Raw genomic sequence first — 144,179 nt, 5'->3', positions numbered from 1 at the left:
ATAGCTGGGACAAAAATGGGTACCGACGAAACCACCAGGAAATATGCGATAACATTATTCCTGTGAATCACACAAAGGCTTAGCTGTTTAAATTATTTCGAGTGTAACCGTTAACTGTGTATTTCCTTGCTGAAAATCATATCACATTTTTGTGTACCAAGTATTGATAAAAGAGAAAAGGACATATTTTATGTTATTCATTTTCCTGTTATGTATGAAGCTGCGCACATTAATAAAAGTATGGGATAAGAAAGTACTATCAATTAACTTTTCGAAAAACCGTGAAATAAATAGTGATGTCGTTTTTCATCAACTCTGATATAAATACACAAAATCACTATCTAAGAAAAGTTATAATATTGAGATATAATTAATAGAGAGATTAAAAAGAAATTCTGTAGTGCAAATATAATGTATCACTAGAACAAAACCTATAAAACTCCCATTACTATTAACATGTTACAGGAAACAAACCCGTGTATCTAATAAACCATTTAGTCTAATGCATATTTTACAGCTTGACAATTTGATATACATTGTAAACTATTTATATGTTTGTATTAATGCACATTTCAATAGGAAAAAAGCAGCTGTTTGGCTGCACCACTACATTATATACAGATAATAAATTATTGTAATTTTAAAATCGTGGTATTTAAGCCAATGATTGACAGTTGCGTAATACCTGTTATTTAGTAATATTGATGGTAAATATGATTACCATTTTGGAGCCCCTATGATCACCTCCTATTGGTGGAGTTTCAGTTGCTCATTTTTAAGTTGATATCTATACTGTGTCTATAAACTATAAATTGTATCGATACATACATTGATGTCTTTAACAAATAAAAACGTTATGTTAGCTGTAATGCTATAATGCTATGAACACTAATGGTCCATTAACCTGTTGATACAATTGGCCATTCTTTGAACAAATTTCGAAGTTCTCACGCTCGTCAAAGACGGTTCTTTTTTTGCGTCTGTACACTAAATATATTGAAAGATTTATATTGTTATCAGGGTAAAAGTGATTTTTTTCCTAATAATTTCAAAATAACTTTAAACCTGCTTGTATCAACTAGATTTATCAAGTATTGTCATTTTAAGACTTGACTTCCACATGTGCAAATATTTCATCTATATTCCATGCGAGCTCTAATACAAACATTATTTCTTCATATCATGTGACATGCATATCATATTTTCCAACTTATATAACAATTTGTCGTGTATATATGAAATGCAATATATTTCGGTATAGCTGCTATTGATAAGAATAACAAATGAAGACAAAAGCACGAGAATTTCAATATGTTCGATACAAAATCAACTTATAGTCGAAACTACCTGTGGAAGACACCTGGCTAGTATAGTAATTCAAAATGCGGGTTACGAACACACAACCTCAGTGTTGACTGGCTGTCAATCTAGTGGATGACTTAGAACAATGGCAAACGAGGTCTCCAAAAATATTTTGATTTCATTTATTGGATCTTTTATTGGACCGTCACAGTGACATTCTTGAGTTTTAACTCATGAACTGGGTCGTTTTATGTTTGAGAAGCGGTTCAAGTATTTTTTGTTTTATATGTGTCTGGAAAAAAAAGAGTTTTAAAGCAGGTATTTCATGATAATAGTTATCAAAGGTACCAGGATTATAATTTAATAAAATATGGATACTTTAATAATATTGATAACAAATATTTATAAAGCCTTTTAAAATCGGTATGCACGCTCTTGTTTTTATTTTTATTATTTTAATTATGGGAGTTTTGGATTTTCAACATACATGAACAATGCTGTGCCTTGGACCTAATATCTAGTTTACTTGTCTAAGTAGTCATCTATTACCGGTTAGCATAATTTTAAATCACACATATACATTTTATTTGAACATTACATTGGGTTCTCATTTCCTTTCTTGATCATTTGTTCAGTTTTCATGGCGTGTTTTCTCTTTATTCAATTTGAGCTTGCAGTATACATTCCAAAGTAATCATGCGTTGTGCATATGGTTTTACAATCTAAAAGAAACAAGTTTATGGGTTTTTATATAATTTAGAAGTACAATGCGTGTCTATTGCCAATATTTGAAAGAAAAGAGGGACGAAAGATACCAAAGGGACAGTCAAACTCATAAATCTAAAGCAAACTGACAACGCCATGGCTAAAAATGAAAAAGACAAACAGAAAAACAATATTACACATGACACATCATAGAAAACTAAAGAATAAACAACACGAACCCCACCAAAAACTAGGGGTGATTTTAGGTGCTCCGGAAGGGTAAGCAGATCCTGCTCCACATGCGGCACCCGTCGTGTTGCTTATGTGATTACAAATCCGGTAAATAGTCTAATTCGGTAGGTCAAATTCAAGAAAGGGAAGGGGGTTGTAGTTATGACGTAAGGAACATATCCGATATCATTTGTGAATCGGTTATTCCATAACGGTCAACCAACTCGTGATGGCGTCCGTAAAATTTACGAAGGGATGATTTCAACTTCACCATTTGGAACTCTTGATTTAATAGCTTCCTTGTGAGAAGTTACCCTCTATCAAGAAAATCTTGATAGGAAATGCAAGCACGGGAATATCGTATCAATTGAGAGATATATACCCCGTATGCAGGTGCTGCTGGAATGTTGCTACTTAGAAATGGAAAGTTCACAATTGGAAAACTGAAATCATCTCTTTTGTCGTAAAGTTTTGTCTTCAACCGACCCTCATTGTCAATTTCTAGATGTAAGTCAAGAAATGAAGCTGACTTAACTGTATCTGTAGTATCCTTTATCTCCAATTCGATGGGATAGATGCGTTCCACATAGTCACCAAATTTTGAATTGTTTAGTGAAAGAACGTCATCTATATAGCGGAAAGTAGAGTTAAAGGATATTGCTAACTTCTTATCTTTCTTCCTAAGAAGAAACTTGATGTTAAATAATGATAATCACTATTATTATAAGGTAGAACGAACATAAATGTTGTATACTTAAAAAATCGACAGTGAATTCAATTAATTTATACTTAATGTCAGGTTATATATTTTAAAAACTTATACATCATGTAGCAATAAACAACAAACATACTGGATAAAAATGTATGATACAATTTCAGGCATCGCTTAGCATGAAGATGACACAAACGAAATATTAAGATAAAAACGTTCATCCATGACAAAAACTTTAATAAAGTTTAAACTGTTTCAACTAATGACCTGCTAACATTGCAATTAAAACTACCGTAATATGTTTTTTTTAATAACTTCAATGCATCTAGCATAACCAGTAGACATCTTTGGGTGATATCCTTTTGCACCAAAAAGCAATTCACAACTTATCATTTTCTTACTCCAGAAAAATAATAGATATTTAATTTTCCCTTGTATAAAAAATGTACAAATGTATTTCCTGTATGGATTCATCGTGGATTTTTTTTCGTTATAATTAATTGTTAAACGACAGAACAACGATGACAAATTAAAATTTAATTTTAAGTCGCAGATGGGGTTATGTTGCTTATTCTTTAGTTTTCTCTGTTGTGTCATGTACACTTTTTTTTTTGTCTGTTTGTCTTTTTCATTTTTAGCCATGGCATTGTCAGTTTATTTTTGACTTAATGAGTTTGACTGTCGCTCTGGTATCTTTTGTCCCTCCTGTACTATTTTACGTTATAATAATGTGTATTCATTTATCAATACACATTTCATTTGTCCACTATTAAAGCAAATAGTCTACTTCCAGATTAATTTAAAATACATATTTTAAGGATTTATCAATGATTCGAACTGGTGAATGAAAATGAAACAGTGTTCTCAACATCTAGAAATTGATTTTAGTATGTGATATATATTCAATATGTGCCGACTTGTATATGTCGAGCGTTGTATGATAACAATACAAAATACGATGTGTGCATTTTATTTTAATCGAAGAAAATATAACAAAAAGATAGCAAATGCAGGTAAGGATACTATCGACTAAATATATATCAAATTATGTTACAAGCGTTTTTTTCATATTAACAGTGCAAACTGACGAATTTAAATGCAATAATCTTCTCGTTCTTACCATGCATTAACTTTTTGCTACTGGTTGTTACATAATCACCAATCAATGTATCATTACAAAAATAATTGTATTGTCCATTAAGTCATTACTCTAAGACGATCGTATATTTAAAGTTATATTTTAAAAACCCGTAACTTAAAAATGACATTGGTAACATAAGTTACGGTTCCCTTGCATTAGTATACACTTCACAACTAATGCCTAATAAAGAATACGTCTAAATTAAGTAAAGTATTTTTTTATGAATTTAGTATCCTTTTAACATGATGTTTTACATTTTCCATGCATAATATTCAAAATTCTTCAACAAAGAGCAAACACAAAAGGTAAAGTATATGTAAACTATGTAAGCTATTTAGTGGCGGTCAGTTATAAATGGTGGATGCAGCCTGGAGAAAACTATAAAAACTGACAAGCCTAGTCAATAAAGCTTTGATTCGGAGCGGGGTTAGAACTCACAACCTTAGTGTTGACTGGCTATTGACTGGAGTTGTGTCGTTTTTCTATATTACTATTACATTATACAAACCTCTAACATCTACAATTGTACTTAGTTGACATGCAGTGTTTTGTGCTTTATCGATACACTATTGCTTTAGAAGACTTTGACATTTATTCCATATCGAAAAAATGAGCTTTAAGACAACCATGACGAACCAATAGTACATACCATACCTATATTGTTATGAGTCTGATCATGCATGCTCTATTTGACACGTGATGTTAAAAAATTACAGTCAATCATTCTGAATGAAACAAATTGCGAATGTATTTAACAAAGGTTTCCATTTGAAAATCATTTTATGTAACACCAAACTCATTATATATTTTTTTTTATTTAAAGCTACATTAAACCTCCACATGTTAACTAATGCAATACAAAATTGTAGTGGACCACGATAGAATAGAATTTTTAAAACCTTTTTTAAATCTATTTTAATTTGATTATGACTAGAAATGTTGAAGATAAGGTGTTTAAAACGACATTGATTTATATGTTCAGTTGGTTTTTTGTTGTTGCTAACAATGGTCTAGTATAATGTAAATCACAAAAAATACTGAACTCCGAAGAAATTCAATCGGAAAGTCCCTAATCATATGGTAAAATCAAATGACAAAACTCATCAAACGATTGGACAACAACTTTCATATTTCTGACTTGGTAAAAGCATTTTCAAATGTAGAAAATGATTGATTGAACTTGGTTTTATAGCGCTAAATCTACCACTTTTATACGATCACATAACACACAATACATACTAGATACTAATCCCAAATAAACAAAAATATAAACTAAAAAGCAATTTCGAAATTGCAAAATCAAAAGCTCAAGCAGATTAAGCAAGCGGAAACTGCCAAAGTTTTCCTGATTTGGTACATTTGCACATGCATTTTTTATGCAGCAAAAAATAAATCAAAACTAGTGTTAGTGCAACCTAACTTAACCCTGTTTACATGCATTGTCTGTATGAAATTAGCAATAAATTCGATAATGTAATTATTTGTAGTCGTGTTAGGCAGACTTAAGAAATAAGTATCCTAGTTTCCTGATTATTATTAGTTTTGTCTAATTTCACTTTGACTACCTGTTTAAGATATAAACAACAGAGCTTGCTTTCCAGTACCTATACATACTCATTAATTTACTCAGATCGCTTCTGGTCATCATGATAATCGATGTGTACATGTCTTTCATCACTATAATTATCTATAATATAACGGATTGCTTGTTCGTTGATACATTTTGTTCTTCAATAAAACACTTATATTAAGAATAAAATGTTCGAAGCATTTGATTTTCTTTTGTCACTATATATCCTCCATACTATTACCGATTAATTGTTTGTTGAAATCTGCGATGAAATACGTGCCTATATTCACTATATTCACCTTTGCTATTACTGATGTATTGTTCATCAGAACGCTTGCTAAGAAAAATACCGATAGTCATTATGTATATGATATTCAAAAAACAACAGAAAACGATTTGAGTGATCTTTTGAAAATAATGGTCATGCTTTTTTTTTTAATACAACATCAAACGCCAACATTAGATGGCACATCAAATTGTAAAGATAAAATTATTGTGTAATATTGCATACTTTATGTATATCAGGTTAGGTGATGTCGCATTTTATATACTTGCTGTTATTTGTTACCATTGTAAATGCCAAGGTAACAATGAGTCAATAAGTAACTCATGTAATCACATTGTCGCAACTCGGTCTTAGTTCCCTGTTTATAGTAATGTCAATTTGTTTTCAACGTATTAGTTCGAATTTGCAATTGATATCATGTCGTAAGCATATATACCGTAAATCCTTATTTTTATAAATAATGTTGCAATATGATTCCAAACTGTTTCGTTCAACTCTAACCATTTACATTGTATGTTGTTCTCAAACAATAATGTAAGATTTAACTGTAAAGTAACATCCATTACCGTAAACCAAAACAGTTCTATTTGATTCCATCCCGTAATATGAGGTGTCAAAGGCCTTTTTGCGAGGCCCCACATTATCTTGATATTTATTTGGATGATAATGTCTCATAATATGCAATGATCTTGAATAACAAGATTTATATTTTGCTTATTGTCGTAACTGTTCTTTCATATTCACACCTATACTGTATAAAAAGGTGTTCGAAATTTTATAGTTTGTAAATACATCCAAGTTCAGCTAAACTTAAAGTTAAATTTGTATATTTGCATTGCTAATATGACATAGTGTCGTAATTGTTCAAATCGAGCTAATAACGTGTTGAAAAAAGACATTGTTTGAAAGCATTAATGCAGAAAAGTATTGGCTTATATGGACCTTAATGGTTTCCTTCTCCTTCAATTATACGTCATGTGGATGATATTGAACTACCTAATAGCCATTATCATAAGAATAAGGCGGACAATTATCTATTAAAGCAACCAGACAATTTTGTAAAACTGATACCATAACACACGGGTTAATTGACCATTGTTGTTTTTGTTGATACTGTAAAGAACGAACGTAACTACGGACTGTTAGTATCTAATTTTATAGCCATCTGCAAAATCGAGTTCAAACAATATGATCGAAACCCTTTATAGTTACATCTATTTAAAGGCTTCAAATTGAGATTGTTTTCCCCAAATTTACAAACTAACATTCCTTTAAATTTAAACTTTTGTGTTCACTGTAACATATCTTAAATATTTATAATACAATGACATTTTTTCCCCATAACTTAATATATAAAAATTAGGACATGAGGTAAAATTTTCTTAAATACAATTCAAGATACAGACCTTAATCAATATGACCTTAATGTGTCATATCGCTCTTTTTGTTTTAAATCTTTTTTTATTTTTACACTTTTTATACGTATATTTTTCAAATTGATGAAAAATAATGAAAAAAATGTATCAAATATTGAATCCTTAATATAAATAGATAAAAGCTGAATGATTCTATAGATAATTCATTTATAGTGAAAGCAAAATTAAAATTATATAAAAAAAATATAGCAACCCAGTTGGGTATTCAGTACTAACGTACGTACGTATTAACAATATTAATTTTTAACCTTTTTTTTTAGTTCAAACAAACATATAACCATTTATAATCTCTGATGATTACGATAAGACATGAACAATATGGGCGTTGAAAATGTTTATGGCTTGCATTTGTGCCTGTGTTAGGACCTTTTTAACATATGTTTAACTACCTTCTATAAGTGCTCGTCAATTATTGACTACATTCCTATGTTTTGTAATGTGTGACTGAACGTATTGCAGATATAATCATGTAATAGTTAAAAAGGTTAAATGTATAACCTCTAAAGATCTTCAGATTGTGTGTTGTGTTGGAATATTTTAGTGACAATTCAATCGCATCTCATTCAATTGTTTATATCAACAGCGTTTTGAAATTGAAAGGGACATGAATAACCAAGTCCACAAGAGTCAAGGTACGGATTAACATTAACACAACTGCCTTTGGTTGGGTTCACTTCCGTACTTAATGATTAGTGTTAAACAAACACCATACTTCGGACATATATTAAGTACAAAAAGTTATACAATTAGATTGAACTGTATCTCTCATGTCTTGTGCAATGTCACCGTACAAACTAAGTAATTCAATAGAGTGTTTCTTTTATTGCCCAAAATTGATACTTTAAATAAAGAGGCGTTTGACTCTTTTGTACTAAAAGCTTATTTTGTGTCTTTGTATATTCAAACTAGTTCTGATCAGTTTAATGTATTTTCATATACCGCACGTTGATTTAACGTGTCAAGTACCATTTTTTTCAAGTCTGTTCGGAAAATTAAACTCATCAATTTTCATATATAATATTAGTGAAGAAAAGACTAACTCTTTGCAAGTCTAAAAATTATAAATACTAAAAAATTAGATTTTCAAATTTGAAAAATTGAAAAATCAACTTTATCGAATGAGTTAATATCGTTATAAAGGGTTTTCGTTGTGAAATATAATCAATATACAATGTTTAAGGATATTTGCTACTCTTTTAAAAAAAAACACCTTTTAAACATGTTAATTAAACTCTTCAAATATACCAGGACTAAATTATAGATATACGCCAGACTCGCGTTTCGTCTACAGAAGACTCAGTGACGCTCGAATCCAAAAAAGTTAAAAAAGCAAAATAAAGTACGAAGTTGAAGAGCATTGAGGACCAAAATTCCTAAATTTTTGCCAAGCTAAGGTAATCTGTGCCTCAGGTAGAAAAGCCTTGGTATTTCAAGAAATTCAAAAAATTGTAAACAAAAAGTGCTGACTACTGGGCTTGTGATAGTCTATAAAATCTCCACCAGCAGTGGCATCGACCCAGTGGTTGAAAATAAACTCATCATAGATACCAGGACTAAATTTAGTGTATACGCCAGACTCGCATTTCGTCTACAAAAAACTCAGTGACGCTCGAATCCAAAAAAGTTAAAAGGGCCAAATAAAGTACGAAGTTGAAGAGCATTGAGGGCCGAAATCCAGCTAAGGAAATCTATGTCTGAGGTAGAAAAAGATTGTTCTTAAATGAAATTGTGACAGAAACTTAAGAAGTAGAACAATGATGGGTTGGAATGCTTGTTTTCGAGATATAAGCAATTTAAAATTTGATATATGATTCTGTTGTCGCATTTTTGTTTCAAATACTGTAAATTCAGAAATTATTGCGAGCATTAATTATTGCGATCTTTTTATGTTAGACTAAAACACAATTTTTTTCGATATTGAAAAAATACGGTTTAATTCATATAAAAAAAAAGTTTACATTTTTGCGATTATGACCCTCTCGCATTTTTCACAATTATGTCTGACCTAACAGTACTATGAAACTTTTTTTTTAATTTCAAAATATGTTTTTTTAACTTTAACAATTTAACATTATACAATTATGGAAGAGATGTCGGGGTAAGTGGACAATACATTTTTTTTTTGTTGCAATACATAGATTAAAACAGAATATTTCGAGAATCAGGCAAACATTCTGAAACATGAAAAGCAGTCATCCTTTAAGGGTATGTTGACAAAGTGAGATATAATGAGAAAGGTTGCACCATGTTTTTCGACAAATTACTACTATGGTATATTCGCTGTACATTGCTATAATCTGGTATGAAAGTTGAAATTTGTTCCTTTATAGTTAAGTATTATGCAACAAAGAGTGCATGTGTTTTATTTTAAACCTATATCGCAAGGTAAAATAATATTTATGTATTTAAGCCATTATTCAAGATAACAGGTCTAAAATTGAATTTTTAAGTTTCCAGATTAAGTTTTCATATATATATATAGCAGTGACATGAATTATTCGAAAATTTTTGAAACGTTGGCAGGTTGAAGTATTTATTGTATTGTCTGCAACATTAAGAGTTTAATGGATTAGTAGCTTTGAATAAGATTTAACAGATATATTAAATATCCCTCTGTACGTTGAATAAGTAGGGTATTAATTATTTGAAGTACTTATTACATTCAATGTTGCACAGGAAATTGTAGGAAAAAGTGTTTTATATTCTGTTTCTAATCATATGAATATCAAGGAAATTGCTAATCAGTTTAATTGCCTACTAGAGACTACTAAAATTCATTTTATTTAAGCAGTTTTTAAACTGTCAAGTAACAAATAATTCACCAAGTCATCTATCAATAACATAAAAGCAAATGTGAAGTACCATATTCTTGTGAGTGAAGTTGCTAGATCACTTTCATTCTGTTTAACAAATCCATTAAGTAAAATCAGAATATGAAGGTACAGTAAAACGGATTCAAGCGTAGGAGTTAGTCATATTACTGTTTGATTTCTTTGATACTATACAAACGTTTTTATCGCAACTACTTTAGATTTATAACGTTTTCTCTAAAATATAAGAAAATGAATTTGTCTTTGCTAGTATTTCAAATTGATATTTTAGTGATCAAATAAGTGATGTTAGTGTGTATATCATTTCAAAATTAGCTACGTTTTTATACTTTATTTCTATGCTTTTAAAGTGAAAATCAACATTTAGCAGATCGTGAAAATGGCACTAAGATAAAAACGGAGTGTCAAACCTGGAAAGCCTTATGAATGTATATAACGTATTCTGATTTATATTAAGAGATGATAAGCATCCAATGCAAAATTAAAATAAAAACTATTTTATATTTCATTTCCAGGGCGGCGAACAGCGTTGACTGTAATTGTGAAGATATTGATAATTGAAAATTGTTTAGTAAATCTTTAAACTTTTCAAAAGGTCCTTTAATTTTTCAAATTATGTATGTTTCTTGTTTTTGCACATGTAAAACTAATATAAAGAGAACACTGACCAACCCTCTGCTAAATACATACAATAATATTAAAGCAGTTGAGGTAGTGGTGCCACTCTCTTAAAACATCAATTGATACAGTTCATTCTTATTTGGGCAATTTTGGTTTCTGTGCTATTGCACGTTTAACATCTTTTATATTTTGGGTTTTTCATTTAAAGCTTAACTTGAGCAGAGTAGTGTGTGCATATATATGATAGGCTATGCTTCTGCCATGCTCCACTAATCATGCTAACCTGTTTTTTTTCTAATTTCTAAATATTATTATTAAAGCCACGATATGTGTTTGTGTTTTTTTTTATTATCAGAAAACAATAAATAACGGCTTATTTTCATAGTTTGCTTATGGCCTTATTATTTTTCGGTCTGGCTGTACTAACGTATTTATTTAACACGTAGTCATCCGCAAGACATTTACTTTTTTATTCCTAATGTTTTAACCAGTTCGTGTAGAAATTGAATGGATAAAACAACAATCAATTACTCTGATGCTGTTATGGCAAGCAAATCGGATGTATCATTATACCTTAAAGAAATTTTGTTATTTGTTTCGGAAATGAATAACATGAAATAATTGCGTACATGGAGAAAACCGTACGAGCTTAAAGCATAACAATTTAGTGACATAAAAAGAACACAAATTGATTACTGCTATCAATTTATCGTTATACAATATATATATAAATAAGGAGTTATTATAATTGATAACTATCCACCAGAGTTCAAAAGGGCAAAGATATAAGCAATTAAACATTTTCAAATAAATTTGATACTGAAAAATAAGATTAAGTACAGTCACTTGTGAAAGACCCAAATATAACAGAGGTGAAAAAGATCACACAGGAAAACTAATGACGTCATATATAACTTTACATTTCACAGAAAATATATAAGACGGACATGAATAAAGACAACAAAGCTATCATACATGTTGATGATATGAATGGAGGTAGAGGTAAATAAATGCAAATGGCATAGATCAACCAAAACATAACCCAAACATAGTGTTATATCGCCAGTATTTTTTGTTTTCATTGTCGTTTGAACCACAGCATTGGATTAAAAAACAAGAACCATGACACTCAGTAGTATTCATTAGACCACCCGATGAATTAGTAATAGCATATTAATTGAGAAAAATCCTTATTAGACTGTCAATTATGCCTTACAATAATCAGCTGAATGCCTCCATATATATTTCATATATGATTTGTATTTAAACTTCAAATCACGCAACCATATTAAACAGATTAATTTCAGTTTAGTGTATTCAACGTTGAAAACATACACTGATGGTGATACTTAAAATACAACTAAAAAAAGACGTATGAATGAATCAACCTTTAAAACTCTTACAACCATAAAATCACTGACAGAACAATTGGATAGATATTGTAATAATAATATTATATGTATACTGTTGATACCGTACGCAAGCCATTGAAGCGTTTAATTCTAAAAGCGTAATGTAACACGAATCATCACAGAAACAGCTTATGCCATTACTAGCGTTGGGTGTTTCCGAACAATAGCAGAGAGTTTATATAGTATCAAAACGTTACATTACACCTCGACGGTTGATTACACGATTGTAGTTAACAGTTTATTTGGTAATACCGAACAGAACAATGATAGATTTGTTAGATTGCAGGATGATAGAACAGCATCATGATAACTAATAAAGTCTCCATTAATACAGATTATCATTTCTGATGTCTTCACATTGCAGTTGTCCTACATGTATTATAACTTAATTTATGCCTACCTGCGTTACGGTTAATTTTTAAGTCAGCACAATAAATGGTAGTATCCTCAGATAATTTACAAACTGTTCTAAAAGTAATAGCGAAGATAATTGATTGAAGTTGTAATACCCTTCACAATAATCCGGAAAAGTAATAGAAAAAAGCTTCATTGGTAGAATGTTAATCTTTTTTTCTTTAGATACAGTACTAAAACAAATAAAAGCTCTTTTACTTTTAAGAGCTACACTATTACGTCTGTATTTATGTCATTTGAATATTGTCTAGTGAGTTTGGTGCTATTTAAAATTTGATATTATTTGATGTTATCTATTTAAAATTTATTATGTATGTGCTTGCGCTTAGTGTTTCAAGAACGACATTCAACGGTCGCAAACAAACTGGATGACATGCACTACATTTTACCATGAAAAAAGAATTAAACATACAAATATTTCTACATTAACATTTAATCCAGGTAGATGGAAATGCAATCTAGATTTCAGTTTAATCTTATAATTTATAAACTGAAAATTCAAAACAACTTCAGGTATGTTAACACTTGTCCGGAAATTTATAAACAAAAAAGTTGCATTTGTGTTTGAATAACAAATCGAGTCTATTTATGATGCGAATACATTCATTACATCATATATTTTCAACGCCAGGGACAAGCTACTTTACTTTAGACATGGACTTGAGGAGAGGTATCTTATTTGAAATCACACCACATCATTCTGCTCGTAATATTAAGTAATGATTTAGCAATATTAAGTAAATACACATCAAATTACCTCAGTTTTGTGTTTCTTAAGCTTGAGTTACTAATATTATCTTTTGATGTAGAATGATTAGTAGCAGCGCATTGTAGCGGCAAATAACGAGTGACAAAGATGGCAAATTTTAGTGGGGTTATATTCATTTGATTACCTAGAAAACAGCAATTTTGCATTGCATTAAATCTAAATTACTTAAAAACATACTAAATCGGTATGAATAATTTGAATGTCAGAACATATAACTAGAATCTTGATTTAATGTTGTTATTTAAGCTAAAAAATAAATGACATTATAAGATTAACCTTGTTCAGCAGCTTTAGTTTATAAATCTTCTTCGGCATAATTTGATCATGAACGGTAATCTAGTTGTTGCACTTTGTTAAGTAAAGGCAAAGCACTCGTATCAATTGTAGTGCATTTGATAGAGATATAATTTCCAATGAATCATGCATTATACATTCGAAAACAAATATTTGTCTATACTTTTTAAAACGAATTTTAGACGTTAAGCAATGAATTATTTTTTGATTTCTTTGATAAGAACATTCGGTTTAAATGTCGGTTGTCAGTCCATTTCGCCAATAAGTGTTGCATTTGTCTTCTATTTTGTAACCTTTCCCCTGATTCTTTGTTTAATGTAATGTTTTAATAGGACTATACTGTTATCAAATACTCATTGGGGAATGAATATCCGCCGTCTACAAAGGAAAATAAAATTTTACGTAAAATGGTAAAACGTAATATACCATTACAATATAGTTGTATTAAGGTGTATAAAGCTACACAAGCAATGTATTCCTGTATTACACCTATATATGCGTTTTTTTTTTTTAAATTCCAGTTTACGATTTTCAACAAATAAAATCACGCAGATCCTTCTTCGAGGTTTTTGTATTTATATTGTAAATTCAATTGATGTTATACAGCAAAAATATATTAAAAATAAAGGTAAATAGATATGTTATTGTATTGCGATAATACTCTGCCATTGAGTCTGCATTATGTGATTTTTGGGCTACATGAGGTGTCATGAAACAGCAGAGAATTATGTGGAAAACAATAGGACCTGGAACAGTGTAAATTGCTACATATAATCAACAGCATTCTGATGTATATTTATTGAATATATATATATGTGGTTGAATTCCCTGGGTCGTCCTATAGACCCATCTAGGAAGGGACCAAGCCTCACCCTATTTATAGCGGGAATAGTTTGGCTACTTATATACTGAATCACTAAATCACGAAGCATGACTGGGGCTAACCCGTATAAGGCAGTCAGTAGGCCACCACTTATGAAATGTCTCGATCACATAGGCTTCTTTTTAACCTAGTGTTACCGCAGAACTAGAATGCCGTTTGTAAAATATTGAAGTTCTTGCCATGAACCGACATAGCTAAGTCGATTTTTATAATCTGTTATACTTCACGGAACTTTAAAGTTTCTTTGATCATACATGTTATTCAATTAGATCCTCAAATCAATTTCTTATTAAAATTGATGAGTAGATATATGTGTTTGTATAACACGGGCTAATATAACAGTTTTTTAAATATTAAGGTTTGCTGTGGGATTGTCGAGAAACAGATTTGATCTCAAAAAGATGAATAAAATATACGAGAAATATGTCATGACATTTATTAATAATTTGATACAAAATGATAACATCTTAACAACTGTTAAACTGAAAGTCTTTTATTGCACTTTTCGAACACAATTCCCTGGTACCTTATCACAGAAACGCCAATAGTTTTTCCTGATGATATTTACAGTTATTATTACAACTGATTATTGCTTAGAGACTTGATCTTACTTTTCGATTAATTTTCAATACGTCAAGACATACTTTTGAATACTGTCATCAGTGAAATATTCCAAGTGGATAATTCTAACTACAAAACCTACACCGAAACAATCTGTGACGCTTGTTGCAGGTAAGTTTTTGTTAATTAAAAAAAATTGTGAACTTACCAAGATGCATATCATGGATTTGATAAAGGGAGGGGAGGGGCGCTCTTTGAAAAAAGAATTAGAAGTTCTTATTCTAACACAAGATTGTTGAGATGTTTTTCTTTTTGTTTTCGTTTATTAGGTGACAGTGAGGCGATGTTTGGGTTCGGTGCCTTGGGAGTGGAGGTTATAAGGGGTGGAAAAAAACATAAAATATTTATTACGAGTTACATAAAACAATAGATTGGCCTAGAAATGGGGACCAACTAAACCACCAAGAAATATGGGATAGCAATAGTCTTGTCAATCACACACAGGCTTAGGTGTTTAATTTATTTGGAATGTAACCGTTAATACTGTATTCCCCTGTTGAAAACCATTACTTCATTTGTGTACCAAGTATTAATAACAGGGAATAAGGCATATTTTATGTGATTTCTTTTCATATTATGTATGAAGCTATGCAAATAAATGAAAGTATTGGATATACAGGGACTATCATTCAACTTTTCAAAAACCCGTTGTTCCTCAACAATTATGTACTGAGTTAGATATGAATAAACGACACCATTATCTTTAGAAACGTTGAAATATGAAGATATCATTGTTAGCATGATTAGAAATAAATTATGTAGTGCAAATATAATGTACCACTAAAACAAATCTTATAAAACTCCCATTACTATTAACATAAATCTGCAACAATAAGTTTATATAAATAAATGTTTTAATTTAATGCATATTTTAAAGCTTGCAAATTTGATAAACATTGTAAACTATTTATATTGGTGTATTAATGCACATTTCATTAGCAATAACACAGCAGCTGTTTAGTTGCACAATTGCATTATATACAGTTGATATATTGTAGTATTTCTAATATCTTTGTATTTAAGCCAATGGTTGATAGATGCATTATCCATGTGATTCAGCATTATTGAAGTTAAATTTGATTACACAATTTTGAATCTCCTATGATCACCTCGAGGTCTTGGTGTAATTTGTGTTGCACATTATTTAGTTGATATCTATACTGGTTCTCTGAGCTATAATTTGTCAGTTTGTTTATTTAATTTTTAGCCATGGCGTTGCTAGTTCGACGTATGAGTTTGAATGTCCCTTTTCGGTATCGACACTGTATCAACATTGATTGGTGCTTTAAACAAATTAAAACGTAGTGTTAGGAGTTATACTATAATGGTGAACACCTAATTGTCCTATAACCTATTAATATAGTTGGGCATTATTTGAAAAAAATCGAGATTAACACGCTTGTCTTAAACAGTTCTATAACGTCTGTATACTAAATATGTTGAACAATTACCGGTTAGAATAGTTCTAAAGCATATTTTAAATTAGTTTTGAACCATGACATCGGGTTCTCATTTGCTTTCTTGATATTTGGTTAAACTTTCACACCGGATTTTTATCTTTATTCATGCGTTGGATGTTGCATTAGACATTCCTTATTTTGTTCAGTTTTCATGGCGTGTTTTCTCTTTATTCAGTTGGACCTACAGATGGTCCTTACCTTGACAAAAGTTAACTAAGAGTTAACTTGTTGACTGCTTTCTTAGTTAACTTGAGAATTTTTAAGCAGTCAAGCAAGTTTACTTCATCGTTGGTGGACCAGACCTACGGTCTGCTTTTTTAGGACTGCTGCAGACCTATCGACAGGTCTGCTCCAGACCAGACCTGTGGACAAGTCTGCTTTTGACCAGTCCTGAGGACAGGTCTGCCCCAGACCAGACCTGTGGACATGACTGCTTTTGACCAGTCCTGAGGACAGGTCTGCCTCAGACCAGACCTGTGGACAGGTCTGCTCCTGACCGGACCTGAGGACAGGTCTGCTTTTGACCAGACCTGTGGACAAGTCTGCTATGACAGTATATCCTTATAAGAGTTTTCATATCAGACTTGAACTTTAATTAAAATACATAAACAATATTCGCATTGTTTTTCCACAGATATCATTTATTATTTACTCGCTAGACTTTACTAGATATTATACACATTCTCTTTTTATTATTTGATATACATGTATTCTTAAATAAATAAAAAAAAAATCCATATGCAATCACATATAGTGGTTTGTTTTAATTATTATTAGAAGGCGGGTAGAAAGGTTGTCCAACGCATCGGAACAATATTCTTATATCACGGGATATCAACAACATTGTCTACGTAGCTTCGTTCCCCGTTTTTTACCTGTTCCTTCCTAAATGTTACTTTATGCATAAAGTTATACATGCATGGATATTTCATTGTTATTTAACTTGTTTGCATTGGATTTACTATGCTATTTCCCGCAGAATATTCTAACAGACATTGTACAGTGTCCGTAAGCATACGGTGTGATGAAACTATCAACAATCACGTCGATTTCGTCAGATTTAACGAGATATGTGTCTTTGCCGATTTATGGGACGTCCCAAAATTATACTCAATACGCAATTTAATGAAATAGTTACCACTTGACGTTGAACTATAAACAAAATCAATCAACCGACATAATAGATTCCCAGAAGATAACCTCGTATACCTTTTCTTTATTAAATAATTGGAAATAGTACAAATGAATTCAGACATGTCAGTCATTTCAGTGTTTGTACTTTGATGATGCAGCATAATAGTTTTGTTTTACACACCATCATGAACTACTATACATACTGGAGGTATCAAAACTATTGAAATTTTGTCATGTATCAATATTTTGAATAAAATGAGGAGATGCTGGTATCCAAAATTCATGCGAACAAAGATTTGTTCTTATTATATTGCAATATTGCTGTCCATTGTCATGTTTGTATTATACATTGAATCTTGACAGATAAAATATGGCTGATTTACAATGCGGGTACATATATTTACAATTTAAAGTTCACATATGGTCAGTATTGGTAATGCGGTCAAATAATTTTGTTGTACAAGTCAGCAGGAGGTATCAAAACTACCTAAATTTTGTTACGTATCAATATTATGAATAAAATGAGGACATGCTGGTATCCTAAATTTATGCGAACAAACATTTGTTGTTATTATATTGCAATATTGCTGTCAATTGTCATGATTGTATTATACATTGAATCCTGACATAAAAAATATGGCTGATTTACTATGGGCCCGGGGTATATAGATTTACAAAATAAGTGCACATATGGTCAGTTTTGGTAATGCGGTCAAATAATTGTGTTGAACAAGTCAGCAGGAGGTATCAAAACTACTTAAATTTTGTTACGTTTCAATATTATGAATAAAATGAGGACATGCTGGTATCCTAAATTTATGCGAACAAAAATTTGTTGTTAGTATATTGCAATATTGCTGTCCATTGTCATGATTGTATTATACATTGAATCCTGACATAAAAAAATATGGCTGATTTACTATGGGCCCGGGGTATATAGATTTACAAAATAAGTGCACATATGGTCAGTTTTGGTAATGCGGTCAACTAATTTTGTTTAACAAGTCAGCTGGAGGTATCAAAACTACTGAAATTTTGTTACGTATCAATATTTTGAATAAAATAAGAACATGCTGGTATCATAAATTTATGCGAACAAAAATTTGTTGTTATTATATTGCAATATTGCTGTCCATTGTCATGATTATATTATACATTGAATCCTGACATAAAAAAAAGTATGATTTTCTATGCAGGATTATAGATTTACAATTTAAAGTACACATATGGTCAGCATGGTCAGTTTTGGTAATGCGGTCAAATAATTTTGTTGTACAAGTTAGCTGGAGGTATCAAAACTACTGAAATTTTGTTACGCATCAATATTTTGAATAAAATGAGGACATGCTGGTATCCTAAATTTTATGCGAACAAATATTTGTTGTAATTATATTGCAATATTGCTGTCCATTGTCATGATTATATTATACATTGAATCCTGAACTAAAAAATAAGGCTGATTTACTATGCAGGTATATAGATTTACAATTTAAAGTTCACATATGTTCAGTTTTGGTAATGCGGTCAAAAAATTTTGTTGTACAAGTCTGCTGGAGGTATCAAAACTACTGAAATTTTGTTACGTATCAATATTTTGAATAAAATGAGGACATGCTGGTATCATAAATTTATGCGAACAAAGATTTGTTGTTATTATATTGCAATATTGCTGTCCATTGTCATGATTATATTATACATTGAATCCTGAACTAAAAAATAAGGCTGATTTACTATGCAGGTATATAGATTTACAATTTAAAGTTCACATATGTTCAGTTTTGGTAATGCGGTCAAAAAATTTTGTTGTACAAGTCTGCTGGAGGTATCAAAACTACTGAAATTTTGTTACGTATCAATATTTTGAATAAAATGAGGACATGCTGGTATCATAAATTTATGCGAACAAAGATTTGTTGTTATTATATTGCAATATTGCTGTCCATTGTCATGATTATATTATACATTGAATCCTGAACTAAAAAATAAGGCTGATTTACTATGCAGGTATATAGATTTACAATTTAAAGTTCACATAACGTTCAGTTTTGGTAATGCGGTCAAATAATTTAAACATTACATAGCAATCATGTGTTGTACATACTGTTTTACAATCTATAAGAAATAAGTTTGATCGGTTTTCATATAATTTAGAACTACAATGCATGTATATTGCCAATATTTGAAGCTTGATGTTGAATAATGATAATCATTATAATCATTAGGTAGAACGAAAAGAACTGCTGTTTACTTCATAAATCGACAGTGAATTCAATTAATTTATACTAAATGTGAGATAATATATTTTAAATACTCGTTTATCAATTTTATACATCGCTTAGCACGAGGATGACAAAAACACAATAGTACGAAAAAGTTCATTTATGACCATCAAGCTTAAATCTGTCAATAAATTACCTGCTAAAATTGCAATAAACTACATAATCATGCTTTTTAGTTGTTGTTATCTTGAGCAGTTGTTTGTGTTATATTTTAGGTTTCTGAAAAAACTCTATCAGATTAAAAATGTATTAAGCCAACTGATAGACCTCTCCTTATTCTAAAGCAAAACAAATATATCTGATATTTTGCTTGTAAACAGATGTATGATTGTTAATACTGAATAAAATTTATCAACTTTGAAATAGTAATATAAGTTATGGGTCTCTTCTGTTAGTATAGAATTCTTAATTAACCGCGTGATACGTCTAAGTTAAGAAACATGCACTAAATATTGATATTAATGTTGGTATCCAGGATGTGATGCCTTTGCCACGCACAATTTACAAACTTGTTAAAATAACGTGCAAATAAAATATATAACTGAATTTTACTACAATAAAAAGTTGATAATTGAATTATCTTTCTGATTTTCTAAGACATTTATCATCAAAAACTTAACACACGCAAGACTAACGAAAAACTCCGTGTAACTTAAAGAAAATTGAAATATAATAATTCCATAAAGATAAGAAAGCCGATTGAACTTGTTTTAGTGAATAAATATAACGATTATACTGTCAGCAGATGTTTTAACGATTCATGGCAAGATGCATTTATGTATATATGATTCTATTTAACCATAAATATGCTTTTTATGAAGAATATAATATATTATTCATTGAAATAATAAGAAATAATCAAATAGGTTACATTTTATATATAGATTTTTTTTTATTAAACCTTTAACCATAATACAACATCGATAAGTCGAATCAGAGACATTTATGAACAACATAAGAAAACGATAACTCCTGAGCATCAAAATGTTGTTTGCATATTTTGCTTTCATTGTGTACATACAATAGGCCGTTAGTGTTTTGGTTTGAATAGTCTTTTATTTGATATTTTGGTGCCTTTTTTATCGCTGCTGGTGGACTGATAGCATGTCACCAGCCGGGTCGTAATTGAAAAATATTTGAAATTAAGGAATGTATCTCCCTTTTGCCTGGTTTTAGTTATGCTTATTTTGTTGATTTTGTCTATTTTGTTGATTTTGTCTATTTTGTTGATTTTGTCTATTTTGTTGATTTTGTCTATTTTGTTATAGCTCTCCATTTTTTTAATAGGTTGTGGGTGTACAAATGCTTTGGTCTTGAGAATCACTGAAAAGACATTGATTGTCAAAATTTGCATCAGGGGCAGAAACATTGGTATCGTTTATGTTATATAGATAATTATGCAGTATGGTATACGCTCATTGTTGAACGCCATACAATGAGCTTTAGTTGAAACTCTGTGTCATTAAGTTTATTTGTGGAGAGTTGACTGTGTAATTGACAATAATACAAATTTCATAAAATAAGCAGTATTAATAGGTGTTCATATAATGTGAATTAGGTTTTAGTATATATGTTTTAAAAAAAACAGATTGTTGCAACAGAACATGGAGGATATCCGTGCCGTCTCTGACGCATATTCCCACATATCATGATAATATGGCGTTTGTCAGGGATCCAATTTTCTTCTATAATGTTGAGGTGGTACATATGTTCGTATACCAACTAATTATGATTCTGGTTTTTTTAAAACTAGGTAAAGATTATACATTGCAGACATAATCCATCTGTGGTTTCCTTTTTAATATCAATGATTGTTGACAATCTAATGTTCACAGTCAACAAATAGATTATCTTTCATTCAAAAAGAATCGGCTATAATTAAGCACTCAATGCCTGTAATTGTAACTGTAAATCAAATGACACATAAGGTTCCAAATTAATTGGCCTATTGTTCCTGATGACTACGACGAACTGGATCGGCCTAGTGCTATCAGCCATCTTAATTCATTTATAAAGAATGGAATGGCACGTTTGCGTCTTTTTGAGTTTGCATTCCGTTTTGTATTTTGTCCGTTTGTATTGAAACATTCAGCACATGCGTTAGTTCGAAAACGATGCATAGAAAGGCAAACAAAATTCTTGAATAAACTAGTAATGTAAATAGAACTAGAAGCTGGATAGCAATTAATCATTAAGGTGATGTATATCGTACACCAAGTTAATCGACAGTTTGTTTTCTAAAATCGTTATACGTTTCAAGTTGTCACGAAGAAATCATCATTATGTATTCTTGCTATATTGAAGTACCAGTCTTTGTAAGAATCAAGCATTTTGATAACAAATGTAAACATTGCCAAAAAAATGTACACACCTTACCATTCTATATCGGTGTCACCTTTATTCTGATTTATAGATAGAAGTTATGCGTGTCTGATAATTCCAGAAATCTCTAGACAACTTATTGTTAAATTGCTATCAAATTACGGAGTTACTTACAGTTACACCTAATTGTCATTACAACTAAATCATATCTTTATTTGGGACAACTTACTGCTAGGTATATTATGAAGTTGCATTTCTAAAAGTTTAGTATGTATGTTGACCGCTGGAATTCGTTGATTTGTTGTTTCGCTTGATTAGGGTGTCATTCGCGTAAACCCTCATTTAATGGTATTCATAAGCGAATTCGAACCGTTAATGCATTCATCGTTTTATACGACGATGTAAGTACAATGGTCATGTGCTAAACATAACACACTATTCAATCTAATTCTGAAGTTAATTATGTTCAATGTGTACCTATAAGAAAGCTTCACATATATGGAAGAGAAGATTTTGAAAATTAACCTGGTAATTGTAAATAAATTCACAGCACCGAATATCAATCATCATCGTCAAACTCTTTTTCGGTTTAATTTTCAGCCATTATATGAGTTTCGAACTTGCTTCGGACAAGTTTTTTTTTTTTACAATGTAGTTAACCAAATTCTGCTGCATCTATCAAGGACTATTCCGTTATTGTTATATTGTGTACTGGACTTAATAAAATAATAGTCAAACAAATCATGAATAAATGTATCTGCTTACTTAAGTATTTCTGTGAAGTGCATTGTGAACAGGATGTTTCTAACTACCTAACCACGAATCATAAATACCAATTACATATTCAGTAAAAGAGCATAGGAACTCGTCTACAGCATCCACCTTCTATTTTCGCATTCATTCTCTTGCGCACAATAAAGTTATAAGTATCAAAATCAGTTTATTTTAAATGTATGTGATTGACTGTTGATTCTCTTTAAAGATATAATCAACATTCCTTGCTCCTTAGTATCTAAAAAGGTACTTCAGTTTATTCAGATCGCTTTGGATATAATGTTTCGTCTTGTAACATATCAAGGGAATCGGATATATGATTTGTTCATACTTTTAACGTTATATGTGTCTTTAATAGTACACATTGATTGTTCTTTGGCTTTGATTGACTTAGCTGGAAACAAAAAAAAAAACACTAATATGGGATTTAGAAAACCTTCGAAGCCTTACTTCACTTTATCTTTTTTTTACGTTTACACATTGCACGCTTGTTGTTAACCTTACTTCTCTAAAATAAATCATCAATACTGAAAAGGATGACATTTTATAAAAATTGGTTATTTAACAGCAATCACGCAATCCAATGCAAAACTGTTGTGAATGAATTTAAAAGGATTTCAATTTAAAGGTTTCTTTTAAGATTCAACCGATTTACTTTTAAATTATGTCTTGTTTAAAACTAAAACTGCATTTTATGTCAACAAATGAAATAAGGCAATATAAAATTGTACAACACCACAATACAACATGTTATTTGCCAAAAAATGTGTTACATTTCTTAGTAAAAGGAAGTAAAGTTTTGATATATTATAATTCTGCAGCTAAGATTAACAATAACATTAGATAAACATTAAATGTATTTGAATTGATTTTTTTTTGCATCTCTCATGTAATTGACAGTTTTAAAGGCTTACATGTACATCCAAACTGCCGATATTTGAATTAAAAACAAAAACACAATAAAATGCGAAACACAAATTGTTATTAAAATCTAGGTAATTTTGAGATAAAAAAATTTGAAACCCTGAATTCAACACTTATTTTTTACCATATGTTTGCTGTTTTTACTTAGCTGCTATACTTACAGTAAACATGATAACCTTCAACTTTCTTGGTTTGATATCCCCCAAAAAGATTTACTAAATTTGTATTAATCGTATGTGTTTTAATTCAGAATAAACTTTTAATCAAACAGAAAAAAGGCTCCAGAAATATATTAAAAAAAACACGGACTACATGTGTTGTCATGCACCGGAAACTTGAAATGTAATACAAGACTGGTATCTAAAGTACATTTCGAACAACATGATTGTTTATCGAGGAACGAAATATAAATACCAAGTACTCATTCCTTATAAGTGCGCATGAATAATATACATTAGATAGATACAGCATGTTTTGCTCTTCAGATTCTATAATCGTTCATCAGTGTTCTCATATCGCTTTTAATTATTATTCCTTTTGTGACATATCAAGGGAAATTGAATACACGATTTGTTCATGCTTTTTATTACAGAACTATTTTCGTCTTTAATATTATAGACTGATTGTTTATTGCTAAACTTTCTTTGTAAAAATAAACATAAATATATAAAATACCATATTGAGAATGATACAGTTGTATTACTATCTTTATCGTTAACATTACCGATTAATCTATATTTTGAATCTTTATATTGCCTTTAGAAATACAAAAATACATTTTAAAATGATATTCTATCTAGAAAAACGATTGAAATGACCTTTTAATCATTAAAATAATCATATATAGAGGTATGTAAAAACCAAGATAATGTATAAACTCAACATTGTTTATAAGACGTCAAGATGAGAAGAGAACAAAATCAATAATAAACAATTAATTTGTGATACCCCATACTTTCCTTTAATCTTGTATATAACAATTTTAATGTTGTTATAATGCGTGTACTTTCTTATGACATTACAGTACACTTTAATGTCAAGGTAATATGAAGTCACAAAGTGCACGTTTGACCATGATATTTGGTGGATATGGCGTTGTCAGTTTTCTCGTATGATTACGTTTGAGTGTCGCAATCTCTTATGTATAGCTGCTTGAGTATTACGTTGTATGTTTCTGTTTATATAAGTGAGTAAGAGTATAAATATTCATTTGGAAAATTCCGACTCTCTCTTAAGCAAGCATAGTACACTACCATGTAATCCTGTTTATCAACGAACTATTATTACATAACATTTGATAGGATCCAACCTCTTCTTTGTACATACATTATTGTGTGACTGATCGGTAAAATATAACCCCACACCGTACCACCAGTTTTAGAAGACAGTTATATTTTATTTAATACCCTAAAATGAGATTCAATACAACCATGACAAACTACTTTTAAAGGAATTGCATATTGTTTTGATTGTTCTATATCCGAACATACATGAACTTTTTGATACTAGACGTCAAACAAATAACAATCAATCAATCCAAATTAAACAAATTGGGAATACAAAGGTTTCAAATTTGTAATGTGTTTGATTAACACCAAACTTCTTATATCTCTGTATTAAGATCTAAAACTAATATAACCTAAACATGTTAACTAATACAAAATTGTAATAGACCACAATAGAACACATGGTTTTAAAACATTTAAAATCTACTGGTTAAATGTATGATTTGCTGTATTATATTAATTTTGTAATGACTAAAATGCTTTAGATAAAATTGAAACGACCTTGATTGATTGTCTTTTTGAAGGATATTGCTAACAATGGTATAGCGACCCAAAATAGCTATTGAATAGCTACCCCTAGTAAAAAATAAAATAATAAAAAAAAAAACTGAAAGGCTATTATAAAAGGGCAAAAGCAAAAGCTCAAACATCAAACAAACGAAAAGTAATTAAAACATTTCCTTATTTGGTATATGTATTTGACTATGTAGCAAAACATTGATTTAATGTAGTTGTATAGCTAGCCAACACTAGCACTTGTATGACATCGCAAATAATCCGATACTCAATGATAAATGCACATGATTTGGCCTACTCGACTCGCCTAACGCTATAAGACTGAAGATATTGCTATCATAGTTTTCTGATTATTATTCGTTTTGCTTGCTTTGCTTTCGACTATCTTTTTAAGATATAAACAACAGTATTTGCTCTCAAGTGTCTGTAAATGTTTATCAGTCAACTCCGATTGCTTCTGGTTATCATGTAATGTCTTGTAAATTAAGTGGTCATGTCTTTTATCACTATAATCGTATTTGATATAACGGATTGATTGTTAGTTGATGTTTTGTTTGTAATAAAAAACTTATATTGAGAAAAAATATTCGAAAATATTGGTTGCCTTATCACTATATTCGTATTAAATATTATTACCGAATAAGTGTGTGTTGGTAGACGTTTTTTTCAATACAACATCCGTATCTAAAATAAGAAAAATATCTGATTTATGAAATACGTGACGGCATATATTGCCTTGTATCACAATATCTACTGTTATTGATTGTTTGTCCTTTGGAACACGTGCTTTCTTAGATGAAACATTCATATTCGGAATAAACATGCTACTGAAAGAAAACCCGAGTAATTAGAAGTGATTATTTGAAATTAGTCAATTATCTTTATATATAACAAGTAAATTATTTCACATTAAAAACAACATCAGACGTGAGCATACGATTGAAGATTCAATTACAAAGAAACAATTATGGTGTGATACTAAAATGTAGATACTTTTCTTTAATTTTGATTTATTTTAAGTCAGAAGTTTTCATATTACGTAGATATTTATTTGAAGATTTTTATATCAAGATTTTGTTGAGTAAATAAACATCTCATCTTTTCTCATTCGGTCTCAGATGGATAGTTGCCTGAGAATAGTCTTTTGGAATTTTGAATCATTAATGCGTTATGCGTTGTACTACCAATTATTTCAATCTCAGCGTCGCTGATGAGTTTTCTGTCGACGAAAAAAGCGCGTCAAGCATATCAAATTATAAGTCTAGTATCTGATAAATATTGTCGTTTTTACGTTCAATATAAGAGTTTTAAAATGTCATTGATATCTCTTGATATATCTTAAGTAATTACAACATATATCATAACTTACATACATAACGTTGCGCTATAATAACGAAATGTTTAATTAACCTGTAACCTTTCATATGATACCTTGTCACCATACCCTTATGCAGCAATAACTGTGGACTATAATTTCATATCGTACCGTTATCGGATAAATTGTTAATCGATTCCTTATCGTATGGTGATATTTGAGGTTTTACATTCTCTTCTCTAATGATAATGTTGCATACCATGAAGTGAGCTAAGCTAGAAAAAATAATATATACTTTGCAGTAAATATTTCTTCGTATACCTTTTATTACTATATGGTAAGGTGTTTTTCCTTACTAGTATGGTTTGGTGTCTTCATTGTTTAAACCGAGCTAATAATGTGTTAAAAACTCACAAACAAACATTATGAGCCAAGATCCGTGTTGAAGGCCGTACATTGACCTATAATGGTCTACTTTTATCAATCGTTATTTGGATGGAATGTTGTCTCATTGGCGATTAGGACGAGGCATGACTAATGGTAACAATATGTTTTCAATATGCATAAAGAGGTTAATGAAAAAGCAGATGAAGAGAAAGTGTTTGTCAAATCTACTGACTAATTTCCATCTTTTTTGTCGATTTACAGCTGAGCGTATTGTAGACATATTGATTTAGATGGTTGTAACATGAAAATGGTCACCTTTAGATATCTCCAAGTTGCTTAAATAATTGGAATCTTAAGTGACGTGTTCACCACATTTCATACAATTATTTATATCAAAATCGTTTAGAAGTTGACAGAGAGAAAAGAGTCAAAGGACTAATAATGGATAACACAAGTGCTCAGAATTGGATTCATATCATGTCATGTTAAATTTACTCTATATACTTAGTAGTATTCAACATGTTCCTTCTTTTACTAAGTACAATTGATACTTTAATAATAAGGAGGCATTTGGCTTTTTTGTATCAAAAGCCTTTTTGTTAGTTGTCGCTGTTTGTATAGTGTATATGTCTGAATTAAGGTTTTAAGCATTTTGATATATTCTGATATACCAAATGTTTGTCAATATTGCCAGGAGCAATGTCATGCTCAATCTAATCGGAAGATTGAATACAACATTTTTCATTAAACCACAAGGAAAGCAGATGCTATCACTGTATCCGTTGTGTACGAAATATAAAGAATTCTCGATAGTTGGTTGAATTTTTCAAGTGAATAACTATTATAATCAAATGTAATCAATATTTGATGTTAAAAGGGGTTGGTTGATGAGATGAGATATACTGAAGTGAAAGTGCTTGCTTTGTTGGAATTTTGAAACGACAGATGGAACAAATCTCATTTTAAATCTATTTAATTTATTACATAAGAATTTGGATGTTGAAAGAGACAAGAATTACTAAAACCACACAATTCCAGGTACGGACAATTTGTGAACACAAGTGCATTAATGTGGGTTAATAAACATGTCAGGCATTCATGATGTTTTCTCTCCAATGCGTAACAGAGAAATGTGCGTACTCGTTGTGTTCGAAAATTGCAGCTCCTGACTGAGATGAATAATATTCGGCTCACTCTTTTCCAACTAAACGTTTAAATAAAGAAAATGTTGAAAGTTTTTAAAAGAGAATAAAGAGGAAATGCGTATTAGGCACTCCCGTACTTAAACACAGTCCTCCGTCCTTCTACATGTTATTCTCCCTCTTTTCTACTCTATGCCCACTTTATCCGCACTTCGTATCAAAAATCAGGCATTACAATGTAGCATATGCCGTCTTTTACCACATCTTCCCCTGGTCCCTGTTTTTTTCGTGTTTCGTCCCCCGTTCTTATTTTCCATTAACACTGTCCAACATCTCATTCAAATATGTCAATGTATTCATGTTGTCTGCCTTTCTGAGTATGTTGTAAAAAGACATTTACACCCCGTCATTTTAATCCAGTAGGATTTGTTAAACTAATACTTATGTTATCTTTTTCTCTTTAGGAAAGTGTTGTGCAACCAATAGTTCGTGTGTTTTATGCAAAACATTCATTGACATCTGAAAGTATATTTATGTATTTTGAGCATTATCCAAGATTTGAAATTAAATTATATGTTTACGGACTAAGCTTTAAAAAAAAAGCAGCGTCAGGAGTTATTCGTTAATATATGAAACGCTTGCAGATTGAAGGATTTGATGCGTTGTCTAGCAAATTTGAAAGTTTGACGAATCCGCAGCTTTTTTTGCGATTTAACAGCTATAGTAAATACTCCTCTGTAAGTTAATAAAGTAAGATATTACTCATCAAGATTGCTCAACACATCCAATGTTACATCGTAAGTGTTATGTCAAAATACTTTGGAAACAGTGTTTTGTATTATGTTTCTAATTATATGATAATTAAGAATACTGGTGTTAAGCATAATTATCGACTAGAGACTACATACAATCCCTTTTTTGTTAAGCCGTACTTTACACTGTCAAGTTACAAATAATTCTCCAAGTCATCTATTAGTAACATAAAACCAAATGTGAAGTACAAATTTCTTCTGTATAGTAGAGTTGCTAGATCACCCTCAATTCGTTTAACAATCCACTTAGAAAAAACCAGAATATGACGATACAGTGAAGCGTATTACAACGTAGAAGCCAGTCATACTACTGTTTGATTTTTTGGATATCATAAATTAGTAATTACCGCAATTACTACAAATTTCAAACGTTTTCAATAAAATAAAATAAAATGAATTGGTCTTCAACTTTATACTCGTTTGTCTATATAACCTTTTTGATCTAAGCGTCACTGGTGAGTCTTTTTAGGCAAAATGCGCGTCTGGCCTATTACATTATAATCCTGGTACCTTTGAAAACTATTTACAAGCCTGGGTCGATGCCACTGCTGGTGGACGTTTCGTCCGAGAGGGTATCACCAGTCCAGTAGCCAGTAGTCCAGTAGCCAGCACTTCGGTGTTTAAATAACAATTATATGGTCAATTTATAAAAATCATGTTTAAAAAAAAATTAATTTTTCGAGAAAAAAAAGGATTGTTTTATGCCAGGAATAGATTATCTTAGCCGTATTTGGTACAACTTTTTTGAATTTTGGATTATAAACGCTCTTTAACTTAATACTTGGTTTGGCTTTATATTTATTTGGATCTGAGTGTCACTGTGCGTTTGGCGTATTCAATTATAATCCTTTGATAACTATTTCCTGGTGTTCAATTAAGAGATGTTTGAGTGTATACCAATCCACAATTAGGTACATTTTTATATTTTACAGCTATGCTTTTAAAGTGAAATACAATATTAAGACAATCGTCAAAAAGCCACTACCACTTAAACGGAGTATCAAACCTGTAAAGCCTTAAAATCTTATATAAACATGATAAAGCATTTTATTTTATAATAGATGAAGAAATCTTTCAATGCAAACTTTAAAAATCCTAGTTGAGAAATGCAACTGCATTTTATATTTCTGTTCCACGGCCGTGAACAGCGTTGATTCAACATGGTGAAAATATTGATACTTGAAAAAATCTTTAAGCTTTTTAAAAGGATCTTATTTTTACAAATGAATCATGTTTCTTATTTTCCCATGTGGAAAGCTAATATAAATGATGAGTAAGCAAAGCCTATGTTAAATGCATACAATATGTAAAAGCACTAATATAATAATGTTACTTAATCAGATGAAACGATTCATTCTGTTTTAAGCAATTTTGGTTTCTTTGCTTACGCACGTTTTACATGTTTTTTTTATTTAAGTTTTTCTAACGGAAGCTTAACTAGCGCAGAGTATTTTATGCACAGATATGATGTCATATACCTTAGTAATGCTTCACAATTTATGTAATATATTAACCTGTTTTGTTTCTCCGAATTTTCAAATGTTATTTTGAAACCTTAGATATTTGTGTGTGGTTTTTTTTTCTTGTTATCTGAAGAAAAAAAACATAAGGACTTCTTATTGTTTCATCTTTTTAAAACAAATTGTAAATCAGGACTTTTAGCTGTTTTAACTAATTCAACACATAGTTATCCGGATAGACATTCACTGTCGGTGAATTGATATTTTTCCTAAGGTCTTAAGTACTGCTTGTAGAAGATGTATAAAGCCACAATCAATTTGACCGATGTTCAGGCCAGCAAACCGGATGTATCATCGTACCTTAAAGAGATATAGTTATTTGTTTCGGAAATGAATAATTATAGACACGAAATGATTACGTTGATGGAACTAAAGGCATAGTCTAGTTGATATATAAAAAAACAACAAATTGATTACAACTATAAATTCATCGGTTCACAATATTTAAAAATAAGGAGATGTGGTTTTATTCACAACTATTCATCAGAGTTCAAAAGGTGAAAATGAAAGCAATTAAAGATCTCCAAATACCATTGATATTGAAAATAAAAATTAACTGCAATGAGCTATGAAAGAACTAAATTCAACATATGTGAAAGAGATCACACTAGGAAAAGTAACTGCGTGACGTATAACAATACGTTTTACAAAAACAAATACGACGACCATGAACTAAGGACAGACCCTGTTTGATAAAATTGTTGTACATGTTGATTAAATGAACAAAATTAGAGGTAAATAAATGCAAATGGCGCTCTATCAAAAACATAAACCAGAAATAAGAATTATATCGCCTACACATTTATTTTATTCATTGTCGTTGGAAAAGCAAATTTTGATTAATAAAAAAAGAACCCGAGTTGTAGGCTACCAGTAAGTATGTTAATTGAAACTGACCTAATATTCGATATGACATGACACCCGGTAGTATTAATTTAAACACCAAATAAATTAGTGATAAGATATTTTTTTTCATAAGAAAATCCTGAATAGACTGTCAGCTGTGCTTCACAATAACCTGTTTGATGACTCAAACAGTAATGTTGTAAATTAAGACTAGGTTCATTCGACCTAATATACGATTTATATTCAAACTTCACATCGTGCAACCATATAAAACCGATTAATTTCAGTTTAATGTATACCACGTTGAAAACAGACATTCATGAAAGTTATACTTAAAATACAAGTACGAATAAAAATTAACTTTTTTCTTTAAAATGATACTAGGAACGTTCACGTTGCTGTCTTATTAATCACGTTTTCAGTAATCGTGAGAATCCAATTTATGAATGAACAAGCCTTTAAACACTGACAACCATAAAATCACTGATAGAATATTTACTGTAATTACTTTATACTGTTAATACCATAATATTGTCATTGAACCGTATCATTCAAAAAGCTTTATGTAATACGAAAGTGTGTCACAAATTATCACAGAAGAAAAATAATAGTTTCATCGATAGCGTTTAGTGTTTCTAGAAAAATATCAGAAAATTAATTAAGTATCAAAACTTACATCTAACCTCGTCGGTCGATTCCACAATTGATCACCAAACTCATTATCCATACACGCCATGGTCAAAATACTTTACTTGAGACATGGACTTGCGGAGATGTATCTCATAGGAAATCATTCCACATTTTTGTATTCTTTATTTTCAGAAATGGTTTAGATAAATTAAGTTAATACACATTTAATAAACTCTAAAATTTGAATGAATTATATGATTAATCGATGCAGAATTATTAATCATGGTAATAGAGGCGTATTGTATCGCCTAATAACAAATGACAAAAAGTTCAATTTCAGTAAGGTATTACTCATTTGATTAAACAGAAATTTCACTTTGCATTAAATCTAAATTACGTAATCTAGCATTCGATGATTGTCCTTAGCAGATCCTAAATCGTTATGAATGAACTGAAAGTCAGAACATATAACTAGAGTCTTGATTTAATGTTGATATTTAAGTTAACAAATAAATGACATTATCAGATTAACCTTGTTCAGCAGCTTTAGTTTATAAATCTTCTTCGGCATAATGTGATCACGAACGGTAATTTAGTTGTTGCACTTTGTTACGTAAAACCAAGCACTGGTATGAATTGTAGTGCATTTGATAGAGATATAATGTCCAATGAATCAATGATTATACTATCGAAAAAAAATTTGGTCTATACATATTTAGATTGAATTTTAGACGTTAAGCAATAATATTTTTCGTCGATTTCTTTGAACAGAACAGTACATTTAAATATCAGTTGTCAGTCTATTTCGTCAATAGGTGTTGCATGTTACTTCTATCTTTTAACGTGTCCTCTGATTTTATGTTTAATGGTCCTATTTTTGGACTATATTGTTATCTCATACTCAGTAGGGGTTTAAAATCCTCTGTCTAAAATAGAAAATCAAATTGTACGTATAACCATAATACATGATATATTATTTCCATATACAAGTAGTTGTTTTAATGTGCAGAGAGCTACACAATCAATGTATTTCTGTATGACACCCATACATGCACTTATTTGTATTCTAGTATACGATAGTCAACACATAATAGTATGCAGATCCTACTTCGATGTTTTTGTTTGCAAGATTGTCAGTTCAATTGATGTTGTACAGCGAAAATACAAATACAACAAAGCAACATCATGTATAAAGATGCACAAGGTCAAATTCTTAAACTGCCTCAAGTCCCCCTTTTTCGTAAAGCAAGTATGACAGGCTGTGTTTTGTCCGACAAATGTATCAAATGCTGTTTGTCAGTAACTTCGACACATATTACAAGTGAAAAACAATTTAATAGGGGAGAGAAGGGGGGGGGAGGTCATTTGGGATATTCCCACTATACAAATTCTTGATTCTTCTCGGTATAGTTTCGCGATAATAAAATGAGTATATAACAGTGTAAAAAAGTGCTTAAACACTGCGGAATGTGTCTTATAATCCTGGTACGTTTGATAACTATCTTAACACAATTCAGTCGAAACCTATACTGTTGAGATAATGTCAGGAGATATGTAGAACTGTCATTAATGTGTCGAGATGTATTCAGACAACCTTTACACTGTCAAGAATGAGTCAGGACACATTCAGACAAATTTAAACAACAATTTAGTCTTCTCAGACTTTTTGACTTTGTAGTGTATACAATTAGATTTTAGATATGAATTCCGAGTTCTTCACTTGTGTTTGTTGCATTGGTTGCTGATTCACTATAATCCTTCATTTTATTACAAAATTAAAAAAAAAATGTCGAAGTAACGAGACTGAGTTAAAATACCTAAGCCGTATTTTCAGCTTGAGTGTTTAGGTTTTGTCATTAAATATAGCGCTGTTGTAATATATAAGGTGGAGGTTTTTCTCTGCTTTCTAAATATTTCTGTGCGAATCCGTTGTTGCTTTTTTCATTTTAACTAGAAACTACTGTAGGTATATTTTTGGAACAATACATAAATTGAGAACTTCCATTCCCTGTATAATAACGAATTTAAGGTATATTAGTAACCTGTGTATATAGCAAATCCTTAATAATCTGTTTTAGCGGTGTGCCTGACAGAGGAGGAACATGCAGATATGATTCGACCTGGAACTTTTGTATTATTGATAATTAGATTAATAGTAATGTCATATATAAGATTAAATATGGTTGAATTCTTTGGGTCGTCGTTTTCAGGGGCGCATTTTGGGAGAGACAAAGCCCAACCCCTTCATAGAGGGACAAGGTTGGTAACAGAATTAGAGAACTACTGAAGCATGGCTGAAGCGCACCCGTCTTAGGCAGTCAGTGGTTCATCATTATGAAAATATATGTATCACATATAGATGGTTCACATTTAAACCTTCAAGTGGAAATTACTTTAGAACTAGAATTTATATTAACCATGTGTTACGGCAGAACAATAATATCATTTTTACAAGATATAATTTTTTGGCTACAAAACTTAATAAAATTGATGAGTATATCTATTTGTTTGTACAAATCGGGCTAACGTTACAGGTTTTAAATGTAAAAGTTTGCAGTGTGAATGTCAATAAATAAATTTGATCTCAAAAAGATGAATAAAATATATTAAAAAGATATAGGAAGATGTGGTGTGAGTGCCAAGGAGACAACTCTCCATCCAAATAATAATTTAAAAAGTAAACCATTATAGGTTAAAGTGCGGCCTTCAACACGGAGTCTTGGCTCACACCGAACAACAAGCTATAAAGGGCCCCAAAAGTACTAGTGTAAAACCATTCAAACGGGAAAACCAACGGTCTAATCTATATATAAAAGTATGTTATCACATTTATTAATAATTTGATAAAAAAAATACAGCATCTTTGTTTTATTGCCTGTAAAACTGAAACCATTTTTATACCTTTCGAATGCAAATCCCTGGTCGGTAATCAGAAAAAACGCCAATAGTTTTCCCTGATGATATGTACAGTTATTATCACAACCTGTTCGTGCTTTGAGTATTGATCTTACTTTTTTATTAATCTTTAATACGTCGAGACATTCTTTTGAATAATGCAAAAATGTAATCAGTGAAGTTTTCCTAGTTGGATAATAAACATAAGAAAAACTAACACTGGAACAATCGTTGAGATTTGTTGAAGGTAAGTTAAGTGTTACGTTACTAATTTAAAAATTTAACCGTCGTGAATCAAGAATTTAATATTGGGACGCAGAGGGGAGATACATTTTGTACTCACAAATAAGAAAAAAAAGGTCATTATTCTAACACAAAATTGTTGTAATTTTCCTTCGTTTTTTAGAGAGCTGTGAGGCTGTGTTTAAGGATGAGGGGTTTAGGGCTGGCGCTTCATAACCTACCTATCACAACACGTTGTGTTTACCAATTTTCGTCGTCTTCTAATGCTTTTTTGACATTGAATTTTCTACATATTAGATAACTTTATAAAGATTTCGTTTATTAAGATTAACCATATGTTATTGACTTTAAGTTATAACAATTTAAAGTTAGACTCACAATTTAATTAGCAGTGTGCTGATATTATTTCTTAGAGTTTACATTATTGGATATATTAACTTATTATTTTTTTAAAGCTGACACTATAACTACTTCTACCAAAAAAACACCAACAAAAAACGTCTGTGTTTTTAGTAAAAGACAAGACTCGGGTTACCTACAATATAACTGAAATCCAGCTCAGTAGGTTCTAGATAGAAAAGGGCAAGATACCAGAGGGACGGTTAAGTCTTATTAAGTGTGAAATTACAAATTTGATAGAAACAAGCAAAGGAATTATTATTTATCGTAGTTATGAAAATAATAATCCTGTGTTTTTCATTAATAAAATCATATAATCATTTATGTTCTACTTAGAAAAAAAATCTAAATTTTGTGTACCAAGAATAAATGAAATAAAATGGAAATATTTATCAGTAATCATTTTAATATATAACATGCATGAATCAATGTAAAAATATAACAGTTTTGAATAAAGTCTCTCTTTAGTTAACCATTGCTCCTCAAAGCCTCTTATTTTAATCATATACAAATGTTTGGGGGAAAAAAGAACTTAATATATCTAGAAACGTTGTTATATTTTGATATCGTTAACATTATTACAAATGAAATGTATAGTGCAAATAGAAATCACTAGAACAAATCTGCTTTTATCTCCCATTAGTAATAACATTTATTTGCAAAAACATTTTTGTATTAATAAACCTCTTAGTGTTATGCATATTTTACAGCATGTAAACTATATACATATTTGTATGCATGCAAGTTTCATCGGCAATAAAACAGCAGATGGTCGGTTGCATAACTTCATTATATACCGGTGATAGATTGTAGTAATTTTAACATCTTGGTATTTACTCTAATGATTGACAGATGCATTAACCAGCAATACGGAGGTTAAATATTATTACCCTTTGGAATCATCTGAAAACACGCTTAATTCAGTTGGGTTCTTGATGCACAGTCCTTAGTTTAGTTATCTACGCTGTGCATGTGTTCTTATGTTTGTCGTTTCAGAGTTTTACTTTTTAAGTCATTTGTTTTATCGAGCTATGAGTTTGAATATCCCTTTGATATCTTTCGCGCATCTTGAATATTGCCTTCATAAGTTACAAAATTGATTTTTCCTGAAATGAAATAAATATCATTTAAGGTGTTCTACCATAAAAGATGGACGAAAGATACCAAAGCAGTCCAACTCATAAATCTAAAACAAACTGACAACGCCATGGCTAAAAATGAAAAAAAATAAAAAGACAAACAGACAAACAATAGTACACATGACACAACATAGAAAACCAAAGAATAAACAACACGAACCCCACTAAAAACTAGGGGTGAGCTAAGGTGCTCCGGAAGGGTAAGCAGATACTGCTCCACCATAAAGCGATATCATGTTGATTTACATGTAGTTTAAATTCCACAATTCCATGCTTGTCGCAGACTCTTTATTACGTCGGTACACCATTTCATTAAATTCAATTATCAATTATTGTTAGCGTACGCTTTGTTTTCTTATCTGAGATGTTTTACTCGTTTTGATGTTTCTGTCGATCTCAAGGTTCAAAAACTGATTATATACTTGGTTCATACCTTGTACTGTTACAGCACTGTCATACGTTACTGGATGTGTGCAGGCTTACTGGCATGTCAGCACTGTTACATTAATTATTTGACATTTCTTATTCAAAAGTTTGTAATAAAGACTAAGTGAATTTAGATGAAATTCATCTACCATATTCCTTAATGAGGAAGACGACTTAGAACATTCAGCCACCGAGATCTCTTAAAATATTTTAATTACATTTACTAGATTTTGTTCCTGGGTTCACCGTTACAGTAACATATGTTTAAATTGGCCGAAGTAGTTATAGAAGTGGAATAGGTAGCTCTTTGTTTTTTATTTATATAAATAAAACTATCTTTTTAAAGCAGGTGTGTTTTTATATAATATGCAGACAGTAAAATTAATAAACAGAATTGTAAAGCCACTAAATCGGTAATCACGTCCTTGTCTTTTTCTAATTGTAGGAGTTTCACATTTTGAACATAACATAATAGATCGTCCTACTCTAAATACTTAATGTGGAGTTTAGTGTAATAGCTAGTCATCTACCTCCGGTAAGCATAATAAGAAATTACAATTTTGCACATAAGATCGGTTTTTCATTTCCTCTTTGGATATTTTGTTCTGTTTTCATTGCGGGTATTCTCGTTTTTCAGTTTGACGATCTAAAAGAAATAAGTAATATCGGTTCTAATACAATTTAGAATTACGATGCGTGTCTATTTCCAATCTTCCAATATTTAAAGGTTGATGTTAAAGAATAATAATCATTATAATCATTAGGTAGAACGAACAGAAATTGTGTTTATTTCATAAATCGACAGTGAATTCCATTAATTTACACGTAATGCAAATATATATATAAATACTTTCTAATTATTCGTTTATAATAGCAACTAACAGCAAAAACGCTGGATAAAAAATATATGATACAATTTTATGCATCGCTTAGCACGAAGATGATAGCAACGAAATATTACTATAAAAATGTTCATTCACGAAAATAAAACTAATTCGATAAAGTACCTGCCAAAATTTAAATTGAAACTACTTTATGTTGCTTTTTTAATCTTTTTTAGGCAGATCACTTTTTTGTGGTATATTTAAGTTTTCTAAAATAAATATGTTATCAGATGAAACATGATAAGCGAACTGATATACTTCTCCTTATTCCAAAGCAAAACAACTATATTCAATGTTTTCTTGTAATCAGATGTATGAATGTTGATATGGATGGTAGTCTATCAATTCTAAAATAGTTTCATTGTTGTTTTTTTCTATTTTCATTATGATTGGGTCAATACAGAACAAAGATGGAAATTGAAAATTTTATTTTCGAGTCGGAGTTATTACATTGATTTAATAGTTTACGTTATAATGATGTATATTCATAAATCGATATCCGTCTTATTTTGCCACTTTTAAAACAATTTATATAGCTCCAGAAAACCTTAAAATATATACTTGAAGGAGTTACCGATAATTTGAACAAATAAATGAAGATTGAATTATAAATATTAACTCCTCTTCAGCAGGAAATTGGTGTTATAATGTGATATTTATTCAATATGAGACGACTTAACAATATAATATATATGTATAGATACAATATATGATTTTTGAATTTAATTTAATCGAGGAAAATATAACTAAAGGAAAACATATTCAGGTAAGAATTGCTTTAGACTATATACAATCAAATTAGTATAAAAGCGATCTTTCCACTACTGGTGAAGATTTATTTCCCCGAGGGTATCACAAGCCCAGTAGTCAGCACTTTTTGTGCTGACATGAATTGTCATTGATATGGTTATATTTATTAATTTACTGTTTACCGTTTTTTTTTGGTTTTTTTTGAAAAACTAAGGCTTTTCTACCTCAGGCATAGATTACCTTAGTTGTAATTGGCAAAACTATTTTGGAATTTTGGTCCTTAATGCTCTTCAACTTCGTACTTTATTTGGCCTTTCAATCTTTTTTGGATTCGATCGTCACTGATGAGTCTTTTGTAGACGAAACGTGCGTCTGGCGTATATACTAAATTTAGTGCTGGTATCTATGATGAGTTTATTTATTATCCATATACATAGTTGGAACTGAACTGTGTGAGTACAAAAATCCATGCATGATCTATTTGCCAGTGCATGTTAAATAATCAACAAGCAATGCATCGATACAACATGTATGTCTTTAAAGCGTTTGAAAAAGTCTAATTAGTTATTTGAATATCCTGCAAATGATTACAGAAAACAGTTGAAATAAGCCATGTTTGAAATGAGTATTTTCAATAAACTCATAACTTTCAAAATACATGTATTGTACATTCTAGTTTACCTTTCAAAACCAGTAACAATAACTTGTGTTTAGGGTATCAGTCTCTTTGTTTTAACTCTTGGTTTTGATGGAGGTTTTTGCTGAAATAAAGCATCGTTCTATTGGTTAAAGTATTTGATAGAATCGAGTTAATAATACGTATATTGTTCATTTTAACACCAATGCATCATTATGTTGGTGTCATGACATGTTTTGTCACGCTGTTTCTTAACTTGACGAAAATTGTTGCGTATAATTCAAGATGAATAATTGTATTCCTAAAGTTATGGTGTTCAGTGCGGCTTACAATGAACATCAACCTTGGCGCGAAGAATTATTCATACATTTGTTACTGCTAATGCATTCTACCCGCATAGTTAATCAGCCATATTTTTTATGCAAGAATCAATGTATAAGACAATCATGACAATGGACAGCAAAATTGCAATATAATAACAAAAAAATGTGGTTCCCATAAATTTAGGATACCAGCATGTCCTCATTTTATTCAAAATATTGATACGTAACAAAATTTCAGTAGTTTTGATACCTCCAGCTGACTTGTACAACAAATTTATTTGACCGCATTACCAAAACTGACCATATGTGAACTTTAAATTGTAAATCTATATACCCGCATAGTAAATCAGCCTTATTTTTTATGTCAGGATTCAATGTATAATACAATCATGACAATGGACAGCAATATTGCAATATAATAACAACAAATTTTTGTTCGCATCAATTTAGGATACCAGCATGTCCTCATTTTATTCAAAATATTGATACGTAACAAAATTTCAGTAGTTTTGATGCCTCCAGTAGACTTGTACAACAAAATTATATGACCGCATCCACCAAAACTGACCATATATGCACTTTAATTTGTAATGCTATATACCCGCATAGTAAATCAGCCATATTTTTATGCCAGAATCAATGCATAATACAATCATGACAACGGACAGCAATATTGCAATATCATAACAATAAATTTTTGTTCACATAAATTTAGGATACCAGCATGTCCTCATTTTATTCAAAATATTGATACGTAACAAAATTTCAGTAGTTTTGATGCCTCCAGTTGACTTGTACAACAAAATTATATGACCGCATCCACCAACACTGACCATATATGCACTTTAATTTGTAATGCTATATACCCGCATAGTAAATCAGCCATATGTTTTATGTCAGGATTCAATGTATAATACAATCATGACAATGGACAGCAATATTGCAATATAATAACAACAAATTTTTTCTCACATAAATTTAGGATACCAGCATGTCCTCATTTTATTCAAAATATTGATAAGTAACAACATTTTAGTAGTGTTGATACCTCTAGTTGACTTGTACAACAAAATTATTTGACCGCATCCACCAAAACTGACCATATGTGCACTTTAATTTGTGAATCTATGTACCCGCATAGTTAATCAGCCATATTTTTTATGCCAGAATCAATGTACAATACAATCATGACAATGGACAGCAAAATTACAATATAATAACAAAAAATTTTGGTTCGCATAAATTTAGGATACCAGCATGTCCTCATTTTATTCAAAATATTGATACGTAAAAAAATTTCAGTAGCTTTGATACCTCCAGCTGACTTGTACAACAAAATTGTTTGACCGCATCCACCAAAACTGACCATATGTGAACTTTAATTTGTAAATATCTATACCAGCATAGTAAATCAGCCTTATTTTTAATGTCAGGATTCAATGTATAATACAATCATGACAATAAACAGCAATATTGCAATATAATAACAACAAATTTTTGTTCACATAAATTCAGAATTCCAGCATGTCCTCATTTATTCAAAATATTGATAAGTAACAAAATGTCTGAATTCATTTGTACTATTTAAAATGATTTAATAAAAAAAAGTATACGAGGTTCTCTTCTTGGAATCTATTATGTCGGTTGATTGATTTTGTTTATAGTTAAACGTCGAGTGGCAACTATTTCATTAAAGTGCGCATTGAGTATAATTTTTGGACGTCCCATATAAATATATAAATATCGGCAATGACAAATCTCTCGATAAATCTGACGAATTTGACGAGATTGTTGATAGTTTTACCACACCGTATGCTTACGGACACTGTACAATTTCTGTTAGAATATTCTGCGGGAAATAGAATAGTAAATCCAATGCAAACAAGTTGAATATCAATGAAATATCCATGCAAGTATAAATTTATGCAAAAAGTAATATTTAGGAAGGGACAGGTAAACAACGGGGAACGAAGTAACGTAGACAATGTTGCCGATATCCCGTGATATAAGAATATTGTTCCGATGCGTTGGATAACCTTTCTATCCGCCTTCTAATAAAAACAAACTCTGTGTGATCGTATAGCCATTTTTTATTTATATAAGAATACATGTATATCAAATAAAAGAGAGCATTTGTATAATATCTAGTAGAGTTTAGCGAGTAAATAATAAATGATATCTGTGGAAAAACAATGCAAATGTTGTTTACATATTTTAACGAAAGCTCAGGTCTGATATGAGAACTCTTATAACGATAATCTGTCATAAGCAGACCTGTCCTCAGGTCTGGTCAATAGCAGACTTGTCCACATGTCTGGTCAAAAGCAGACCTGTCCTCAGGTCTGACCAGGAGCAGACCTGTCCACAGGTCTGGTCAAAAGCAGACGTGTCCTCAGGTCTGGTCAAAAGCAGACTTGTCCACAGGTCTGGTCTGGGGCAGACCTGTCCTCAGGACTGGTAAAAAGCAGACTTGTCCACCGGTCTGGTCTGGAGCAGACTTGTCGATAGGTCTGCAGCAGTCCTAAAAAAGCAGACCGTAGGTCTGGTCCACCAACTACGAAGTTAACTTGCTTGACTGCTTAAAAATTATCAAGTTAACTTAGAAAGCAGTCAACAAGTTAACTCTAAGTTAACTTTTGTCAAGGTTAGGACCGCACCCATCTGTAGTACATAAACCATTATATCTATCACAACAGATTGGTTTTTTTTTAAATAACTTTGAATATTCAATAACTTGAAACAAAAACATGACTGTTTGAACATTCAATGTCATAAATTAGTCTGTACTTAAATACATATTAAGGTTTTTTCTGCCAAAGTAGTAAACAAAATATTATTGAATTCAACTGCACAGTTTATCTCCTGCATTTGATTTATGAGCACATATTGCATCATTGTGAAAGAAACTGTTTTTATTCTGAATAGCATTAGTAACATTAGTAACATTAGTTATGGTTCCCTTACATTAGTATAGACTTCTTCATCAACATCGTATGGAGAATACATCTAAATTAGGTTAAAGGTTTGGAACTTGTATCTTATATGTTGAATAATACTATTAAGTATAGGGTCGTGTTTACATAATGTGAAGCATTTACCATGCATTATAGCCAAAATTGTTCAACTAACATGCCAACAAAATATAAACAAATGGTGCATGTTGATTTATTATTCAATATAAGGTTGATAATTCAATTGTAAAACTGATTTATCGAGACATTTATCATTTATAGATAACAAAACACACATCAAGAACGACAAGGTACTTCATGTAACTTTAACGGAAAATATCATATTTTGTATCCTACAAGCAGTCAACTATATTGTACACATAACATGTACATACACACATTTATGTTTTATTTGTCAATGATTTTGCACAAATAATGTCTCTTGTAATGTGGATATTTCTTTTTGCTTAACAGTTTATTTTGGGGGCCTCTTCACGGTCCGCCTTAAAACGATATCGATTACTAAGAAAAAATGAGAGAGTGATTTAATTTTGATTTTTTTTACAACTTAAGTTTGAAGTTGCAGGATAAAAACAATATGTGTAGATTGTCAGAAAAAAATATTTATAATTGTATTCGCTACCATAACGGAGAAAATATCAACGAGCATCGCTTTCCGTCCTGTTTCTCAAGTTCGTACAAATGAATTTTATATTTTCCGAGAGTTAACATACATTTTTTGTACATTGTATATTATAGTGATAATAGATATGCCAAACTAACGCATGTTAGTAAAAAAAAAGGTTAGATTTGCATTCATGTATAAATTATCCTTTTCTACCATGAATGCGTCGTACATTGACCTATACTATTAATATGAAATAACAGTTGTAACAGTTTTTTAAAAGGGTCATTGTGTCGTGATAAAAACATTAACAAAAAAGCTCGAAAAAAAGAGAAATTTACAGACTTCGTAATAGCATGTACCAATAAAATATCATATCATCAGGGTATATAATTACATTATTTACAATTGGAGTTATACAAACTGATACTATTGACATGATCCAAAATATAAGAGTGTTTATTATATCTCCCGACAAGCAATCAACTAGAAATTATGCGTCTTCAACCGTTTATCAATGCAAATAAAAAGCAAAATAAATATATATATAACACATATTTAGTGGGTCGTGTAAATATAATAATGGTTTGATTCCAACTTTACTTCAGACATTAAGTATTAGGTTTAAAGCGTCAATTGCAATGCATTACTGTTTAACTGATGCATATTAGGTTATATGGAAATCAAAAGAGCGTACATTGTTCGATTTTCGTGTATATTAACCAGCAATTTAGACACATAAAGCATTGTTTTTTTCTGGAGATACAACATTTCACTAAACACAATATTGCTTTAGCAATGTATCTCTATATTTCGGTTGGATATAGACCATTGGATTTTCAACTGCGTAATATACCTTAATTTGACCGCTTATACATTCCCACCGTTAAAGCAAAGTACTCCTAAAATATATGTAATATCAGTTATTTTATAACAAAAATAGCTGAACAAATGGAAATACATTGCATAAATATGCAGTATGGCTAGCTGCTGAAATAAAGTGAGTTCAGTAGATATTTTTTGTTAATTATATCGCGTCTACAAACACATCTGATATTGGATTATTTACAAAAACTGGACGAGAGTGTTGCATAAAAAAATGTTGCATGTCCGTGCTGTCCTTGACGTATATTCCTTCATATATCAAGTTGATATGGTGTCTTTAGGGGTTCAAACTTTTAAGAAAAAGCCAAAACCTTCTATCATGCGATATGTCTGAGCTGGTGCATTTGTTCTTACAAACTATTTAAACTTTTAACTATATATAACTGATACGTTGCAGACATAATCCCTCTATGGCTTCTTGTTTTAAATTAAGGACTGTAAAGAATCTCACTTTACAGTCAATAAATAGATGAGCCTTCATACAAAAGAGAGGAGAAACAATATTGGCTATAATTATAAATAATAAAGCACGCTGTGTCGTTAGTTTTAATTGTTAACCAAATGACAGTAAGGTTCGAAAGTAATAAGTCTTTTTTTCTTGTTTACAACGACGAATGTCTTACCATAACACAGCAACATGGCAGTGATAGTGAAATCCTCTACGGACTAGAGTATGCACTGTACATTAAAAACTGGCTTAGTATACTCACTCGGATTAATATATCTACAACAAAACTGCACATTTAACTCAACGTTTTTTTTATATTGATGTTATCTTACACTTCTGATTGGTCTAGGCATTAAACATGTATTTTTTTTTTATTTTCGCATCAAGTTATGCATATGTGGTAGCTAAAAATAAATGCATAGAAAAGCAAATGAGATGTTTGATTAAATTCCTTATGCAATTATAACCAGTATCATGATAGCAAAATGAAATCAAGGTTATTTATATCGTATACAAAGTCTGTCGACAGATTGTTTTCTGACAAGATGTTCTCCGTTTCAGGTGGTTATGAAGAAATCACTTTAAGTTATTCTTACTATCCATAACATTGACATTCCCTTTTTAGGTAAATATCAAAGTGTCCTTAACTTTGGATACATTGCATCTGAGTATATTATAAATTTGTTTTTCTAGATTTTAGGTGTGTTTATTGCCCGTTAGGGGGGATAAAGATAACACGTTTAACCCGGTCCATTATGTATGTATGTGCCTGTCACAAGCCACGAGCCAGTAGTAAAGTGGTTTTTATTTATGTATTGCATGTTTGTTTTTTTAATATGTTTTTGTAAATAAATAAGGTCGTTAGTTTTCTCGTTTGGATTGTTTTACATTTGCCGTGCAATGACTGACATGGAGTTGTTCATTTCTGTGTCATTTGGTCTCTTGTGGATAATTATCGTATTTGCAATCATTCTTGTACCACCTCGTCTTTTGTAATACACATTATTGTAATAGACTACAATACAACCTTACTTCACAAAATGTTTGTCAAATTTGTCAGTAAAAGGTATGACAGTTGTGTATGCCATTTGATGTATAAACAGAGGGTTCTTAGATAAAAAAAAAAGCTTTTTTATTCTTTAAACTGTTGTGTGCTGTTTATTAGTTTATCATGACTAATAGCATTAGTAACATTAGTAACATTAGTTATGGTTCCCTTACATTAGTATAGACTTCTTCATCAACCTCGTATGGAGAATACATCTAAATTAGGTTAAAGGTTTGGAACATGTATCTTATATGTTGAATAATACTATTAGTATAGGGTCGTGTTTACATTATGTGAAGCATTTACCATGCATTATAGCCAAAATTGTTCAAATAACAGGCCAACAATATATAAACAATTGGTGCATGTTGATTTATTATTCAATATAAGGTTGATAATTCAATTGTAAAACTGATTTATCGAGACATTTATCATTTATAGATAACAAAACACACATCAAGAAGACAAGGTACTTCATGTACCTCTAACGGAAAATATGATATTTTGTATCCTACAAGCAGTCAACTATATTTTACACATAACATATACATACACACATTTATGTTTTATTTGTCAATGAATTTGCACAAATAATGTCTCTTGTAATGTGGATATTTCTTTTTGCTTAACAGTTTATTTTGGGGGCCTCTTCACGGTCCGCCTTAAAACGATATCGATTACTAAGAAAAAATGTGAGAGTGATTTAATTTTGATTTTTTTTACAACTTAAGTTTGAAGTTATGGGTCTAAATTGCAGGATAAAAACAATATGTGTAGATTGTCAGAAAAAAATATTTATAATTGTATTCGCTACCATAACGGAGAAAATATCAACGAGCCTCGCTTTCCGTCCTGTTTCTCAAGTTCGTACAAATGAATTTTATATTTTCCGAGAGTTAACATACATTTTTTGTACATTGTATATTATAGTGATAATAGATAGGCCAAACTAACGCACGTTAGTAAAAAAAAGGTTAGATTTGCATTCATGTATAAATTATCCTTTTCTACCATGAATGCGTCGTACATTGACCTATACTATTTATATGAAATAACAGTTGTAACAGTTTTTTAAAAGGGTCATTGTGTCGTGATAAAAACATTAACAAAAAAGCTCGAAAAAAAGAGAAATTTACAGACTTCGTCATAGCATGTACCAATACAATATCATATCATCAGGGTATATTATTACATTATTTACAATTGGAGTTATACAAACTGATACTATTGACATGATCCAAAATATAAGAGTGTTTATTATATCTCCCGACAAGCAATCAACTAGAAATTATGCGTCTTCAACCGTTTATCAATGCAAATAAAAAGCAAAATAAATATATATATAACACATATTTAGCGGGTCGTGTAAATATAATAATGGTTTGATTCCAACTTTACTTCAGACATTAAGTATTAGGTTTAAAGCGTCAATTGCAATGCATTATTGTTTAACTGATGCATATTAGGTTATATGGAAATCAAAAGAGCGTACATAAAGAGTAACGATTGTTCGATTTTCGTGTATATTAACCAGCAATTTAGACACATAAAGCATTGTTTTTTTCTGGAGATACAACATTTCACTAAACACAATATTGCTTTAGCAATGTATCTCTATATTTTGGTTGGATATAGACCATTGGATTTTCAACTGCGTAATATACCTTAATTTGACCGCTTATACATTCCCACCGTTAAAGCAAAGTACTCCTAAGATATATTTAATATCAGTTATTTTATAACAAAAATAGCTGAACAAATGGAAATACATTGCATAAATATGCAGTATGGCTAGCTGCTGAAATAAAGTGAGTTCAGTAGATATTTTTTGTTAATTATATCGCGTCTACAAACACATCTGATATTGGATTATTTACAAAAACTGGACGAGAGTGTTGCATAAAAAAATGAAGCATGTCCGTGCTGTCCTTGACGTATATTGCTTCATATATCAAGTTGATATGGTGTCTTTAGGGGTTCAAACTTTTAAGAAAAAGCCAAAACCTTCTATCATGCGTTATGTCTGAGCTGGTGCATTTGTTCTTACAAACTATTTAAACTTTTAACTATATATAACTGATACGTTGCAGACATAATCCCTCTATGGCTTCTTGTTTTAAATTAAGGACTGTAAAGAATCTCACTTTACAGTCAATAAATAGATGAGCCTTCCTACAAAAGAGAGGAGAAACAATATTGGCTATAATTATAAATATCAAAGCACGCTGTGTCGTTAGTTTTAATTGTTAACCAAATGACAGTAAGGTTCGAAATAATAAGTCTTTTTTTCTTGTTTACAACGACGAATGTCTTACCATAACACAGCAACATGGCAGTGATAGTGAAATCTTCTACGGACTAGAGTATGCACTGTACATTAAAAACTGGCTTAGTATACTCACTCGCATTAATATATCTACAACAGAACTGCACATTTAACTCATCGTTTGTTTTATATTGATGTTATCTTATACTTCTGATTGGTCTAGGCATTACAAATGTAATTTTTTTTTATTTTCGCATCAAGTTATGCATATGTGGTAGCTTAAAATAAATACATAGAAAAGCAAATGAGATGTTTGATTAAATTCCTTATGCAATTATAACCAGTATCATGATAGCAAAATGAAATCCAGGTTATTTATATCGTATACAAAGTCTGTCGACAGATTATTTTCTGACAAGATGTTCTCAGTTTCAGGTGGTTATGAAGAAATCACTTTAAGTTATTCTTACTATCCATAACATTGACATTCCCTTTTTAGGTAAATATCAAAGTGTCCTTAACTTTGGATACATTGCATCTGAGTATATTATAAATTTGTTTTTCTAGATTTTAGGTGTGTTTATTGCCCGTTAGGGGGGGATAAAGATAACACGTTTAACCCGGTCCATTATGTATGTATGTGCCTGTCACAAGCCACGAGCCAGTAGTAAAGTGGTTTTTATTTATGTATTGCATGTTTGTTTTTTTAATATGTTTTTGTAAATAAATAAGGTCGTTAGTTTTCTCGTTTGGATTGTTTTACATTTGCCGTGCAATGACTGACATGGAGTTGTTCATTTCTGTGTCATTTGGTCTCTTGTGGATAATTATCGTATTTGCAATCATTCATGTACCACCTCGTCTTTTGTAATACACAGTATTGTAATAGACTACAATACAACCTTACTTCACAAAATGTTTGTCAAATTTGTCAGTAAAAGGTATGACAGTTGTGTATGCCATTTGATGTATAAACAGAGGGTTCTTGGAAAAAAAAAAAAAAAAACCTTTTTATTTTTTATTCTTTAAACTGTTGTGTGCTGTTTATTAGTTTATCATGACTGGTTTTACATAAATTGTCATATATGCCTTCAAAACTATTTTTTCAAATTTAATTCTAGCACAGCCCCCTCCTTATAAAATTAAATGGAAGCCCCTTAGGTGGAAATAACATGTAGTTAAATTGTATTTCCATTAGGTTTTTAAAGTACATTGCGAACAACATGTTTGATTATCTAAAAAGAAAATATGAAGCCTAATTTGTAATTCCCGATAAGTGCACATGAGTGATAAACACTAGATATATACAGCATGTTTTTCCCTTCAGTATCTATAATCGTTCTCTATTTGTTCATGCTTTTTATTACAGTACGAGTTTCGTCTTAAATATAACAGATTAATTGTTTGTTGCAAAATTTGTTTTCTTCAATAATACACCCATATAGTAAATAATACCTACAGTATTATGAAACAGTCTGCGATGTGATATCTTGCCTGTTAGCACTATATTCATCTTCACTAATACCAACTGCTTGTTTGGTGAGAAACCTTTTTTGCAAAAAATAAAATAATATCTAGAATGGTATGCATTTTAAAAAAAAACTATGAAGGTGATCTTTTAATGTTTTATGGTGGTTATTACATTGAAACCAAGAGATCATAAAGTGTGATACTTTTTGCATTCCATTAATTTTTCATATATATTAATTTGGATGTTGTCATATCACATGTCTCGTAAAAGTAAAGTGAATATATGTCAAGTATATAAGCGAGAAAAAATGGATACATTTAACAAAGGCTACCAATATAAGTAATGTCAGGTAACACATAACTTCTTCATTTCTGTTTTTAAAATACTAAAATGACTTATAACCCTGAACGTGTACACTAGTGCAGTTAACAACAGTGATTACCCTAAATAGAACACCATTTCCGAAAACATTTCTTTTAACTCGCAAGTTATAGGTCTCTCTGATACATTCCTCATTTCCATTCTCAATTTTATTTTTTACAGAGTTTGTCTTTTGTGCCGGGTAGCGACAGTAGAGAGCCTTCTCGTGCTTCAAGGTTTATGCTCTTATAATATGCTAGACTAACAAGAACTTCTTTAGTTCATTACTTTATGAATATTAATCAAAAAGTAGTATTTCAATATTCAGCCCCATTCTACTATTTAGTCAGTCGTCAGTCGCTACCCTACGAAAAGCGTTTGACATTTTTAGCCGAACAGATTTATCTTTTTTACATAACTTAATTTGTTGTATGCTGGTTCATTTTCTGGACGCCAGTCTTTGCACCTTTTAATATATATGGCGTTCATTATCACTGAACTAGTATATATTTGTTATGGGGCCAGCTGAAGGATGCCTCCGGGTGTGGGAATTTCGTTACATTGAAGCCCTGTTGGTGACCTTCTGCTGTTGTTTTTTCTATGGTCGGGTTTGTTGTCTCTTTAATACATTCCCCATTTTCATTCTCAATTTTAAGATTGTTTCGACTTATTTAAACTTTGAAGCTTATTCATGACTAGGCATGTTTTGAGAAAGTGATAGAAAGTTATATGAATTGGACTTATATTTTGATATTAGATTTTAAAAAGTACATTATAAAATGACATATTTTTTTAAGACATGCACCACATTATCCAACATCTATACTTGTTCATCAGTTTACTCGCATGGATTCTGGTTATTATGATATATCTTGTAACATATCAAGGGAAATCAAATAAGCAATGCATTTATGTCTTTTATCACTATAATCGTTTTAATGTAATTGATTAATTGTTTGTTGATAAACTTTTTGGTTCAATAAAATACCCAAATTGATGTTATTTATTCTAAGTATTTGTTTTGCGATTAATCGCTATTATACTCATCTTTACTATTACCAATTAATTGTTTGGTAGATCAATGAAACAGCCATATTGAAAATGATATAACATTTGTTTTTTTGCAATATGATATCTTGACTTTCATACCGATACATGCTGTATACATATTTACCATAACCGATTGATTTAACGTATGAACACGTGGTTCGTTAAATAAAACTATCGTGTTCAGAAATCATATGCTATTAAGAAACAATAATAATGCTCTGTTTAATTTAAAGGTGCGTATCCTTTTATATAACAACATGCAGGTTATTTTAACATAAGATATAACATTTGTCAACATAGCAGAAACTATCGTACATGTTACATATCATCACAAAGCCACAATTATGGTGTGATACCAGATACTTCCTTTACTTTTGGTATATACATGTATTTCGTCAGAAAATGTCATAAAAGTTAGATTTCTTTTCTCCAGAATTGTGATTGTCAAGGTAACATTGAGTCAATGAAAATTTGGATGTTCAATTCGGTCTCTGGTAGATATTTGCCTGCATATAGTTCTATGATTTTGTTTTCAATATATTAGTTTGAATTTGTTATTTATATCACCTAAATACTCACACAAATTTCTTTGTTTCATAGACAACGTTGCAAAATCATCCCAAAATGTTTCGTTGACCTCTAACCTTTTTCATTACACTTTGTTTACCTTACCCTTATGAAAGCAAAAGATAGTGGTCTTTGATCCGATACCGTACCTTTAGCCAAACACATTGGTATTCAATGGAATTCGTATAACATGTTTTGGGAGCGTTGTTTTGTCATGGACTGAATATTAGCTTGTGGCATCATTGATAATGTCCCTTACGAGTTAGTGAGCTTAAATAACCAGATTTTGTGTTGTGCAGACAATTTTCCTTCTCATATCTGTTAATAATGTATGTAAGGATGTTCGACATTTGTAGATTCGTAGAGAAATTGAATATCTCTAAAATACATTGTGTGTATAAAAGGCAGATTTGCAAATATGCATTACTAGTATGACATAGTGTCTTAGGTGTTCAAACCAATCTAATCACGTGTCGAAAACTTAAAAAAAATAAACATTATCTGGAAGCATTAATGCATGAAAATCTTAGATTTTATTAACTTTAAGGGTTGTTTTATTCAATTACAAGTCATGAGGACCTTATAGTCATTATCATGAATAAGAATAAGACGGACAATTAGCTAGTAAAGTAACCAGTCTTTTTGTAAACCAATAAACATTAGTTTACTGACCATTGGTGTGTTTGTTGATTATGTACATAAATTATGGACTGTTAGTATTTGATTTGATAGTTATCCACAAAAGTGGTGAACAAAAAATATGATCAAAAACCTTTATCATAAATTTAAGGTTTCAAATTTAGTACATTTGTTTTCAAATTTAGAAACCAACATTATGTTCATTATCAACTTCTATTTTCTAATGTTACAGATGCTGCATATGTATTAAATGCAATGAAATGTTCATACCATAACTTCAAATATCAAAATAAGGACATAGGGTATTACTAACTAAGACTATGTATCAGCGACAAAGAGATGATGCATTACACGAAACATATCCTTTAATGCATTTGAAGATACAGAGTACAATCAAGAATGATATGAATGAGTAAAGTCTTTTTATTTAAGATTGATCATGAGATTATATATAATTAAGTAGTGGTACGCTCGTATCTTTTTAATACTCTTTTTTTTTCTTTTTACACTTTATTTGATATTTATGAAAACATATTTGATATATGAATAAACAGAAAAGGATATTACACATTGATTTTTTTAACAGAAATAGATAAACGTTGCAGAATCCTATAGATTTATTTATATTGGACAAAAACAAATTTAAAAGAATACATGAAACAAATATGGCATATTGCACATTGAGTATTCAGTACTAACGTTAGTACTATCAATATTGATTAAAGATATATTTAACTCGTCTAAACATCAACCCAACAATATTAGATCTGCAAAATGTGTTGTTCTTCCCTTGCCGTAATTCGAGCCCATGCTACTGAGATATCGAGCCACCGCATCGCCTGCACTGTAACCGGTACGCTAGACGAACAACCACCTGGGCTTCATTTAAATGAAGCTTTCGGTGGACGGATGTTACCTTTCCTCGTCAATTAAATCTAGCGTCGTACTACAGAACATGATATATAAGGCATGAAGATGTATATATATATAGACGATATGGTATGTTTTATATAGCTTGTAATTGTTGGTGTTTAAATTAAAATGGTCTCACTCAAATCATGTTCTGGTTTATAATCAAGCAGCTAAAGTACAAGTGCTTGTCAAATCTATTGACTACTTTCCTATGTTTTGCAATGTATGACCACACGTATACATGGTATTGTAGATATTATCATGTTATGATCAAAAAGATAGATTGTTAAACCTCTAGATATCTATAGATTGCTCTTTTTGTTGATTTTTTTAAGTGACAAATTAATCTCATCTTATTCAATTATTCATATAAAAACCATTTCGAAATTAAAAGAAACACGAAATACCAAGTCCACAAATGTCAAGGTACGGATACTAGTTAACACAAGTGACTTGGGATGAGTTCACTTAGGTACTTAACGATTTGTTTATTAACTAACACCATACGTTGGGTATATATTAATTACAAAAAGTTCAACTATTCGATTGAACTGTATCTCATGTCATGCTTACTTTACTGTACAAACTAAAAAGTCTTCAACTTCTTGTATTACCAACAATTGATACTTTAGTAAAAAGGAAACATTTGGCTCTTTTGTACTAAGAACGTGTTTGTTAGCTGTCGCTCCTCATATTCTGTATGTATTGTACATGTACCTAGTTCTGATTAGTCTTATAGTTTTTTATAAACCATACGTTGATTTGAAGTTTTCCGTGAAATATATTCGAAAGAATGAATTCATATTATTATCAGAGAAGCAAATGCATTCCTGTCACTGTTTTATATCTAAACTTAATCTGTAAACTTATAATTGAATTTTAAACCTTTAATCCTTGATACTGGATAAAATACATCAATACACTTTCAACTGCCGATCATGGTTTTTATTTAATGCGGGGTTCACACATTGCCGATTATTGCTCCCGTTTGAGATCAGACAGCGATACGACACGAAAAGTGAAAAAGTCGGATTAGTATCCTCAATTATCTGGAATGTCCTATTATTGTCTGAACGCAGTCGTTTTAGTTCGTAACAGATTCCTACTGGTCGGGAAGGGTCCGAATAGTTCGGCAAAGCACCCCGACAGTTAGGTGCGTCCCGTAACATTCGGGGACACTCAGCCGATTTTGTCTAGTCGGATTACAATCGTGCCTATGTCGTGACAGATTCTGCTCTATCGGATCGAATTCCTAACAATGTTCTGTGTATTCGGGACGGTGTCCTGTGGAACGGGAATGATCTGGAGAAGTCCCGACAATAACAGAATACAATACGACTGAGACCAGACAAACCCGTTTGCAATGCGATAGAGCGGACCGTGATAGGATTACGTTCCGACAGTAACTGATCATCCCGATTATGTCGACAGTTTTCGAACGGATAACTTCCGTCAGCGTCGGTTCACTGTCTTGTCACTATCTGATCTCTGTCGGATTACATTCGGTAGAATCGGGACGCAGTCGTGACAGACTCGGTCGAATTTTACCTGGCGAAAGATACAAATCGAATTTCCATCCACGATTCACAGGACCTTGATCAGACTTTTGACAAATTTTAATCGGGAATGGTCCTGTCAAGGACGGCAGTAAAAATCGTGAATGTGTGACCCCAGCTTAATGACAGTAACTCTTTTCAACACCCTACAATAAAGGAAAAAATAACATATTAATCCTACTGGTTAAAAAGGCATGATGTAAAATTCCCTTTTTTCTAGCATACCCAGGAAGTAAAACCACGTGTATCAACTGATGTATCTAAAAGATGAGGTGAAATGGAGTTATAAAACATAGAAATGGGAGAACGGGGACGGGAAGTTGGAGTGGTGAGAAAGGGGCGTGCTAAACAAATTTCAATTCTACCTTTGTTTGTCCTGAAATAAATGGGGAGACAGGGGAACCAGTTAAAGGGTAGAAAAAGTGACTTTGTAAAGGGAAGTTACAATTATGCAACTCTTGTTCATCCTCTCTTAAAAGGTTTCGAAACCAGTAACTTAAGACACCTATAATTGAAGTTGGTTATCAGTGTCTTTGTTGTTACTTTTTGTTTTTTGCTAAAAACAAACACGTTTTATTGGTTAAAGAGTTTGATAGAATCGAGTTAAGAATACATATATTGTTCATTTGAACACCAATGCATCATTATTTTGGTTTCATGAATGGCGCAAGACACGTTGAGTCACGCTGTCTCTCTGACTTGTCGTAAAGTGTTGCGTATAATTCAAGATGAATACTTTTTGTTCCAAAGCTATGGTGTCCAGTGGGGCTTACGGTAAACATCTACTATTGTGCTTAGGAACCGTCATACTTATTGTACTACTGCTTATGCATTCTAATTGACACGTTGATAATATATAAACCATTATATCTATCACAAAACTTTTAAAATAACTAACGTTGAATATCCTATAAATAGAAACAAAGACATGAACATGCCATGTCATCAATAAGTAAGTACTCAGGTTGACTAATAACATTAAATATAGTATTGTGTTAACATAATGTGAAGCATTTGCCATGCATAATATCCGAAACTGTTCAAATAACTTGCCAACAAAATATAAATTGATGGTGCATGTTGATTTATTATTCAATATAAAGTTGATAATTGAATTGTTAAACTGATTTGATGAAACAGTTATCAATAAAAGATAACAAAACACACATTAAGAACGACAAGGTACTTCATGTACCTCAAACGGTAAATATTATATGTTTGTATTCTACAAGCAGCCAGCTATATTGTACAAATAACATATACATACATACATACATTGGGTTTTTTTTGTCAATGAACAAGAACAAATAACGATTCCTGTAATGTGGATATTTCTTTTTTGCTTAACAGATAATTTTTGGGGGCCGGAACTACTGTATTTCATCAACATCGTTACCTCACTACCATGAAAACGTGGAGTAACAATGGTCAAACTTTTATGAATTTAAACTTGTTATGTCTTCAAATTGGTAATTTACATACCATGTTTATTAAATGTTACTAATTAAGTGCGTTTTCCCTTTCTAATTCCTTAAACTGTCAATGCCTTACTACCTGGACAACGTTCATAGGGAAATACCCCAAAATAGTACCCAAAGAGTGAAATTCCCAACATTTATCATGTTTATAGTAACAATAATTGATACATATTTATTTTTAATTATCCATTTTGTATCGATTTTAGTATTAGGACAATATATGTATAGTGCCTTGAAATATTAAATGTATGTGTATTCGGTACGAAACGGGGAAAATGTCCTGTAAAACCTCGCATTATCCCCGTTTCTAAGCCTGATTAACATAAATTTCAAATTTCAAGACACTATACGTATGTATTAATCAAGAAACTTATATTAAATAACTGCTGTAACAGTTTTAAAACGGGGTCATTGTGTCGTGATGTAAACATAATGAAAAACGCTCGTAGAAATAGAAATTTACCGACTTGGTATAAGCATGAACAAATGATACATTAGATCATCATATTATATCATTACTTAATTTACAAATGAAGTTAAACAAACTGATAGTATTGACATGATCCAACATATAAGCGTGTTTATAACTTCCGACATGTAGTAAAATATATATACTGTGTCAACACCCGTTTATCAATGCAAATAAAAAAACAAAATAAATGTATATATATATATATATAACACACATTCAGCGGGTCATGTAAATCTAATAAGATGTGATTACAATGCATAAAGAAATCAAAAGTACGTGCTTAAAAAGTAACGATTGTTCGATTTTCTTTTATATTACCCAGCAATTAAGACACATAAAGCATTTTTTTTTCGTGAGATACAACGTCTCACTTAAAACATTGGTACTTTAGCAATGTGTCTCTATATTTTGATTCGATACAGACCATTATATTTTCTGTATACGAATCCGTAATTTTGACAGCTCATACATTCACAGCATAAAAGCAAAGTACTCCTAAAATATCTTTAGTGTCAATTAAACGTATAACAAAAATACTAGAGAAAATGGAAATAAACCACTTTAAACATATTCTTCTCTCGACTTACAAGATAAGTCAGCTTTTATTAACCATTGGGGCTGTGGGATAGTTCTAAAATTAATACAGTGTTTGAATCTCGTATTGTAGTTGTAAAGGGAGATAAAACATTATACTTGGATATCAGATAGTCTTTACGATGTGTATATAGTTATTGATCAACCCATTACATTTTAATCAAGAATGAATCACTTTAAGATCAACCATAAACAAACGGAATCGTGATATGATAGCCAAAATTGACAGTTATTCATCTTAAGTCAGTGCAAAGTGCAAACACAAAAGGTAAAGTACATGTAAACTACTTGTACAAAACAAACATATGTAAAATAACACACAAACACACAATTAAACAAACTCAAAAAGCACACATAAAAACACACACAAATCGACAGAGATATTTGTTTTTTTAATTTTTAGCAAAATAAACGGAAATTCACTGGAAAAGTCAAATTCGTAGACTTAATATATACAAACCTTTATGCGACAAATTTTAAATAAATTACAACACCGTCGTTGCAGGGATCCCCATATTAGTTTTGAATGAAATAGATTGAAGTATTTGACTTGTTACATACAATTAATTTATATATGGTGTCTTAATATGTTTAATGATTTAATTGATACCGTTTAAGTCAATACAGCTACGTGTAACAGTGCAGTATTTGGTCTTTGCTATTTGTTGATTGCCGTACAGTGATCTTTAATTGTTAATTATGAGTCATTTAGTCTCTTGTCGAGAGTTTCGCCATTGACATTCATATCACAGTACCACAGTAACAAACATAGTTAGAACAATCGGTCAACGAGAACCTTTTTGTGATATGAGCCCCCAATTGCATAAATAATGATATAATGTGAGTTCAATATATATTTGTTTTAATTATATCACTTCTACAAACACATCTGACATGGGATTATTAAAAAAATGGACGAGATTGTTGCTTCAAAAAATGAAGCATGTCCGTGCTGTCCGTGGCATATATTCCTATACATATCAAGTTGATATGGCGTCTTTATGATAAAACCAAAACCTTCTATCATGTCTGAGCTGGAGCATTTGTTTCTACAAAAAGTATTATCATTCTGTATTTTTAGTTTTTATAAATGATCTGTTGCAGATGTAATCCCTCTATGGCTTCCTTTCTTAAATTAAAGACTGTAAAGAATCTAATTTTCACAGTCAATAAATAGATCAGCCTTCATTCAAAAGTAAGGATAAAAAGCATTCGCTTTACTTATATATAACAAAGCACACTGTGTCGTTAGCTTTGATTGTAAATCTAATGACAGTAAGGTTCGAAAGTAATAGTTATTTTGTTCTTGTTAACTACGAAAAAAATTCTTTCCAGAACAGAACCACATGGCAGTGATAGCAAAATTCTTTACGGAATGGAGTCTGCATACTTACCTTAAATAATTGGCTTAATATACTCATTCGCATTAATTTATCTACAACAGAACTGCTCATTTAACTCTATTTTTTGTATATTGATGTTATATCACATTTCTGATTGGTCGAAGCATTCAAAATATTATACTTTATTTTTGCATGAATTAATACATATGTTATAGCTCCAAAACAATGCATAGGAAAGCAAATGACATGTTTGATTTGATCCCTTATGCAATTATAACCAGTATTCTGATAGCAAAAGACATCAAGGTGATTTATATCGTATACGAAGTCAGTCGACAGATTGTTTTCTGACAAGATGTTCTACGTTTCAGGTGGTCATGATGAAATCACTATAAGGTATTCTTACTATCTATAACACCTTATGTAAAGATTTTTGTAATTTTGAAATTGTAGTGTTGATGAATGACCGTTGACATTCGCTTTTTAGGTAACTATCAAAGTGTCCTTAACTTGTTCTACATTGCCGCTGAGTATATTATAAAGTTGTATTTCTAGAGCTTACATTGTAGGTGTGTGTTTTGACCGTTGGAGGGGGGATTCAGCTAACACACTTGACCCGGTAACATTCTGTACGTATGTGCCTGTCCCAAGCCACGAGCGAGTAATTCAGTTGTTGTCCTTCCTCTATGCGTTGCATGTTTGTTTTTAATTATTTTTTTGTAAATAAATTTGGTCTTTAGTTTTCTCGTTTGAATTGGTTTACATTTGCCGTAGGATGACTGACCTATAGTTGTTCATTTCTGTGTAATTTGGTCTCTTGTATGACAGTTGTGTATTCTACAATTTCTACAGCTTATTTATGACTTAAAACATATGTGAAGAAATTAAGGAGCTACCGTTTGATGTGTAAAAGAGGGGTTCTTGGATAAAAAAAATGCCGTGACATTCTTTGAAATCTCTGCCCTGCTTTTTATTTTTTTTTTAAACTGTTTTGCGCTGCTTTATTTTTTCGTTTATCCTGGCTTGTTTTACATATTTTTTTTTGCTTTTTTCTTCAACACCTTTGTCGACCTTTTTCAAATTCAATCGTAGCGCAGTCTCCTCCCTATAAAATTAAATGGACGCTCCCTTAGTTGGAAATAACATGCATTTGAATTGTATCCTCATTACTTTCTCTTTAAAGTAAATTGCAAACAACATGTGTGTTTATCTAAAAAGAAAATATGAATCCTAATTTGTAATTCCATATAAGTGCTCATGAGTTATAAACGTTAGATATATACAGCATTCTTTGTCCTTCAGTATCTATAATCGTTCATCAGTATCATGTCACTTTTACTTATTATAATTCGTTTTGTAACACATCAAGGGAAATCAAATACTCGATTTGTTCATGCTTTTTTATTGCAGTACTATGTTCGTCTTAAATAACAAACTTAATAAATTGTTGCTAAATTTTCTTTGGTCAACAATTAATTGCTTTTTTGGTGGAAACCTTCTTTGCAAAATAAAACAAAATCATGTCTAGAATGATAATCGATCAAAAGAAAATATTAAGGTAATATGTTAATGTTTAATGATAGTTATTGGTAACATGTGAAACGCGTAAGTGTTGCGTTTTCCTTTTATGTGTATATAAGAGAATTATAATGTACATTATAGTATACTAACTCACACCACATCTTCCTATATCTATGTACATTTATTATATTCTTACTCTCTCTCCAGCACTCATAGCACATTTCCGTATAATTGTATTCACCGACTTACTTTTATTGTATAACGTATAATAAACATCTAACCACTACAGTTGTTCTTTGGTAGCATACAATAGTGTGTACTTTAACGGTCAGATATGATTCCACACCGTACCGTTAGTTATAAAAACAGTTTTAGTCCATACTGTCAAATGAGCTTAAGTACAATCTTGACAAACCCCTATCAAGCAATAACCGATTGATTTAGTTGTTATGTTTTCTTTACTTGAAGAACATTCATTAACTATTTGTCACTATACATTTAGCAAAGAGTAATTAATCAACTCAATTTAAAGACATAGTGAAAGAATTTAACAAAAGCTAATAATTTAAATTCTTTTATGATTTTCTTATCCCAGGAAGAGTTTACCTTAGCGGCATTTGGCACAACATTTGGAATTTTGTATCGTCAATGCTCTTTAACTGTGTACTTAAATGACTTTATCACTATTGTGATCTGAACGTCACTGGTGAGTCTTCTGTACACGAAACGTGCATCTGTTGAACTTAATTATAATTCTGGTTTCTTTGATAACTACTAACTACTAAAATTCTTCTAAAAAAAGACATATAACTTGAACATTAGTGCAATAAAAAAAAATGTGATCAACCACAATTGAACATCATTTCCAAAAAAGATTTCTCAAATCCGCTAGTTATGGGTAAGATTTTTTTGAATAATCTAACTTTGAAGCTAATTCATGACTAGGATTGTTAAGATAAAGGAGTATAAAATAATATGAATTGGACTTATCTTTTCATTTGTTATACTTAAAAGTGCATTACTAAGAATGATCTAGTAACACAATATGAATACTAAGAACGTATTCATAATAAAAAAGTGAAATAGCCAAAAAAAACTAAAATTATAACATGAAACGGCAAATTCAAAGGCTCAACACAACAAACAAACGGAAAATAACTGAAATATCACTGATTTAGTATATGCATGTCCTCATGCTTATTATGATTGTTTTAACCTTGTTTTAAAGCTTGTTGAACCTTTCACTTCTATGACAGTTACAAAGAATTCCGTAACCCATTATAAGTGCACATGAATTCCCCTACTCCACTCGTCTCCAGCTATTGTGTTGGTCGTCTTGCGCAACATAAATATATTGCAACTGTTGTTTCCTTTTTTTTTCTATTTGTTTGATTTGTTTTTGAATATCAGTTTTCAAGATATAATCAGAGCTCTTTGCTCTCCAGTATCTATAAATGTTAACCATTTGTAAATTGTAAAATATCAAGGGAAATCAAGCGATGTGTTCATGTCTTTTATCACTATAATCGTCTTTAATATAAGAGATTGATTGTTTGTTGATAACTTCTTTTGACAATAAAATGTAAATTTGATGATTAAATCTTCGAAGTAATTTGTTGCCTTTTATCACTATATTCAATTTTTTTTTTTGTATCGATTATTGGTTGTTTGTAAACTATAGTTACTCAATTAAAAATTCGGATTGGGTAGAAATAAAGCATTTAATTTATGACGTCAGCGATGTTGTATGATCTTCTTCTTCGTACTTTAATTGGCCTTATTCCCATTAATTTATTTGAGTGTCAATGATGAGTCACTTATATATGCGCGTCTGGCGCAAATACAAAGTTCCAATCCTGGTATATATGATGAGTTTATTTTTATAACGTATCTGCTATCCCTATATTCATCTGTATTCGTTTGAACCCTAGCTAGCTAAATAAAAACTCATATTCAGAATTATGGCCAGTTAAAAAAATACTAATGAGGTGATCTTTCAAAATAAAAGCTAATTATTCTGAAATATATTTAGATATAAAACAAACAAGTTTTTTTTAACATTAAATACAACATCAGACGTCAATATAAGATGGAACATCAAATTACAAAGAAACAATAATGAAGTGATACTACATACTTACCTCTTATGTGGCATTTGTTAAGTAAACTAAATGTCGTATAACATTAAAAAGACATGTTTTTGTATAAAGATTATGCATGGCAAGGTCAAGTTGAGATAATTCAGCTCATGTGATCACAGTGTCGTCTATCGGTCTTAGGTGGATAGTTGCCTGATTATAGTAATGACAATCTATTTTAAACGTCAGCAATTACACCATATCTCCATGTTGCGCTATGTTTCAAAACTGTTCTGTTCTTCTCTAACATTGTACATTGCTACTTTGTGCACATACCGTAATGATGAAAACATTAATTGTAAACTAAAACTACATACCGTATCGTTAGCCCAACATTTTATATGGTTCCATACCGAATGATGAAATGTAAAAGCTTTTTCTTCCGTGAGGTCTTACATTTTCGATATATCATTGACACTCTCTCATACCATGTAATGATCTTCAATAAAACAAATTGATATTGTGCTTACAATCATTACTTTTCGTTTATACACACATCTATACTGTATGTAAGACATTTTTAAAGTTCATAAAATGAATATTTTTAAGTTCCAGCTAAATTACTGTAAAGATAACGCGTAAATTTAAGAGAGTGAGGGTATCAACAGCCCAGTAGCCAGTACTTCGGATAGTTTGTGTTATGAAAATTTGCTGTCACAAAATATTAGAAATTATTATAAATTAAGGAATGTTTCTTATTCATGCAAAATTTTGATTCCTTTCACAAATTTGGCTTTATTTTTTTGACTTTTTGGATTATAGCTCTTTATCCTATATATACGCTTTGGAATTCAAATATTTTGGCCACGAGCATCACTGAAGAGACATGTATTGTCGAAATGTGCATCTGGTGCAGGAAAATTGTCGGGTCAATGTTATTAAATTTGTATATTAGCATTATGGTACGGTGTCTTAAACTGTCAAACAGAGCTAATGACGTGTCAAAAGCTTACAAATAAACATTGTATTAGCTTCCAAAGACCCTAATGGGTGTTTTATTCAATTATAAGACGTGAGGATGGTATTGAACTTCCTCATAGCCATTATTAATAAAATAAGGTGGAAAATTGTCTATAAAAGCTACCGGACTGTTTTGTAAAAATGATACCATAAAACAAGAGTTAATAGACCATTGTTGCTTGTGTTCCTGCTTATGAAATGAAAGTTGAGACAGCAATTAATGGAATAGATATCCGCAAAACTGAAGGACAAATATAATGGAAAACCATTATAGATGTTCTAAGGTTTAAAAATTATGAATACAGTTTTATTCAAAATTTTGAACTTAAATATTAACATTTAAAATTGTTTTCATTTTTATAAATGTCTCAAGTGATGACTATCTATAGAATGCAATTAAATATTATACCAGTTTTTAGATTTTAAGAATAAGGACATTGACCTAGCATAACCAGTCATGACTATCCATTTGACACTATTGGAAGATGCAGATTTAGGTCTAGTGTATTTATCAACATGGGGTGTCTTACATTATAAAAAGAAGCATATGCTTACATTCATTTGAAGTTACAGAGATTAATCAAGAATAATATAAATGAGCATTATCTTTTTAATCTAGATTGCTCATTATATTTAGCAGTTGTCTCTCAATATCTCTTTTAAATATTTGTGTTTTCCCTCTTGCATGACATACATTTGTTCCATTTAAGAAAAGGTATTTGATAAAACTATAAAGTATTTCAAATATTGTTTTTCCTTACCATGTTAACATATGGAGATAAATTTTAAGTTGATTTTATTGATTTTCGACAAATAATAAAGTATTAAACAAAAATATGAAACAAATAAATCAACCCAGTCCCCCTAACGTATGGACTGTCAAGATTGAATATAAACATTTTATCAAATATCAAACAAACACACCAACATTTACAATATCTGATCATTTGGACAAGGGCTAAACAATATGGGCTTTTATAATATGTATGGCTTATATGTTTCCATGTGTCTGGATCATTGACAATTTTCTAAATAAGCTCATGCACTGATTTATATCGTAGAGCTAAAGAACAAATGCTTTTCAAATCTATTGACTATATTCTTTTCTGCGATTTAAGCAAAAACATGTTGTAGATATAATCATGTTTATGGTATTAAAAAACAGCTAACAAGTAAAAGCTCTAAATATCTTCACAATTCTAGTTTGTTGTAATTTTTATAGGTACGAATTAATCATGTCGCAGTCAAATATTCCTATCAAAAGCGTTTCGAAATTAATAGAGACACAAATTACCAAGTCCAAAAGAGTCAAGGTACGGATAATAGTTAACACAAGTGACTGTGATGAGTTCACTTAGGTACTTAGCGATTTTTTTTTGTTATCTAACACCATACTTTGGATATATATTGAGTACAAAAAGTTAGACTATTCGATTGAATTGTATCTCATGTCATGTTGAATTTTACTTGGCCAACTAAGTAGTCTTCTACAAAGTGTTTCTTTTATTATTCAAAATTGGTACTTATATTATTTGTGTATTCAAACTAGTTTTGAGAATTTTGATATATTTTGATATTGCCAAATGTTGATTAACTTTGTCACATGCAATGTTCTGCTCAATCTTTTCGGAAACATTGAACTCATCAGTTTCCATTAAATCATAAGACAATTATAGTATATTAATTTATCTTTTATGAATTCTTGACTTGAAAAATTTAAAACAAGTTTCTCGAGTGAATGAATATTATCAATATAAACAGGTGTTTAATGGTTTGTTTGACAAACAGAGATGCACTGCAGTAAAGTTAAACAGAAATGTTAGACAAATTATTACTTTTTTATGTTTGCTCCTTATCGCTGTAACTTTGGCATTAAACTTTGATTTGTGTAAAATTGAGAATGGAAATGGGAAATGTGTGTTTTAAACATCATATCATATACATGTATCTGGTTTAGCAACTTTTTACATTTCACTGATTAGAAAATATTGTCAAAATGCCTTCCTGGTGCAGTAATACTTGTACCATTAAATTTATTGACCAACACTTCATTTATTTACCAGGAATATCAAAACAAATGCTTAAATGTATTACAATAGTAAAGTGTATTTAATTCATATTCCATGCATTCATGTTTCCTTCCCTGAGCATAAGAGTGATGTCTGCAATCGTTGTGTCCGGAAATTCAACTCCTGGTTTAGGTTAATAATGTTATTAATAGTTGGCCAATCACACTTTTAAAACAAATGTCTTAATATATATAAATTTGAACATTTTTAAGAGAGGATGAAGAGTATATGCTTGATTGCCACCTCCCTACGCAAACTCATTTTCTATTTTACTTCTACAACATACATTTCCTTACTAACTCCATAGGAAAATCGGTCATATTTATGTTTTCAGCATATCTTTTTTTTACCTCATCTTGTGGCTTCGATTCCCGCATTCCATCCACCGTTCTTACGTTCCATTACTCCTGTCCAACATCTCATTTAAGAACGTCAATGCATACATTACTTTTGCCTTTCTGGGTAAGCTGGAAAAATATTTAAACTCCTCTGGTTAAATCCAGAAGGATTTGTAAAACTATGTTATCTATTCACATATAGTTGTATATATAATCATGTATATAAATATGCATAAAATATATCTTATGTAAGTGTTGTGCAACAAAGAGTTCTTGTAAAAAAAAAACCTTGAAGGGCAGTTGAAAGTATACTGATGTATTTTATCCATTATTTAAGATTAAAGTTTTAAAATTGAATTATAAGTTTATAGATTGAATTTTCACATAAAGCATTGACACGAATTATTCGTAAATTTTTGAAATGTTGGCAGCTCGAAAGATGTATCGTATTGTCTGCAAAATTGAGAGTTTGATGGATTCGCAGCTTTGTATAAGATTTAAGAGCTATAGTAGTTATTATCCTGTAAGTTGTATATGTTTGATATTAAATATTTAGATAGCTCAACACATTCAATTTGCATCGTTAAGTTGTATGTCAAAATACAATAGGAAAGAAAGTGTTTTGTACTATGTTTCTAATTATATGGTAATCAATGATATTGGCGTTAGCATCATTGTCTACTCGTGGTTACAAAAATTAATCTTGTTTCAAGACGTGTTTTCAACTTTCAAGTAACAAATAATTCTTCCAATCATCTATCAGTAAAATCATAACTAACGCGAAGTACCTATTTCTTCTGTGAATTTGCTAGCTCACTCTAAGTTCGTTTAAAAAATCCATTAAGAAAAAGGAAGATACAGCGAATCGGATTAAAGCGTAGAAGGCAGTCATATTACTGTTTGATATATTGGATACTATAAACTAGTTATTACTGCAATTACTATAGATTTAGATCATCTTCTATAAAATAATAGAAAATGGATTTGTCTTCGCTAGTATTTCATTTTGATGTTTGTGTGATCAAATAAGGGATGTTAGTGTGTATATTTTTTTTTTTCAAAATTAGGTAAGTTTTTACATTTAATTTCGTTTCTTTTAAAGTGAAATATAATATTAAAACAAATTGTTAAATTGGCAATGAAACTAAGTTTAAGTATCACACCTGGAAAGTCTTATAATTTTGTCAAAGCATTATCTTATAATAAAACTATTGTTTCAATTGTTTAATTTGATATCATTATTAGCTTCTTACATGTATCCTGCTATGGGAACCTTGGATGTATTTATTGCAATATAACGATAAAAGCATTATTTTTGTTCAAACAAATTTGCAAACGTTTCATATTATAAGGTGTTTTGTGTAGAAACACAAACACTCAGACATTTTGTTTCAAAGTAAAGGCAATGTCGATATGATTATTTATAATACATTTGTGTATCTAGTTAACTGTGAATAAACAAGAATCTGTTCGTCTTAACATACACACACCCATGAGCATTTCTACCTACTTATTTATTCTTTTTTCAACTTTTTTAACGATTTAAAAACCGCCTCCAAGTTACAGGTTAATCCTGCTCTACATGTGTTAAGTATATTAAATCACTAAGTGTAATTGACACTGTTTATCCGTGCACTGTTATGATGGTTATCTTCCTATCTACTTTTTTATACCCGTAAGGAAACAACCATGTAACCTTAAAGGGGGAGGGGTAAGGTTTTCTTCTCAGTAATATACTTTATACAAGTGATACCTTTTTGTGGGTTATTTTAGCGATGTGTACATTATCGCTTATTTTCGCGCATAGAACAAAATCGCCAAAATGAATTCAGCCATATTATATGTGAACATGCTAAGGTATTAATAAAAGATTTAAATCCCCCAAAATATTTCGTATACCTTCTTCAGAAAAAAATTACACCCGCGAACATAGCCCGTTATACGATAGTTTGACTTGTAACTGTAAATAATAATGAAAGAATGCGTAAATAATTGTTTGACTGATTTATCATAATTGTTATAGTTAAGCATGTACAAAGTAAAATCACAAAATACTGAACTCCGAGAAAAATCCAATCGTAAAGTTCCTTATCAAATTGAAAAATCAAATGACAAAACACATCAAACGAATGCACAACTACTGTCATATTCCTGACAGGAACAGGCATTTCATATGTAGATAATTGAACCTGGTTTCATAGCGCTACAACCTCTCACTTATAAGACAGTCGCATCAAATTATATATCAATAACACGAACCCTACCAAAAACTGGGGTTATTTCAGCTGCTGCTCCACATGTGGCACGCGTTGTGTTGCTCGCGTTATTACAAAGCCGGTAAGTAGTCCAATTCGGTAGGTCACATTCGAAAAAAGAGAACGGGATAGTAGTTACCACCTAAGGAAAATATCAGATATCATCTGTATAACATATATTCCATAACCGTTAACCAACTCGTGATGGCGTCCGTGAAAAAAGGCAACAGCGGTATATCCCTTTTTATTTTTTAGTAATGATTTCAACTTTACCATTTGGAACTCTTGATTAAGGAGGCTCGCGGGAATAAAATTTTCAGAAGAAAAAAAAATTTTAAATCACAAATTTCATTATTTCCTTAAGTAGTTGTTAATTTATCATATAGTACAAAAATAATTCAAAAAAAAAATCGTGTTGACCCCAGGTGACTTTTAAAATGTCATTGAAACATCTACAAATTATTTCTCTTTGGTGCAAACCCATTTAACGAAGTTCCTCTCGTACGTTGGATTAACACGTTACCATCAGACGACAAAGGCTGTTCTTTGCCTTACGGAGTAAAAACTATGTCTCTCGGTTATTTTTAAATTTCTCAAAAGCCAATTGAAAAATAGAAAATATCTTATAAAATCGTATCAGCATGCGCGATTAATAGTTATCAAATGTTCCAGGATTATCATATAATACGCCTGACGCACTTTTCGTCTGCACAACACTCATCAGTGACGCTGCTGACTACTGGGCTGGTAAAACTGGCATGGACACAGTGGTGTTAATAGTTATCAAAGATACCAGGATTATAACTCAATACGCCAGACGCGCATTTTGTCTACATAAGACTCTTCAGTGATGCTCAGATCAAAAAACCTATAAAGCCAAACAAGTAAAAGTCGAAGAGCATTGAGGATTCAAAATTCCAAAAAAAAATGTGCCAAATATGGCTACGCTAGTCTATTCATGGAATAATTTAATTTTCTTTTTCTCGAAAAATTCAATATAATGTAAACAGGAAATTTATAAAATGACCATATAATTGATATTGATTCTCTTCTTATGGAGCTTTATCAATTGCAATTCGTGAACGTCCAACAACCTAAGTTGGTAAGGTGGGTTTACTTTTCAAAATCCTGGATCAGTAACTGGTCAGTACAGATATAATAAAACCATAAGGACTGACATGCGAACAACAATGGTATCGATCTAGTACTAGTAAATTCTAAAAAAAAAACATATTACTTTCGTGCGTCCATTTATATTATTTCAAGAAGAAAAAAGGCATAAACAATTAATTAAAGTTCCATCCATATAAAGAGATGATAACCATTCGACGCAATATTTTACCAAAAAAATATGAAATGCAACTACATTTTGTGAAGTTGTGTTAAAGCGCTAAAGATAATTGTGTTACCATCTCAAACATATACGGTACTGTTTGTTTTATCCAATTTTGAATGTTGTGTTATCGCAAGTTTCACATGTTTCATATTTTAAGGTTTCCGACTCAAGCGTGACAAATACAGAACATTGTGTTCACAGATACAATACACTTTGCGTGGTCATGCTTCAAACTTCAAGAAATAACATTTTTCCTGTTTGGTTTTTTTTTGTATTTTTTTTTCTTCTAATTTTCAAATAACTATTATGATAAAAACAACGATATTTGTTTGTTGCTTTGTATTTATTACTAATTATCAGAAAAAAATATCGGAAAAACTATTCTTTTATCTTTTTTTAACCAATTGCACACGTAGTTATCTAAATAAAAATACTCGGTTGGTAAATTTTGTTTCTTCCAAAGGTCTTAATCATTCTGTGTAGATGATAAATAAAAGCACAATCAATTACTCGAATGATGTTATTATGGTTAAGGTCAGCAAACCGGATGTATCATTTATGCCTTAAAGATATTTTGTTATTTGTTTCGGAAATGAATAATTTATAACAACGAAATAATTGCTTACATGAAGAAAAACGTATGAGCTCAAGGCATTAACAGTTTAATTTATATTAAATATAACAAATGCATTACTTCTGTCCATTCATCGGTACACAATATATAGAAATAATGAGATTTTATCAAATTGACTACCATCAACCACAGTTCAAATGACGAGGTAATAAAATGTTCAAGAAAAACAACGTTAAGTTTAATTAGCGATTGATGACTCCTACATGATAAATGTTAAAAAAAGATCCAGACAAGAAAAACTTCAGCCTCATATATTTAACAATAAACTTTCGAAAACGAAATATGCTGGACATGAATCAAAGACAACCAATGACTTATATAACTGATATGCATTACAAGCTGATCCGGTGTGTATGATAATGTAACAGCTTGCACCAGGATAAAAGGAGCATAGGGCGTTCACACTTTTCAAAAAACATAATGCAGTTATCTGTCAACTTGGTCAATACAAAATTAGGGAGTTTAATATTATTGCCAATAATACAAATATTCACCAAAAATTAAACGAATTGAATGTAAGCTTGTATAGGCTACTTGAAAGCCTTCAACAATAGTAAAAACCCATACCATACTTAAGGGAGTCTATACAATTCCCCGACATTATATATATGGAAGCTATTTAGTATACTTCTGTTCAATTATCGAATTATGTAGTTCTAGAAAATATCTATATTGCATTAAAAAGTTGTATGAAATTAATCCTACATGTCATGGCAGTAGAACAATTTGTGACTCATGAACATATATCATAGGTGTTTCAAAGCACCCTTATTTTGCATTTAATTTTTTTATAGAAAACTTTGAAAACTAGAGGTTACATGACTACTAACGTTTGTGCGCACAAAAAAAGGATTTACTATTTAATCCCGGGAAGGTAATTTATTATACGCAATGAACTATTATGCTAAACGTTGTCAATAGTACATGTGGTACTAGCATGATCAAAGTTTACTCATGCCAGGTATTTCCTAAATTAAGCAAGGATAAATTCTGCACAATTATTTATAACGTGCAAATTTGGCAAAGAGGTATTTTTTACGACAAAACTCATGTTGTATTTTAATGTTCTTAACTTCGAAACAGCGAAACAGATGATGTGAATCCTAAAAACCCAAGTATTGATTTGATCATCCCACCAATTTCGTAATAACATATTTTATTCATTGATGAAAATTCTTTATACAACGTTAGCTTTGCTTCTCAATAATCAGTTGTATGCCTCCATAGGTAATTTAGAGTAGGCTAAATCTATTTTACAGATGATTAATATATGACTTTACATCACGCAATCATACATATCAGATCAATTTAGATGAATATGTAATACGTTGAAAACAGACATGTACTAGAAAGGTAGTAACTTTTTTTATAAAATGCTATGAGGGAGGTTCACGTTTCTGTCTCATTAGGCAAGATAAGGAATCGCGCATATTCAATTTATGAATGAACAAACCTTTAATACACTGACAGCCATAAAATCACTTACAGAATAATTAGATAGATACTTTAATGACAATATACTGTTAACACTGTAATACTGTCATTAAAAGATATCATTCTAAAAAATGTTATGTAATATGAAACTGTGTGTCACCAATTATCACAGAAAAAAATAATAGTACCATCGATAGCTTTGGGTGGTTTTTTTTAAATATCATTTAATTAATAAATTATCAAAACGTTACATATAATCTCAATTTTAGTTAATAGCTTATTTGGAAAATAAAGATGAAAGATAAATTAGATTGCGGATGATAGAACTGAAGTTGCAAAAACTAACTAACGTGTAATAACCAATAAAGTATGCATTAATACAGATTCCAATTTCCAATTTCCAATGTAGTTGGTTTATCAGGACTAAATTACTGCCCACGTGATTTACGGTTAGTTTTTAAAAGAAATATAATTGACGATATCAGCACAATTGATAGTTATATCTTCAGACAATTTACAGACAGTTCTAAAAGTTTAACACATTTCAAGGAGTAGCAAGGATAATTGATTGCAATCTTTATACCCTTCAAAATAATCAAAAAAGTAATAGAAAACTACTTAATGGGTAGAGTGATAATCGTTTATTTTAGATATACCATACTTGAAGAAATATAAGCTCTTTTAATATTAGAATGTTACCCTAAGACGTCTTCATTTATGTTATTTGAATATAGTCTAAGGGATAAAGAGGCCACACCGAGGATGTTGCAATTTTACGATATGTATATATGTGCTGGCGCAAAGTGTTTCAAGAAAACAGGAAAGAAAACAATTCACCGGTAAACTTAATACAAACAAACGGGATGGCATGAACAACATTTCAACATTGAAGAAAAAGTCAGTATTAACAAAATCTCTATAGTGAAATTTGATCCCGTTAGGTGTAGATGCAACTAAAACAACTTGTAGGTTAATATTTGTAATCTAACAAACAAAAAAGTTGCAAACATTTTGTTTGAAAAACCTTTTTTGTTTAATGAATTCATTAAATTATTCAATTTCAATACCAAACTAATTATCCAAACACACCACGGACAATATAAAGTACTTGAGACATGGACTATCGGAGGGGTATATCATTGGACATATCACCTTATGATCTTATTCCTGATATCCTGGGAAAGGTTGGCGATATAAAACTTCCAGTACATTAACTGATTTTTTTTTAATTTAAGTAACTGGTATAATTGATCAGTATCATGAGTATATAATTACTTTTAACAGCGTATTGTATCGGCTTATTATGGGATGCAAAGAGGACCACTTTTCAAATAATTTAATTAGCTTAAAAAAATTTACATTATAGTAATGCTATTTTACGTAATCTAGCATACAAACAGTGTTATTAAACTTAATGATTAGTTTGAACGTCAAAAACCATATCAAAAGTCTTATTTAAGCTAACAAATAAACACCATTATTAAATTAACCTTGATAAGCAGCTTTAGTTGATAAATCTCCTTCGGTATGATGTTATCATGCACGGTTATCTTGTTGAAGCACTTTATTACGTAAATTGGAAGGACTGGTACAATTGGCATTCATTTAAGGTATATATTTGTTCTGATGAATCTTGGATTATACATTCAAAACCAAATATGTTTAACATTTACTAAAAGAAAAAATTATTGCAACACCTTGATTTTTTAAAACTTGAAAAATCAGTCTCTTATTTTTGATGGAATAATATTGAAACGTAGTTAATGATAACATTGGCTTTAAAACGAATAAAAAATGTATGAAAAAAAAAGTTTTATCTAACAACGAACAACAATGTATAAAGGCCCCAAAATTGTTTAGTGTAAACACATTGAAACTTTAACTTTTAGACATTAAGAAATGAAATATGCCTTCGATGTCTTTCTACAGCGATTTTGTGTAAATTGCCAGTTGTCAATTTGTTTCGTCATGATGTGTTGCTTTTTTATTACACTTAAAATGTTTCTTTTCCCCTTTTTGGGGTTGTCTTTTGTCATGTTTTGAAAAGACTTTATTGTTGTCCCATATTCATTTTAGATGTGTAATCCTTGATCTAAAATAGAAAGTCAAATTTTATAATAACATAAAGCGTGAGATTTCGTTTCCATATAGTTGTAGGCATGACAGGTACAAATGTAATGTCATCCTGAATTACACAAAACAAAGTCATATTAATGCTTCTCTTTGTATTACAAAAAAAAGTAAATTCACACAAAAAACCTGCAATCCGAAGAAAATTTTAAAAAAAACGTTCCTAATCAAATGGCAAAATCAAATGTTCAAACGCATGAAACGAATAGATAACAGTTTTATTAATTAAATGAAATAATTCAAATCCTACGTCTGCAGTTTGCATGGTTGTCTATTAACTTGATGTTATACAACAATAGAACAAAGAAATAGAAGCAAATATAAAGTTGATTTCAATTCGAGAAAATTCTATCATTTAGTCATCATTATTTGATTTTTCTTTACATGAGGTGTCATAAAACAGCAGAGACTTAATAACTTTGTATTGAATGAGACATCTCCTGGAGCTAACATTGAAAAGCAAGTGTTTCGTATATCAGCTAAATATCTATAATCTAACTTAAAATGTATTTTAGTATTAAACTCTACAGGCAGAATCAACATGCAATTAATGAAGTGAAAAGTTTCAGTATAATGAATGCAATAATCATAATTATAATATATCAAACGAGATTATGTGTCTGAAGGACACCATTACATCCTAAAATTTACAATGTGTCAATGACCAGTAAATTGGCAAAGAAGAAATGTATTATGGACCAAGAAAAGATAAAAGACACAGAGTACTAGATTTTGAAATGAATTTCCTAATGTGGACATCAGGGTTTCCGCTGGCGGTCCCATTTTCGCAATTAGCGAAAAACTAATAATTTTGGCGATTTAAATTCGTCATTAGCGAAAGAATTTGGCGAAAGAAATATTTTTAACGATTTATTTTCAGCCATCTTGTTAATTTACTTTTTGCGGGTTTCTCTGACTTTACCGATCAGGCAATACTTGGAATTCACCTTGAACTTTAAGATTTTGACAGAAATCAATAATCAGCTGATTGCATTCATAGCTATCGACATCAATTAATAAAGGTGTTGGTTGTATGATATGACAAAAGGATATGGTCAAATGGCTTCTTTCGCATGTCACAAAAGGGATTTATTAACTACTTTGCGACGCACGTGTTGAAGCAAAATTTTTACGCTTCCTTTCCTTCTTTTAATGATAGTCCAGAAAAGAAAATTGTTGTTATGACGTGAAAAATGTTCAAAAGCAAAAACGGACTCTGATTTAAAACTTTATCATTTAACTTTCATATAGAGAACTGATTTGAGTGGGTACTTCAAAGTCGTTTCAGTAACAAACGTGTTTCAATCATAAAGTTTTACTTATTTACGATGGTCTAGAAAAGAAAACTGTCGCTTTGAAGAAATCTATTCAAAAGGGTGGCATGAGAGTAACCCTTCAATGTAATGACTACATCTTACACGAGGGATCCATTCCAAGTGATAAGATGCTTCGTTTTATTGTAAGAACATCTTTTTTTAGGGGGGCGCTGGAAAAAAAGGAAAATTTTAAAAGAAAAGTATATGTGTGTTACTAGTACTTGGCGAAAAAAATAATAAAGTTCAAAATATATTGTTTTGGCGAAAGAGGTGGCGAAACAAATATTTGCCCCAGGGGAAACCCTGGTGGACATCATATATTTTTTCATATAAATTGAACTGTTTCATATTTGCCATATCCAAAGCCTTTGATAGCCGACTATACAGTATTGATTTTTCGAGTTTCTGTCTCCAGCAACATGAAGCAAAGTTAAAATTCATATCGTAATGACATTAAGAGTAATTTACTTCTGTAAATCATTTGAAAGTTTTTCGATACATTGGTTTTAATTCTCCAAGAGATTTAAAATAGGCTTGATTTTCCTTCACAACACAGACTACTTAATATTTCGTCTTTTGCAACATATGACTTATATCAATAGGTTGTTTATTAATCTTCTTGAAAATCTAAACCATCCGTCCAAATGTCAAACTATTAATGTAAATTGACAATAGATGAATAAATTCCTTGAAATCTTAGTAGGAATTAAAATGATATTTAAAATGAAAGTTAACACAACTGATGGTGTTGTGAAAGGGACAGATAATCAGTTGGTTTTAGTCTTCTGATTTACTTTGAGAGAAAGAAAAAAAACCAGAGAATTAACATTGTTTGAAACTCCTAATAAGCAATGCAATCATTTGTACTGTATTGTCAGCAAAAAAAATAATAAAAGTCATAATTTAACGTATTTATGTTACCTTTACTACCAATTCTAATATGACGTCTTTATTACGCTTTGTAAACAAAGCCGTGTTATAATGAACACAAAATAGGTTTGAAACATGCTCACAAATTTACTGTTTATATTGAAGTTATTTCCACCGTTATCCTATAAAATATATACATTCAAGTAGCTTACATATACTTTTATAATATATGTTATATCAAAGAACATATATTTACCCTGCTCCTATTTTTTTAATAACTTAGCAGCTTAACATTTAAACGGTATTTTCGTACGCTTCGACCTTTAGAAATACTGTATTTGTCCTATTAGAATCGAAATAATTCCTTCATGTCATGCTCTATGCTCATTTTAACATGGGTAGGCAATATATTTGACCACATTTTACACCTCGCTAACGCTCAGTGTAAAATATCGACACATGTAATGCCTACTCATGTTAAAATGAGCAAAGAGCATGACAAGAAGGAATTATTTCTTAAAAAAATGTTATATTAACCGAAAACCTTATAACACATTTTGTTTAAGTATTCCATTTATTCAACATTACCATGATTACTCAATCATTTCACGTTCCAACCAAAAAATATATAAAGGTCAAAAAGTTCTTTTTTCTATCACATGTTCATACTAACAAAAAACTTGTAATCTTGGAATGTACAAATATCAACGAAAACCAACTTGGTCTTATACTCGTACATATACAGAGTTGTGTTTAATTCATTTGGTTTGTGCTGTATGTAAATGAGAACAGTATTAGTTGTATCTTCGAAATAATATTGAAAGATGTAAACGTTTCAAAGTTTCTGCCTTTACACCTCACATCTGTATGAATATGGCTTAAGCATAGAAGTGAATTACAGTCGATGCTACATGTTATTGGTCATGTTTGTATCATATTGGTATTTGTCAAATATAAACCAGTTTAGTAATTATAAATTAAAACCTTATGGTTCATTGTTTTCAATCAAATGCTAATGTGAATTGCTTTGCTAAAATGAATACAGGCTTCACTAATAGGCAGGAACTTTTTTGGTTAACTGAGTAATTTCCAAGTAATGTCATCTTAATATGCATGATCATGATCAAACAATCTAGCAATTAATTTGAACAGGACGGGTAATTGAATATCATTTATAAACGTACTTGTGGAGAAGGTAGCATGCAGTTCTGATGATTAAAGTACATATAAATTAATTATGAATATGAACAAGATACATCTGAGTATTCAAAAATGAGAAAGAAACCAATCAACACATTGAAATAAATATGATGTGAACAAACATCATGCAAAAACCAGAAATGTTCTATTCATTTCCTATAGATCGCAATTAATGTGGATACGATGCAATCGTAATTCATAACACCTTCTCAATATATGTCACATTATTCTACAACCAAATATACCATGAGTTAAAAATGATACTTTGAAAACATTAGATAATCCGACAGATGATACTTTTCCTATTGAGTTTATATGTGCTCGTGTTGATGTGAGTATATCAGTGTTATAGTGTATGAATCGTTGTGGTCTTTACTGCTGAAAAATTCTTGTTGAAATTAAAAAAAAGAGAGAGTACATTTGCCCTATTTAGTAACACATATGTTGTATCTGCTTAATTGCAATAACTGCAAAGAAACCTGAATGGAACAACTGCACGGTGACATATAGTTCGTAAATTCTGTTTCAGTTAATCTCGTATAGACAGTTGTCTTATTGTCAAACATATCGCATGTTCTAACTTTTATTCATATTTAGAGTGCTTGCAATGTAAATTTTCATAAATGTCTATTTCCACAGGCATCAATCCTGTCAGATCAAATATGTTGTGCTAAGTATGCAATTCGACCAACATTTAACTTACTCATGATCAATACCATCAATAGAAAGTTCATAAACATTATATCATAGAAAACGCTGCATTAACCAAAACATATTATATTTTTTTGTTGCTATCAATGCAACCTTGAATATCATATATATATTCCCAAAAAATGTATCTATTGGACAATAGCTCATACAAACCAATTTTCAAACTTTCTCGAAACATCGCTAATATAAACTGTTATAAATGTATACAAGAATGAAACTCACTGAAGGCTATTGAGCGCGTACAATGCAATCAACTGTACAATATTTTTTTTTAACTAAATATTTGTTTTGTTAAAAACGTTGATAGCGTATCAATGGAATAACATATTTTGATAAGTTTTCTTAAGCACGACTTAAACAAAATTGAATTATTATTTTATGTTATTTCAAAATATGATGATGTTTCAATTCATGCAAATGTAGTAGTATTACTTGCAAATATATGTGCGCATACTTGTACCGTGGGCAATAAGGGTTTGGGTTGAAAGACAGACATCATACAACTGAGTTCACGTTCATGATGTTTATACTAGAATGCCATGAAAAAAGGGATCGTTGCAAAAATTCTCAAAATCGAAATCTTTTGTTTTTCATCGACTAGAAGATTGCATAAATTAAAATAAAAAGAATGTTGAAATCCATGGAAAAATAGGAAAGTCCATTATCAAATTGCAAAATCAAAAAGCTCAAACACATTAAAAGGACGAATTTAACAAAAATTTAGAATAGGACTAATTTGCTTTTGTTTTAAGAAAAATATAGGATTAATTTTCTTTTATAATACGAAATATACAGGTTGGCTATCCCATATTTTTTTCAAGCGTATATAGTTTTTAATTATTCTCCAAAATCTATATAATTCTACTTTTTTTCAAAATATTAATGTAAATTTAGCAAAAAAGAATTAATTCTTTGAAGATTAGTCTGAATGAGAACATTTTAGAAATTGAATTTGACACACATGATAGAGTTTATAACCTAATCCCATTGAGGTAAATATTTCAAAGAAAAAAGTATAAAACTTCTGAGAATTTAATTAGTTGTATGGACGACCTTAGGAAGAGTCAATAAAATAAGATACATGTACTTTAGGACATAAGACCTACTAACCTAATACCCATATACTATGCAGTCTGGTTTTCGCATGCAAGGTGGTAATAAGTGCTGTAGGGGTTTTAGAATATTTAAGAAATCATCCTTAAGATTGGACAGGTCGAATGAAACAGGTGTCTGCACAATCTTTCGAACCTTTTTTTGATGTCTAGGAGATTTAAAAGTGAGGATATCTTTTTTTATAACACAGAATACTTAGGTCGGCTTTGTCGCATAAGCAATTATGGTAATATTTGATAAAATATTTTAATCTTGTTAAAAATCAATCTAATCCCAATAAATGTCAAAATATTAATGTACAGTTGACAAAAGATTGATTCATGCTCTGGAAGCTTAATTTGAATAGAAATAATATTTAATATAAAAATTGGCACACATGATGGAATTCACACCCTAATCTCATTGAACTAAAAATATTACAGAAAATCAGTAAAGAACTTCAGAGAAAAGAATTGATGGTATGAACATGCTCTACAAACGTCAATAAACTGTACAACATACCATTAAACCAGGTACCAATACGCAGTCTTTTAAAAGTGATAACCGACATATTGGTTTTTTTATGCATAATAGATATAGCTGTTGTAGGGTTTAAAATAACACATCTGTAGCAACAGCAACGCCTTCATATGCAGAATATATTTGATACGATATAACAGGGCTGGTATTTTCTACCATGATGTCGTCGGTAGAGTTGTACTGCTCACAAGGAAGTTTAAAAAAAAATTGTGAAGTTGAAATGATACTTTTGTAAGATTTACTTATGCCATCACGAGTTAGTTACGGAATTCATTTTCATAGATGGTATTGTCCTTATGTCGTAACTACAATCCCTTCCCCTTACTCCGAATTTGACCTACCTCTTTAGACTTATTATCTGGAAATGTATTTATACGAACGACGTGACGGATGCCAGATGGTAACCATGATCTGATCTTTTTTCCCTACCGAAGCACATGAGATCACCAGAAGGATTAGGTGGGGTTCGTGTGGCTCAGCCTTTAGGTTTCTATGTTGTGTACTGCATTAATGTTTGCATGTAGATCAGTTATGTGTAATGAATCCTGTGTTGGCTGGATCAATTCAGTTTTTCCCTTTTTCTTTTGAAGAAAGAAGAATAAAAATATGCGATTCAAAATATATTTTAGGAGCATCTGGCATCACACTCATTATTTTAGTGTGGCTGTGTTTCTCAGTCGTCCCTTTTCTACGTTGTGTTAGATGTACTGTTGTTTGTCTGTGTGTCTTTTCTTTTCAGAAAAGGCCCTTGACAGTTTTGTTATCTATGATCTTGAAAGTCCCGTCGGTATTTTTTGCCTCTCTTTAAAATGTCAGTCAGTTTATATGTAGATATTTTTCAGAAAAAATTTGCATTTGTAAGCAAAAACTGTTGTTTTGAATATGTACTACACAAGCTACAAAAGAAAGATTTGTGAAGATATTTTCTATGCAATCAAAACCAATGCGTAGGCTAATCTGCCAGCTATGAATGACATTTATTGTGACTCTGGAATCTTAGTTAGGCATTAGTTTTACAAAACGTCTCAGGAAATTTAAGTGTAAATATTTTTCATTTAAAATTCCAAAACAAATTCTATATATCTTAACTAGCACTGCTTCCTATAATGTATTGCAGCAATTGCAACAAAAATATCACATGCTGTACTTCAAGTAATAATTTTTTTCTTTGTCATAACAGCTAGAACTATGCAGATGTTTTATATGCAATTAAAAGCAATGTGTAGGCTAATATGCCAACAAGGCCTAACATTCACTGTTAATGTTATATCTCAGTTCAACACTATGTGCATTAAAAAGGTAAGAATATATTGGGGTCTACTTAGATAATGATCGTTATTACTCCGATAATAATATTATTTATCTGAAGTTAGCATGGGATTATAACATTCAGACAACGAATCGTCTTCCCCAATATCCGGTAACGTGAATTATAACCTGAGCTATGAGTCGGATGCCAGACTGACTTTTGCAAAACATTAACTTTTTAGTGACAACGTCAGGAATTGAGATAATTTCCAGGCCAGTCAAACCACTTTGATCTAAACTAAATGTTCTACTCTGACGCAGAATTTGTAGTGATTATACGTTGAGAAAACAAATTATGTACTGCCATGAATAATAATAGAGTAGAACATTTCAATTTGCAAATATATTCAAAATAAAAATAATTAATTAAGACATAAATCATTACTAATGGTAGTGACAACGGACAATCTATCTTAAAAATGGTAGCATTGTGAAAGATATGTTAACGTAGTGCTTGATTGTTTTCGGATGACACCACTTGACTGATTTGACTCTTATGGGAAGCTGATATAATTATAATATGTTTTATCCTGCAATAAGCCATCTTTTGAACAAATAACAGGTATAAAAACATGTACAAATAAAGTCTCCTGTTACCCCACTTCCATGTTTGGGGTCCTTTTTCGCGGTCCGCGTTTCAACTATGTCGATTTCTTTGAGAAATTAGAGATAATGCTTTAGACTTTAATAACTAAATTTGCAAGTGTTAGGATAATTTGAGGATAAAAATGTGTTTGTACTCGCTACGAAACAGGGGAAAAGCTCGACGGATCCTTGCTTATCATCCTGTTTCTAAGGCTTATACAAATTAATTTTATATTTTCCGACTACATACACATATTGTCTATGTATGAGCAACTATATCACATAGTATTGTATGAAACAAGGAATATATCATTCAATAGATCACAAATGTATACTTACAGGTTATGGTTTAAAAACAATTAAAACTCAGGTTCGGTTGAACATTTTGAACGTTGTACTGTATATCATTGTCTTTGAATACTAGCCATTATATGAGGAACGTTAACAAGTATACGACTGCATGGTCCATTACTTAATGGTGAAGCATTTTAACCTGATAGCATGATATAAATCGAAGGGAAGGATAATTAATAAAAAGGTTGCGACTTTAAACGAAATTGTAATCGTTTTCTTTTTGTAAATATTTTGAAATCAAATTACACAAGAATTTTATGTAGCTAATATATTGCAGCGATTACAACAGAAACCTTACATGCTGTTTATAGGGTAATACATATTTTCTTAATCTTCAAAACAAGATTTTTATAGATGTTTCATATGCAATAAAGATAAATGTGTAGGCTAATCTGCCGGCAAGGCTTGACAATCGCTGTCGCTATAAAATCACAGTTTGGCATTAGGTGCATTAAAAATGTAAGCATTTATTGCAAGAGTACTAAATTTAAGACCATAAGTACTCTGAAAATAACTTATTAAGTCTCGGCTTGGGATTAACACCACAAATAAAATAATTTTCACCAAAATCTGCTACCGGTAAGTGTGACCTAAATTACAAGTCGGATCATATCAAATGACAGAATGACTTTTATAAAAAAAAATGACTATTTGATGTCAAGGTCAACAAAAAAAACCATGGCTTTCCAAATATGTTAAAACAATTGATAATACTATTCTGTGTTAACCTTTTCTCTATTGCAATCGAGGAGATCATAACAAAATGTGAACATATTCACAATGAAATAACTAATTTAAGGGAAAGCAAAAGCAGACGAATTTAAACACATATCTAGTACATGCTGGTATATAGAGGTATGCCAAGTTGAATTTGTACGGATACCATCGTGAAAAAATTTATTGTAATGGAATATCTGGGTCACATTTATGACCACTATTCCGTCTTTTATTGACTTTACATGTGACATCAGGAACTGCTTACTTTTTATTGGGAATCTATCTTCATAACAGTTTTTGCATGTAATAAAATCTTCTTTTTGTCATGCGTTTTATATTACAGTTGTTTGTTATAAAGAGGCACATACAAATCTGATGTAATGAAGAAATATATGTATACAAAAATGTATCTTTCATACAAATCTTTCCTGGACATGGCTACCAACTTTTACCCTTTTCATGACATTTATACTTATATTTATCAATATATCAGGATTTTGTTTTTAAATACTTATAAATCTATGATGATGAGAACAGCTGTCAAATATGTTTCTTTTTTTTCAGATGTATTAACCAACTGTCTCCAAACAACTGATACGGAATAAAACTGCATTGCATATCAAATACGGGACAACACAGAATATAGGTAACTACATGTAATTTGTTTTCATTTTGATATTTGTATGAAGTTATATTTTTTTTTCTGTTTCTGCCTGATTCACATTTTTCATTATCTCTTGATATCAATTGATAGATAAGTAGTAATAGTAACTGGCGGTAAAAATGAACGAAGATTGCAAATTAACATGGTTTTATAAACGTGAACTTCGCGGTTTCTTTCTAGAATTTCAGAAATCATGAAATAAATAAAATAACTTTACATTTATGAACCTTTAATTTCTGATATTCATCAATTGCACATGTGTCATTAAAGAATTTACATATGCATATGTGCATATGTAGTATAATATTATATTTCCAACATATATTTTTTTCTATCTGTGTTTCATATATGTATAATGTTTATACAAGCTACATATCAATGTCATTCACACACTATTCATTCAGTTTAAACTTTTCGTGAAAGCACCCACATGGTTTTTTTTTATAAAAAAGATTAAATATAGAAAAAAAAAAGAAATCCATACAGTTTTGTAAATAGGATTCAGTATACAATATTTGCAAGTTCCTAAAACAAAACATAATTAATGTTGAAATACACAACTTTATGTTTCATGCATATGTTTTCTTAAATCCCCGCAAGTCTTAAAATTGAACAATATTGTATTTATCGCGAGTTAGTAAAAGTATAAACATCACAATTTCACTGGGAATGTTTTACGTAGTTTTTTTTTATTTATTGAATAAAAAATGAGTACACTTGACATGTTTATGACAAAATTTGAACGACTGCACACACATCAATGTATAGTGCACACATAACAATCATTAATATTCTTTCTAAAAGAAATTGACCATATGATTCGATATCAAACAGAGTTTTGTAAAACATACATTTTGCTAAATAGCTTGAAAAAAAAAGAAGCGCCCATGTTAATAGCTATTTTAAATATGGCATGCTTTGTTCGCTTTGTAACCAAAACCGTGAAAAAAAGAAGAAAAAAACCACGCAGGAAAATTCAAAACGGAAAGTCCCTTAACAAATCGCAAACTTTCTGACTCCGTTAAGCATTTTCTAATGATATATAATTCTCGATAATTCTATAATTTAGGAAGAATCAGTGATGTGCATATTGATGGCTGTTACTATTAACCTCCCAAGTTTATCCACATGTATCGTAACTTAAGAAATCTATGATGATTGCGTTGTGTCCAACATGTCCAAGTTGAAATTAAAAAAGAAACTTCAAAAAACTTTATTTCTAATGCATAACAAGAAGAATAAATGCATCAGATCTTAAAAATGTATGAAATCAAAATTGAATTAAATTCCACGAAATTGTATAGATAATTTTGACGCAATTTCGTCATGTTTAAAATTTTTGAAAAATCATACGGAAGAAATCTCTGAAGATGAAGATTATTTCGTTACTTGGACCCTCTTAATTCGGATAATATCGCATTGAAATGGCGTTTTCAGGTACATTGTAGTGGTTGTTTCATTTTCCATAACACACATTAATGGATTGCATTGCTGCTCACTGCTTGCGACATGCTAACTGCTGATTTGACAGTAAATAGTAGCCAACATTAAAAAATGTCTTGGTTTAGAATTATTAGGATTGAACACTTTTTTTAAATTGCTAATTTTTAATTTTTAATTTCAAAAGAGATAAATGTTAGCCTTAGAGTTATTTGAAAGTTGTAGCTTTTATCTTACAGGGGGTTCAATGCCATACACACGGTAATCTGATCTTCGCTTCGGCTTTTTGAATAACCGTATTAGTTCTTTCAAAATCGAAATCATTCTTGCAAGCCATATATTTGTAATAATTTGTCCTTGTCATTGTTTAAGTGAACGTTTTTGATAAATGTATGGCTTGCATGTATTTATAGTATAACTAATCGCCGTATTTGAATATCAAAAAATAATACAACGCGTGACCGAACGACGCATGGATTAAACGAGTGCGCAGCACGAGTTTAATCCATAGCGGCGTTCGGTCACAAGTTGTCTTATTTTTGATATTCAAATACGGCGATTAGTTATACTTTTTATTACATTGTCAAATTGCTTTTTTTTTTATGAAATTAATGTACAAAATGTAAGGAACTACATGTTTTTCCTACGCATGTTTTGTTTCGACGTTATCGACGTCTTGACAACGCCTATTGTTGTATGACGTCAGAGAGTGAAATAACCTCGTTTATTTCACATGTGAAATTATCGGTTTTTACCTAACTGGGAAATCAATGTAATTCATTGCAACCAATGTAATAATATTTCTTAAACAATACTAAAAACTATACAACATGTTTTTATATATCCTGTTTCTGGAAGTATAAAATACCACAGACTCGTTTTTTTACCATTAGCACCACTTTTAAAGGAACACATGTCAATGACAGACACTAAGGAATCTTCACATGAATGTCCTGTAATGGAATAAATATGTTTCGTTTTATAATTATACTGAATAATACAAGATTTCAATCCTGAAATATATGATGAGTGTATTACCATTCATCTCATTTCTACTATGTATACCTTCTATTTTTTATGATATGGTAGTAGGCACATTTTGTAAAACATGTTTTGGGACTTGATAAATTACCCAATTCTTGTCAATGATCAGCATTAAATTTAGAGGAAATTAGATGTTTATTTGAATTCAATTTCATAAAAATTTTGTTTTTTTTTAAATTTTATTCCTCCTTTAATCTCCATTCTTATCATCTAATTATAAGCAATATGTAAGTCATTTTACAACACGATAAAAATGTTAGGACAAAATGCATGCTTAAAACATGAGTTTGTATTCTCTTATCTTGCATATCATCATTATTCATACAAAAATACAATTTTTTTAGTGGAAGTCTTATTTCATTCATGTACTAACGATATGTTAATTATAATGGCCTGTGAATAGGGTTTATTCAAAGATCACACAAGGTTTTCCACAAATAGACAGTATAGTGGTTAAATAGGTAACAAAAACTTACCGTTCATGCTGATATGTATAAAACATTTAATAGTTAAATAGTCTGAGTGTCTGTTAACAATGTTAATGGTACCTGCTGCTGAAATCAAAATAAAATAGGTATATTAATAAGGTCCATTCTCACTGAACTAATGTAATATTTTGTTTAAGGGCCAGCTGCGAGGATTTCTCGCTGCAGTGAAGACCCATTGGTGGCCTTCGGCTGTTGTCTGATCTTGGTTGGTTTTTTGTCTCTTTGACGCATTCCCCATTTCCATTCTCAATCTCAATCAAACAAATTGACGTGATTTAGGTTTCATACAAGCTTAAGTTTAACTCAATATAAAATAGTGACCGTTTATTTACGATGTTTTTTCTTACGTATGAGGGCATTTTTGGATCGGCTGGGACGTAATATTACAGTCTATATGAAGTTGAAATAAGCAACAAAAAAAATATTAAAACAAAGATCATTGATAAAACCTCTGTTATAAAAAAAAAATAGAACAACTCTTTTAACTGTAATGAACTGGAATCGCACGAATGTTTTGGCCTCTTTTCAATTAAGACACGTACAAATGATACGGCAACTATATAGAAATAGTGTACCATTACCAACTGTTAAAAAAAGTACGATCACTTAATCATCAGGGGAAACAAGAAGTTATAAGAATGCTCGGTCTTGTCTAGTTTATTTACCTATTTTCTTTATGTGAGCACGCTATGGTGATGTTTACATATCTAACACGTCAGAGGTAAATTATCATCTTATAAATCATAAGAAATTATAATTTCTGAATGTCTAATACTTGTAAATACAATATTACCTGTCTATTTTCTTCATCTTGGTACCTATGATTATCCTCGACCAACTGAACGTTTATAGTTAATACACGTATTTCTTTAAAACAACCCATAAATGAGATGAGGAAGGCGTAGAGTGACAATGCTAGTAGCAACTCTGTGATGTTTGCCAACAATAAAACATCTTTTAAATCCTCCTGGAAAACATTGAAAGAAATACTTGATCGTCTAAATAAATTAAAACCTAATCGGTACCAATTTGTATGCAACAGATGCGCATTTGGACAGCATATTTGAAAATCAAAAATTACTCAAAAAAGATGAATAGCTGTAAAGCAAAAAGGACAAAAGGTATAGCCAATTAAATATAGCTGGGAAAGTAATCAGAGCTTTGCATAAGGGAGATACACTCTCAATTTGAGAAAAAAAAATTGTAACATCAAGTTTTATTTACACAAAATTAGTATTTTCATGCCAGTACCGAAGTAACGTATGGATAGATATTCGAATTTAGATGAAGAAAATGCATAAAAAAAATCTTTCATAAATATATTCGAATTTAGATTACATCCCATTTGTACAGCTTACCGATGGTTATCGTTTATGTACTGTACGTTGTATACGCTCCTGCATTGAATCGTTTATTCTATGTTGTTCATCACATGATACACACTGATGCATGATTAATGAAATAATGTGAATTTTCCCTAGAAGTCAAAATTACAGAATAGGAAAAGCAATCGTACATTGTCATTACCTGTGTGTTCCTTACGAAACACGAAACGTCTGAAAAAAATACCAGTTTTAACTTCAATAAAAATCTAAAAATCAACGCTCAACGAGAAGTCACGATAAAAAAAATCTTAATGCAGAGAACAAAGTGACATGCCCAACCCTCTGTGTGGTTACACGTACGAATAAGCAACTGTATTAGTCAAGTCAATCTAGCATAAATTTGACCCAAACCTAAAAGTAAGTGCAACAGAAGATATTTAAGTTTTAATCTTTAGCATTATACCTCAAATAAACACAGAAAAAAAATCTCAAAAATCTTACTTCAGGAAGACTTTAAAATCTTGATTTAAAATTCCTATGGAGATATGCATTGAAAAAGAGAGATAACTCTGTAGAAAAGGCAGAAATATCAATAAAAATTGATACAAAAATTTACCGCTTCTTTTCAACAGAATGTATTGATTCTAGATATTTTAGCCGTCTTTAGAGTATAACAAACAACTCTTAAGGTGTTTTTATATCTTTTATCAAGCTTCAAACAAGATTTCTTAATTTATTAGTTGACCATTTATTGAATTTTTCAACGTGTCAAAGTAAAGAATCTAAAATTTAATAAAAGTTATTAAGCATATATTCTTCTTTTTGTGGTTTAAAGTTTCTTTAAACAAGGTAGATGCTGAACAAATATAATATACAGAAATAAACAATACCAAATGTTCTCATAATTTTTTTCCAAATAGTCACAAAGCCACAAATTTGCAATTTCTTTAATGAAAAATGTACAAAAAAAATAAAAATATCCATAACACTTCGGTTTAGTACATTTCATGAGCAGAAGATTATATAATATAGTCAAATACAAACTTATAACCACATCACAGTATCATACTTTACATAATTTTAAAAAAAAATCAACCAAAAACTGACAAAAAAAGACTCATTTTTGCAGAGTTATCTCCCCTTCCAATGTTAATTTCCATAGGAAATTAAAAATGCTGATTTTGAGTTTTCCTCAAGTTAGATTTCTTTGGACTTTTTTCTGTCTATAGTTAGGGCATAATGCTATAGTTAAGAGCTAAAATATTTTCTGTTGCAATAAGTTTGCGGTTAGAACTTAGGTTGACTGAACTTATACTACTACATTGATGCACATACCTTTTTCTCCACTTTAACATAAACAAAAGGTACAATAACTATTTTATAATTAAGGAAAGTATCCATTAGAATGGTGAGAAATTCTAAAAGCTATAAGTTGTCTGGAGGGGACCATCCAATACATTTTGCGGCGTATACAACATCGCAATCTTATCCTTGAGATTTTTGTTCCGTTTTTCCAAACCTAGAATCTTATTATGCCTATATATATTAATCATCTATATTTGTAACTAAATGGCTAATATATGCGTTAATAAACTGCAGTCAATTTTCTAAGGTGCTTATCCAATTCTTGCGATTTAGATATTATATACATAAATATATAGTATTTGAGAGGAGAAAACTACCCTTGTGTATTATCAGTTGGGGCTGCTTTTTATCCAGTTTTCAACATCATATTTCAATTTCAAACCCGCAAGGATCCATAATTGAATTAATCAAGTATCTTATTCTTATTCTTATAAATAGAGGTAAATTAGAAGGAAATTTCATCCCGAATATACCGAGGTACAAACAAATAAATCATGCTTTCTTTGGTCCTGAATACCTTATTATTAATTCGTAAGTTTTGATATATTTAAAAGCCGAATTCCAGCAAGAAAAGCGTCCAATTCAGACGTCCTAAAAATGCACCTAATGCAATGATGTTGGGGTTTTTTCTAATCAAATGAGCCGTACACAAAAAAAATCAGTATCAAGTGGAATGTTTAAAATGAAAAATGATCCAAATAAGACTTTAGTAAAGGTAAAAATTGTGAGTTTAATACTGAAAGGCATCGAATCCGATCAAATAGATTGAGTTATTTCTTCTTCTACCTCTTCAGATATACAGTTTCAGCTTCATTTATATTGAAGATTACGAACTGTTGCATGCGTGAGGTACGTTAATCAAACTAAAGTTAAACATAAACATTTTTTTTTTAAATATGTAGAATACTTGAATAGTGTTATTTACATAAAAGAAAGACAACAAGTGATTAAAAAAATACTATTACTGGTTATAGTGAACATGACAACAGTCTGCATATTTCTGGTATATAATTTATGTGGAATACAACAGACCAATTATTAGTAAGCCTAAGTACATTAAATATTCCCGACTATCCAAATATAATTAATTTTACAGGACTCAATTTTGGATTATAGATTATACGAATCACCCGTTAATCTGTTCTTATCCAATAATGTGGTTCCCGCGTTCATTTATTCTAGATTGTCGACCGTTAATTCATTTGTCATAGATAATAATAGATTTTCGACGGTAATTTCTTAAATCCATTTTCGAGTGATGATTATTATTTACGGCGAACATCTGTAATGGTCGACCGATAATCTATCATTATCCCCGATAGACTTGATTATCTCATTAATGCGGTTCCTGCGTGCCATATGCTCTCATAGGTTATATGATTATTGATAGTCGATAGTTGTGCCTTTTTGGTTGATCACTGCAGTTCATTATATTTTGTTAAAAGGATACAAATCACAAATATTATACATGTGACAGCAGTATTTATACACTGCCATAGCCACTCCCATCGTGGTCTCTTCAGCTTGCGTGTGAGGGCAGTTTGCAAACACATGTATACCAATGGTAGTATAAATGCAACGGCAGCACCTACAATATGTGGTGGGAACATGGTATCAACCTACAAAATAAACATGCTTTGTGAACGGCACTCATTAACTCTAGTAAGGATGATTTGTTGAAGAAATTGTATTAAAAAACAGTTTTAGGTTAATCAATTAGATTTCCTATTCGTGGATTCGAGAAAACACTAAAATTTACATGGTTCCCTTTTTTTCAGAACTTAGTAAGAGAAAAATGATAACTAGATATAACGGTTCTGAGTAGTTTTGACATATTTTTTTCTGCGCAAATTATTATGGTTGGTTTTTTTTTGTTGAAGTTAGTCAGACAAAATGGTCACAAAAGGTGATACGCTATTAAAAAGGTTAAATGTGAATGCATACAAATTTACTTTAATTAAAATAATATATCATGTTGATTCTTACCTGAAAACATGCTACCATTAACAGTCCGATGGACGACAAGAGACCTACAACGAGTCCAGTAATATTCGCTATCTGCCAACTGTTACTGCAATTTGCTCGGTTTCTTTGTATCCTTTTTCTTATAAATAGGAATCTCATTTCAGCATTTACTGCCACTGAAAAAAATGAATTTAGACTGCAAATCTTATTGTTGGGAATTCGGTATCATGTATAACTATATATGTGAACAATGGCATCTGTATAGTGAAATGAGATGTATGTAAAATGTAGCAAGAAATGTGTGTTTATTCGATTGTGTTGGGGTCTACATTGAGACCAGCAAAAGACACTGTCTTCATATTTCTCTCATCATTTGGAATATCATTTTACTGATTTTGAAACTTTCCTGTTATAATTAAAACATTGGTGGATAAATGTACATTTTACAGTTGTTTAATTGACAATAACAACGATTCTCCTTATTTTCATAGTATAAATGTTTGACCCGATCAAAAAAAAGCATACAGCAAAATATTTAAACAACTCACACATTATAGCTGACACTGTAAGTAAGAAGGAAAATATACCGCTCTCTGGTTCGTCTACGCCAGTATAACTAAAAAATGGTAGATCAAAAAAATATTTGATAAACAATTTTTCAATTTTCAATTAGTAATATTTCAAAAACAAGGACACTGACCCTCATTTTTACTGCTATTTTAGTTTCATTATTCATATATTATCACCTCATACCAGTTTTCAAAAAGCTTGTTATTTTAAAACAAAGACTAAATAGCGAATATCCTTAAAATTTTGTAAACCAAATCACGGTTAATAGTATGCAGTTCGTTTTAATTTATTTAGTATCACTACATGTATGTGTCTGTGTGTCGGTAACGATATGGATTCTTCCAAATACTGAACTCACTCTTGTGCTACTTTTGAATTCTTATGTTTTGTGAGCTATTTGAAAAAATAAAGTAGTGAATTAGAAAACTCATTAACGTAAAAAACGCACCACATCTTCTTATAGTAGATATAGGAAGATGCGGTGTTAGTGCCAATGAGACAACTCTCCATCCAAATAACAATTTAAAAAAAAAAAAAAAAAGAAAACCATTATAGGTCAATTTATACGGCCTTCAACACGGAGCCTTGGCTCACACCGAACAACAAGCTAAAAGGCATGTATATACATAATGATTATAGTTATTCCTTTCATAATATTTTTTGGGGGTGTCGTTGTGTGTTTTTTCTTGTTAAGTTTGAGTTAAAGTATACTGTTATTTCTTCCAGAAAGAATTCGGAAAAATGAAGGCAAATAAATCACCATTTACCTTATATACGGAAAATCTTGATTGGTGTGGTTCTGTGCATAAGCTAAACCATATCTGTAAATTGCATTATATTATTGGTACAGCTGCAAATATTGTCAAAATGTTTACGAACACACGTTCAAACTTTCATAATTTCCTTGAGCAGAACGAAACAATATTACTGACAACGAAAAACGTTCGTGGCATAACAGACGTTGCAACGTTAGCTAGATTTGTCATACGAGTTGAAACTAAAGAAATGAAATTGTTTGTGTTGTAAAACATAATGAAGAGTTGCTCTTTAGTCTTTGCAGTCCTATACGGCTTATAATTTAGACGTATACAGTTATCTTCAGTTGTTAGTTATAACAGTTCGTGCAATGTTAATACAGATACACCTTAAACGTACAGCTGATTTAAAACATTTGATACATTCATGCATGAATTATGTATGTACTGGGCCGTAAAAGGTTGATTTTTTTTTTAAATATCATAGGATTCCTGTATAAATATGAACTAATATATCTACCGTTTTCAATTGGAATCGAATACATGAGATAGGTACATTGTACTATCCGTACATAACCTTGATCAAATACATATCGCTTCTGCTTGTGTGGTTTTGGCATTATTGTGAGTTTATTGCTGTTGCATACTTGTGTGTATCTAAATCTTTTTCATGTGACCGACCGAGTTAGACTATTTACTGGGTTTGTAACTACATTAGCAACACGATGCACGCTACATGTGGGGATCTGCTTACCCTTCCGGAGCACCTGAGATAACCCCCACTTTTAGATGGGGTTCTTGTTGCTAAGTCTTTAGTTTTCTATGTTGTTTCTTCTGTACCGTTACTTGTCTGTTTGTCTTTTCTGATTTTTAGCCATGACATTGTCAGTTTATTTTCGATTTATGGGTTTGACTGTTCCTCTGTATCTTTCGCCCATCTTTTTCTTTTACTAATCACTTGCAAGGTGTTCTTTTTTCATTTTTGCAAAAAAAGTTTCCCGATTATCGCAACCTTGCATCCTTACTTTCGCTTAGATTTGCGATTTGTTTAATATAATTCCATTTATGTAGCATGGACTTACGTAGTTCCAAATGAAATCCAAATCCATACGTTTGTTACTATAGGTAAAAGGTATATAAAGCTACAAAAACTGCAACTTGCAGCGAACAACATTTTAGAACTCAATCTTATATTCTTTTAAACACTGAAAACAAAATGTATGAATTAAGGTATCAATTTGACAAACACAGCAATACCACCGTAATAATGGAATGATGATACGTAAATAAATGAGTTTGACTCTGATAGTTAGTTATCTTTATATTCCACATCTGCTCATCTTTATATTATGACAAGCGCGTGTGTAGACGCAAGTTATGAACTCAAGTATTCATGCTTCTGTTTAGAAATATTTGAATGCATTTGCATAGCTTCGACTGATATGTATATATATCTGACTTATAATAAGGACTCACTTCTTAATTTTCTCTCAAATATAAATGGACATACATGTAAAAGCCTGTCTCCAGCGGGAACTTGTAGTTCAGTCTTTGTATTTGGTTGCTGTCTGCTATTATACGTATTTCTCGTTTATAATTTGTTTTGCGTAAGACTGGAGGTTAGTATTCTTTTTCGTAACTTGCTTTATAAAATAGTCTATGATATGAACATTTGAGACCCCCAACCACCAGTTTTTGGCGGGTTTTGTGTTGCTCAGTCTTTAGCTTTTCCATTGTGTTTTGTTTACTTTTGTTTGTCTGTTTGTCTTTTCTTATTATATGTAGACATTTCGTTGTCAGTTTATTTTCGACTGATGATTTTGAATATTTCGCCTCTCTTTTGAAACAAGAATACCCACCTATAAAACAGTTGTTAAAACATGCTACTCATCATACTTGTCCATGGTTTTATTCAAAACAAATTATAAATGAGAAATACGCAGGTTTATTTTATGACGGGCCTGTTTTTTTTTTCATAAGTGTATGCCTATTCACAGTTACTCTGTATAAATAACATGTTAGTCTATAATAGATCATGTTTGCTCAATAATAAAAGAACAGTTTGAGACATTATACACTAAACTGGTTGAAAATATATACTCAGCAAATGCAAATTTCCGTTGAAAAATAAAAATAAAACGCAAATTGATATAATTTATAATACGCCTATCAAAATCAAAGGCATGTTAAACTCGTTACAATCGTGTGCATGCTATGCTCATTAAAATTGCATGCATGTTATGCTCGCTTAAATCACAGACATGTTATGCTCGCTAAAATCACATGCATGTAATTTTCTCTAAAATCACAGTCATGGTATGCTGACTAAATGGCATGCATGTTATGCTCGCTAAAAATCACAGGCTTAGTAAAGCTCGCTCAAAAATCACATGCATGTTATGCCGGCTTAAATCACAGAATCTGACATGTTATGCTCGATAAAATCAAATGCAAATTATGCTTGCTGAAATCACATGCTGGTTGTGCTCGCTGAAATCACATGCATGTTTAACAACTGCGATCAGACTAAACGAAATATTTGTTTCTTTTTTACAAATATGTTTTCCCTAACGAAATACTATAAACTTGATCTTACCTTTATTTGTTTAAATACAACTAGTATGTCAAAATCTGTTATGTATACATTGTCGTGAGGTAAAAAAATACCTTTAAGGAAGTCGAACTTTAAATTTTTATTAAATAGAATAATTTCGTTGACTTTTGTTTGCCAAGTAGACTGGACTCATTATTTATCCTGCACGCAAATTTTTAAAGCACCGATTGTCACTTGTAAACCACATTTGATATACATCTGATACTTGTTAAGGTTTTAAAACTTTTAAATATACCTTAAGATCAAATAAGAACAACGTGTACCTGTAATTTATTTTAAAGATTTCATGAAATAATCAAAAGGAAATACTTGTTTGGGTTTTTATATTTCTTAACATAGAATAGTCAAAATAAGATGGTACATGTATTACAGTGTGTTCAAGTGTGAATGAAAATCGTTTGCAGTAAGCTTTTATACCATTGCATGGTTAACATTTTCATAGAAGAAAAGTAATGTGTATATTCGGTTATGAGTATATATCATTTCCGATTAAATATGTCATGCATATTTCAATATGTGCAAACATTTCCTGAAGTATAATAAACGAAAACTAGTAGGTTTTCAAGTGAATCCATGACAATTCATTCCATTGTCAACTCGCCCCAACTTTCTACCAACTCACGCCACGTTCTATCATTTTGTCCAGCTTAAATATTAACCAACTCCCCTGTGAAATAAAAGGGGGGTAACCCAGCTGAATAAAGTCCTGCCAACCTGCCCCTCTAATATATTGATGTTAATTCCACTGTATTATGTGAGCAATCACATGAGTAAGTCTACCATGTTCATTTGAATACTAGCTTTGATTACATTTCGGACGGCATTACAGTTAATAACGGATGATTGCTACTCTGTTTCGAAATGACAAGCTTTTTAAATGACATTTAATAATAAATAAAAAAAACGGAACTTATACAGATGAAAACAATTATAGGTCCGTGTGCTTGTTTTTGAGATATAAGCCATTGCAAATTTGGCGGGAAATAATTATTTCTAGATTGTTCATACAACTAAGCAAACATTTGAAACTTTTCCTGTAAAAAAAGATGAAATAAAAAACATTTGTCAAATATTTCATTGGCCACTAGATAGATCAAATCAGAGGATTCCGAATATCTGACAAAAATTAAAAACCAAAAGAAACGTGTATACTTGAGTATGATTACAAGTTGGATAAAAATAAAAGTAAAAGCTATGTCTAGATCTAGAGGAGTAATATCTTTTTATAATTTCTTTAATTTACATACAATCTTTTAATTTGAAAGCCGAATAAAAAAGGTTTTAAATACATGTTCCATTTTGATGAAATCTTAATAAATTCAATAGATTTACTTTATTTCCATAACGAGGTTAGTCAGTACACTTAGTCTAGTGATACACCGGTACTTGGAAGGAAATTAGTACATAATATTTTTCATATTTTAGTAATATGTAATGTGCAATTAGTGTTTTTCAGATGTCCTAAACATGATAAAGAAAATCTGGTCCTTAACTATGGTAATAAATAATGCTTGTGTGTCTATTGGAGGAAGAAGCTTAATGGAAAAGGATTTTTTATATAACAAATTAGGTTCAATATGTTATATTCTTTAAGGCATATCGTTTTTTAAAAGTACCACGGTTACCATAATGTATTTTGTTAAAGTCATTAAGTGTTTTTAGTTCTATAATAATTTTTAAAATGTATAAAATAAATTTAAAAAAAGTAGGAATCAAAATTAGTGGCGGTTATTTTTTATTGTCGGCGGAAGTCAGAGTTCAAGGAGAGAATTCCTGACCTTCAGACGAAAATGTCAAACTTAGTCAACTACAATTGAATAACTTGCCACGTTTGAGGTCACTTTGGTAGAAGAAGGAATTAAAGAATATCGTGTTTCATAACACGGCATCTTTGAATAAAAAAATATGTTTTGAAATTCTGCCAGATAATCAAATACTCCAGACAAATTAAATGTCCATTACATAAAAAGATGATGATACATTTTTGTAGAAATGATCAATTTTCATTAAGAATGCATAGTCAGGCAAAAGCTAAAGACTAAAGTAGGTAAGCGTTTCAAAATATTGGACCGAAATTTTAGTATATTACCATTCATAGTAAATATTTAAACTGGATGGTCATATATAAATTAGATAATGTACCGATTGAAGTAGACGTGCCATCTCGAAGTATTAAAATCGTATATTTTTAATCTTACAACTTGTATGACAAAACAGGATGTAAATACAAAACGATATCGCGAACTTTGTCCTTATAAGTTAAGATGTTAAGGCAAGAACTGATACGACTACGAAACTAATAGGAACGCTGTTCAGCTGAGGGTTTTTTTTGTAACAGTTGTTGTTATTTTTAAGATCATAGTAGATAGTTGTAAGAAATAAATAAATAAATTCCGTTTGTAAAAGAAAGCAAAGAGTAATGAATAAAAAATTCAAGTTCCAACCAAACTGTAAAATACAATTTTGAAAAAGATCATCAGTGGTACAATGTAAACAAAAACCTACGGCTCAGGTTTTACCTCCAGTACATATCGTAAATCAAATTGTAACATGACTGGGTTTTTTTTCGTTTGATTTTCGGGTGAGTTAACTTCTGCTACTTTAAAAAAAAAAATGAAGGGAGTGTGTCAACAGACTGGTTTTTCAGTCATTTCACCGTCCAATTTCACCGTTGACTACTAAGGATGTACTGAGCTTAAACCATTGCTCTAACTTTCATCTGAAAAGTTGTTAATGCACAGTCTGCATTTTAAACGAAACCATAATTTATCTTGTTTCCCTACCATGCAGAAATAAGCCTTTCTAGTAATCTACGTTCAGTACGTGGATGTCATCACTCTGATACATATGTTAGGTTTCTTTCAACACGAAAGAATAATGTGTCATTTTTTAATCACGTATACATCGAAAAATAGAAAAAAAAAAGGATTGTTCAAATCATAACATCTTTTGTTAAAATATTCTTTTCGTTTTATGCAATATGAAACCTTAATTGCAGATGATTTGATGACAACATGGAAATATAAAAGATTACGACTGCTAAAAATTATGTGTAATTAGTTTATGTATAATTGTAAGACAGGTGAAGGAGGGTATCGATGAGGATCTTTCATTTCTGTATTCTTTAATTTGATAAGTCATTGTTCTCTATTTTATATTTATTTTGTCCATTCCTCTTTATTCTTTATATTATAGCACCTCATCATTCTCTGTTCTTTTTTATATACATTTGTATGAGGATTTGTCCCATTATTTTCTATTCTGAGTCACTCTGTAAATCCCATCAACACCCCAGAAAGGCAGTACATATTATTAAATCAGAAACTATAATTGGCATCTGCGCACGGAAAAACTGTGTAATCGATCCGAAATTCATAATAATGCAGAATAATCCATATAGAATTTTATTTCTGCAAATCACAATTGTTTTAACCATGATAGGAGGTATCTTTTACTGGAAGTCTGCACTGCACTTTTTTGTGTCCATCTATACCCCGCTTCCTGTTGCTTTGGTCGTGTTGTTGTCTTTTTAACACAGTCGCAATTTCCATTCTTAATTCTATGTTTTCTGTATCGCCTCGTCATAGCCTAGCGTAACAGACCAGCTATCGTGACTATATTTATAACTCGAATAATTAATTCCCTCTCCGTGTCCGATTTTTTCCCAAAGCGATGCATCAAAGATCAGCGGGATATACAGACCGAATTATTAGGGTTACTATATTTATTGATAATTTCATGATTTATATAATATATACCAAATTGACTAATATTTCATTTCCTTTATTTACAGATTTCAAACGAGAATAACACGCAACTGTTCCCTGATTGACAATGATTTATGATAAAAAGTAAACTTGCGGAAGGCTGCTAATTTTATTCAATGCAAAAGAAATGTTAGTCCTACTTTTAGGACGCATTTCGTGTTACAGTATGTCTCGAGGATGTATACGTTAAATATTATTTCGTGACTGTCACTACTAAACCATGAACTATAACAGTTCCTACGATTTCCAGGGAGGGAGTTGGAATTGTCATCCTGTAAATGGAGTTACAGAGTCTTTATCAGATTGTAAAAACAGGATACATATGGTGGATCATAAAATATGGACCCCGGACGTTATTCAACGAGTAGTGTCTTTAATTGTTATAATGATAGTCACGATAATAGGAAATACGGCAATCATTTTTGTACTTTCTTGCACGAGATACAGAAAGAAAAACAGTCGAGTGAATATGTTTATTATTAATCTTGCCGTTGGAGATTTAACTGTTTGTTTTGTAACTATGACAACCGAGATTCTTTTTGTGGCATTTGGGGAATGGGTACTCGGAAATGCCGCGTGCAAGATATTGACCTATCTACAAATTGTGACCTTGGCTAGCACAACATTTATTTTGACTTCTATGAGTATTGACAGATATTGTACATTGTGTCGACCATTCCAGTTTCACCAACCGTCGTCTGCTTTACGCGCCAAACGAATGTGTTTAACATCTTGGTTACTGGCTTTTATATTTGCCTCTCCACAATTGCTCATATTTGTTCAGACAAAGGGACAGGTTTTTGACAACGGACACGTACAATATGGATGTAAAAGTCAAGGTTATACAGCGCCATGGCAACGAAAGGTTTATTTTACCTTTTTGACCTCATATATTTTGATAATTCCTGTCATAATTATGTCATATTGTTATATCAGCGTTGTCTTGTGTGTTTGGCGTCAAGGTAAACCGTTTAGAAATCAGAGTGGAAAATTTTGTCAGAATGCTTCTGCAAAGAACACAATATCAACGGCTAAAGTAAAAACCATTAAGATGACCCTGACAATTATCATAACATTTATCGCATGCTGGACACCGTATTTTGTAACAACGCTCATTAAAATATACAGTGATTATAAATTCAAAATACCATCTTCAGTTATGGTGTTCGCTGAAACAGCGGCCTTATTGCAGAGTGCGTTCAATCCAATTGTATACGGGTGTTTCAATATTAAAGTAAAACATTTAATGACTGACCACTGCTGTCCAGGGAAAATATCCAAAGTTAAAACTGGACGTGCATATAATGTAGGTGCATCCGGAACAATCGTTGTGACAGGGAAGATAAATTATTATCTTCGCCATGATTCGAAAGAAGGTAGTAGTTCCGGCGGAAGCAGTAGGGGGTATGTTTTTAAAGAAAACGACGAAAAATGTTTCAAATTAAAAGTTCGTTTTATATCTAAAGGCTCAATTAATCAAGACAGCAGCGAAGCAGGACAGAATTAATTTTGTATTTTATTGTCATAATAATATGAATGAATAAACATATGTATTTTTTTTTCTTGTTTTGACAATCTAGGTAACTTGATTATTGTTTTACTCTACATCACGTACATACGAATTCCCTCTCCCCGTGCATTACATATTTTTAAGGACACCTACGGGTGTGAGAATTCTCGCTACATTGAAGACCCATTGGTGGCCTTCGGCTGTTGTCTGCTCTATGGTCGGGTTGTTGTCGCTTTGACACATTCCCCATTTCATTTCTCAGTTTTATTAGTTGAACAAATTGATTTCCTAAACTTTACACTTGTATTCCTGGTTTTAAAAATCAAGACAGATTAAGGTAATAAATCTAATTTTAATGGCCAACATTAGGAAAGATGTTTCTATCAGGAACATATATACGGCAAAATTGTATTTATGGAGATTTTTTTTTTTAATTTAAATAAATAGATCTCTGAAACTGACATCAGCATCGTGCTTGATTAATAAACAGACCATCGTTAAAGCCAAATTAAAGTAGTAAAAAGGAAGATCTGGTATGATTGCGAATGACACAAATTTCCACAAGAGACCAAATGACACAGAAATTAACAACTATAGGCCATATATATCGATCAATTGTAAATACAGGATATTTCAGTAAAATATAGAGAAACTTACATTACTCCTTAAAATAACTTCCCGTTTGACAATATAGATCTTGAAATAACGGATATATATTATTTTCAATTTAAACTAACATACAAAACAAATCTTCTTTTTTATATTGTGAACAAAAGGTCAAAATGAAAAAGTCGAAATCATTCCTCTGAATATTTTACAGACGACATAATGATTTAGTGTACCATGGATAGTTAACTTCGTTGTCAGAACTCCGCCATCCTTCCAGCGTTACTTATCGCAGAGGTGCAATGAATAACATAGTGAGTACTGAGGCAGAACATGCTTAACCTATCGGAACACCTGTTCATCCCCGATCGTCTTCGGTCAGGTTCGTGTATTTCAATGGTTTCTTTGTATATTTTGTGGACTTATTTGTCTTTGCTTTGTTTGTCGTTTATTTATCATGAAATATCACATTTTTTCGCAACTAAAGGCTTGTCATATCCCACTTTACAGTCTTTCTTTTATAATAAAAGAACTTATTATGCCGTGAGTAATGCCCAGTACAGAAGTTTTATCTTAATTATTTGTATCAGGCACTCTTGAAATCAAACGTTTCTCTTGGAGATCAGAGTAAAAGGATTTAAGAACTATTGAGGTTTTCTGACTTTTTTTCGAATTCGTATCCTGTCATTTTTGTTATTAAAATTGTTGAAACATGCAGGAAACCCTCGTATGACATCAATACATCGAAGGTTAATATATATATAAGCGACAAATCAAAATAGGAACGAAATTACTCAGGCAGACAAACCATGTACAGCCGAGACAAAAGGTCAACTCAATGGGCAAATAAAAGAGATAGAAAGAATACAAAAAACACTACAAACAAAAGGACATATTCAGAAATACTTTGTTACTTTATATAACGTTGTGAAAATAATTGCTTCGAGTTGGTTTCAGATCTAAATGCGGTTGGGTTCATTAAAAGTCGATAAAGTATTACAATAAAGAGTGAAAAACAAAAATTCAGGTACTACAAATTGAACCTATTAGATTTTCAGCAGAGTAGAAAAAGTCGTAGAACATAAAAGCACGATGTAGATGTACATGTAGCTACACAATGTATATTCAGCCTGTTTACACATCTATGTCGATTGTTTATGCATAAGTAAAACATCAAATATAAAAGACACTGAACAGGGTCGCCAAACCATCTTATGATGCTGACAGACTATAAAGATCGGTTGTTAATAAATCAAACCTATATCCAGGGGTATATATAGTGATGCAAAATACACAATGACATTTCACAGGTGGACATTTGACCAATTGGTATCCTTAGGGAAATCAAGCGATAGTTTTAAACAAGCTCGATCAAAAACGTACGTCAATGTATCAACCTACAGTACAATATATCCTACACTGTACTTAAAGAATAACGATGGAATAGGAAAATACTAATTACATAACAAATTGTACCGTTTCAAAGACTGCTCGCAGTTACAGACATTAATCTTATACAAGTGTGCAATGTATCTAACTTCTGGATGACATATCCATACGTCCTGCACTTTTAGACTTATATAGGTGATTAGTTTGTGTAAATTGACCATTGATCGATAAATAAAAATAAAAAAGCTAAAACATAATTTTCTGCACTAATATTCCCTGCTATTTGTTTATGGAAATACTGTCAATAGTTGGTCTGATAACAAAGATACATGTAGTGCATTTCTATTTGCTAATCGTAATAGGTCCCAAAATAAAAATGCTCTATCTGCCCAGATAGAATGCGCAAAAGACCTAGTAACAGAGAAGTTTTGTTTTGTTGATTTTCGCTCTTCCGTTTTCATAGAAATAAGAAGATGCGGTATGTGGGCCAATGATACAACTCTCCATTCAAGTCATGATGTGTAAAACATTCAATTATAGGTCAAAGAACAGCCTTCAACATGAGGCATTGGGTCACAACAAACAGCAAGCTAAAACTACATGTTGGGTGATCAATTAAAATGTATACATAATATGAAGATCTATTTAATATGAGGTTACCAGAAATCCGTAACATTCTTTGTTAAAAAAACATAAATCAAAATGCTTTAAACGCACGCTGGTCATTATACCCATGTGTGGCACCGTTAAAATCCACAATTCCTCTAAAGTCCACAACACCGCTAAAGTCCACAATAATTTCCTCTAAAGTCCACAACGCTGTTAAAGTCCACAAACTTTCCGCTAAAGTCCACAAAATGACCTTTGCTAAAGTCCACAAGAAAACACCGTTAAAGTCCACAATAACAAGTTCCGCTAAAGTCCACAAAAAAAGCACCGTTAAAGTCCAAACATTTTTTTTTTTATTATCAAAAGATCAATTTTCTGTTTTTTTACACCCGATATTATAGATCTATTCAAAAGAATGGACTTTTGTTCTTAGAAAGTATATCTTGTCAATATAAATTATATTTTTGATGAATGAAAAGATTATAGTATTTGCTTTATTACCATAAATTTGATCTTTATGTTGCGATTTTCTATCAATCAAACAGGCAACATTCCTGAAAAGTTATCTATCTATTATACTCTTTTTAATCTGTAGTTTAAATTTGTTCATCCACAAGAGACTCCAACATAGCGTTCTCTTTATGTATATGCTGGAGACATAATTTGGAGCCTATGTTTGACATTTATATTTCCTCTGCAAATACCTATAAAACATAAGTAAGATTTCCATTCCGTGTCTGTTAAGCTCCACGAAAGCCAAAACGGTCCGTAAATCTCAAAAATAGACTTTGAACCATCATGTTCTGGTTTGAAATCAAAATATTGATAAAGAATACCACACATTCATGCATTTTGTGGTGCTCAGCAGATTTCCGTCATATTGGTTTGCACGTTTGTTTGGTTTTCAAGAAGGAAAATGATTTTTTTTTCAGAATGAAAGATGAATTGAATAAATTATACGCGGATGATGTTCTGTATATTGTGAATTATCAATGATGAGTACACTTATAATATAAATGTATTTCAACAGTGCTACATGTATATTTGTTCCGGACAATATGAGTATTTGAACCGTACGCGTACAGTAAAGACCATATAAGTATACCTGAACGTATGCTTGTACCGTATGAGTAAACTCGTACGGTTTAGTACGAGGTCGACCATACATGTGCATATGTCAAATTTAACAAGAGTCAGAAAATTAAATAAAAACTTTAACCAAATAAAATAGTTATCAAAGGTACCAGGATTATAATTTTGTACGCCAGACGCGCGTTTCGTCTACATAAGACTCATCAGTGACGCTCATATCAAAATATTTATAAAGCCAAAGAAGTACAAAGTTGAAGAGCATTGAGGATCCAAAATTCCAAAAAGTGGTGCCAAATACGGCTAAGGTAATAAAAAAGTGACGCTGCATTTTTTAGTATGAAATTGAGTTCAAATGCTCAAATTACAATTGAAGTTATGGAAGTACATTACATGTATATTTTGGAAGATAAGTTTTTAGAACATTTAGGAAAGTTGTATTTCAAAAACGGTCAAGCCAGTAAAGTATTATGGTCAGAAGTATTTGTCTCCTACAATTAGTTGTTATATATATCATGAAAATCTACGTTTTTTTTTCATAACAAATATTTAGGGACTATTTCATGTTAGACTTTAATCAAAATTAGTACCAACTCTCATAGGTTCATTTGTTTATTTGGTAATATATCTATTTTGAAGCGTTAATTATCAATTTCTGATGATATAACACAAAGTTTATATTTTATCCAAAAATTTGATTTGCACCAGAAGAAAAACAATTTTCTTGCATTCACTTGCCGATGTATTTGTGTGTTGAGAAATCCAGAACTAATAAAAATAAGTGTTTATGAGCATTAGAGGGTTTCGATAAAGGATAAAAGTAGGGTGTGAATATAGAATAAAGGCGATAGGAACGTTCATCTTGCATTGGGCCAGAACACCAACAATTGTTGAACTATCCTATAGTCATAATGATTGATAAAATACACGTCACATCAAAGTTCGCGGTATCGCTATCAGAGTTAGTTTCCTTTCTTTATTCTCTTTTAAAGATACTTTTTTAGTATTTTGAAAGGTTAAATGGAAGACTAGTATAAAGTTTCAAGCTGAAACTCTAACGAATTATATAATATCAAAGAATGTTTCTGTTCTTTTCAATACGATTTTATTGGTTACTGTAGAACAGATTTGGCGTTTTGTGAGTTTATACATATTATTCTTTTGAATAATTTTACATGTGATTAAAACACTTTGTCAAGATAAACAACTAGTGTATGTATATTTTTCGTCGGAGGACATTTGAGCGAAAACAAATCGGACGTTTAAGCGCCAAAGTAGAACCCATTTTAGCGCCTGATTTTTAACCCATTGTAGCGAAAATTACAATTGTCAATGCCAATTTTAGCGAAATATTTTTAACCCATTATAATATATGCTAAATAACTTTAATAGACTCAAGACAGCACAAAATAAAACATATAATGCCTATTAAATTACAGCACTTAATGTCTTAAAGATTTGTTCAAATGTTAAAAGTTCGTTCTGGCCTGGAATTTATATCCTAGAGAACATACGTAATGGGTTCTGGATATACCGCCTGTGCAATTCTGTTGAATTGCATTAGAAACTGCTCTTTCTCTTCATCTTTTCTAGATTTTGGTGCACATTCGTCTAAACTTCGTATTTTAAAAGTTGTTTGCAATTTGATAAGAGTATTAACAAAAACGCAAATAGCTGGTGACAACTATAACATTGCTCATTATTATGGGCATGGAACGACTCTGGACCATTATTTGTTGGCTTTGAATTACATTGAACTTCTGCCCAAAGCTTAGTGATTACTATTCAACCAGGTAAGTTTTCGATAAAATGGGCTATCGAAAATACAGGTGGACGGATTTATCCGGAGTTAAAATGGGCTCTAATGTCGGCGCTCAAATGTCCCCTAGTGGTTCAAACTATTTCGCTAAAATGTCCTGCGCCCATATTTTGTAAGCCCCATTTATGGGCATTGGTTTTCCCGTTTGAATGGTTTTACACTTGTAATTTTTGGGGACCTTTATAGCTTGCTGTTCGGTGTGAGCCAAGGTTCCGTATTGAAGGCCGTACCTTGACCTATAATGGTTTACTTTTATAAATTTAAATTTGGATAGAGAGTTGTCTCATTGGCACTCATATCACATCTTCCTACATCGATCAAATCAGGTTTTATTGTGACATTTTGGTAGAAACCCATTCAAAGCATCGATATCCGATACTAATCGATAAAAATATAATTTAAAGCATAGAATATTTTCTTTTTTATTTAGAACTTATCATACTGGCTTCATTTTTCAGTTCTGAAAATCATAACACACTATTTTTCGTTGTTTTCTATAACGAACACCGAAATTAATAACGTTAAACGTTGGTTAAAGTATTGCGACAGGCATAGATTTTGTTTGTAAATTAATATAATAAAGATTGTTGTCTGAATGAATGCCGTTCAAATGTTATTAGATTAGGAGGCACCTTTGTTTTGTACATTAATTATGTCAAAAAGTGATTATATGTAAAGAATAAGAGAAAAAAAGTACTTGTAGAATGCAGTAATAATAACTAACGAATTTACAATCTTTTGAGAAATGATGTCCAAATTGGCCATCATCATCATAACACAAAGATCAAAATTAATGGAACAAAATCATATACAGATGTTGTACTTTTTTCATGTTTCAAACTGATAAAAAAAAATACTACCGAGGAGAAAGGCCCATGCTTTGTATTGTACTAACGGGATACACATAACGAATAATATGTTTTTAACAATAAATAAATGGTGTGGACTTTAACGGTGTTTTTTTTGTGGACTTTAGCGGAACTTTCTATTGTGGACTTTAACGGCGTTTTTTTTTTTTGTGGACTTAAGTGGAGGTCATTTTGTGGACTTTAGCGGAAAGTTTGTGGACTTTAACGGCGTTGTGGACTTTAGCGGGAAATTGTTGTGGACTTTAGCGGTGTTGTGGACTTTAGAGGAATTGTGGACTTTAACAGTGCCACACCCATGCAATACTACTACTGTCTAAGGTTTCACCTATCCCAATGTCCTCTGTTTTGTATAAAACCCAATTTTTAAAAAACTTTGTAAAAACTAATTGAGGCCTGATTTCGATGAAACTCTTAATATTTAGCTCATAAATGTTTACAATCTTTTTAATTGTTATTATCCTGAAATGTCATAACTGAGTTTGTATAAAATGTTGAAACTGATATAGTCGCCCTTTCGAATATCATACAATGTTAACTTCTAAGAGTATTCAAATAAGAAGATGGGGTTTGAATTCCAATAAAACAAAGTTATATGTCCCCCTGAAAATGTAATTGTTTATTTCAAGTGCAAGTGGTTTGATATTCATATTAGTCTATATCCGTTTATTACTAAGAACATTTGTAGTTCCTCATTACACATATTTATCACAAGTTGTATGACAATGAACTAAAATTACTATCCCTTGTTTAATAATAATTATGACCTCATTTCCTGCGACACATGTTATTATATTGATTCTTTTTTCATCTTTATATTGACTAAAATCCATATGCAGCTTCACTTATTCATGTAAACGCCATATTTTGGGCTTACTTATATGTTGTCACCAAAATTAATGAATGTGTATGCAGACACTAATATAACATATTTTAAAAGAATTGTTTTGCCAAACATATTGATTCAAATAGTATTGTGTTCCTGTATTGTGAGAGGGAGATTACATTCTATTCCTTGACTTCAGATTTATTTTCTTCAGGCATATAGCATTACAAAAATTAAGGTTTTGACTGAGTGTTTAACTTTATTAAATTTATATTGAAAATGACAGCAAAAATGGCAGCAATCATTTTCTCTTGGCAAACATAATACCTGCAAAGTTGTTTTTTTCTCCATACAATTGAGGTAAACTAACAACATTCTTTCAGGAGATCACTGTGCTAAGTTAAACTGTTTAAAACAATGTAAGATTTTTTCCCAGTCTGTTGCAATTGTGTCACTTTTTCTTATATAGTATACTATTGGACTTTATAATTACGGAAGCATCTTTGATATTACTTTATATGTTTTAATGTACAAAACTGGTACAGTTTAAACGACAGAATTTTTATTTGTAGTAATGTCTATGAGAAAACAAACACGTGAATTCAATTAGAATGATAAGTAACATATATTTATAGCGAAACACGTTATAAATGTGAAACTAGCTAAAATACCATTTATAATTATTCAAAATCATTCAAATAAAAACCGAAAAATGAAATTTTCCGTAAATTGGATGACAATAGCACGAATATTGGTGAAGAGGTAACCAAAGTCATCAACCGCAATTAAATTTAAAGAAAATATGCGGACTACAAAACAGAAAGACAATGTGATATTATGATTGCCAATGAGACTATTCACCACCAGAGACCAAATGACACAACATTTAACATCTATATGTCACCTTACGGCCTTCAACAATGAGCCAAATCATACCGCATAGTCAGCTATTAAAGGTATAGACACACACATAATGTGGCGGGATTGGACTAGTATGGAAGCTCCAAACCCTTTACCTAAATCGGGACAGTGACGTAACAGTAAAACTTAAGAACCAACTACAAAAAAATCCGTTTCAGAATTATTTTTGTTTTGTTTAATTTTGTTGTATTTTAACTATCTGAACATGCGTTGATCACCCCTTTTTCAAGATAACCCTGCTGTCATGTATCATTGGTCTATTTTCCACTAATATACAAATTAATTTTGTGTTTCCTTAGTATACAGTGCTGGAAACTTTGCGTTATGGTACTCTTGCAGAAAATTATACAAAATAATAATTGTCTTCACATTGAACATAAAAACTATACGGCTGTCTTTTATTTCCACCTTTTTTTTAAATATGAATAAAAGGAGATATATCAAGATGAAACCTCAACCAAACGACACAATCGTACATTAAGAATTCAATAGACTGTTATATTAGGAATTGTGCAAAAGGCCACACTAAAAATCTTTATCGATCCAAGCTTAACAAAACATTCGCCCCTCAAAGATGACCCAAACAATTCTTAAACTTATTTTTTAATATTTTTGTAAATTTAAAGAAACTACATTTTAAAGCTTTTTAACATATTTTTTGCATTTACATTTTTCTAGTCTTTTACTTTTTCTGATGTTTCAATTTTTAAAAAAATGCATTCAAACTAATATATTATATTAAGTCAAGGTTGACCATTTAATTGACCATGCAATTACTTACCGATGTTAGTACATTGAATTTTATTTAATGCTCGAATATAGTCATGATCAATACGACGTATTACAAGTTTTCGTTTGAAAATACAACAATTGAAAATGCGTTAGTTATAAAAATAGAAATTAGAGAAATAGAAAATGTAGACGACGTGTTATCTTGATAAAAATAGACGACGGAAATATTTATTGATTTTTTTAATTTTTTTTTTTTTTTATTTAATTTACTTAGATCAGCTGTTATCTACACGTAAACTTATGATTACCGAATCATATATAACAAAAAAATTCTTTTATTTACGATCTTAAAAAATGGCACGGCGCTATGAAAAAAGGGAAAGGAAACCCTAGCACAGGACGCCACTCTTTAAAAAAAAAGAACAAACACTGCCTCTAGGTGGAACACTGAAAATAATCTATGTTAACGATTATCATATCTTTAATAATGTTCATTAAAAGTTTGTAGAATTGAATGCTACTGGTACATGCATAAAGTACTATATTTTTGATATAACGTGACGGTACCCAAATTGCATACGTTTTTTTATGATAACGACAAAAAATGTCCATTCTGTGTTTATTTTTTAACCGTATCCTTCTTTCTTATAAAGGTACACCAATTTGATTTTTATTCCATATGGAATCATAGAAAAATTGGTCTTAACTGACCTCCAAACCATCAATGATTCTGAAATGAGGAGTACCTAAATTGCATCCATGCTTAAATTCACATCGTCAAAAGTTTAATAACAAAGCTTTTGTTTAATTTCTTCAAAAATTTTGAACAATAGGATATTAGTCCATGCTTACTCTTCATTATTTTTTAAATGGATACTTGTAACATATTATATTTGCTTATTTTAAAAAGATGACGTTTTGATGACGTCGCCTGGCGACGTTTCAGTACATTTTGCTTTTTCAGTAAATACTTCATCTGTTGATAAATACTATGAACGTTTTGTGCATATCTAAATAGTTTTACCTATATTGAAAGATGTGCTTAGTATCAAATCATAAAAATACAAATTATTTAGTCTCTAGGAAATCTTGTAAGATTTTTGCTGCTAGTTTTGCTAAATAGGTGCAATTTGGGTACTCGGTGCAATTTGGGTACCGTTACGTTAGTCGCCATTTCGGATATGTTGACTTCTAAGAAATTACAAATAAAAAGAGGTGGTATGAATGCCAATGAGACAACTCTCCACAAGAGACCAAATGACATAACAAAATTATGTTTTATATTATTAAAAATTTTGTTTTCCTATAAAAATATAATTGTTTATTTTAAGTGCAAGTATTTTAATATTATTCTATATCCGTTTTACTAAGAACCACCAAGGTTCGTTCCTTCCTCATCCCACACATACTAACGAAAAGTTGAATGAAATTGAAGTAAAATTACTATCATTGTTTAATAATAAATGACTTCATTTCCTATATCCACATGTTATTATACGGATTCTCTTTTTTCATCTTTGTATACACTGAGATCCATATACAGATTCACTTATTCATCTGAACGCATACTTTAAAGAGGGAACCCGAAGGTGCACCGCAGGCGTTAAATTGTATCTGGGCTTACCTAAAAAATGTAGTAACATGTTGTGTATGCAGATGCTACTATAGTATGTTTAGTGTGACGTCCATTTTCACTGAATTAGTACACATTTGTGTTTAGGGCCCAGCTGAAACCCGTCTTCAAAGTGAAAAGGGCCAACTGATGGCCTTGGTCTGTTTTATGCTATTTTGTCGGGTTGTTGTCTCTTTGAAACAAACCCCATTTCCTTTATCAATTGTATTAGAATTGATATGCCAAACATGATTCTTCAAAAAAGATTTCGTTTTTTGCATTGAAAGAAAGATATTTTGAATTATTATTAGATCTTAGATTTATTTCTTCAGACACAAACCATTACATAAATTAAAGTTTCGAACCATTCAACTTTATTAAATTCATCATTGTCTTTTTGAAAAAACGTTATATCTTGACGTGAAAAAAGTTTTTTCTTACAATTGAGGTAAAATAAAAATATTATTTTAGTAGACCACCATTAAACTGTTTGAAACAATGTTTAGTTGATTTCCGAGTATGTCGCATTGTATCAATATTTCTCTTGAACTGCATAGTTTATGAAAGCACCGTTGATATTACTTTATATGTTTTTAAAGTCAATCGCTAGTACCGTTAAACGACAGAATGATTTTAATTGAAATGAAAGTCTTTAAGAAGACAAAACGTGAATTCAATTTGTATAATTTGTAATATATATTTTAACCAAAAAAACGTGATAAATGTGACAATAGCTAAAATGCCATGTTTTTATTCAATATCATTCAAATTAAAACCGAACAAATAAAGGTTTTCTCAAAATGATTGACAAAAGCGTAAATATGGATGAAAATCTAACATCATCAACCACGCAAAATTCGAAGAATATGTTCAAAATATAACACAGAAACTAAAAAACTGCTTTGAACCGAACATGCAAGAGTTGTCTAAATGGCAATCATACCACATCTTCTAATTTTAAAGCAATCAGGAAATGGAAAAGATATAAGTTGAAAATTAAATTCAGCCAAATTTGAAACAGCAGGTATCAATGCATTCCAAATATTAGCCAAAACAATGAAAATAAATATATGAATGATAGATACTTGCTAAAACAGTTCGTTCTCTCTTTTTGGAAATAATCCTTTAATAAATTTACTTCTAAGTGCATGTAGATACATGTATTATTTTATGTCCGTTTTACGCAGAAAAAACTAAAATTCTTCAAAGTTGAATGAAGATGAACGGAACCTACAGTGATAACTTGTTTGATAATTTTTATCTTATTTCCTACGACAATATAGTGTTAGACTGTATATTTTTTAATCGATATATTGACCAAAAAAACGGTTGTGAATACATTTGTACATATGAAATCATAGTAAAATCGAAAACTCCATGAAAGCCCTTTTCGGCACTTGAAATGGACAGTCGTCATTGTTGTCTATCCGTTATCGTTATGTTTGTTAATGCTTCCGGTTGGAAACTAACTTATCAGAATAACCAAACTTTACCTTGTTTTTCCTTAGGATATGTAGTATTAAATTCAAGTAGCGGATGTTGCCCTACCAACAAGTATGAGCTTTACTGTCAACATAGAACAAAGGAGTAGAATTTTAAGTCGTAGCTAATACTATAGTATCTGAAACCAGAAGCAGTTCAAACAAAACTGGTAGAGTGACATGACCAGCCAGTCATGGTCTATCTCTTATATAATTTTCAGATAAGTACGACCCATTTCGGAGTTATTGACCCTGAAATTGGGGAATGGTGCATGCTTACTGAAACATGAAAGGAGTTTATTGTGTACTCATGAATATGTGGTCAATGACTGCAGAAAGTACAGGTTAAAATCGTATTTTACATTTTACATCCGTCCACAAAGGTTTATAAAAAGATCCAACAATGAACCATACTTTCAAAAATATACAAATTATCAATAAATGGGAATTTAATCATTAGAAGTACATACTTTTATGTATATCATGAAGTGCATAATCATAAAAAACGTATGTATTATACTGTGAAGTGTCAATATATATCACGTAAAGATATTAAAACATATTATCTGTTAATAAAAAGTAAAATTCATCTAGTAAGTATTATGTAATTAATATATGTTTTACGGCTGTGTACATGAATACAAGGTAATAACATTGATTGCATATCCTTTTTGAATTTTATAATATTTTGTTAAATCAATAATGAAAAAGCTTTTGAACTTTTCATTTATTAATAAACCCATCATTAATACCAGGAGTCGATTTCACAAAAAAAAATTACGATTAAGATTGATCTTAAGTATAATCTCTCTAGTCTGTATACTGAATTGTTCATGACTTACGACTAATCTTAGTCGTAACTTTTTTTGTGAAATCGACTCCAGGGGCCGGTAACAAGAAATTTTATTAAGAGATGTCGTAAGTATTGAATTAAGGGGAAGATAAGATAATTATAAGATCACTCAAAGAGTGTAAATCAAAGCTCCCTCAGGTTGTTCGTAGATCGCTCTTATTTCTCCCTTAAGTTGAATCGTAATAGTTTTCAAGTTACGAGTTCTGAATAATTTTCTGGTGTCTCCGGTTTTGGTTCCTCGCAAAGAAATTATAATCACCTTAAATGAATCACAGAAACGTTTTAATGAATATTAAATGCGCATAACAATCAACTACAAATTTAACCTAAGGAAAACTATTCTGGCCGCATACCACCATTATTCTTCCGGCCCTTTTTTGATAAAAGTAAAATTGAATTAACAAATTTGCACCGCTTCAAACATGAAATCATTTAAACTGCTACTAGAGCATTATTATTTTAATAATAATATGTTTGTCTCAGGACAATCCTTTTGAGGGCCCTATTATTCACCAGGCCAATGGTAGGATTTGAATCGAGTATAAATAACGAGTCTCAAATAACGTAGGCTTTTTTTCTATCCTACCGTTCATTTCGGTCAAATCACTACTAGAATGGTTTTATTTACTTTTATAATTTGTAATTTGGATGAAGTCTCATTGGCACTCATACCACATCTTCTTATATTTTTTCACTTTAAGCAATATTTTTCTTCACCTTTTAAAAGCCTTCCTTATACAAAAACAAAAATCACAACAATACTCAACTCCGAGGAAAATTCAAAACGGAAATTAGATCCTTAACCAAATGGCAAAATCAAATGATTAAACACATCAAACGAATGGAGGGCAGGACGACCCTTGTCATACATCTGACTTATTACAGACATTTTCAAAGTGTAAAAAAATGATGAATTGAACATGGTTTAAAGAGCTGAACCTCTCACTTGTATGACAGTCTTGTCAAATTCCATGATATTAATAACGATGCGTGAAAAAAACCCACAATAAGCAAAAATGTAAAAACAAAACCAGGTAAACAACAACAACACACAACCCACTAAAAAACTGAAGATGATTTCAAAAGATTCGGAAGAGTAAGCAAATCCTGCTCCATGTGTGGCGCCCTTCGCGTTGCTTATTAAATTACAAAGCCGAAAAAATAATTGGTCAACCATCTCATGATGGCTTCCGTAAAATTAAGAAGTGATGATTTAAATTTCACCATTTAAAACTCTTGGTTTACAATTGAAAAAGTTCACAAATTTCTACTTGCTTTATATTTAACACTTCTCTCAACAAGCCACAATTGTAATAATTTACAAAAAAGAGAAACTAACATTCTCCACATACATGGGCATTTGGCCAAGAAATCACTGATATATTAAATTTCCTATTCAAGTGAATGTATAGCTAAGAGTAGTCGGGACCACTCTTACAAAAAATGTCAAGTGAAGCTGTTGCGAAATGTTCTTGGTACACCCCTAAGTTGCTAAGTTTGTTTTAAGGACACTTAATAACTGACCAAAATTTAGGAATGATTTTGTGTTACCGGAATTAGTAAGAATGCTTTAAGGTAGACGTAAGAATCGTTCTTAAATCATGCACTTTTTCAAAACATTAAGGGCTGTCAATCATTCTAAGATAGGTCTGAGGTAGGGTCTTGTGACATTCTTAAATCTTAAGACGCCCTTTAGACGTTCGTAAGACATACGAATGCTTCTTGTTACCGGCCCCAGGGCTGTAAACCAGTACTGATCGTCACGTATAGCATATTACAACTATCACTCAGTACTTCTTTTTTCATATAAGCAAAATCATAATAATATATTAACGATATTTAGTATTAATATACATCGATATATTTAAGGGTTGGGGTATTTACATATATCTACTCAAAAAGATTTATGATATAGAACAGCATTCTGTGACGGCGACAATGATGAAGTTAATAATTTTAGTGAAGGTGAAAAGGCATTATTGCTCAGTGTATACACATCATTGAAAGCTTAATACCTCTAATAGTCGGTAATGAACCATGATGCGTATCCTATCTCAAACACAGCAACCGAAAACACTTTGTAGCCACCGATCAGTCATGCGTATACAACTAAAAATAAACAACTGTTCCTTTTCGTATTACTTTCCCCTTATTTGTATGTTGTATAGCTTTGATTTGGTCATAGCATAAGACACCCCACCTTTCTGTAGTTGTATTAACTATTTGAAATATATATAAAGTAGGACGGAATGATTGCATACCAACAGTGTTGAGAACGTTGATCTTGCTTTCAGAAACTGTGGGATTTCTTCTATTCGATATAATATTTATTTTAGATTCGTTATCTAAATCTTTTCCAAATTTCTTTTAGCTTTTCCTGAATTGAATGATTTGTGTTTGAAAGAGAAAACGGAATAAAAAAACGAATGAGACAACTATCTACCAGAGACTAAAGACTATAGCATTATATGGGCTTCCACATTTACGAAATGAAATAGCATATCTTTTAGTAGTTAGCTTCCCGTTTGGGAACCAAGATCCATGTGATGGCAGTGTTCACTGTTTGTATTACTATGCAGCTGTAATCAAATTTAAAAAAAAAAGATAAATATATTTATTGTACATAATTAATTTATCATTATTGAGAAAATAATTTAAAAAAAAAACATCATTCAAATATCTGAGAGAACTATTAAAAATGTACATGGGTCTGAATTTAGTCATGAATTGTAATTCACAATAAAGCAACATGTTCGTTGTGCACTGTTCGTCGTTATTGGAATGCCGATAATTTGGAGATAAACGATGTCGCCAAAAGGAAAAAAATGTTATCGAGTCAAAATTAAAGTGCTGTTATCATATCAAATAAAGGCCTATTGATATAATTTGTTTGTTTGTTGTCACTTAAAATTACCAACATATAATGGAGATAGAGGTCTCATTGGCAATACTAATCCTCTCGTTATTTTTATTTGTATCTTTAACATATACAGATCTTTTATGTTACTAAAGGCCATAAGTGATATGAACTGTTTCAATCAGCAGAGTTTGAACATAAATCCGAATTCTGACTTTTGAAATGCAAATGAAATCTACTCAGCCTATCGGTTTGGTATAATTTTCAGTACATTTTTTATTATTTAGTATTGATAAAATACTGTGATTGATAAAAAGACTGGACAAAGCTAACTGGTCTTGTTAAAACAATGGGCCGCAATCCTTATTATTCGTACTTTCGTAATAAGTGTAATTTCGGGCTCGATTGCAGCTTGACAGCTTGACAGCTTATTGATTCTTTATTTCACTTATTGAGCTGTGTAATGTCCTGAAGAATAAGGGATTGCCAGTCATTAAAATTGGCTTAATCTTAACATGTAAATCAGTGTTACTCCAGCACAAAACATGTTGAACAAACCTTGAAGGATTATTCGGATAAAATAAACTGGGCTAGATAGTTTTGATATTAAGTTTCAAAAAGACTGTACGTTGGCTGTGTTGTACAACAAATTCGACAAGATGCTCCGAGGCACTATAACTGCTGTAGAACAAACATAGTGATTACTTATTTTGCATGACATATTCAATTTCAACAAAAGTCAACTAACGAATGTAGGACTGTGGGCTATTTGAATAAGAGCACATATACAAATCAGCATTAAAAAATCTCTAAGTGTTATTAAGATTGTACATGGGTTAGATTTTAGTCATACATCTTTATTCATAATACAGCAATATGCTTGTTGTGCACATTTAGTCCTTATTGAAATGCTGTTGATTTTAAGATAAACGATATCGCCAATTGGGAACAGAAATGTTTTCTTGTATAAATGCATGTACAGTTATCATCTTAAGAAAAGGTCAACTGAGTTTGTTTGTTGTCACTTAAAAATGACCTAAACGTTAACGAGTTTGAACATATATAGATATAGAAAGATGTGGTGTGAGTGCCTATAAGACAACTTTCCATCCAAATTACAATTTATAAAAGTAAACCTATACAGGTCAATGTCCGGATTTCAACACGGAGCCTTGACTTACACCGAACAACAAGCTATAAAGGGCCCCAAAATAACTAACGTAAAACCATTCAAACGTGAAAACCGCATTCTGACTTTTTAAATACTCTTTTACTCAGGTATGTAAATTTGTTCTAAATGAGACTTTAAGGCAAGTTGTATATAGGTTAGAATACAAAAACTTTGAACAGATTTCAAAGTATCAATATGACCATCGATATATCAAATATTTCCAAGGAATTAGTGACACTCCAAAAGTATTATTTTGTATTGTTTCGTAATCTTAGTTTGATTTTTTTTATTGTTTTTTTATTGTATCCAGTCTTCTAGTAATTTAACATATAGCTTCGTTGTAGAACAATGGTCTGAAACGAAATAAATCTAAATTTGTAAGATGTTTTGTGCAGCTTCAGAAGCCATGCCATCTTCAGCACTTTTCATCATTACAAATATTTGCTAGATTTATAAAGCAAATAGCTAGACTAAATGGATAAGAATTTAGTTCGGTGCGAGTGTATGTAGCACTCTAACAATTCTAATTTAAGTTGACCGATAAAAAAGCAATTCATACGTGTAGACCAATTTTACCAGCTTAGAATTAGGTAGTAGGGACAATTCGTTTGAAGAATTTAGGTATAAATTACTTATCAATCATGCTTCGGAAATATTCAATTTCAATAAAAGTCAAATAACGAATGCAGGACTGCGGAGTATATATATTTACTAACAAATAAAAGATTCAAACAAATGACTAATATTGGTACCAGTAATACCTGAATGCAATGTACCTTAATAGAGCTAATAAATATAATATCGATTTAAGGAGCCTCGCGGGTATAAAAATTTCAGAAAAAATCAAACATTTATTTTTCATTTCAAATTTTATTTATTACCTTAGCAGTTGTTACTTTATCATATGGTACAAAAAGCAGTCAAACAAATCAATTCGTGTTGACCCCAGATGACTTTCAAAATGTGAATATTATTGAAAAGGCTCCAAATTATCTCCCTTTGTTGCAAAACTGCAATTTTCTGGCATTTAAATTGAAATAACCTTTTTAACTCATCGGTTACCTATATTTTTTATTATAATATTCAAATAAACTGTGCTAAATTATTGTAAAATTTTATCGATATCTGTAATTACGTTCTTTTTTTATTTCGATATTACCTCTTTTTTCTCCTATTAGTTCAACGAAAAAAAGGTACCTTTACAAAAATGTATGCTTCTTTCGAAGCAGATTGTGAGCGTAAAAAAACGGTGACCCAATTCTTTATTTTATTTTTATATTAAGCTATAGACAAAGTTCCTATATAGAAAAACATAACCAAAAATCCTATATTAAATGAGAATTTTGATTAATTAAACTCCAGAGAATTATGTTTAATGCGTTCTAGAAATATACTACAATGCACATGTATCAAATTATGTAAATAATTTATATGCACCTATTTTATTACTTTAATAAATGATACTAATATAACTCGTGTTGATTTTTTATCTTCAGAAGGACTTTACCACCCGTTTTCTTTAGGGGGGATTTACTATGAACCTGCTTTCAAGGACGCTTTGATGCACTGCACTAACTCAAAGCTGCATCAGACCAAGCGCTTACTTATCATGCATGCTAAAGAAATATTCGACTTCAATAAACCCCCTACATCTTTCAACTAAAGAATGTAGGCGCGTGGACTCACAATCGCTGAATCTTTTTGACAATTTTTACAAGGAATAGTAATTCAAATATATTTTAAAACCAATGAAAACCTACGAATGCTAAAAAAGAATTGACGTAAAAGGATTGTGATTAAAAATAAGTCTAGCAATAAGCAATAGATTTAATGAAATTTATACAATTAGCATCAATCGGTTATAACTATATTGATGTGATGTTCCTGACTGGAACATATTTCATAAATCGTGTTCATTGTAGCTAATAATACATATTGTACCGATTAGAAATGGTATATTCAATGTAAAATGAAATGTTAGAACTATTCAAAGTGTAGCAGAATACATAATATTTATAGTAGGTTTGATAGATTTAAATTCATACATGCTTTTTTGATTGATTAAATAGCAAATGCCAGTTGAAATCCCAACAGATTTGGAGTTTAATCTTTTCTTAAAAGTCAAGAAACATATAATAATACATTTACAATTTGCTTATAAATATATATCTTGGACTTTTTTGCACTAGTTTATTAGTCAAATTAATCATATTAGTCGGATTAATGTTAGTTTTAAAAAAGAGGGACGAAAGATACCAAAGGGACAGTCAACTCATAAATCTTAAAAAAAAAAAAGGACAACGTCATGGCTTCAAATGAAAAAGACAAACAGGCAAACAATAGTACACATGACACAACATAAAAAAACGAAGAATAAACAACACGAACCCCACCAAAAACTAAGGGTGATATCAGGTGCTCCGGAAGGGTAAGCAGATCCTGCTCCATATGTGGCATCCGTTGTGTTAAACTTCAAGATGGACAACAATCACTTTAGGCTGTATTTGTACAACTATTCAACTCACAAGGATGGTATGACACACGATAACAACTCAATGCTGTATCGAACAAAGTAGTTGCTTATCATCCATTCCTAGGAATTATTCAATTTTAATGAGAGTCAACTAAAGAATTGGGGAGTGTTGAGTCATTATTTCAGAATCTTATTAAAACTTTAAAAAAAAAATATTATTTTAAATATTTATAAACTCTAATAAGAAAAACTACGAATTCTAAAAAAGGCTTGGCAATCGCAATATAATTGACGAACTTACTAGTTTAACACAAGTACCTAAATATCAGGTTTCTAATGACAAACATTTCAAAAACCGATTTTGTTGGAACTAATAAAATTTGATTCAAAATAAAATATTTAATATACAATAAAATGTAAGAACTATTTGAAATGAAGCGCAATAAATGGAATACAAATGAGATTTTAAAAATTTGAATTCATACATGCTTTTTTTGTGATTTAGTTGACAACAAATGACGAAAACTATAAGAGAATGATATATTTGACGTTTATGAGAAATATATAACAATGCATTGATGTTTTTCTTATAAGAAATATGTCAATGAATTATCTGCACCAGTTCATTAATTTAATCTGTTTTAACATTTTGATCTACACAAACTCAAAATGTCAATTACTACTTAACTACCACATCGTTTCCTCTACCTAGGGAAATGCTCAGGTGTTGTTTTTTTTTTTATTTCATTGTCAAATAATGAAAGTAATAACCATAGTCTAAGCATCTTCCTATTTTAATATCACAACTCTAATGAAGATGTAGTATCACCATTGATTTTCCAGATTAGTCTGTTAAATTTGCACTTTAAAAAAAAATTGTGCAGAATTTATCTTTGTTTCAAATAAAGAAATACTTGGGATAAGTAAAGTTTTAACATATCCAGTAATATAGAAACAAAGTTCACATAACATGTCAATAGCATATAAGAAAATAACCATCACTGGAAGTTAACCAATCAAAATTCGTCCCTGATTTAATCGGTTTACAAGCTTTAGTAACCATGTAACCTCAAGTTTACAAAATATTCTACAGAAACCCTAAAGAAAACAATAATGCTTTGAAACACCCAAGATATATGTTTATGAAACAGAATGTTTTACTGAAATGAAATGTAGGACTAATGACCTACAACTGTCAAAGTGAAGAAGAAAATATATTTGTTTTTGACCTATTTTCGTATACAACCAGATGGGACATACCATAATTTGGTTGTTTTGCACTTAAATTGAATAAATTGCAATTCATTTCAAAGCATGCATATGGCTATCAGTTATGCTTTATATCATATATTTTACACAGTTTTTTGATAACCAGACGAATGGAACAATTATCATAAACCTAAAACGTATCATCATTAAAGTTCTAGTAAGCTATTTTTTTTAATTTCAATTATAGACAAATACTAAAACCAATTTTATTTATTATCAACACTTTTAATTATTCTGGAATTTGTTTTCATCATTTTGAAAATGGTTTGTTAAAAATTTATAGAATAAAAATAGATAAATAACAAAATAACCGAAGTCCAAGGAAAATTGAAATAAGAATTATCAATTATCATCAAATGGTAAAATCAAAAGATCAAACAAATGGTAATTAACTGTCGTATTCATATTCTGACTTGGAACCGGCATTTTCTCAGTAGAAAGTGGTGGGTTAAACCTGGTATTACAGCTACGGATGTCTTCGACAAAGAAGTATGTTTAGTATGGCCCTAAAATGGCCCCCTTTTTTAGCGTAAATTTTAAATTCGGATTAATTGACCAATATCACAATAAAAAATCCATGAATATTGATAAATTTCAATAGACTATTGGATAGGACACATATAGTGTATACGTCGACAACAAAGAAAATAATCTATGTGAAGACATATATCACATGTCTTATTTGAATATTAAGTGTGTCGACACCTTCTTGATATGTTTCCGGCTCCTTGATTTGGTAGAAACCCAGGTGATTTCGTCATAGTTCACCAAAATCCTTTATCTTGATCTTTTTGGGAGTAAAGGCTAAAAAATGGTGTTTATAAAATCCTTTATTAGTTACCTTTGATTTGACCTTTTTTTTCATGACAATCCCATTTTGAATCCTTATGTGTTGTCTTTTTATTCAAATCTTAACAATTCCTTGTATAAGATTTTGATAAAATACTGTCAAGTTCTTCAATAAAACAGTTAGTATATACATGTAACAAGGCAAATCGATTAACAATTTCAGATGAAGCAGATTTAATTCTATACATTTTATTGTTATGATGTATTGAGGAGTTGCATCTCGCGAATTATAACATATTATCTTATGTTAAGTGATGTGCAGATGGACATTATATAATCATGTTTATTGGCATATAAAATCACTTTAACACCTTTTTTAGCGGTAAATATATTTGTCAGCTAAATTACTATCTTTTTATAAAACAATGTGCTCTATGTATGTTTTTCTTTTAGATTTATGAATAACAAGTTATAATTTCTAAAGCATGATCAAAGTTACCATATGCTATCAATGCATCCGATTTCCTATAGCATTTATAACTACTGGAAGAGTTTAAAGACCTTGAATGGCTTTACAGCCCTCGCACGGTCGGTCGGATTGGTGCCAGAAGGTGATTGGTTACCGTGTGTCAGGAACAAGTGAAAGGTTTCGTTGTAGAAGGTCATCTTGGTTTTCGTGAATTGTTAGGATTTGGTTTCTTTACTATTGTGTTGGTTTTGGGTTATTTTTGGCAATCTGTACACAACAAGGACTGCATTCATGGATATTGGTCAGCTTTTGTAGCCCGCAAACCAAGATGATGGATTACTACAATAACGATGACAGGAGGAATTATCTTGAACAAAGTCGTAAGACAATGAAATAACTGTCCATTATTTAACACCTTGGATATAGGCCATCAGACGATAGTCGGCATAACACTTCCAAACCATAATGTTTTTTTTGGAGTATATGCTGACGCGAGAATTTACATGAACGAGATGTAGACTGTACAGCGTTTGATAGGCTTCTGTCATCGAAAGAATTAAGTCGTTGATCCATCTATCAGTAAACCGTCATCGTAGATAGTGAACAAATGAGAGCTAACACATCACGTCCTTTCATTTGTAATGACTGAGACGTGACTTGTAGCATGTATAAGGACATTTACGAAGATTTAGACCAAAAACCAGACATTGATATAACACTATTTGGACGTAATATCTGGCTATTAGCTGTCAGATAAGTTAAAAAGTTTATCTACCCAAGCTTTACGAACAGCACTGGTGTGTATTATTCTATTACAAACGAAAGGCTACGAATTCTTAAATAGAATTGAAGTAATGTAATTGTAGTGACAAATAAGCTTGGCAATACTATAGAATTAATGAATGAAATTGATAGATTTATCATCAGTTATATCTAGATAGGATGTTCTGGAATCGAAAACATTGCAACAATCGTGTTTGATGGAGTTTATACATATCGTTCCTTTTAGAAATATGAAAAAATGGCATTGCTTTATTCGAATAATCGGTCTAGTGTAAAGCTTTAAAGGGAATGTACCACCTGCGTTTGGGTGCATTCACCTGATTTCTAGGACACTATGAGTCACAGTAACAGCTCAATGATGTATCAGACAAGGTGCTTGTTTGTCATTCAGGCCAAGGATATGTTCAACTTCAATGAAACTCCAAAGACAGTCAAATAAAGAATGTAGGAGTATAAACTCACAATTATTAATCTTATTGCCAACTCAAACAAAAAATAGTATTTGAAATATTTAATATTACCAATAAAAACCTACGAATTCTAAATAAGAATTGAAGTTACTGAATATTATTGAAAAATCAGATCAGCAATTAGCAAGAAGATGAATGAAATTTCCAGATTAAGCATCAGATATACAAATAAATTGATGTGATGTTCCTGAATGGAAAACTTTTCATCAATAGTTTTCGTTGGAGCTAATGCATATCGTATCGATTAGAAATGTTACAATCAATGTACAATGCAATGTTATAACTATTTAAAATGTAGCACGATACATGTTTTTCAAAGTAGGTTTGATAGAATTAAATTCATACTTACGTTTTTGATTGATAAAATAGCAAATCCCAGTTGAAATCCCTAGAGAATTGGAGATTTCATCTGTTCAAAAACTAGAAACATATAACACTGCATTTCGTACTTGTTTGGCTATACAAATATTTTGATATGAGCGTCACTGATGAGTCTTATGTAGACGAAACGCGCGTTTTGCGTATTACATTATAATCCTGGTACCTTTGATAACTATTGCAATTTGCCTATTATTAGGTCTTTCCACTTTTCCGTGGAAAGACCTATTGGTTTTCTTCTGATTATTAGGTCTTTCACCTTTCGGATGAAAGACCTATTGTTTTTGTTCTGATTATTATTATTAGGTCTTTCCACTTTTCTGTGGAAAGACCTATTGTTTTTCTTCTGATTATTATTTTTTTTTTTTTTCTTCCGCCTAATTTTGTTCTTGCGATAAACATTTGTTTCGCAATATGTCGCTTAGATATTTGGTATATGATATCGAACAGTTTATGCGCTTTTGAAATTTACCCTGCGTAAACGAATACTTTTCTTTGAAGGAGTTATCTCCCCAAACACTGTTTTCCTTGTTAGCGCATCTCCTTCGCAACCGTAAAAGATTATGACAAATTTATTTTACAAAATTGCTCGTTATATCCTTCGCATGATTTGTCCTATTTTGACCGAACCGATATGACCGCTCCATATGAGAGTTATTTCCCCTTATGCATCTGATATAAGTGATATGAATTTTTATCTTATAAATCATAAGTGATAGAGACCTAGGATCTTTTGATTTGAGGTCCTTGGTCCCAAAAAATTAAAATTAGGTCAAGGTCAAAGGTCAAGGTCATATTCTAATATTTGAATTTGGCTTATTTTCACTTATATCCAAAGACTGTATAAGATATCAACAAATTATTTTTACTAAATTGTTAGTTGCGACATGTCGCAAGATGTAAATTTTGATTGCAAGTGTACGTTGAATGTAAAAGGGAGTTTTCTCCCCTCTTGTATTTAAAAATACGCGTTTGGTGATATAACTCATTAACTAAATATAATAAAGACCTATGGTCTTTTGATTTGAGGTCCTTGGTTTATGACCTTGAAATTGATCTCAAGGTCATAGCTTAATTTGACGTTCTAGATTTTGACCTTTGCTTTTATTCTATATGTATACATGATAAAGATATACAACTTTTAGAAAAAGGTATCAAACCATTTAACCTTGTAAAAAACAACCGGAAGTGACCTTTTGTAAACCGGAAATAGCTATTTTTTTGTACTTTATTAATATAAAAGTATATAGAACCAGATATTTTTGGAATCAGTGTCAAGTAAATATTCAAATATAATCGGAAGTAACATTTTTCAAACCGGAAGTAACAAATTATCTCCCTTATTTAAAAAAAAATGTATGGAAACAATATATTTTTGGAATCAGCTTACTAGGAGCTATCATTTGACGATTGAAATGACATTTTAAACTTAGTTTCACAACTTTTCATATCAAAATACATTGTTTTGATGGAAAGACCTTCAATTGTTCTCTGAACAATTGGTTTTTAATTAGGTCTTTCCACTTTTCCGTGGAAAGACCTATTGGTTTTCTTCTGATTATTATTATTTTTTTTCTTCTGCCAACTTTTTGTTCCTTCGCAATTTTTTCGTTTCGCAAGATGTCGCTTAGATATATGGTATATGATATCGAGCAATTAATACGCTTTTGAAACTGACACCGCGTAACCAAAATCTTTTCAATGTAAGAGTTATCTCCCCGAACACTGTTTTTCTTGTGATCGCTTAATATTCGCAACCGTATAAGAAACCGACAAATTTATTTTACAAAAATTGCTTGTTATATCCTCAGGATGATTTGATTTATTTTGACCGAAGCTTTCAGGAGACTCCATATGAGAGTTATTTCCCCTTTTATATTTGATATAAGTGATATGCATTTTTAACTGGAAAACCATAAGTGTTAGAGGCCTAGGGTCTTTTGTTTTGAGGTCCTTGGTCCAAAAAATTGAAAATGAGGTCAAGGTCAAAGGTCAAGGTCATGATCAAAATTTTGATTTTGGCTTGTTATCTCTTATTTTCAGAAATCATATAAGATATTGACAAAATATTTTCATAAAATTGTTAGTTACGACATGTAGTAACACATTAATTTTAGTCGAAAGGATACGTAGACATTTGACGTGAGTTTTCCCCCTTTTTATATCTAATATCATATGTATGGTAATATATCTCATAAACAATATAAAGTAGAGGATTAAAGTCTTTTGATTTGAGGTCCTTGGTTGATGACCTTGAAATTGAGCTCAAGGTCATTGGCAAAATTAACGTTCTAGATTTTGACCTTTGCTTTTACCCCATATGTATACATGATAAAGACATGGGACTTTTTGCAATAGGTTGCAAGCAATGTGACCTTGTAAAAGCCAACCGGAAGTGACCTTTTGTTTACCGGAAGTAGCTATTTTTTGTTCTAAATAAATGTAAAAGTATATAGAACCATATATTTTTGGAATCAGTGTCAATTAAACTATCAAACTATACCGGAAATTACGTCGTTTGAACCGGAAGTTAACAATTATCTCCCTTATCTATATCTTTTTCCATAGAAACCATACATTTTTGGAATCAACGTTCAATAAGCTGTCATTTGACGGTTCAATTGACATTTAAAACCAAATTTTTAATATTTTCATATAAAAAAAGATCCTTACTGGTGGAAAGACCATCAATGGTTCTCTGAACAATTGGTTTTTAATTATTATTTTTTTTCTTCCGCCAACTTTTTTTCCTTCGCTGTTTTTTTGTTTCGCAAGATGTCGCTTAGATAAATGAAATATGATATCGAACAGTTTATGCGCTTTTGAGACTAACCCTGCTTAACCGAACACTTTCCCATATAAGAGTTATCTCCCCGAACACTGTTTTTCTTGTTATCGCTTAATCTTCACAACCGTATAAGAAACTGACAAATTTATTTTTCCAAATGGCGCGTTACATCCTCAGGATGTTCTGTTTTATTTTGACCGAAGCCGTATGGAGATTCCATATGAGAGTTATTTCCCCTTTTGTTTTTGAAATTTTGAAATGTATTTTAAACTGGAAAACCATAAGTGATAGAAACCTAGGGTATTTTGATTTTAGATCCTTGGTCCAAAAAAATTAAAATAAGGTCAAGGTCAAAGGTCAAGGTCGTATTTTAGATTTTTATTGGTCTTTGATTTCTCTATAACTTTGGAATGGTTATAGATACAGAAAATTTACATAGTGAAAAATGTTTGGTACCTCAAGGGGCAACTTTGTTACATTTCGACTGTATTGGTTTTACCATTGTGTAAGGGACATAATCCCCATTGATGGTTTATATAAAGCCATTATAAGACAAAACTCTTAAACCAAATGACCTTGACCCATAGGGTCTTTTGAAATGACATTGTGAAGCAATGACCTTGACAAAGGTTACAAGGTCAAAGGTCAAGGTCATGTACATATGTGATTTGGGGCACTACTTGAAGAGTTTTATGTGTGTTTGCCAACCAACCAACCAACCAATCAATCAATCATGATCATGATTAATCAACCAATAATGATCATGATCATGATCAATCAATCAATCAATCAATCAATCAATCATGTTTCCCAATCAATCAATCAATCAATCATGTTTCCGTCTCATGTGTTTATCATAGGGTTCAAGATCTTCTTTGTTTCTTTTTCGCTGTTTCAATTGACCCTATCCAACGTGTTTAACCAACCAACCAACTAATCAATCAATTAATCAATCAATCAATCAATCAATCAATCAATCAATCAATCATGATCATGATCAATCAATCATGATCATGATCAATCAATCATGTTTCAGTCTCATGTGTTTAATACAGGGTCCAAGATCTTTGTTTCTTTTCCGCTGTTTCAATTGACCCTATCCAACGTGTTTAACCGTTTAACCAACCAACCAACCAACCAACTAATCAATCAATTAATCAATCAATCAATCAATCAATCAATCAATCATGATCATGATCAATCAATCATGTTTCAGTCTCATGTGCTTAATATAGGGTCCAAGATCTTTGTTTCTTTTTCGCTGTTTCAATTGACCCTATCCAACGTGTTTAACCGTTTAACCAACCAACCAACCAACCAACCAACTAATCAATCAATCAATCAATCAATCAATCAATCAATCAATCAATCAATCAATCAATCAATCAATCAATCAATCATGATCAATCAATCATGTTTCATGAAACATTGAAATTTAATATTGTTCTTGCGTCACTTCTGAAAAAAAATCCACATGTACTCTGAAACTAAAAGTACAATCGACCTCAAAATTTGCAGTCAGCAGGGCATACATGTACTAAAAGTTTATAAAAAAACTTGGTGCAGATATCTCTCAAAGCTTTTCCTAGAGAAAAAAAATGGCAATGCCGTAAAAATCGCTTGCTAGGTCCGTAAATCTCAGTGAAATCCTACAATAAAAATGTCCGCTCCTGGATTGAAAAAACTTATCTGTTACAAAACTTGTGCTGAAAAATGTACATTTTAAGAAAATAATCCTTAAACGTGTTTTAAAGTTACACCGGATCAATTAAATCCAAAACATGCACTGCTGGTGAACTGTAAACAAAATGTCAATTTCCTACAATGACAAAAGAAATTACATTGTGTACATTCCATCTCTATAGATGTTGTCTGTTTAACGTCCCAACCTAAAAAGAAATAAAAAGACTAAGTTTTTGTTAATATAAACCCGCGTCACGTGGTGTCTCCTCAATCTGGCGCGCGCGCTGTACCTAAAATAAAATAAAAACTTTCCAAACTAAACATGAAACTTCTCCGGTAACACAATAATATAGACCCCATACCGAAACAAACAAACAAACGAACAAACAAACAAACGAACAAACAACCCCCCCCCCCCATATAATCAATTTCAAAGGGGGAAAGACCGTTTACAATTGCTTTTTAAAAGCAATTGATTTATATTTATTATTATTATTCTTTTTCCGCCAAACTTTGACGAAGTTAGCCTCCGTAACCGTAAGACGTGTCGCTTTCATATTCACACTTTGTATTCGTGTCATGAATACCTATCCAGAACTCACCCTGTTAGTCGAAAGATTTTGTCGGTTCGGAGTTATCCCTCCGAAACCAAAAAACCTTGTTATCGTTCCAACACCGTAACCGTAAAAGGTAGAGAAAAAAAAAAGGGTGAATTTTTTTCAGGACCAGACCCCGGTTCTTCGTTACATTTGGATCGAAAAGATTCAACGACTCATTGGTAGGGTTATGCCCCTATGAAAATTAACCGGTGTCGGTTGACCACCAAAACTCAGAAACTGTAAGTCGTAGACACCTAGGATCTTCACCATTCATCATCAATTCATGTATCTTTGCAAAATACCTCAAGGTCAAATTTGTATGTTGACCTTGACCTTTGACCTAACACCTTGTTATCAATACAACTCAGTAACCTTAATACTTACAGAAGTTTTAAATAGTGGAAAATGTTTGGGTCATTATGGCGCAACTTTGTAACATTTTGACCAAAGAGATTTGACCATTTTTTAAGGGGCATAACCCCTGTTTTAGGTTTCTGGAAAGACAAAATCAGCTTTTACTATATAACCAAAGATCCTAGACCCATGGGGTCTTCAGCAATGACATTGGGGACTAATGACCTTGACAAAGGTCAAAAGGTCAAAGGTCAAGGTCATGTCCCAGATAGCGAATTTAGTGTTTTTAACTTTATATAAAGGATTTTTAGTGTGTTTTCGAGCTTTTTAAGGTTGACCTTGACCTTTTCAATACATTCTATGTCTGTTCGAACATGTATTTTACATTACAAAAGGAAAGACCTCTCAATTGTTCAAGAACAATTGACAGTTTAATTATTATTTTTTTTCTTCCGCCAACTTTTTGTTCCTTCGCAATTTTTTTGTTTCGCAAGATGTCGCTTAGATATATGGTATATGATATCGAACAATTAATACGCTTTTGAAACTGACACCGCGTAACCAAAATCTTTTCAGTGTAAGAGTTATCTCCCCGAACACTGTTTTTCTTGTGATCGCTTAATATTTGCAACCGTATAAGAAACCGACAAATTTCTTTTACCAAATTGCTCGTTATATCCTCAGGATGATTTGATTTATTTTCACCGAAGATGTCCGGAGACTCCATATGAGAGTTATTTCCCCTTTTATATTTGATATAAGTGATATGCATTTTTAACTAGAAAAAAATAAGTGTTAGAGGCATAGGGTCTTTTGTTTTGAGGTCCTTGGTCCAAAATAATGAAAATGAGGTCAAGGTCAAAGGTCAAGGTCATGTTCAAAATTTTGCTTTTGGCTTGTGATCTCTTATTTTCAGAAATCTTATAAGATATCGACAAAATATTTTCACACAATTGTTAGTTGCGACATGTCGTAACACGTAAATATTAGTTGAAAGAGTATGTAGACGTTTGAGGCGAGTTTTCCCCCCTTTTATATCTAATATCATATGTATGGTAATATAACTCATAAACAATATAAAGTAGAGGACTAAAGTCTTTTGATTTGAGGTCCTTGGTTGATGACCTTGAAATTGAGCTCAAGGTCATTGGCCAAATTAACGTTCTAGATTTTGACCTTTGCTTTTACCTCATATGTATACATGATAAAGACATGGGACTTTTTGCAATAGGTTGCAAGCAATGTGACCTTGTAAAAGCCAACCGGAAGTGACCTTTTGTTTACCGGAAGTAGCTATTTTTTGTTCTAAATAAATGTAAAAGTATAAAGAACCATATATTTTTGGAATCAGTGTCAATTAAACTATCAAACTATACCGGAAATTACGTCATTTGAACCGGAAGTTAACAATTATCTCCCTTATCTATATCTTTTTCCATAGAAACCATACATTTTTGGAATCAACGTTCAATAAGCTGTCATTTGACAGTTCAATTGACATTTAAAACCAAATTTTTAATATTTTCATATAAAAAAAGATCCTTACTGGTGGAAAGACCATCAATGGTTCTCTGAACAATTGGTTTTTAATTATTATTATTATTATTATTATTATTATTATTATTATTATTATTATTATTATTATTATTATTATTATTATCATTGCATAGCTTTAATATAGCGCCTATATAATAAACATAATACTCTAAGTGCTTAACATATAAAATTGAAGGAAAATATATAATTTTTTTTATCCCAATGCATACGATAAAAGCAAATATATATATATATATATGAACATAAGAATGAAACAGAAATTAAATAGAATAATGATGTAAATATAAATCATGGTCTTTTTGCACTAGTTCATTATTCTAATTTATCATACTTATCGGACAAAATAAACTGGCAACGCCATGGCTAAAAAATAAAACGACAAATAGACTTTGCAATAAGCAATATATTTGATGAAATTACTGGTTTTAGCAACAATTATACATATAGATTGATGTGATGTTTCTGAATGGAAAGCATTTTATTTATAGTTATCTGTGGGCTAATGCATATCGTACCGATTAGAAATGTTACATTAATTGTACAATGCAATGTTAGAACTATTCGACGTGTGGCTGAAAACAAGCTATTCAACGTAAGTGTAAAAGAATTGAACGCATACATGCTTGTTTGATTGATTTGACAGCAAATGTCAATTGAAACCCAAGGATAATGGTGTATTTCATATGAACTCGAAACATATAACGATACATTGAATTTACTAGTTTTAGCACCAGTACATAGATGTCATCTTTTTGAATAAAAAATATTTCATTAACCGTTTTTGTTGGTGCTAATAAAACTTAATTCTTATATTGATGAAATGATATTACTTTTCGGAATGTAGCGCAATACACTTAATCCAAAGTAGGTTTAAAAGAATTAATTAACAGCAGAATGAAAATAAAACTATAGGCCTAGGAGAATGATATATTTGATATTTATCAGAAATTTATAACAATGCATTGGTATTTTACTTATGAAAATATGTCAGTGATTTATCTGCACCAATGTTTAACTCTAATCTGTTTATAAAAACACAAATGTCAACTTCTACTTAACTACCCACATTATTTGATTTACAATTCAGAAAAAAATAAGGATAATATAAGCTCCTGCCATTATAATATTATAACTCCACTGATTTAGATTAAATTGCGTTTCATTTAGAAGCATGATTAGCAGTTATGATTTATATTATATATAAGTCTTTTCGTAGTCAGACAATTAGAGAAAATATAATAAACATCAAACGTATATTTCTGTTTTATTTCATCGTAGGAAGGATCTGATGCTCAATTACGCGATTTTAAAATAAAAACTAATAATCTATTGAACTATATAGTGATAACTACTAATCAAATTGTTGATATCATTAAACTTCTTAAATCCAACAAATTATCAAGTCCCGACATCATAAGTTACAAGATACTCAATATGTCCCGATACAATTGCAATTCCATTAAGCATGATATTTCACAAATCATTTCAACAGTGTTAGTATCCATCTAGCTAGAGAATTGTAAATGTGATAGCTTTATTTAAGTTAGATGTATGGACACAGTATGGTACACCGCCATCTTGGATTGTACTAATGCAGTGCACAATTAGCCTAGTTATTTACCCAGATCTGCAAATGTGTAGACAGATGTGCAATTTTATTGATAAAACTATTTATTTATATGAAGAAACGTAGCTGCTGTATTGCATTATCCAAAATATTGAAACAAGTACCAAATGTTTGTGTTTTAGATTTTTTTCTTCTTCAAATAAGCCATTTAAAGGGAAGTAACTCTTTAAGTAACACATTTATACTGGACCGATAGGGATTTTTATTTTTACTTGTAGCAAGAAAACGAGTTTGGTGACATCCTTTTTTCTTTTTATTTTCTGAAAACCTATTATAAAACCTATCTTCTCACAATTTATTTCCAAATTCTATCTCATAGATTTTTTATATAAACAAAAATGTGTTTTTTCATGATCAATCTAAGCAAATTTAGGCAATTTCCAACGACTCATAACTTCAAAACAAGCACGTTGACCCAGCATTTTTATTATATTTTAAAAAAAAATGGCATACTATAAGAAAATTATATTTCAAGAAACATAATTATACCTATATTAAAAAGGGTGACAATTCTGTACCTTCCCATTATCGACCAATATCACTCATTAGTTGTATAGGTAAAGTCATGGAACGTGTTATACATAAACATGTTTTCAACCATTTACAAAGAAATACGTTAATATTTGAATATAAATCTGGTTTTCACCAACTATTAGAAATTAAATTGCATTTTGAACTCACTTGAGCAGAAGGATTGTTGTTTTGTGTTTTGCAATTTTTCAAAAGCCTTTTATAAAGTTTGTCATGAAAGACTTATACATACAATGTAGGCTTATGGTATAAATGTTAGTCTATTAAAATGGTTTAAAAGCTATCTGAGTGATAGAAAACAAAGAGTGGTTATCAAACAGTCTTCTTCAAAACTTTGTAATATTTCTGCTAGGGTATCACAAGGGTCTGTCTTCGGACCCTTGCTTTTTATAATTTATATAAATGATATTACGGAAACACTTTTTTCTCAATGCAGACTCTTTGATCAGATCACGATGCATTGCAGCAAGAATATTTAAATAAAAACATGACCTGAATGAACTTAACGAATGGTCTAAAAAGTGGTTAATGTCTTTTAATCCTGATAAAACGCAAATTATGTTATTTTCGAAAAAATGCCCCAATAAATTATAATCATAAACACTTAGGGGATCCATTTAGAAATGATGCTAAATGGAATGTTCAAATTGACGGTATCATCTTAAGTGTATCTAAACATATAAATATGCTTCGGAAGGTAAAATATAGACTTGGTAGTAAAAAAATAGAAAAACTATATCTTGTTTTATAAGACTTTTATTTGAACATGTCAGTGAAGTATGGGATGGGGATATGTTAAAACGCTGGAGCAGTTACAGCTTCAAGCTGCTCGAATAGTAATGGGTTACTATTAATGCGGTTTTAACAAAACAGGAATGAAAGAGAATATGACTTTCGCACAGCAGTATACTACTGTTACCTTTATTTATATGTACCATATTCAGTTAAACTGCACCTCAAATATTTGCAATACAATGTCTCCAGCTGCGAGTCAACAGTTTTCTATATCATTGTTTGATTTTATGTATATTTCATATCAGGAGTTTTTTTTTGTATTATATTAGCACATGATCACACCAATCAGTACAATGGTATAAAATAGTTAACAGATGGTTGACAAAAAAACAATGTTACGGTTTGACTCATGCTTAGCTAACAAAAGATCTCTAATCGCTCGAAACATGATAATGTCAAACGCATGTGATAACAATATTTAATAAATTACCAAGCCTCAGTATCTGAATTAAACTGAATAAAAAGAGTAAGGAAACATATCTTTTGAAAGTAAAATCATTAGTTATTGGCTTCTAAGTAAACACATCGACCTCATTTAAAAAAGTATTTACGCGACCTTTTCTTTGATCTCTAGATAAGTTATGCTAATAATGAAAGATAGTCAACGTAAATTCAAAAGAAGAGCGCCATCGAGAATAATGATTTCATTGAATGATTAAACTCACAAATTCATTATCATACATGTTAAAAAAAGAATGTCACTATCATGGGAAATAAAAGAGATTTACGCTACTTATGAATTGATAGTTTGAACTTTATTATAGAATAGCTTCCCAGTTGAAATAGATAAAAAAAAAAGTCATAGGTGTGTTGTTCTTTAAGGCCACTTATTCCCATTTGTATCTGTTCTAAGAGAATATTAACTTGAATGTAATCTTTAAAAAATCATTACAACATGGCTGTGTTAAAGTCATAGATAAAGTGGAAAGTATCAACACTTTGACATTGATGAAAACGTGAATGTATATTGGTTTATGTAATGCTGTTTTATGTGTTGAAGAGTAAGGAGTAAATGTTTACTCCAATGTCTTGTGAATATTCCCATTACATATGGCATGATTTATATCTATTTGTATTCTAAGTACATGGTATATTTCATGCATAAAAGACATTGTAAAAGAAAGTGAAGTGAACGAAATCTTTAGATCCACAGTTTATTGTAGGGTTCGTGTAGCTAATTTTTTAGTTCTTTGTGTTGTTTTTTTGTGTACTATTATTTGTATGTTTAACTTTTTTGTTTTGTCGTTTATTTTTTATTTGATGAATTATAGTGTTCCTCTGGTATCTTTCGTCACTCTTTAAGAAAAATGTCAGCCTGATTGCAAGTTCATTAACGTAAGATACCATATATTACAAACAAATCAGTACGGTTCATTGCTATATAAGAAAACATTTAATTTGACGGCAAATCTAACAAGAATAACTAATGTTATCATTTTCCTATTATGATAGCGGTCACAGGCCTCTGAGAACCAAATTGTGGTTTAGTTCAAGGTTCTTATTTTGCTCTTCATTAACAAAAAGGATGACTTACGTATACTGTTTGTATGTTGAGTGTTTAATGAATCGTGGCAAATTTGGTATGCGCATTAAGGACAGACACATCTATACTACTATAGGAACATATTTGCCAACGTTTAAAGAAAATTTAAGGGCGAAACTAATGATGCATGATAAAAACTAGTTTAGAATGCCCATTGACAGGTTTATCGCATGAACATTTTAACTCTTCAAACCATAAATGATTTTGTGTTTATTTACAAATGCATTTTGTATGCACGTTTAATTATTAAAACCACCAAACAAAAAATAACACACTAGAATTGGACGTCGTGAATAGTAGTACTTGGTACATGAACTTAACCAGTTATGCAGGATCGTTGTGTTAAACTATAAATAAAACTTCAACTTAAATGATATTTTTGAAAGTGTCTCCTTTCGTGCAAGCATATTTTTATTTGACAGAACGAGCATGTGGATTTGAATATAAAGAATAATATTTTTCTCTGAATTTCTTTTATAAAAGAACTACATCCATTAATACCTGTATAAATATATTGACTTACATATTTGTAGAGCGTAGTTACCAAATACGTTACGCATACATACAATTTTGAAAGCGTGTGCATGACCAAACCCTGACTAGACATGCATTTAAATCAATCATTACATTGATAAATTTCTCATATTGTTTTTATATTTTGTTGACATATTTTAAAAGAAGACTGGCTCTGTAAATCAATGATTAACAATTGTCGAGAAAGCATTCTATTAAAGCCTCTATCCCAAAAATTAATTTTCTTCTGAAAATTAATCAAATACATCAGAAGTATGATGAGGCCATCACATTATATTATATCTAATCAAAGATATTTGTTTGGCGTATAGGTTTGTGTCTGATTGACTAATTCTTAACGATCTCAATGGTTAAACATCTGTATAGTAAAATATATCAAAGATATTGCATAATCATTTAATCGTATTATAGCAATACAGTGGTATACACTGAACTTGGAAATTAAGAGATCAGAAGTACGACGTTCGGTGTTTTTTCATCATCCAGCGATGTCGTCTTTTTTTTTGTAGTTTCAGCACCTTCTATTGCAAAATATAAAATTGGAAAAGAAGGAAGGTTTATGCAACGCCACAATTCCGTTGTGGAAGTGATAGATATGTATACCTACAACACAATCAAACGAACTCTCTCAATCTAACTTAATCTTTAAAAGATAAAAAAAAAAGTTATGTAATAACTCAGTTTTAGCTATATGTAATATGACTGCATATCAAAACTTTAATTACATATTAGATCAGACAAAAACAGTTGGTAGCGCTGTAGGATCTCTTTGCTGAATAAGTTGATGATACACTACTTGTATGCAAGATATGGACAATACAGTTATCATACAACGTATGCAACAATTGATGAGAGATGAATTATGTAGTTTCAAAGTTGAAAGATATTATTTTGCTTAGCTATTAGATTAAAAATAAAACCAGCTGTATGTTATTTGGTTAATTGATACAAAGATATATTTAAAAACGAAATTATCAATCCTTTTTCAAACAGTTTTCGGAAATTACAGAATATTTTTCGCGTTAATAAATAAATAACTAGATCAGTTAAAACGTTACGATAGAACCAATATAGATAAATTTGGAAATGTGTACTAAGCTTATATATTGAAATTTTGCCTTTAAAGTGTAGTGGTTAAGTTGATAAGTACAACTAATTTGCTTCGATAAGAACGCGTGGCGATTCAGATAGTCACGTACCAAATAATGTATTAAATGTAATCCAAATCTTACAAACGGCCGGGTTATGGTTGTGAGAATTGTTTTGTTAGAAAAACGAGTTCTCTGAAATCGGAAACAAGAAGCTAATAATTGAAACAGTAAAGGTCTGGCGGTCAAATTGTACATCATGGTTCGTTATGATTAAACAAGAACACTAAGTATATACGTGCGTAATATTTAACAGTCTAGAAGTAATTGGATAATCAAATGATAATTGTTTATCGAAAAAAGTCAAATAAAAAAAAATGGACTTAGAGGAAAATCAATTCGGAAAGTCCATAATCACATGGCAAAATCAAATCACAAAACGCATCAAAAACGAATGGACAAGAACTGTCATATTCCTGACTTGGTACAGGCATTTTCAAATGTAGAAAATGGTGGATTAAACCTGGTTTTATAGCGCTAACCCTCTCACTTTGATGACAGTCTCATCAAATTCCGTCATATTTACATTGATGCGTTAACTAAACAGACACAATAAATAGAATAGTCAAAATATGGGTACATCAGTCATCATCGTATAGAACACAAAAACATCTACTATCTACAAACACATTCATTGACTCATCGAAACTAGTTTTTTATCATTAACCTCGAAATTTATTTTTATATTACCAGCTATAGTCCTTAACACGATTTTATGAAGTAGAAAAATCTGCCTTAATTATTATCAGTTTGACTGTTTATGTTCAAACATAGGTAGATCGGTGTTATTTTGACTACAGCAACTGCATTCGTTAGAGTTGAATTAAAATTCTAACAGCACAAAAAGACTAAGAAATGCTGCTTTCCATTGAATAAACATGTTTTCTTTCATTTAGTTAAAGTGCGGGAAATACATTTCAATGTGTGTTCTTCAAAAGAATGAGGTTTTCAAAGAATAGAACGAATTTTATGACATTGTATGATTTTTAAAAATAACCAAATTATTGTTTTTTCTAAAAAAATTCACGAAAAAACAAACACTTGCAAATAATTCATGACATGTGATATCATATGTGGCATTGATAAAAATGAGACAAGCAATGGCTATACTACATTTGTTTCTTTCATACTGATACTGGTACTCCAAAAATGACATGTAGTCACACTCTTCATGTTGATGACGTTAGAAAACAGCCAGTAGTCACATTGAAACAAAATTAGGGCAACATCATGTTGCTTGCTACGTAGTGACCTTTAATGTTCAGCAAAATAATACTCAAAATCGAATCAGCGTATTGGTCTTAAACACGTTTATATACATTTGTTATCGATAAATGTGATTGATATACAAAAACAAACATTTTGAAGCACATATTTACGCAATTTAGGGATATCATTAATCAAAATCCGTGCTTTCGTTTGAAAATTTACCTGTTTGTACTTTGGTTAAGTTATTTTTAACTGTGTCACTTTCGTGCAGCATTTATATTGTAAAGCTTTAAAAAATGTTCATAATCTTATCAACTTAATCAATGTTACTTCAAGGCAAATGTGTTTATAACAAAAGCTAACTTTGTATAATAATCTTTTAATGATCTTTTACTGTTCATTTGAACATATTAACTCAATCAAGAAACAGTGTTAATTTACAGTGCTGTAGGTTCGGTGATATTGTATCAATATAACTGCAGGATCGGGAACAATTACGCACACACACTAGCTTACAAAGACAACACATGGTATCTGGTGCATATCTTTTTTTCTTTTCTTAGTGTAATAATACGTCCTATTCTCAGTGCTCACTAACTATTTTGCTTTCTAATTATAAGACATGTTACTTTTTTTACAAACCAATAACGATAATTAATTAAAGTAATATGGCAAAGTGAATTAAAACTTTATGACTAAATTCTTTAGGAAAACATTATACTAATAATCAACTCTGTCCCTTCCCCAATCTTGATAAATGTACAATATAATAGATGATTTTGTTCATTTTTCCTCTTGTTAGTTGACCATTTCTACATGCACTTATTCCCTAAGCACCATCATGTTGTGTGTACATATATATATGCCTTATATGTCATGTACTGTAGTACGCCGCTAGATTAAAACTGACGTGGAAAGGTAACACATGCCCACCGAAAGCTCTTTTTTTGAGAGCCCAGGTGGTCGTGTGGTCTAGCGGGACGGCTGCAGTGCAGGCGATTTGGTGTCACGATATCACAGTAGCATGGGTTCGAATCCCGGCGAGGGAAGAACCAAAAATTTGCGAAAGCAAATTTACAGATCTAACATTGTTGGGTTGATGTTTAGACGAGTTGTATATACATTATGTACACAGCCATGTATCACCATCATTGATGGCGATCCGATGGATACATCTGTTGTAGGGTTGTCACTGACTCAGACGTACTTATGGATATAATTATTTTCTGTGACTGTGTCTTACATTAATTTGTAGGATCCTTTACTAAAGATAATTTAGCTGATCTGTAACAATAACATCTTCATGCCTTATATATCATGTACTGTAGTACGCCGCTAGATTAAAACTGACGTGGAAAGGTAACACATGCCCACCGAGAGCTCTTTTTTGAGAGCCCAGGTGGTCGTGTGGTCTAGCGGGACGGCTGCAGTGCAGGCGATTTGGTGTCACGATATCACAGTAGCATGGGTTCGAATCCCGGCGAGGGAAGAACCAAAAATTTGCGAAAGCAAATTTACAGATCTAACATTGTTGGGTTGATGTTTAGACGAGTTATATATATATATATATATATATACAACTCGTCTAAACATCAACCCAACAATGTTAGATCTGTAAATATATATATATATATCTAAATCTTTGATTTTCTCAACTATGTCACAATGCATTTAATTTTATGGAAAGAAGTGTCTGTATTACAGAAAAATTCTGTATAACTGAAAAATTATAACACAACAGTATTCGATATTACAAACTTGTCAACACATTGTTGCAAGTTCTTTCATCGTGGCTTTCGAATCAACATTGATACGTTTAGGTATTTTACATCCAGTTATTTATGGTAATCATCATCCAACCACCATCACCAACACCACCACCATCGAAGTTAAACACAATATAATATTTATCAAGATTGGGGAAGGGACAGTGTTGATTATTAGTATTAGTGGGTTTTCCCTTATAATTTAGTCATAGAGTTTTTAATTCACATTAAAATACTAAGATTTTTTTAATTAGGAATATTACATAATTGCGATGTTGTTTCTGATTTAAGTATGATACAATTGTGAGTGAACACTGCCATAATACTTTTATTAATTATTGCTAATGGTTTGTAAAAAAGTAACATGTCTTATAATAAGAAAGCAATATAGTAAGGAAGGAAAACGTGGAAGAATTTATTGTTGGTGTCACTAAGAATTAGACGTCTGATTACACTAAGAAACAAATATATGCACTGGATATAATGTGTTTTTCTTTTGTAAGCTATTTTATGTGCGTTATTGTTCCAGATCTTGCAGTTATATAGAAACAATAATAACGACCCTACCGTACTGTATAGATACACTATTTCTTGATTGAGTTAGTACGTTCAAATGAACAGTAACAGATTATTACAACATTATTATACAACTTTAGCTTTTGAATAACTTATGTTGCCTTGAGTAACATTGATTTAGATAATAAGATTAAGAACATTTTTTAAAGCCTTACAATCTAAACGCTGCACGAAACTGACACAGTTAAATTAGACTTAAATAAAAGTACAAAAGGGTAAATTTTCAACTAATAGTACGGATTTTGTTTAATGTTATCCCTACATTGTGTACATATGTGCTTCAAAACGTTTCTTATTTATGTATCAATCACATTTATCGATAACAAATGTACAAAAATAAATGTATACAAACGTGTTTAAGACCGATACGCTGATTCGATTATGATTATTATTTTGCTCAATTATTATCTTGGAAAGGGTTTTAAAATATGCTCATCTGCCATTGTGCCTGATTAACTTATTCAGCATATGTGAATAGATGTTCTTTATCAGTGCACTCCTATGTCTATAGTAGGATGGTTCTTAAGCGCTATAAACTCTAGTACAATTTTAATCTTTTATTAATTTCAATATTCTTTTATGATATATATTAAAAAAAACTCAAGATACAAAATAATAAGATACTGTCAAACACATGTTTAAACATTTGTGAATTTCATTTGGGTACTAAGAAGGGAGAGATTTTGTAGTGAACAAAACTACTGTTGCATACATACAGTATTACATTTCAGTTCCTCGCGCATGACAGGTTTACTTATATATGTATAACATGTATAAGGGTTGAAAAAGTATTCACCAGAGAACTACAAGATAATGTCGGCAGGTTTAAATATACGTGATATATACATAGATCCTGAAAAAAGTTCATGAGACAGTTTGTGTAAAAATAAAATATTTGAAAATGGAAAAAATTAAAGCATTATGCGATGAATACATTAAAGGTCGCTACGTAGCTCGTAAATAATTCAAGTATAGAATAAGTTTGAAAGTTACTTCAGCACGTCACAGAGTATATATATAATGTTCTTTATACAATTGCAATTACAAAAACTATATTATTAAAATGTTTAATGAAGCACGCTATATTATGTTAAGATTGAACGTTTTACAACAATGCACACTCTGCCGTTTTCTAAGACACTAAAACAATAAAAATAATTTCACTCCACCCAGCATACCCCTAAAAAATCTAACTATTTAAAAAAACTTATTTTCTCATAACTTATTTAACAAAATAAAACAAGTAAAGTGTGTTCAGTTGTACATTGTTGTATAAATGATGTTATATAATAAGTTCCAGTTGAACATTCAGACTAGTGAGTGATTTGAAAACGGTAAATATGATCAGTTATTTTTAGATGGTTTCCACAATCTTTATTTTTTTTTAATGTCATCTTAAATGTTGTCCTATTTTTTCAATATGACTGCTTGCTGTATTCTGATGTCATCAACAAAGAATAGTGTGACTAGTGGTCCGGTCATTAATGGAGTACCAGTATCAGTATGAAAGAAAAAAATGTATTATAGCAATTGTTGGTCTCATTTTTACCTGGTACCTTTGATAACTATTTTATCAATGCCACACATGGTATGAAATGACAAATCTTATTTGCATGTTTTCGTTTTTTTTCATGAAATTTTAGAAAAAAAACGATAATTAGGTTTTTTAGACTACCAAAAGCAAGACGTTCATCATTGTCAAGTTGCTTAGTTTCTTTAATTACCCTTTCTGATATCGGATTCGCACTACTATTTTACTGAGTTTTAATGTAAGTATTGTTGTGTGTTGATTTATACCACATCCACTAACGAAATAGTGGTGGATTGAGATCTCACAAAACCATGTTTAACCCCACAGCATTTTTGCGCCTGTCGCAAGTCACGAACATCTGGCTTTTGGTAGTCGTGTATTTTGTTACCGGTTGGTTCATTCTTATTTTTATTTTTCTTATTATGTTCATTCTTATTTTCATATGAATCCGAAATTCTTCAGACACTTGTCAGAAACAAGAAGATCAAAGAAGCCAGTTTATTTAATTTCACTTTCAGATATATTGATAATGTTCTTTCCGTTAACAATCCGAACTTTCTCTGATTGGGTTCCATTAATATATCCCCCAGAAATAGAGAAACAACAGACACGGCTTCCTCCGCCTCATTTTTAGACTTATATCTCGAATTTGACATACACAGTCATCTCAGTACCAGAATCCATGACACACGAGACGATTTTGATTTTGAAATTATAAATTTCCCCCACCTTAGTAGCAATATACCAACTTCACCTGCATATGGGATATACATTTCCCAACTTTTTCGATATTCAAGAGCTTGCAGCTACTACTCAGACTTTGTAATACGCCACCAGTGTCTGATCAGAAAGTAGATGAACCAGGGGTATGACAAAGAACGTATCGTCCTTTTTCTAAAAAGGTTCATCGGAAGGTACCAAGACCTTGTTGATAAATATTCCGTATCAACTTCACATATAATACATAATGGTCTTGGTGTATAGATTCTGTGTACTGACGTTGTTTATAATGTTAACTACGTATTATATTGTTCTTTTATTTGTCTTTGCGCAATTATTAATATAAATTTTACTGTTTGGTCTGTGTTATATGATATCCATTTGACGTGGCTCGGTACTTTTACGTCCCGTCAATTTGTTTGTATTATCTTTCATTTTTGCTGGTGTGTTTTGTACATGTATATGCGACCTGTTGTGTTTCCTTGTTTCTTATAACGTGACTCTATACTTTTAAAGATTTCGCATTATGCTATTGTTCTATTATATGTCATTATGTTATTGTTCTTTTACATGTCATTATGTTATTGTTCTATTATAAATTTGATAATTCTTTGAACGACAAACGACAAAATTCTTTCATTAGCGTAGTAGTATTAACCATATTTGGTTTCTTAAAAATCTCTGTTTCTGTAATTAATTCTAGCACAACTTTTGATTTTATAACCTTGCATGCCACCATTCTCCATGTGAAATTATAATTGTTTTGATGAGACATTGTACGAAAAAAAATCTTTTTTGTGACGTTTGCATTTTCTGACGCCCAACACGCGAAACAAGGAATCTGTTTTTTAATTTGATTGACGCTTTTTGCGTTTTTGTATATGTGTGTTTGTCTTGAGATTGTAACACAGTGATGACTGCTGTAACCATATTATGACTATTTTACCGATTATGTCTGTTTTGTTTACGCATCGTCGTAAAAATAACGGAGTGTGATGCGATTGTCATTAAAGTGAGGGGTTTAGTGCTATAAAATCAGGTTTAATTCACCATTTTCTACATTTGAAAATGCCTGTACCAAGTCAGGAATATGACAACTGTTGTCTATTCGTTTGATGTGTTTTATCCTTTGATATTGCCATTTGATTCGGCACTTTTCGTTTAGAATTTTCCTCGGAGTTGAGTATTTTTGTGATTTTTCTTTTTATATGTTTCGAGGTTTAGTGTGTTTAGCACTTTCGCTAAAATAGTATACATTATGATAGGTGTCAAATGAAGTCTGCTTCCGTTTGTATTAATTCTTCCTTGTGTTCAAGACCCAATGGTTGCCGTTGAATGGTATCTGCTCTTTGGTGGAATTGTTGTCTTAATAAAATATCCTGTTAACATTCTTTAATTTAACGTCAGCTAGTGTTAACAGACATTGTAGTTTTCGAATCGTGAACACGCAAATGATATGCTTAGAAAAAAGGAGGCATAACATGTACGTTGTTTGCCAAAGCTTTAAAATATTTGTCAGATTTAAATTTTTAATGAAAAGATAGTCACCTTCAAGATTTAGGGCAATGCACTTAATTCAATTTATGAATTAAAGAATTACAAGTCGAACTGTATTTTACTTTGACTTCGTAGACAGCTAACATCAAGTGCATGAAACATTAACATATTACTTTGTAACTAAACAAATATGTTACGATGCAATTTAGTTATAAAAATGTGTCATATATTTATCTGCACTTTACCATTACTCCAAATCTTCAGATGCATTAACCTATAACAAGACAAATGTCAACTTCTACTTAACT

The 144,179-nt window shown here is 30.9% G+C and overlaps 2 protein-coding genes across 3 annotated transcripts; one reads left to right on the top strand and one right to left on the bottom strand.

Annotated features, from left to right (window-relative positions):
* The first annotated feature begins 38,120 nt into the window (after positions 1-38,120).
* On the top strand, positions 38,121-99,948 carry LOC134684691 (neuropeptide S receptor-like). Its single transcript, XM_063543996.1, has 3 exons — positions 38,121-38,212; positions 83,009-83,090; positions 98,468-99,948. The coding sequence occupies exon 3, from the start codon at positions 98,662-98,664 to the stop codon at positions 99,946-99,948; it is 1,287 nt and encodes a 428-aa protein (XP_063400066.1). The 5' UTR covers positions 38,121-38,212; positions 83,009-83,090; positions 98,468-98,661.
* Positions 83,357-111,534, bottom strand: LOC134683035 (DNA damage-regulated autophagy modulator protein 1-like). Of its 2 annotated transcripts, XM_063542054.1 has the most exons (10): positions 111,506-111,534; positions 93,143-93,265; positions 92,073-92,126; positions 91,284-91,351; positions 90,757-90,911; positions 90,221-90,389; positions 88,741-88,778; positions 86,874-87,047; positions 86,069-86,146; positions 83,357-85,501 (listed from the first exon to the last, which is right to left on the bottom strand). In XM_063542054.1, the coding sequence occupies exons 2-9, from the start codon at positions 93,232-93,234 to the stop codon at positions 86,102-86,104; spliced, it is 795 nt and encodes a 264-aa protein (XP_063398124.1). In that variant the 5' UTR covers positions 93,235-93,265; positions 111,506-111,534; the 3' UTR covers positions 83,357-85,501; positions 86,069-86,101. The 2 variants fall into 2 exon arrangements, with proteins under 2 accessions (XP_063398124.1, XP_063398125.1); XM_063542055.1 differs by lacking the exon at positions 111,506-111,534 and having other exon boundaries at positions 86,069-86,143; positions 93,143-94,144.
* Positions 111,535-144,179: the final 32,645 nt, after the last annotated feature.

The sequence above is a fragment of the Mytilus trossulus genome, chromosome 9 (genome assembly GCF_036588685.1).
Source record: "Mytilus trossulus isolate FHL-02 chromosome 9, PNRI_Mtr1.1.1.hap1, whole genome shotgun sequence".
Classification (NCBI taxonomy): Eukaryota; Metazoa; Mollusca; class Bivalvia; order Mytilida; family Mytilidae; genus Mytilus; species Mytilus trossulus.
Note: the sequence above shows the minus strand (reverse complement) of the source record. Positions and strands in the feature narration are given on the sequence as shown.

Coding starts and splice junctions, on each gene's coding strand:
- LOC134684691 (XM_063543996.1), top strand. CDS start 98,662: ATGAACTATAACAGTTCCTACGATTTCCAGGGAGGGAGTTGGAATTGT.
- LOC134683035 (XM_063542054.1), bottom strand. CDS start 93,234: ATGTTGTTCGCTGCAAGTTGCAGTTTTTGTAGCTTTATATACCTTTTA. Junction 87,048..88,740: donor ATGTTAAAGTGGAGAAAAAG/GTATGTGCATCA, acceptor AATGTTTTCCAG/GAGGATTTAAAAGATGTTTT. Junction 86,147..86,873: donor AAGATGAAGAAAATAGACAG/GTAATATTGTAT, acceptor TTTTGATTTCAG/CAGCAGGTACCATTAACATT.